Genomic DNA, 142,636 nt, shown 5'->3' on the forward strand with positions numbered 1-142,636 from the left:
GTAACTTCACCTGTGCCTTGTAAGCTGTCATCCGCACTGCTTTTCTGAAGTCGTATCTTCCTTCACCACATGCAGGTTAGCATGGTGCTTAAGGGAACAATCTGGACATGATGCCTTTTTCCTCCAGTCTTTGTACTGATGACCTGCTGTAAGACACCCAAAACAAAGACCATTGGACTTCATGAACTGAATTCTCTCTTTCAAAGGCTGATCTCTGATCTTGTTCAGTGAGTGATTCTTTTTACAGTAAAGATAGGGACTTTGGAAAACATTAGCTGACTTAGCTGAAGTAGACTTCTTCTCAGGTTGACCTTTACTGGCATCCTTTTCAGTAGAAGACAGCAAAGCTGTCTACAGCAAAGCTGCTCCCTTTGGGCTCACTTTTTCCAGCACTGGGTCCCTTCTTTGCACTTCCCTGTCTACCTGAGGGGACATCCAGGATATTTCCAACCAGTGGGTCATTGGCGACTTTAGCTTGATGGTAAACAAATTCTACCAAATCAGGAAACCTGGCTCTTATTCTAGTTCTTTCTTGAATGTCATAAGCATGGCTTCTCTGTCTTTCTTTCAGTTTGAATGGAGGTTTAGATAAGATGCACTTCATGTTGGTGGGGTTGTTCATCTCATCCATGGAATCCACATCACTCACTATGTTACAACATCCAATCAAGAACAATGCAAAGGTATTCAATCCCTTTCTAGCTTCTGGCTTTATCTGAGGCCATTCCATTGCCTTCTTCATATAAACTGTGGCAATTGTCAGCTCATCGCCATAGTGACGATCAAACAGTGCCCTAGCTTCTGTGTAAGCCCTATCTGGCCTCATGCCCTCACAGTTACGAATGAGATCAAGTGGCTCTCCGCCTGTAAACTGCTCTAAATAATACAGCCGATCTTGTTAGCTGTCAGTTTTACTATTGATGGCATGCTCAAAAGCCCTTATGAAAGATCCGTAAGTAATAGGATCTCATGTAAACACTGGAATGTCTGTGAGGGAGTTGAGATAAACTGTGTTGCTTGATGAGCATCTCAGGGACCTAATTTTGGTGCTGCAACACTTTGTACAGGCCTTCAGTGAGAGTCAGTAGGCTGGGCATTGTCTGCAATAAGCCTTGATAGAGATCTTCTTCTGGCTGAAGCATCAATCTGAACATCTGGCTTTGGATTGAAAACTGGAAAGGGCTTACTATCGCCTCGATGTAAATAATCACCATCAATGTCATGTTTTTCTTTTCTACATGGTAAATTTGTAGACCTGGCTTTGGGTCCTGAGTTTGACTCTAAGTAATCATCCATAGAATTTTGAGCCTCTTCAAATTCTTCATACACCTTTAACCTTGCACCTGAAGCGGCAATTGCAGTTTCAATCTCCAGTTGCTCCTTTTTTGCTTTCAAGCGGGCCTCTTCTTGCTCAACTGCCTCTTTCTTTTTCAGGGCAGCTGGTTTAACTATCAGTCGTTCACGTTCGGCCTTAAGTTTCAACCGAGCTGAACTAGTTGTAGATACCAGCGATGAACAACAGGTTCATCACTGGTTCATCACTGAACTAGCTTCACAGACACTATCACGTGATCTAACATCATCTACCTGTACATCTTGAGAAGATCCCTTTTTAACCTGTGTGGGCCATCTATTGGTTTCGTGTATACGGAGCAGAAACAGACATTCAGCATGTCTGTTTTCATACACATCCTGATCATCTTTCCTTTCGTCTTCGGCTAACAGCACACACAATTGTTCATTAAGCCGTTCACACTCTTTAAAGAGCTTTGTAAACATCAGCAGAGGCTCCGCTTTGATGATATCAACATTACATTCGTCTTGCTTCAATTTTTCGATCTCATTCTTTTCCTCGGTTAACTGCGCCAACTTTCCCTTTACTTTCTCTTCTACAGCCCTTTCCTTGGACTTTGGCGCCCGCTTTTGGTTAACAGTTGTATCCACACCTTCATCTGCCATATCATTTCACTCGTGAATCCTCACACATTAACGGCTACAATTCGATTAATTTTCGATAGCTTCTTACTCTTCTGTCATTCACAAACACCTGTTAAAGGAGTTACATGATGTGTAGGATTCCTTGTCAATAACTCAATGGCTCTCTGAACGGGAATACCATATGGAATATACTTTCACCTTTCTCCTTTGGCTAAAGTTAGCATCGTCGGTATGCTAGTAGAATAATGAGAGTATCAGACCTGATCCAGGGAAAGCTTCGTTCCGACGGAGTAATACTCAAGGTACCTCTCTAAACCTTCAAATACTCTTTGGCTTCGATGTGATTTCCGGTCTATTTCGTCGTCTTTTTCCAGCTAGCATAACTAGCTTAGCTCCGTCGTCCTTCGACTAGCTCAGTACGGCAGCAGTGTTTTGGCTTAGATACGAGTGCAGCCGTGCTGACTCACTAGCTCGGGGCCTCAAGCCACTTTCACACTCGACACGAATCAGAAAATAAGTCTTGAATCCCAAGTTTCTTCCTTTTTTCTAACCCCGAAATCAAATTTCAGTACAAATTAAAATGATGAATTCTAGGCTTTTCAACAGAAATGACATAACGTGATGGTCAAAAGACAATAGCGCTCTCTGGTCCAGCGCTTCTAACGGTCCAACGGTTACATTTCCGGGCTCACTTATTTATAGGAACTTCAGCAGCCAATCAAAATGCATCACCCTAAATCTAGTCATGTGTGAGCTTACGTATAAAGATTTCCCTTCTCCCATTTAAACATGTTCACTAAATATAAAATTATATCCAAGGTATAACACAAAATAACAAATATGCATATTAAATGACTTTACAGAAATGGCTCAACAACTGCCGCCCCTTCTCGGAATCTCGTCATTCTTCTTGCCTCACTCACACGCCTGCAGCATCCGAAATTACTCAGCCTCTACGGACAGTAGCACGCCACTTATCACCCCCTTTCTTTACTTTTAATCCGAGTGGGAAGCAAGTCACACAGAGATGATTTCTAAATACATCGATTCTACGGGCTCTAGCTCTCTGACGTTTTTGATATACAATCAATGATAACCATCCCACTTCTAGTTATCCTGATGGATCGTACATCTCCCAAATTTTCCCATCTCCAAGTTTCCCCCCTACAATCTTGACGCCCTCACGTGGGTCCTTGAAAGTCTTGTCTTCTCTTGTCACGGCTTTCATCGCAACGAGATACTTCTCTCTCCCCAACGACTGACAAGCATCGCTTGAGCAATTCGATATTCTCCTTTTTCTTACATTCAAACTCTCTCGCCTCCTCATTTTCATTTCCGGTTTCACTCTCCGACTCCGAGGCCATTTCCACCATCTCCGTGTCCCACACAATCCCATCACATCAATCAGAGCTACATTGACCTGAAAAGTCACATTATTACAGAGAACCGTTATTCCAGCACTTCCGTCGGGGAATTTGTCTCCGTTTATTGTCACAGTTGTAGCCTCATATAATAATAAAAGCCAACGAGTCGTTTGATCGTTTTATCTTTTATTAAAATGCATTTTGCACATAAAAACATAGCCGAAACATGTGGAATGTATTTACATCTTAAGTACCATCAGCGTTTCCCAACCCAGTCCTCAAGGGACACCCTATCCTGCAGATTTTCACTGAAACCCTGCGTAGGTAGCCCTGTTTGTACTTACTCAACCGATCATCTTACGGCACTTAATTATATGCAAGGTGTGCAACGTCTGAAATAATTCCCTGCTGATTGGTTGAATAACTACAAACAGGTACCTATTCAGGGTTGCAAAGAAAATCTGCAGGATAGGGATTCCTTGAGGGGTGGGTTGGGAAACACTACCATACATAATACCCGGATACCAGGAGAGCGACACAATCATTCGTTCTTGCACAACCCAACAATATCTAATATTATTGTAATTTAATTAAACCTCATTTATTAATTTATTTATTTATTCATTCACTCATTAATTTATCTATTTATTTATTTATTCACGATACGGCTTTAATACAGTCTTCTGTATTCTTATACGGTGCTCATTCTCTTCTTTCTTCTCGCCTGTCGCGATCCAGATGTAACTCAAGTAAATCAGTTTACTCAGTTCTTACAGTAATGCCTTTGACTGTGCTTTTGGGTATCTACGTTGCACACGAGACTTTGTGATGTTTAAGAAGCCACCACAGAAACAACAGAAGCAAAGCATTCTTGCTGGGGAAAACTCGAGTTTGTACTCTTTCGCGTTTCACACATCTACTCATCGTTAATCAGCACAATATACAGTGTCTTTATTCGTTCATTCACAGGCTGTCCCTTACTTGGTTTATCTTTCTGCTATTCTATCTCAGCAGGGCTGCTCCTGGTACTGCCCCTCTGTGGCAGTGAAGAAATCCTCCAGAACACTCCTCAGGTACTCAAAGGTGGGCCGGTCCTCTGGGTTCTCCCTCCAGCACAGACACATGATGTTATAGAGCCCCTCAATGCAGTTCTCTGGCCGTGGCATTCGGTAGCCCCGCTCCAAATTCTGAATGACCTCTGGGTTAGACATGCCTGGACAACACAAGGCAGAAGATATAGGTTGGACTGATGCCTTGTAACTATGAAAGCAAGAAACACAGCCTCACATTTTGTATAGGAAGTGATTTTCTGCTGTGAATAGAGCTCATGATGTATCAGGCATCATCATGTTTGGTGAATGTGGAATGTGATGTGCAGGAAATCGCGGGTATACCGTACCAGGATAAGGTATGCGGCCATACGTCACTATTTCTGTCAGGAGGATCCCAAACGACCACACATCAGACTTTATGGAGAAGGTGCCATAATTGATCGCCTCAGGAGCAGTCCACTTGATGGGGAATTTAGCACCTATGAACAAAAGAGGAGATATCCTTCATTTCTGGAACAATAAAAACACTTCCTGTGGAGCTATACCCCATAGCTCAACTTCACCAAACATCTAGCAGGATGCATTGGATCTACAATACAACCTTTTTTTGTGGCCCACCTCGAGACAATTCCACCTAAACTGATGCATAGTACACAAAGTTATTGAATAAAATTTGACTTGATTTCATGGATATACATTTTCTCTCCAAGAGCCTCTGAACAAATAAAGTAGCAGCACTAATAAAGGCAATGTAATGCAGGGACTCAAAAAAATTTTTTTTAGATAAGATTACATCAAATTCTACGTGAAGATTCATTACCCTCTCTGGCTGTGTATTCATTGTCTTCAATGAGTCTTGCAAGTCCAAAGTCAGCAACTTTACAGATAAGTTCGTGAGACACCAGAATGTTGGCAGCTCGCAGGTCTCGGTGAATGTAGTTTTTCTGCTCAATGAAGGCCATGCCATCTGCCACCTGCAGGGGGCAGTAATCAACCATAAGCATCATCACCACCTTTCAATCTTTGCGTGTGTGTGTGTGTGTGTGTGTGTGTGTGTGTGTGTGTGTGTGTGCGCGCAGATATATTAAACTTGGTGCCATGCACTGCGTGCTATCTGAGAACATCTGCGGGGTTTGATTTGAGGTGAATGGCAGAGGACTCCTATAACAGGGAGGTAACCACTTCCCGGGGTCAAACTCTTGCTCCTCACCTCTGTACTCCACCCAGGTTACACAGCCGTGCCTTCTAAAGGCCATTTGTATTTCCTGATAATAATGGCTGCAGTCTGGTCATTTTAGCTAGCCATATTCCACAAGACTGGCAGATTATATCAATAGTGGTGGCAATGCCGGTGACTATATGGACGGATTACATGCATCATTTCAAGATGGACAGATACGAGGTCTTGTATGAAAGGTTTTGCATGAAAAAATACCACACCTTTTCATGTGTGAAGTGGAAGTCCTCCATCCAAAGTTGGATGCATAAGAAACCCTGTGTCACAATACCTGATTGTACCTATGAGTGCTTTTGTGATCATATGCATAAGTGTATATATATATAGATAGATAGATAGATAGATAGATAGATAGATAGATAGATAGATAGATAGATAGATAGATAGATAGATAGATAGATAGATAGATAGATAGATAGATAGATAGACAGAGATATAGATATATGTGTGTGTGTGTGTGCATGTGTATATATGTATAAATGTGTGTGCATATGTGTATGTGTGCTTGTCTCTATACACGTTCATGTGTTAATATTTGTGTGTCACTGGGTCAGTGGTGCATATTTCAAACTGAAGAGTCTATCATGTATATGTCATAGGCTCTGGGGCACTTGGTAGGAACCTGAGATGCACATACTATATGAATGTTGCCTGAACTTCAAAACCTCCTAGTAACACACGTCTCAGGAGTTTGAATGTCAGTTTTCTTTCCGTTTCATTCTCTTTACTTTTAGGGCGGGCTATGTGTCACACTAAAACTTGAGAGGAAGCATCAGCATTTACCGAAAAGATATCTGCTTTGTAAGATCTTACTGCCTGTAGATATGAACGACAAGTTTCTTTCTTTGCATATGTTGTGTGCACATTTCCCGTGGCAAAAAAAAACCACAGAGAGGGGACAGGGGAAGTAGAGTTAGTTTCAACAACTGCGACAAGATCCATTACTCACCTAGATCCTATGGACATGTATGTTAAACTAATCACCTTGTGGATGTTTTTTTCTTCACAAAGTCCTTTCAGTGAAGCATAACATTTCATCAAGACTTTTAGTAATGGCCTATTTCTAATTCTATGAACTGACATGAACCTCAAGCTTAATAGTAAGCTTAATAGACTGATGACAGGGATGCGGATGGGGAACAGCATAACGAACAGTTTGTCAGCATCTTATGGTGACCAGCTATTGCCGGTAGTGTGAGGAGAAGACAGCACGTCTACCAGCTTGAGACAAGCCGTCAAAAGTGTAACATGGGTAATGAAAACACCTTCGACCAGCAATTGCCAGGCAGACGCGTATTTGAAAAAAGGTGGAAAATTCTACTTCATAGATTTTGCCCGAGGTTTTCTTTCCTATCGTGACCTTGACTGTTTATCTGGAATTAAGACTTGGTGCTTAACTGGACTGAGACATTTTAGTCACTTGTATTTGTGTTAAGCTGTCTCAGCTTAATATTGTTCATCGGCCCCCTGAAAACAATCACACTCACAATCATGCACACACATGCACACACACGCACGCACACATGCACAAAGGTCTTTTGTCATTGCAAGATTAGTACTGAGTGTAAGCCTCATAACAGCAGTAGTTGATTTCCTGTCTATAAGATCACACTGTGAGAACAGAAAGTAAAACACTAAATGAGAAGTGATTTTGGTATATTGAGTGTGCAGAGACTGGAGGAGCGACACAGAGAGGAAAAGAAAAGACTCGCCTGAGAGGCCATGTCTATGAGGGTGTTCATTGGCAAACTGCCCCCTTCTGTCGTTTTGAGATAATCCACCAGACTACCTGTAAAACAATAAAGTCAAATTACTGGGAGAATGACAGACCATTTTACATCTGCCAGATGCACATTTCTATTTTCAGCCCTATTTCGAGAGGTGTGGAACTGAAGCTATAAGAAGGATATGGAAGAAAAAAAAATGGAGATATTTGAAAAAAAAAACAAAACACAATACTATCTTTAAAATATTATGCAAGATAAGAAAAGCTATATTTCAGAAGACTTGTGACATTTTCCCTTGGTCCAAACTGCCAAGAATTCCCCGCGACATAAATAGATGGAGTTGGACCAAAATTAGATCAGGCATCAACATAACATTGTGAGGAAGTGAGTTGAACATCAGTCAGGTTGCTCCGCAGCCTCTGCTGACAGGCGATGGTTCATGAGACTTGGTGTTTCGTTTGATTAGGACAGAACAATACATCCACACCAGTCTGCCAAGTCTGGCTAGAGGAAATGCCATAAGAGGAATGACTGCCAGGAAAGAGGAGACATTTGGTCCCCTTCTTGGGTCCGGAAGGCGTCTTTTGATGTTTGAGAGCTGAGGGAACGGTCCGTGTCAAGGTTATAAGGGGAAGCTGTGATGCCACGCCTGTTATTTTCCATCCACATTGTCTTCAATAATCAAAAAGAAGACAAATTGAGAGGATGAGAACTCTGAGCCATCTTTTCTTCTGATGACAGAGGCAGCAATTGTGTCCTGTCCACACGTGGAGGCCAGACAAAAGGACAGCTTCATGTTGAGCCACCACAGTTGGTGGTTTACAGGCCTCCCATAGAAAACTATACAATGGCATTACATTCAGAGCAGGCTGAGGCTGTTGTTGCACTGGTGAGAGTATCTCTCTATGTGCTTTGTTAGCGTATGTCCTGGTGCAAAGGGGATTTCAAAGACATCCATTTTTGAATTTCGATGTGAAACGCATGGATCACTTTCATGCAGCTGGCTTTTGGGCTTGATGACCACCTCTGCAGGGCGTAGATGTTGAAATATTGGAAGATAAATTGTCACCGGGAATTTTCTTTCTGCACCTGTTACCATGGTCCCATTTTATTGGCCTGGCTCGTGGTTTGCAAGCCTTTCACATGCACTCTCTGTCTTTGTCATGTGAAGAAAAGGAAGGAAAAGAGGGAAAATCCAGTGGCAAGAGGCTGTTGTTGAAACTGGAATTGTGTGTGTGTGTGTGTGTGTGTGTGTGTGTGTGTGTGTGTGTGTGTGTGTGTGTGTGTGTGTGTGTGTGTGTGTGTGTGTGTGTGTGTGTGTAAGAGAGAGACAGACAGACAGACAGAGAGAGAGAGACAAATGAATTCAGAAAAAAGGAGTCTCAGAAACAAAAAAGAGCATTTGTCCATGTATATCTGTGTGTGTGTGTGTGTGTGTGTGTGTGTGTGTGTGTGTGTGTGTGTGTGTGTGTGTGTGTGTGTGTGTGTGTGTGAGACCATGTGTGCGTTTGCATGTTTTAGCGAGTGCATGTGACTATACGTCTGTGTCTGTGACTCTGTGTGTCTGTGCCAGTGTCTGCGTATGTACATGTGCAGACTCTGGAAAGGAGCCATGCGTCAGTCTCATTAAGGAAAGGCCCACTCAGTGAACAATGAGGCAGTGAATCACTCTCCCCTATCTCAACGCCCTCTCCTCCCCGAACTGCCGGGGGGAGACTTCCCTTAGGTGAGTCAACATCTGAGACCTGTCTGAGGAAAACAAGTGAAGGTTCACGTTTGCTTCGAAACAATTTAGCGCAGAGCAGCGATTTTAGGAGGGCCATGAGAAGGTTGAAAATAGCCTCTCGGGGGGGGGGGGGGGGGGCAGGAGACTCAAGGGGAGCTGCGTGTTTCCATTTCGTTCTCCACGTGTTCACCATCTTCACAGGTACCAGCTATATCCCATTCATGCTGGTCCTATTTCACATTTCAAGCGCACATTAGAAGGAAAACAGATCTGGGATCAAAAGGTGTTCGGGTAGTTTCACTGCAGTTACCGGAGCAGAGAACGCGCGTGGAAAGACCTTGGGTTTCTTCTTTCTTTTTTGGGTGGGGGGGGGGGCATGCGTTCCTGCCCCCAAACTCTGACAACAGGTCAACATGTTTGATCCTGAACGATTATGACTATGAACTGAATGAAAGAATCAGTTTCTTTGAGTTTTGCTCCAGGCACAGGGCTCACCTTGACGACGCGGTCTCTGGCGTTCGACGTGATGGGGCAGAGGAGATCGCAGAGACGCAGACAGGCTCAGACATCGTTTCAGTCGCATAGAAGTCAGCTGACAGGAATGTGTCTTCACTGACGGATCGGTGGTCTCCGGCTGTGCCGGCACGAGCGAGCGTTCACGTCAGATTTAGCTTTCCTTTGATAAACGATGTAAAGTGATGTTGACGCTTTCGATGACACCTGGGAGTGTCATTCGATACGGGTTTAAAAGAGGATTTGTAAATCACCATTACGCCCGGCTCACCGGAAAGAATTAATGTGGCAAACGTGGGCTGTGATCCATGTTTGTACCGAATTAGCGACTGGTATTTACGCCAGGCATCTATATGGACACCTCTTGCATTGCACGAGGTTAATCAAGTTGTGTCAGTTTGTCTCCGGCGGTCCTGCTATTGTTTTGTTATTTCACACAGGTGTGTAAACAAGACATGAATGTGCCTACCGTTCTCCATGTACTCTGTGATGATATAGATGGGCTCCTGGGTAACAACGGCGAACAGGCGGACGAGGCGAAGATGCTGCAAGTTCTTCATGATGTTCGCCTCTGCCAAAAAGGCCTCCACCGACATGGTGCCGAGTTTTAGATTCTTAATGGCCACCTTCCTGTCATTGTTGTAGACGCCTGGGGAAGACGTATTCGCATATTAGCAACGGAGCTCATTTACTAATATTTTCCTCAATTTACCGATGCACCTGATTAATGAGTGATTCCCAGAGAGTCTAATCTTATTCCATCCATTATCCAAACCGCTTATTCTGCTCTCAGGGATGCTGGAGCCTATCCCAGCAGTCATTGGGGCGGCAGGCGGGGAGACACCCTGGACAGGCTGCCAGACCATCACAGGGCCGACACACATTCACACCTGGGGACAAGTTAGTACGGCCGGTTCACCTGACCTGCATGTCTTTGGACTGTGGGAGGAAACCGGAAGTCTTACTGCAAAAAAACATACGGGGGTCTTTGTGATGCTTACATGGGACTTCCATGAGATCTCACTAATGGCAAAGGTCACGCTGCCGTCATGAAGGGTGTTGTGCCATTATCGGGGGGTCAAGCCTAAACTCAACCAAGAAAAGCTCATGATTGGCATCGTGCAAACGGGAGCCCCCCTCCAGGTCACTAACACCGCTATGCTTTATATAAAGATTCACTTCACAGCAGACCAGCTTTATTACTGCCAGCCATGAGGTGTCCAGCATCATGCCTCAAGCTCCATAATGGTGGAAGCAAATTGAATTTATTGTTAAAAAAAATCCCCTTCCTTTTATCTGCAATGCAAATCTTCTTACCAAAGGGAATCGCTTATTTTCTAATTTCTATATGGCAAATGACAAACACTCCTAGCATGCGGATGTCTTCAGGAGCCTCTGTTTGGATAAGGGTAGAGAAACAAACACAGTGCCAAGATTACATGCAAGAGGAAGTTGTAAATAGAAAGTGCCTGTGAAATAAAGACAAGTTCCATGATGGTCTTTTTTTAGCTCTGACACGGGGGGTTGTTTTGAACGCTGCATTGTGTTGGGGAATAAGAGGAAAGAAATACCCCTCCTATGGAGAAACAAGGGGAAGGGTACACCAACCAACACTCCCATGATGAAAACATTTGAGTTCCTTGTTAAACACTGCACAGCCACAATGAGGAATGATTTAAAGTACTGCAGAAGAGACAATGTAGAAGTACGCCTCATGAGTTGGATTGAGAGCTGGTTTGTGTGGTTTGAGTGTAGTTGCATAACAGGGTTAATACCTGACGTCAAGCCTCAGGCTGAACCAGCTCACCCAAACCCTGCAGACATGGAGACGTATTGACGGGAAATAAATGCGTATGATGCAGAAAAGCCCCAGCTAGATCTGTTCTGGCAGTCACACACAGTCGGGCCCACAGCCAGATTGAGCAACTGGTTGCTTTATACATCTGGGTCATGTGTGACAGGCACTACTGAGCATCTGTTATTGAGAAACGCTGAATGCTAAGTTTTATGAGTGAAATAGACATAACACAAACCTTCAAACTCAGAAGAGACAACTTGCCTTCTACGTGAAAGACAAGCAGGCAGGTGAGAAGGCAGAACACAGCTAGCGGTATTGAGCTAGCCGTTGTTAGATGTGCCTTGACTCTTGTGTACCTTAAATTTAAGGGCTTTGACGGATTTAGGGAAAATGATGGAGATGGATGAGAGCTGGTCATGTATTTACACTGTGTCTGTGAGAGACCCCCAGACAGGTCCAATCTCTATTAAAACGAGAAAGGGAATTTCCCTCTCTTTTTTCTCTCTTCTCTCTTTCTCCCCCTCTTGCTAACTATAGAAAGCCCCTGGATTTACTTGGGAAAAGGAACTGTCTATGACAGTATGTCCTACCGGTTACCAGGCATACTGTGTGTATATATAGAGTTTCTTTTTGAATGGGTCATCACATCCGCGTATTCTCAACATTGACATTTACTTTCTATTCATTTACTTTTTACCTCTTCTTTCTTATATCTTGTCATTAATGTTAAAAGTGATATAAGATCGAGTCCCATTACATAAGTGGGTTAGAGTCCTGTGATTGTATTGGGCAAAATGAACAAACCAGTCATATTTGAACAAATCCTTTTCAAGTTCAATGTGAATTGAATCTCAAAAGGCACGCATTGAAAGATTCACACCTATTAATGTGTACTGAATAATATGCTGACTTGACGTGTGCTGCTGCATACGCTTGACTGCATCATGCACCAGTAAACAGGTCACGCCTGAATCGTCCCCATACTGAACGGAGAGACTAAACTTGCATTAAATACTACATCACGAAGTAAGACCAGGAAACAGTTCATTTCACAACACAAAACGACACTACCTGTCTTTGTCAAACGTTAACATGTCAAATCTAACAGACAAATTGGCCTATTAATATTTTTCGACAAACCAGTTACTTTGTTCTTGTTTCAACGTGATATGGTGTGTAAAGAATTCTTCAAAAACAAAAGACAAAACCCTTCTGAAAAAGCTTTTGTTCCGTTGTTCGTTGCCGCTAACAAAGTGACAATCTTCAGGGGGGCTTCCGGGTGGCACGGTGGTCTATTCCGTTGCCTACCAACACGGGGGATCGGCGGTTCGAATCCCCGCGTTACCTCCGGCTTGGTTGGGCGTCCCTATCTGTGGGTGGGAAGCCGGATGTGGGTAAGTGTCTTGGTCGCTGCACTAGCGCCTCCTCCGGTCGGTCAGGGTGCCTGTTCCGGGGTACTGGGGGGAATAGCGTGATCCTCCCACGCGCTACGTCCCCCTGGTGAAACTCCCTCACTGTCAGGTGAAAAAGAAGCGGCTGGCGACTCCACATGTATTGGAAGAGGCATGTGGTAGTCTGCAGCCCTCCCCGGATCGGCTTAGGGGGCGGAGCAGCAGCCGGGACAGCTCGGAATTGGGGAGAAAATGGGGGGGGGGGGTGAATCTTCAATATTTATTTCACCTGTCAGATTACTAAAGGTTTTTTTTGTTTTGTTTTGTTTTCCTAGGGAATTGTTCCTTATCCAATGTGAGGGTCCAAGGACAGGATGTTGTGTTGCTGTAGAGTCCCTTGAGGCAAATTTGTAATATGTGATATCGGGCTATACAAATAAAATTGACCTTATTTGCAATCCCTGTTTTCTATGACCCATTGCCCTCTCTCTCTCTTCTCCCCAAGTATCCCCCCCCCCCATGTTATGTTCTTGCTCACTAACTCACTCACCCATCCAGACTTCTCCGAACTGGCCCGCTCCGAGCCTGCGCTCCAGTTTCAGGGATTCACGAGGGATCTCCCACTCGTCCTGCCACCAGGGCTTCTGGGGCGCCCTTGACTGGCACGGCTTCATCAGTTTCGTGCACAACCCATCCGCATCACCTGGACGACAAGCGGGAAGTCAAACACTGTTAAAAATACATCCTCATGTCAACCATCAATGGATTTTGCACTTGACTTATCAGTTTTTGAAATTGTATTTTGACTTTACTTTTTACATTATATTTATATTTATATATATATTTATAGTTTTAGATCTGTTATGTATATGTGTGTATATACTTTTTTCTTTTGTTTCTTTAACACTGCACCGACAATGCCAAGTGAAATTTCTAGTGTATGTAAGGCACATGTCAATAAAAGTCTTTCTGATTCTGATTTTCACTGTCGTCTCAGATGAGGCTTCACGCACGTGAATGGTGCTGGACGAGCTCCTTCAGGGTGTTGAAGGAGATCTTGGCTGTGATGTAAAAGCCACCATTGTCCATGTTGCGGATTCTGTAGTGCTTGACTGTATCGCCAACGTTGTGGTCCAAGTCCCTCACCGATAAGGAGAATGAGCCTGAAACAGGAAGGAATCATACGGTTGAGTGACCTCGTCCAAACTTCACCTGAGGTGACCTGAGTAATGCTGGGTAGACGTGGCTTTAGAGGAAGGGTGCATGAGCGATAACAGGCACATGCCGCAGTTTTAGTGAGAAATGTAAGCCTTGCTTTGAGAAATACAACCCAGGTAGCATCCAGATGTGGGCCACTTCAGGCAATGATGCAGCACTGATGGCCTTCTTCTGGCCCTGAAGAAATGGATGTGAGCCTGAAGTGGTCCACATATATAATAACAAATATGGCCCAAATATGCCAAATCAAATGTGGGCCTTTTTTTTTGGCAAAGATGTGGTGCTGTCGGCAACATGTAATCTGGATGTGACCCTGAAGTGGCCCGTGTGGTAAATGGTGAATATGGCCCAAATATCACAAAACAAATATGGGCCACCTTTGGCAAATATATGGCACATGGCATTGCTATGGCTTGGTTCTGGCCCAGATCTGGCCAACAGGAGCGGACCACCCAAGTGCCATCATTCCACGTGGTATGTGGGTCAGATGAAAGTGTCGGTGTGGGACAGGTCCAGGCCACAGCAATTTTGCTATCTGGGAAATCAGGATCATTTTTACTTAATCTGCAAACCAACGTTGGCCTGAAAGAGACTGAAACCTTGAACTGTGTATTACAAGTATGTGAGTGGTGAGTGTGAGCTTGAGGTGTGGGAGGAGGGAGAAATCAACCTGGAGTTGTTTCACTCTCGCGGATGAGGAAAGAGCCCTGTGTGTTCCCGGGGGCCAGGAGGAGCCTCATGGCATCGTTTCTGGAGAGGTTCTTGAAGAACCATCTGCAACGCAAACAAATGAGAAATTTGAGCAAACCACATCCCCTCACTCAGAGCTCCAGAACACATCTAATGAAATGATGCTGAGGTTGGCCGCGGTGACGTTGAGTGCATATTTCCTGTATGACATACGGCTCAGTCTCCGCCGTGTTCATGGTGGCAATGAAGTTGGCTGGGACAAAGCCTTTCTGGCCAGTGGTGAGAGACTCTGCCATGTACCACTCTGGGTTTTCCCTGGAAGCACAATCAGACAGCAACATAAGCCATAAGGAAGGTCCTATATCTGCCATGATTCACTGTACATGGTCAACTCACTGGGTGCACTTCTCGAAAGCAGTTACAGGTAACTAACTCTTTGCATCACTCTCAAACATCAAGACGGAAGAGACTGCAGCGATTAGAGACTCCCTCAGACTTGTTCATCTCTGGTTAATCTTCTAGCAGTTTAATCGCATTGTATGTTAAGCTTGTAATAGCTCTGAAGTTCAATAATCAGAATGGTATGCTCAGTTATCAGCTCCTACTTGTCGAGGATCTGGAGTTTGTCTCCCTTCTCAAAGCCCAGGTCATCTTTGTGCATGGGTTCATAACTGTATATGGCCACCACAAGGTTGTCTGCAAAGAAGGGATACTGAGGGCGTTAGCATTGAGTCTAAAGCTTGAAGATTGAATCCTGAAAATAAAATCATACACACAACACACACACATGCACACAAATGCACGAACATACACAGACTCACACAGACAATGCCACGTTTACATTGTAGCGCATGTGGCTGGCATTTCTATCTACAGGGATATCAAACGGCTAGATGTGAAGAAATTAAATGATCGCCAAAATGCTTAGAGCACCATCAACACATGCAACTAACTACTAGTAAGGAAACACTGCAACGATCAGAGATGCAGCTTCTTGTCAACAAATGCAACAAAAAAAACCTATCCTGTGACTGACTTTGGAGATGAAAAAGGTACAGTTAAGTATAGAAAGCAAGAAACGAGTGAATGTAGGCGAAGAGGTTGTCTTTACTTTAAGATCAGAGGTTATTTTAGTGAGAGGAGGAGGAAGGTATGGAAATGGGGATGTGATTCTAAGTATTTCCTGAAGACGTTTTCGGTTCACAGCGGAAGATGGGGAGAGACTGCTGCCTTGGCTAGTGTCAGAACACACTCACACACACACACACATACACACACACACACACACACACACACACACACATACACACACGCTAGCGCGTGGAAAGGGGGGGGGCTGCAGCTCCTCCTAGTGGTGGGCGCAGCCCCCCCAGTAGTGGCAGGTGGCTGTGTAACGTCTTAGACCCAACAGTATGCCCAACTTTTCCTAACGTACAAATGCAAAATAAGATAAACATACCTTCATTTTAAACAGTGGGCTAGCGCTGCGTGGAGGGTATATTTTTTAATAATGAAGTGAGTAAACACTTCAATCCAAATCTGCTACACGTCCCTACTGACACAATTGGTTGTGTCTGCGGGTGGGAAGTCGGATGTGGGTGTTTGTCCTGGTCGCTGCACTAGCGCCTCCTCTGGTCGGTCGGGACGCTCCCCGGATCGGCAGAGAGGCGGTGGAGCAGCGAGGAAAATTGAAAAAAAAACAACAAAAAAAACAAAAACAAAAAACAACTGTTACTATGGGCAAATTTGTTCTTACCCACCCATGGGATATTTTAGCCCTGACGTTTGTCTCAGATACCAGTGTAGAACCTGGGTAACGCCGATTGGCTAACGCTGATGTCTTTGCAGGCCTGGCTGATTGCTCGTTGCAAGAGATAGACAATAGATGTTAGGAGGAAGGAATTACAAATAATCATCATGCTTTGCCGCTGGCTGCCAGACAATTTTGAGGGCTAAAAAATTTCCATGGGTGTGTAAGAACAAATTTGCCCATAGTAACGATTGATACATGAGACCCCAGCATGGATGTATCACAGTAGAACTGGGACAACGGCGCCGCCGCTCAGCCTCGCAGCCAAATATTTTCCCAGTGGTCACTCGCGGTATTGCAGCGAAAACTCCCCTGCGGCCCAAAAAGCATTTTCCCCAGACCACTGCCTCCATGTACATAGATGTGAGAGCAAATATACAAATTAAAGGAATACTTTCATAGAATATTATGTATACAGTCATATATGACATACACCTGCACAAATAACATTTCATATTGATGTATGAGATTCAGTGTAGTTTGTCTGCCCATAGTCTGGCACAGCCAGACCTATCTCCACACTTCGTTTACGCTGTGCCAGCGCTGGAGAAAGGTCAGGCTGCACTCATTACCATAGGGTGGGAAAAAACGCTATATTTCTTTAAACAAATTACAATCGTCTTTGGGAGTCTGGATTGAATCTGATATGTATTTTCAAAATACATAACTAAATGTGACTTGTGGAAAAGACGGTCACGGAGCTGCGCGCGCATCAGGCACACGACACCGTGTGACGCAGGACGTAAGGCACGCCAAGTTTTTAGGGAGTCCCTATGCGCCAGGCGAGCAATTCCCATAGGAACGAACGGGCGCCGTTTTTTAGATCCGGTATCCAGTTTTACATCCAATACATCCATGGGCCCCCCGGGGGGGGGGCGGTCGCCCCGACTGTCGGCGGTTCTGCGCTTTGGGGAGCGCAAATGACTGATGGGGCTGTTAATGTTAGATTTAAAATTGTGTTTTAATGATGTGGTGTTCATGTTGTGATTATTCTTGTGTTGTTGTTTTGTGGGTTCGACTCGGGGGCGGGAGAGGGGGGGACTCGCTACGTTGTTGTCAGTTCTGGTCGGTTCTGGCCGGTGTGAATAAAAGAGCACTCCCGGGGTGGTGCGGCGTATGGGGCACAGGAGTTGCGACTGAAAAGACATTTCTGCCCCTCGACCCGCGTTCTTCCACGCCGGCTCGCCACATCTCGCTTTAGTTGACAGACCCCCCTACTTAAACCATCTTCCCGCGCGCCTGCACACACACGCACACACACGCACACACGCGCACGCACGCACATACACACACACAAGTGTAGCTTGTTACCTGATAACGGGACTGCACAAGGTGACTGCGGCGATGAGTATGGGATCAGCTTTTCTGTGTACTGGTAAAAAAAGAAAAGAAAAAGAAAATAAGGATCACATGTGACTTAATTTTGTGGTTGAATTTTCAAGATTTTCTGTTCTTTTTTTAGAGAGAGACAGAACGCGTCTGCAACGAGCCATGATTATTGCATAATCTCACAGTGAAGGGCGAATAAAAGCAGGCCTCGTAGCCTTGCAGCCCTGCAGCCTTCGACTGCAATGAGGAGGATACAAACGACACGTTACGTGAACGGTCGCCCTCCCAAACACAGACACTCACATTACAGCTGATGGATATTCCAGGTAATGTGCTGCAGGCTGTGGTGCCATAAATACACACGCTTGTTTTGTTTTTTTTTATTATGGGTCCATGAAAAATATCTAAAAAAAAATCTTTCTATAAAAAAGATCTATAAACTCTCTTTCTGCCATTACACTCGACTTACATGAGGCCTGCTGAGACGACTTTCATATTCAGTCACAGAGGAGTTGATGCTGCGCTCAGCTCTTAAATTAAGCTCCGACATCCCACCTAGCCAACCAGCCCGGCTCTATTCGTTTGTTTTTGCCTGGAAATGTTGAACAAAACAAGCCTTTGTGATGTGCTTTTCAGTGTGAAAAGCATGAATTGAAACGTGCTGGTTTACCAGGCAGGATGCCGGAGCTTAATCTAAGACCTAACAGCACAACTTAACCGCCCCTTGGACTTTAAGGGCTTATAAGGGCTTATGAAGTGAAGTTTTCAAGTGCTCACTAAGCATGTACCTGTTCAGCCTTTGTCTCTCTTGGTGACCAGAGTATTGTCAATGTATGTGCTTGCTGTTCCCTATTCTGTGTTTCTTCTCTTATTCATTAAGATATAGCTTTGGCATTCTCAGCCTCTATTCATCAGGACGGTCGAGACAAACAGGAAATCCATGAAGCAAAGGTCCTATGGCTGGATTCGAACCCAGGACAATGCTATCAGGCCTGAGCCTACATCATACTAATTAACTACTATCTATCTATCTATCTATCTATCTTATTATACATATGTTTTGGCCTCTTATCCCAAATCCCACAATCATACACACATCCAGATATTTGGAATAATTTCTCCGTTGCTACTGCCTATTATTATTGATTATGCTGACACTGTCTATCAGATCACCTCTGACACTGACCTTAGGCCCCTTCATGTTGTGTTTAATTCTCTATGTGGATTTGCTTTGAGGCGTCCATATAAACTCACCATTGTTTCATGTATGAACGGCTAAATTGGTTGCAGCCTAAATCTAGAGGGCAATTTCACTGGGTTCAGTTCATCTTCAAATGTGTTTACTTTAATTGTCCTTCCTATCTGAAACAGTTTTTGGTCCCATGTTAGATCTTCTTATCCACGTAAACATCTGCAATTTGTTTGTCCCCAGCATTTTCCGAGAGGTCATATTCAGGTCATTCCAATACAAAGCTCCATCCGACTGAAATAATCTTCCTCTTATTCTAAGATCCCTCTTCCTGCTGCTGCAGCACATCTTTATTTTCTCGTCTTAAAACAACCTGTTTGTGCTTTGTGTGTACTTACAAGCTTCAGTTGATTTGTAACTACTTTAATTGCTTTTTGTGCTGATGTAATCGATTTATTATCCAGATCGTTGAATCAAATTTGTCTTGCACACCATCTGAGGGTTGGCGTTGTGGGTGGGAGAGGGTGAGTCTCTCTCTCTCTGTATTTGCAGTGTGTGTTTGTTGTGCAACACTATTTCTTTTTTTTGTTTATTGTTTTTTGTTTTTTTTGTATATGTTTTATACTAATGTTGTATTTGTGTCAATAGGACCCCTTGAAAATGAGATGCTGCATCTCAAGGGGGCTGTACTTCCACTAAATTCAAATATTCACTCCCCCTTTACCCGAACCTGGGTTTTAATCCAAATGGCATCAGCAACACCCAACGCCTCCTTCCTCCCCTTACTCGAGCCTGTGTCCTTCCCCAACACTTCACATCAACACACCTGCTCATGTGCACACCTATGTGCACTCAGGCTTTACCCCGGCCAGGGTTTGTGTTCACCCTCTCGCTCTGTCTTTTCCTGTGTCAGTCTCTCTGGCACTGTATCGATAATCCATGTATGTTTCAATCTCTTCTCATGTAAAGTATATTGCATTGCATCTCTATGTACAAAATGTGCTGTCAATAAAGTTTGACTGATTGAGTATCCAAACACGGGTGCAGGCACATATTCCTACACATGGATTAGTATACATGTTAGGAACAGCAGGTAGAAATGTGTGCACAGATGGAGTGTACATGATACACTTACCGTATTGCTCGACGTGGGTTGAATTGGACAGTTGCAGCGTTCGCAGATGTCCACTTCATCCAAATTCTCAATCCAGTCATCGTTGTCTGAATACTCTGAACTGCAGCTACATCCCATTTTTTTACTGAAAGTTCGAGTCAATGCAAATAAAAAAATAAAATAAAATGAGAACTGACTTGTTCAACGCATTTTTTTTTTGGTAGAGTTTGAGGAATATTCTGTTGCACATTGATAGGTTTGACTGAGCAATCGGCATCAAACTGATGTTATTTTATCAATCTCGATCTCGGTTTGAGGAGAGTGGCTTTGGTGAACCAAAATCTTCGAATGAAGTCGTTTTCTTTGGAGCCTGACATTGTGGCCTAACATAAAACAGCTAAATTGTCTTTAATAGAATAAATAAAATGTCCCCCGCTAACACCAAGAGCACGCAATGCAACGTAACTAGCATCAATGTCTATTTCGAATAAGATTTTAAAACTTGTGGGAAAAAATTGATTCAGATTGAGAAAATATTTTTGATTGGTTGCGTCTAGATTGTTAATGCAGGATTTTTTTGTTTTTTTTTTGTGAAAATTTTAATCAGATGTCACTGTATAGCAAGACCTCGTCTCAGAATTATGTGAAAAAGGGCAATTTGTGTTAAAGACGTATCCGAAAGCCAGTAAAAGCAGCCACTACGGCCTCTCTTTAACGACAGTTAACACTAAAAGAGGCCCTTCCCGGTAGAAAAACAAGGGGCAGCAAAATGAAATCACACGAATCAACTTCCGATATGTGGAGCTTTTTTATGTTCTTTTTAAAAAAATAATTAAAAAAAATCCCTGTTTGATCTGTAAACACGAGTCTCGATGTGAAATTCTCTGGCCTGATTCTGTGAATTATATGAAAGGTCACATTAATCCGCCATTTGCATTTCCTCAGCCCAGTGTTTCTCGTTGCCCCAGTGTGTAAATCAGCTTTCTCATGCACGCTTTTCTCCCATTGGCCCACTCATGTTAACAAGGTCAGTGGGCTAATCGCAATGGCTGTCCTCTCCGAGGGCCCAAAGCCGTGAGAAAGTTCCGGAAAACTCTGACCCGGCTGTAACGGGACCCTGTAAGAAACATTTTCTAGGGAGGACCCCGGGGGGGGACCAAAGGCTTTTGTTTGAATATAAGTACTCCTACACCAACTGGCAAAATGTCAGAGAAACACACAGCTAGCTATAAAGTCGCTGTTTTCCATTAAGGGGTTATCTTTATTTGTATCATGTTCTGCAAAAGTTCCCGAAAAACAATTGTGCAAAGTTTCAAATTAGAGGCGGCTCGCTTCCAACGTAAACATTTGTACTGCCAGAAAGACGAGAGGGTTGATGAAGTGTCTCTCTCCATTTGAACTCTCAGATCGTGTAGAGAAGGGAACAAGCCCTCCATGCTGAATAATCGCCATGTCAGAAAGCCATTTTCTGACCCTTCACAGTTATTTTGCACGTGCATTTTTTTTCCTTTGCATTTCCAAATCCAGTGACCCCCCCCCCCATAACCCCGTTCTCATAGGATATGTTCATGATAGAAATATTTTTATTCATATAAGTAAGTGTGTGTGTGCTTTTTATTGAATATAATAAAGTGAGTTGGCACGACCAAAGGCACAAGTTTTAAAACTGTGAGTAAAACCTCAGAATTGTCTCAGTTCTCCCATACTCAGTATACATACCAATATGAATTTATCGCCAAAGGGTTTATGAGGCAAAACTACTTTATAATATGGCAATAGAAGAAAAAGACTGACTTTAGACCCCTGGCTTTAACGGGACAATTACACGGACACATTTCACCTCTGATTTTCAGAACATCACTGATATAACATTTGTAAAGCAGAAGAAAAAAAATCCCGCTGTCTATTTTTTTGCTATTCGGTGATTCCTTTTGCCCTCCAATCATGTCCTGACTGATGGGTTTGTCCATCGATCTCAACCCCAGTCCTTTCTTTCTGCAGCTCTTATGCACCCCTTATGCTGACAAGACTTAACACTCACCTCCTGAACTGCAAAATGTGCTCCCTGAGAGGATCGAGTGATTTCAGATCTTTTGAGTGGCAGTAGACTTATCCATGACTAGAAGTCACCTTCCTCACCCAGCAATGGTTCCTTATACGAAAACAGCTAATCAACAGTCAGGAAGATGTTACCATTGAAGCTTGGCTATGAGGCTGTCATCATCACCCTCATGTCATTAGTAACTTCATAACCTGCAGTGGTGACGTATGCCTGCACATGCACAAGTACGCACACACACACACACACACACACACACACACACGTGCATGCGTGCGCGTGCTTGCGCGTGCGCACACACACTAACTTTGGTGGAGCAACAGCAACCCAAATCACTTCCTGTCGTTGAAAGGTTGGGGGTTGCTCTGCAGGTGCCTTGCATGCAGCTGTGTGTTTAGCACAGAGAACGTTAGGCTCCCTTACAAATGGGTCAGAACGGCACCCCTCTCAATATGAACCTAAATGTGAATGTTCCATCAGTTAAAAATAGATGGAGTCCATGGCAGAGTGTGGTTAGGTTCCATTTTGTTTACTTTTTCTGCTTAACATCTGTTTGTGAGTGACTCACATGAGCAACTCTGTCAATCCTTGGTTCGGTGTTAATGAGGCTCACATTGTGTGTATGGTTGTGTGTGTGTATATGTGTGTGTGCATTGTTTGCATATTGTAAGATTGACATTGCAATCGTTCAATAATTTGCTCCAGGATACTTGTTGTGAACTAATGACCTAGTAGTGTTTGTTAGCTTCATGAAGAACAGCGCTGACACCACACAAAGAGCCATTTTGGCGATTTAATGCCGTCATGTTTCTGATGCACTAGTCAGGTGTTGTTTCCTCCACAACAGAACACTATTTCTCTTTGTGGCCTGTCTCTGGTCTGTTCATATTCTATTGGTCCTTTAACATATTCTGGGGTTTGGTTTGCACCACTGACACCTTTCTTAAACCATAATGGCTAAAAATATAGCCCAGATTAAAGAAAGCACTAAACCGCTGCTCTTTGTTGTACAGGACTATTGTTGGGCAGGTTCCTTAACCTGTTTCGATTGCAATCAGCAAAAAAGAAAAAAAATAGAATACAATAAAAACACTGCTGCAAGCAGAGTGGTGACACCAGTTCTTTTTCAAATTTTTGGGCTGTTTAACTAATCTGTGATTGCCAAAAGCCTATAATATCTGTAGTTTCACGAGAAGAAATATTGCCTACACAAACATCACAATAGATGTCCTCATTAATCAACACACATACACACACACAGATATATATATATATATATATATATATATATATATATATATATATATATATATATATATATATATATCTCCATTATCCAAACCACTTATCTTGCTCTCAGGGTCACGGGGATGCTGGAGCCCATCCCAGCAGCCATTGGGAGACACCCTGTACAGGCCACCAGGCCATCACGGGGCCTGAAGGTGTTGTTTAATATATTTAATTCAATACAAGAAAAAAATGAATAGAAATTTAATATTTTTGCACAGCCAAAACATTAAAACCAGCTGCCCAGTATTGTGTAGGTCCCCCTCGTGCCACCAAAACAGCTCTTACCCGTTGAGTCATGGACTCCACAAGACCTCTGAAGGTGTCCTCTGGTGGTATCTGGCACCAAAAATTTTAGTAGAAGATCCTTTAAGTCTGGTAAGTTGTGAGGTGGGGCCTCCATGGATCGGATTTGTTTTTCCAGCACATCCCACAGATGCTCGATAGCGTTGAGATCTGGGGAATTTGGAGGCCAAGGCCACACCTTGAACTCATTATCATGTTCCTCAAACCATTCCTGAACAGTTTTTGCAGTGTGGCAGGGTGCATTATCCTGCTGAAAGAGGCCACTGCCATCAGGGAATACTGTTGCCATGAAGGGGTGTACCCAGTGTGCAACAATGTTTAGATAGGTGGTACGTGTCAAAGCAACATCCACATGAATACCAGGACCCAAGGTTTCTCAGCAGAACATTGCCCAGAGCATCACACTGCATCATCACCGCTGGCTTGCCTTCTTCCCATAGTGCATCCTGGTACCATCTCTTCCTCAGGTAAATGATGCACATGTACCTGGCTGTCCACATGATGTAAAAGAAACCGTGATTCATCAGACCAGGCCACATCCTTCCATTGCGCCATGGTCCAGTTCTGATGCTCATGTGCACATTGTAGGTGTTTTCGGCGGTGGACAGGGGTCATCATGGGCACTCTGACGGGTCTGCAGCTACGCAGCCCTACACCTGTCTATCATAGCCAGCATTAATTTTTCTGCAATTTGAGCTACAGTAGCTCTTCTGTAGGATCGGACCAGATGAACTAGCCTTCGCTTCCCAAGTATATCAGTGAGACTTGGGCGCCCATGACCCTGTCACCGGTTCACCAGTTGTTCTTCCTTGGACCACTTCTGGTAGGTACTGACCACTGTATACCGGGAACATCCCGCAAGACCTGCCGTTTTGGAGATGCTCTGACCCAATCGTCTAGCCATCACAATTTGGCCCTTGTCAAAGTCGCTCAGATCCTTATGCTTGCCCATTTTTCCTGCTTCCAACACATCGACTTCAAGAACTGACTGTTCACTTGCTGCCTAATATATCCCACCCCTTGAAAGTTGCCACTGTAATGAGATAATACATGTTATTCACTTACCGATCAGTGGTTTTAATGTTTTGGCTGATCGGTGTGTGTGTTTGTGTGTGTGTGTGTGTGTGTGTGTGTGTGTGTGTGTGTGTGCGTGTATGAATTTCAAAGGAATTCATGTATCAGTACTCTCTCTCTCACTCTCTCTTGCTTTGTATCGCCTAGCAACAGAGCGCGGCCCACTTTGTATGGTGAGTGTGAAAGATGATCACATTCTCTCTCTCTCTCTCTCTCTCTCTCTCTCTCTCTCTCTCTCTCTCTCTCTCTCTCTCTCTCTCTCTCTCTCTCTCTCTCTCTCTCTCTCTCTCTCTCTCTCTCTCTGTATTGCAGCTGTCCAAAACCATGCACCCTTATCCGAGAGCCACTGATGTAGGTAAGAATTGGCCACACCAAAACCATTCTTGGCCCCCGAAATGGAAGGAAGCCCAGGCAGGCAAAAGACATGAATTAACAAGCCTTTCAAGAAGTTTCTCACATGCTCTCGGGCCTCTGCCTCATGTCTGTTACCTAGCAGAGAAATCTTCCGCTGACTGCGTCTCTTGTGGTGACAGGCTACATCTTCAGAGCATGCACTGACAGGAAGCCAGTCCAAACAGTGCAGGAAGCACATGAGAAATGGGTGCTTATACTGTCTACTACCACAGCTCAGGTTACCGCAGCATGAATTAATTCTAAACTCTGTGTAAAACCACCCAAGCTGTCTCTTTTTCCATCCAGCAAGAACAAAGGAAATCAGTTCAGGAAGCGGTAGCCGCGGCATAGTATTCGTTCCCATCGGTAGAGGTAGTTTCAATGAAGGAGAACGATGTTCAGAAAATATTCCTTTAAAAAAGGCATGCTCTTAATCATACTGATCTCATATACCATATCGGTAATGAGGAGCACTTGCAGTTGACATGTGCATGGAGGATTAGCACCAACAGTGACATCAGCTATTGGCAGAACGAAGGCCACACAAGGGCGTCAGGGTATTCCCTCCCCTTTACTCAGCTGCACTCGTTAGTCATTCCAAATGTGGTTGGAAATCACATTTTGCTATCGAAGCTAACTGAGACAGCATCACTGAGGGCAAAACTTTCCAACACCTCCACTCTCTGCTTAGCAATGCAGGTGCGGGTTGGTTTCGGGAGTATCGTCATGTTTGTCAATTGCTTATTTGCACATATGATGCCGCAGAGCAGAATACACCCAATGGCATCAATGACACTTCTGAATCGGTGTAATAAGTCGCAAAATGAGCAGTAAGAAGACGGTTATCGCAAAAGCTTTTATCCTGCACACATTTGTTTGGGTGGCTTGAATAAAAAAAAAAAGAAAAGAAAAAAAGAACATGAAACCACATCTGTGGTTTCATTGTGTTATTGTGTGCTTTTAGAAAACCCTGGTGAGTTTTGTACAGCAGCGTGAACACACGCTTGATACCCTTGCCATGGAAATAAAACGCCACTTGCATTTCTGCCTCCTCGCTGAGGTTAATTGGCTCTAGAAAACACTGAAAGGTTTAACGCTGCTTATGTGACAGCGAACAGGGAGCGTCTTCTGAAAATGCAACGATGGTGTGAGAATGTGAGGTGTAAATCAGATGTGCGGCTTGATTTAAAATGCAGCTCCTCTCACTATGGAGAAGCCTCTCTGACAATTTTCACATTATTCTCCCTAAGCATAAGAGAAAAAAAGGGTCTTTTGATTTTACTGAAAGGAAGAACGACAACAGAAATTAGGCATGTTCTGCTCTTGGTGTCAAAACTACTTTGCACATTTTTGCAGAGAGTGCATTTGAACTTGCCGTGAGTGGGTAATTAAAGGATGCTTGTTTCACACACAAAAAAGCCCCTGACTCTACCTACCCCCAAACCAACACCAGAACCATGCCTCATCTGTCATATGCGCTGTTTAGAATAAAAAGAATGTAAGAAAAATTATCTTTTTTTGTCCGGTTTATTCGCTGGTTCCTTTGAGAGGACCTTTAAAAGACTGAGGACTGCTCCGTGTTACCTCCGGCTTGGTCGGGAGTCCCAACAGACACAACTGGCCGTGTCTGCCGGTGGGAAGCAGGATGTGGGTAAGCATCCTAGTTGCTGCACTAGCGCCTCCTCTGGTCGGTCGGGGCGCCTGTTCAGGGGGGAGGAGGCACCGGGGCGGGGGAAATAGCGTGATCCTCCCACGCGCTACGTCCCCATGGTGAAACGCCTCACTGTCATGTGAAAAGAAGCAGCTGGTGACCCCACATGTACCGGAGGAGACATGTGGTAGTCTGCAGCCCTCCCCGGATCGGCAGAGGGGGTGGAGCAGCGACCGGGGCGGCACGGGAGAGTGGGGTAATTGGCCAAATACAATTGGGGAGAAAAGGGGACAGCGAAAAAAAGACTGTGGACTGCTAATGAAGTTGAGCGCCATGCTAATCGACAATCTTCTTGCTTATATTGACTGAAACGGGCACGGGGGGACTGCATATTGTAGCGAACTAGGGGGGCAACCCGGGAACCGCCACAGCCGGGACGCGAACCCGTGTCTCCCGCACCACGGGCGACTATGTTAACCCGTCACCTAACCCGTTAGCCGAGGGCTATCGAGCGTATTCATCCGTGATCGTTACATTGCCCCCTTTTTTCGGAAAGGGCGTCCCCGGCCGGACCGTCACAGCCAGGACGCGAACTCATGTCTCCCGCACCGCGGGCGACTGCGTTAACCAGTCGACTAAAGGGTCCGACCCGTTAGCCAAGGGCTACCGAGTCTATTCATCCGTGATCGTTACAATATTATATATTTGTATTTTTATCTGTTTTTAGGACTGTTTTATGTACCCCCCCCTTTTTCCCCTCCCCAATTGTATCCTGCCAAATACCCCACTCTTCCGAGCCTTTCCGGTCACTGCTCCACCCCCTCTGCCGATCCGGGGAGGGCTGCAGACTACCACATGCCTCCTCCGATACATGTGGAGTCACCAGATGCTTCTTTCCACCTGACAGTGAGGAGTTTCGCCAGGGGGACGTAGTGCGTGGGCGGGGATCACGCTATTCCCCCAAGTTCCCCCTTCCCCATGAACAGGCACCTCAACCGACCAGAGGAGGCGCTAGTGCAGCTGGACAAAGTCCAGGACACATAGCCACATCCGGCTTCCCCACCCGCAGACACGGCCAATTGTGTCTATAGGGATGCCCGACCAAGCCGGAGGTAACACGGGGATTCGAACCAGCGATCCTTGTGTTGGTAGGCATCGGAATAGACCGCTATGCTACTTGGACACCCCTGTTTTATGTAATTCTGCACCTTAACTACTCGCATTTCCCTATCTGGGATGACAAAGTTTAGCTTGACCTTGACAGTCCATCTTGTGCTCGAGTTTGAACCATGTTGCAGTCACACGACACGTATACGTGTTTGCTGCAGTTTTACAGTGTTAAGCTGGAGGAACTGATGTGTCTAAAGTTTTGTTGGTTTGGAGCGGAGGATCTTGATAGGGGATGAAGGTCAGCATGTAGGAGGTGGCCTCCCACACCCTTTAGCTTTAGGCTCCACAGATGATCGGTGTTAACAGTGGCCGTTTACCTCAGTCTCAATACACAGCGGAAAACTGCTTATCTGTTCATCAGCCTGGCAGTCCTGAAATGTCACGGAAATATTTTATCATCTCGTTTCAAGAATCATTTATACTCATTAAGAAAGTTTATCTCAGTTTAGAAGGGACAGCTAGGACACGAGAGACAGGGACAGCTTGATCATCAGTTGTTCATATGGTGAAATATGACTCAGGTAAGAGGAAACTCTCTTACCAGCAGGGCAGAGCAAAGAGGCCTCGGAAACATTTGTCGCCGTGGTGAAGAGAGTCTCTAAAGAATTGTCCCCTGGGGCCATCATCCGAGTAATACCATTCATAACACTGGATTCGATTTTCTTCGCTATTGGCGTGGCGTCTCACGTCATACATGACATCATCCACATGCTTAAGTATATCACATTGCCTCCTTGACGCGCTCCCATTTCACATTTTGATGGGACCTATTTGGTTTCTCGTTAAGACTAATTATGTCTTGCAACAGTTGTGGTTCTCCACATCCCTCAAGGCCCCTGCTCATTTAATTGGATACGTCATCCAGGTGAGGAACCAGATGATGGGCGGGCAAAGGAAACCATTCTGGTGGATGTCTTCATGACCTAATTTCAAAATAAGGTTCCCAGATAGCATCCGGATGTGGGCCACTCCAGGCAATGATGCGGCACTGATGGCCTTCTTCTAGCCCTTACAAAATGGATGTGAGGATACTGGAGCATATCCTAACAGTCACAAATATGGCCCAAATATGCCAAATCAAATGTGGGCCATTTTTGGCAAAGATGCGGTGATCTCGGCAACATTTAATCTGGATGTGACCCTGAAGTGGCCCGTGTGGTAAATGGTGAATATGGCCCAAATATGACAAAACAAATATGGGCCACCTTTGACCCAAATATGTGGCACAAGCAGCATTGCTATGGCTTGATTATGGCCCAGATCTGGCCAACAGGAGTGGACCACCCACGTGCCATTATTCCACGCAGTATGTGGGCCGGATGAAAGTGTCAGGTGTGGGATGGGTCTGGGCCACAGCAATTTTGCTATCTGGGTTACCTGGCTGAGCCATAGGTGAGGTGTTGTGGGCACATAGCCCAGATAAGACAGACACTGTTAGACAGACAGATGCACACAAAGTTGAACACATATGTTTATAACAAACATTTATCAACAGAACACAATGTTTATCTTTAAACATTCATCAACAACCATTATTGGCAACTTTATTTACACATGTTAGTAAAAGAAAAAGAAAATTACTTCTAAAGGCTGTTGGCACTGTCTTGTGTTGTTTTTGTGACCGTATTAGAGCGATGACAACATTAGTTTCAAAGTATCTTTGCTAAAACAGTTTCATCAGATCATTTTGTGACCCTCTGTATCTCCTTGGGAATTTTTTTTTTGGCCCATGGAGCTTAGAGGAGGGTCAGGGTGAGTGACACATCTGCACGGGTTCAGTTTCATGCTCAAAGGCACTTCAGCAGGGTAGATACTAGCTGACAATGGGAACAAAGCCACCCTGCAACACAATGGGGTTGTCCCGTAGGCACGCTCTAGATAAACTCATCAGAATGGCTCAGCTACTTGCAAACTAGTCCGGTCATTGATTTTTGTGACAGAGCTCCCCCTACTTTTCGGGTGCTTCAGCAAATATATCTAAAGCTTCTCGCTTTTTCTCAGTTGCACCAAAAAAAAAAAAAGATATATATTTTAGGAATATAGTACGGTGCGATACTCTACGGCTGGTGGCTTTGAGCTGCTCAGCAAATATGGAGTCTTTGCTCAGCAACATCTGAAGCTTTCAGTGGAAAATTAGACATAAGGGGTGTTGCCCCTTATTAAGCCCTATATGATTGCAGTAGTGTCTGCCTCGAGATGACTGTTATTTTGGTTCTGTGAAGAGGTGTGAGAATGTTGGAGCATGATTACCCACTTCCTGTGGGAATGTTGTTGGGCACCGTGCCAGACCACACCACACCAGATAAGAACACGGGGGGGGGGGGGGCGGTGAACAGTATCCTCATCTCATTTGATCCCCATGGGCACCTTCACACATTCAGAGGTCTCCTTAATGTGTCACATTATATTATCTGTCTATCCATCTGCAAAAATAAAATAGGAAAAACAAAACAAAACAAGTACTTCTTTCATGCTGGAAGTGTGGGCTCCCTGAGGAGACCATTTTGTCTCGTTGAAGTTAACAAAGTAATTTTTTCGGCCCTGTGGCCCCGTCTTTCATTATGAGAAGATAGACTCCCTTCCTGAATACCGGGACACTTCCTGAGCACATGTTTTTTTTTTAAACTTTGGTTTTACAACGGCAAATGCCCTATCAATCACTGCGACAATCCCCTTCATAGCTCAGTCAACACCAAACCCATTATCTATGCACCCATCGCTATCTACACTGTGCAAAGAACTGACAACATGACACCAGCTCAGGTCAGGTACTGTAGAAAAGGTGTGTCTGTGTCATAGGTGAGTGCTCTTACAAGGCCCAACACAGGTCTTTCCTCATACACACCTTAAGAGGATGCACATCAAAGTAGTCCTTTGCATGTCTTACCATTAAACGAAGCGCTGGCAGCCATTGGTACTCTCTTACATCAAAACACATCCCGACATGGATATAACTCTGTTAGTCCAGCAGGGCAATCACAGATATTACTCAACAAGATATACGGGGGACAGTGGCTTTAACAAAGAGAGAAACGTCTAGAGTTGATGTTCATCTTGGTGAGGCCCAGGTGCTTGAGGGGGGTTGACAGGGCGAAGGCGGCCTTCATGGGGATGTCACAAAGCAGGTCCGACTCCTCGCCACACTCCTCCAGCTCGTATGTGGCGTCGTCGAGCATCTCCTTGTGGCGGTGGCACACCTGCTCCACTTTCAGACGGTGGATCTCCCCCCGAAGACGGATGAGCTGGCGGGCCAGACGGTTGTCCTGGACCTGCATTTCTCTCTGGTCATGGAGGAATGAGGAGAGCAAGGGGAAGTTAGACGAGAGCGAGGATCAAGGAATTGCCAAAAAGTGCTTTTCGGACTAATTACTGTCTTGTTAAATTCTTTGTATTTGTTCTTAGATTATGCAAATACAGGGTGCAAGTCCAAGGCTGTGCGCATTTATTGTTTCACAAACTGTTACGGGAGAATTGAGTTGTGAGAAACTCATGTGAGAACTGCGCCGAGACAGGCATGCCATCCGTTAAGCCATGCATGCATGAAAACCAAAACACCACAGGTGAGCACTGATAACTGGTTCTTCAGTATGCAAGCATTGCAAGCAGGATAGCAGACAAAAGCCGAACATGGATGATTTGCAATACAATGTCGTTGTTCTTACAACGTAATAAGAATGAGACACGAACAAATTACACAAATAGTCCCTCTGAGCTCCAAAAATATCCATATTCACATTTTGGGGCAAAGCGAAAGCATGTTGTTCAGGGTTAACACATCATCTTTCACATGCGTAAAAGGTCAAAGTTCGTCAGATATCTGGTGCGGTTTACAGAGAGGATGTGTTTGTCATTTATATACTGATAAAGAGGTGAAAACAATGGCACACAAATTGGACCAATATTTCAAACTGGATAATTGTGGGTTGCTTTAAACTCTATGGGAGTTGTCTTGACCCTAAACATTAAAAGTTTCAAAGTTTTTTTTTTTAAATTTCGAACATCTTGCAGCTCTCAAACGCTTTTTCATGCATCACATGAAATGAGCTGACTATCGTTTAAATCTTGCATGCCTCCCCCGGAGGGCTGCGAAGCTCTGCGGTGCAGCAACTCACCAGCTCTTTGCGAAGAAACTCCAAGGCATCGTCGATGGTATCAAAGCCGCAGATGTTGCGCACCACCACCTCGGTGTTCTCCTTCCTAAGAGATGCGGGCACGTCAGCGGCGCCTTTCCCCACCGGGGCATCTGGCCCGTCTTCCGCACCGTCTGCGCCCTCCTTCCAGGGCTCGCTCTGCAGCCGCTCCTGCCATTCCAGGTAGGACGGTCTGCGGGTCTGCAGCTTGAGTTTCTCCGTGAGCGCCTTGACGCTGTCCAGGTCCTCCGTGCCGTCCGCGTCGTCGCCCTCGCAGTACTCCTTGAACTCCATCGGCGCCGAACGGCTTTGCGGCAAAGCAGCGCAGCGTCCGCACGACTGGAGCGAGGAGCCCGATCCTTACCTTCTTTATAGGGGGATAAGGCCGAGTAGTGACCGCCCATATGCCAGACTGCGAGAGGGACCCGAGAATTTATGGCGTTTTGGATAAAGGTCGCGCTGAACTATTCCAAAGAACTAATCACTTCCTGTTTCATTTGTGAAACACGTTTCATCAGGTCGTCTTGATTTTATCTTAAAAAAAAGTGCAACGAAATTTGGTGACGCTTCACAATGAGCACCTGCACAGTGATCAATAAGTGAGTAATAGGGCGCTTATAAGCTCTCACAACACTCGTTAACACACAAATATTGGTAAATATTTCATTAACACAGCTTGGAATGATGATTATATAACTATATATGATATATAACAATACACTTTACTTATATAGCACTTTTCTTAACAAGTGCTCTACAAAAGAAATAAAACCAGACAAAGTAAAAATGAGAATAGCGCATTCTTTCCTTTTATTTCTTTTAATGTGAATCTAATTTGCCCCAGCCTTAACCAGTCAGGGGTTATCCTTCAGCTTTCTAAGTCTGTTATTAATGATTATATACAAATTATGAAAAGGTTATTAGCAATGTAAAAGCTTACACGTCCACTATCAATCACTACTTACAGGTAGTACTCTTTAAAACGCTTAACCGTAGGCAAGGTAAAAGTATTGTCTGCCATTATGACAATCAAAAGGACAATTCGTTGCTTTGAAGAGCCTACATGTTACGTTTATATTGGATTCTGTCAACTGTACGCCTTTTTGAGCGTGTTGGGTCATTTGTAATAAGTGGGTGGAGTTAATTAGTATATTATAGGTCTGATTTGTTATTTCTTCTATCGTTTCTCTGAAAGTCGGTGAAATTATTATCAGCCATAACATAAAACTCCGGCAGCCAGATTTGAACAATGGCATGATGCCATCTAGTGGTCTTTATTCATACAGCAAGCAACAAGAGAGTTTGAATGAGTATGGTGCGGCTTGGGTTGGTGGTGGTGGTGTTGGTGGTGGTGGGGGGGGGTCTACTACACAATTGTAAAATTAAAATTGTTGTTTATCCCTACTCAGATTAATTTTACACCTGGACTATACAAATAAAATTGACTTGACTTGACCTTGTAGCGCGCGCGCGCCATGGTGTCAGCTGTCCGTTGAATCCCCCCCCCTGTTAAAGGGTTTTGTTTTATTTTATTAGGGAGTCGTTCATTATCCCCATGCGAGGGTCTAAGGGCAGGATGTTGTGTCACTATAAAGCCCGCTGAGGCAAATTTGTAATTGGCGATAATGGCCTATGCAAACAAAACTGTCTCGGCTTGAGTGATGTCTGGTCGTTAACAGTCCCGAGGCAGCGAGCGTGTGAAATCTCGCTCGCGCTCTCAGGAAACGTCCACTTCCTCGTTTTGTTGCTACAAGACACTTTCACGTTCTCAGAGCGACCCGCGGTGTAAAGGCACTCGGGTGTGTGCGAGAGGTACGCGACAACTGGTGTCGAGCAGAGAAATAAAAAGTGAAGCCGCGTCTATTTCCAAGGTCCCTTTCTCGTCAAATAAACAAGAGAGGTCCGCTCACCAGCGAAGTGACGGTAAGAGCTCTCGTTTTCTTTCTAGCGTTTAGAAAGCTGGTCTACTGGAGAGGCTCTAGAGTGGGTTTCCCTTTGCACTTGCTCGATGGCGAGACACTTTCCGTAAGCGTCTCCGAAGCGGTTTGATCTCTCGCCCGTAGGTCGGATGGAGCTTTCGGACCACATTAAGACCGCCAACGTGGAGGATGTGGTGCTACGGCGGCCGTTTCATCCGCCCACCAAAGGGACTCTGTGTGTCACCGGACACCACCTGCTTTTTTCCGACAGGGAGACCGACCGGCAGTTCCTCTTGCTGCTCAGAAACATCGATGCCATCGAGAAAAGGTAGGTGGCAACCAGAAGTTGAGCAGCCAAGCATGACCCAACCAGTCATGCTTGGCAAACACATCACGGTGGCATATACTAGAATAATGCCACTAATTGACATTAACGCCACCTCTGTTCCATATAATGGATGTGTGTCTAACTACTGTTTCCCCTCAAATCTTTCTGACCAGTGTGGAAAACATTTTGGGGTATTCCAGCTTCTTCTCTAGTTCAGGCCAGAGTAAAAGGTTAGACATAATCGGAGTTTCTAAGTGTGCTGTCTGCCGTGTGTTGCTCTACTAGCTGAGTGTGCAGAAGATAAGTATGTTTACAGATGCTTTATATGAATGCAGATGTAGCTCTCGCCATCGTCCCCACAAAATGTCAACAGAGGCCTGTGCTGCTTTGCAACGCTTTGACCGCGAAAGCTTCTCTTTGTTTTGCGAAAGCTTCGTCGCTTTGTGAAGTGAACAATCGCACCAACTTGTAGCCAAGTGCTGTATACAAACCACTCAATACACGGAGGGCCGATAAGGAGCCACACACCCAGTTCTTCACGGGAAACTGCCCTCCCACATGCACAGTCCTGCTGATTGGGTCGGCCCTGCCATCTGTTTTTCCTGTTGCAAGTTTTCTGCTGTGCTAGAATCAAAACATGGCCTGTTCAGGATGGTATGCATGTGTGTGTGTGTGGGGGGGGTGCATGTGTGAAGGATGGAGTGTATTGTGTCTACAGTCTTGCATTTCATTCCTAACTCTGTGTGTGTGTGTGTGTGTGTGTGTGTGTGTGTGTGTGTGTGTGCGTGTGCGTGTGCGTGTGCGTGTGCGTGTGCGTGTGTGTGTGTGTGTGTGTGTGTGTGCGCGCGCACAGGCTACCTGGTGCATCCTCAGGGACCATCACCATAAAGTGTAAGGACCTGTGTGTCCTCCATTTGGACATCCCTGGTATGGAGCAGTGTCTCAATATTGCCCAGTCAATTGAGGTACAGTAGCTAATGAAAACTGATAATACCATTCATCCACCCATCCATTATCCAAACCGCTTATCCTGTGATGGCCTGGCAGCCTGTCCAGGGGTGTCTCCCCGCCTGCCGTCCAATGACTGCTGGGATAGGCTCCAGCATCCCTGTGACTTCCTGAAAATACCATTATCTGGCCAAAATTAGGATAAGGCATGCCATTTGTGTTTACGGGAGTAAACCCCTACAGAAAACCCAACATCTACAGTGCAGTTGTTTTTGTTTTTCTTGCCCTTTTGTATCTGTTTAAGCGGGGGAGTAGTGCTGGCGTCGTGTGTGGCTGCCGCTTCTCCCTCTCGTAGCCCCCCTTCCCATCCACCCCTGTATGTCTGTGTTATGTTTATCTGTTGTCTTGTTTCACCCCGTTTATTGTAAAGTGACTTTGAGTGTTAGAAAAGCGCTGTATAAGTTGGATTTATTATCATAATGTGATCCGACCCTCTATTCTTTAATATTCATTACTATTCCCTCCTCACCTTCATCTCCTCTTTCTGGTCTGATAATCATCCACCAGTTTCTCACACCTCTCTCTCTCTCTCTCTCTCTCTCTCTCTCTCTCTCTCCCCCCCCCCCCCCCTCAGGCCCTGTCCTCTCTGGAGTGTGTGTCAGAGATGTATCCATTCTTTTACAGGCCTCATAATCTCAGCCTAGCAGATCAGTGGGGTCTCTCAAACCTGGAACAGTACCATGCTCAAATGGAGGCCCCGGTAAGGAACACATACAAACATGCACTGCACGCTGACACTCTCACAGGTACACACACAATAAGCACACATGGACAACAGTACTTGCTCGCACACCCACACTAACACAGAAAAAAGGCATTAGTGTGTGAGTGTGTGTGTGTGCGTGTGTGTGTGTGTTCAAATTTGCAGGGATGCACACACACACCCACACACCCATCCACCCCCCCCTCACACACACACACACACACACACACACACACACACACACACACACACACACACTGACAGGGACACTCATTCCATGCAATGTTCCAAGCAGCCATATGACAGGAAAACTCGGGGCAGACAGAATGGAGAGGTCACTATTCAGAACATCCTCTGCTGCTGAAAACGCAGAGTTAGCATCATCGCCCCATTCCTTCGAAGGGATTGTCATTATATCCCAGAATGGCTTCATCTCTTAGTTCATGTACTGTAGGAAAAACAAAAAAAAACAAAAAACAGGTTCATGTCCCAGAGGAGTTAGGATCATTAACCTCCAAATGAGCCAGACATCTCCCTCCCGAGAATCTCTGATTGGCCAGATGTTTTCATTTCGCCTGTCTGTCCTCTTCTTTGTCTTTATTTTCGTCTGCGTACATTCACTTAATGTCGAGTGCATTGCATTGCATTTTAATGCACACAATGTGCCATATGAATAAAATTTGATGGCTTGATGGGTAGAAAGCTTTAATTGTTGCCGACCAGAAACAGATTCGCCCCTGCTAATGTTGGCATGGTAACATTGGCAGGGGCAAGATAGAGTACCCTGAAAGACAAATCTGCATGTCTGTCTAGGGGCCACATTTTGGAGGTGTGTCATTCTCAGAACATACATTCATTGCATTGTCAAAGTGAATTATTCAGCTGAGATTTTTTTTTTAAAGTATTGTTTTTCTGTGGCGTCCGGGTAGCGTAGCGGTCTATTCCGTTGCCTACCAACACGAGAATCGCCGGTTCGAATCCCCGTGTTACCTCCTGCTTGGTCAGGCGTCCCTACTGACACAATTGGCCGTGTCTGTGGGTGGGAAGCCGGATGTGGGTATGTGTCCTGGTCGCTGCACTTGCGCCTCCTCTGGTCAGTCGGGGCGCCTGTTCAGAGGGGAGGGGGAACTGGGGGGAATTGCGTGATCCTCCCACGCGCTACGTCCCCCTGGCGAAACTCCTCACTGTCAGGTGAAAAGAAGCAGGAGGAGGAGGAGGAGGCATGTGATAGTCTGCAGCCCTCCCCGGATCAGCAGAGGGGGTGGAGCAGTGACCGGGACGGCTCAAAGAGTGGGGTAATTGGCCAAATACAATTGGGAAGAAAAAGGGGAAAATCCAAAAAATAAAAAAGTATTGTTTTTCCATGTTCATTTATGTATCATTTAATATTTCATTTATTATTATTTGATCATACAGTGTCCCCTTCTCTACATCAATTATAAATCATATTTCTTCACTTCCTCTGGGATGGCTGGTCACTGTTTCTCTCTCCTGTTTGCAGCAGGAGCGGTGGAGGGTGAGTGATGTGAACAGAAGCTACACCCTGTGTCCTTCCTACCCACCTACTGTCATCGTGCCTAAGGTCATAGATGACAACATGTTGTCGAAAGTGGCCAAATTCAGGCAAGGAGGACGCTTCCCTGTCCTCTGCTACTACCACCAGAAGAACGGCATGGTGAGACGTTGGCATTTTTGTGTATGTGTGTTATGTGTGTACGTCTATGATGGAGGGATGCATTCAGAGGGTGAGATAAGAGTTAAGAAAAGGCGCCTCCGTTGCGGCAGTATGTGGAATAACGTGTCTTCTCATTTAGAAATAATCTCTCATCTCCCAGGTTATCATGCGCAGCAGTCAGCCTCTCACGGGGCCCAACAGGAAGCGCTGCAGGGAGGATGAGCTTCTCCTCCAGGCTGTGATTGACGGCTCAGATAAAGGATACATCATTGACACCCGCTCCAGTCAGCAGGCCCAGCAGGCCCGGATGACAGGGGGTGGGTTCGAATCCAAATCCAACTACACTGGCTGGAAGAGACTACATAGACAGATGGAAAGGTGTGTGTGTGTATATGTGTGTGTGTGTGTGTGTGTGTGTGTGTGTGTGTGTGTGTGTGTGTGTGTGTGTGTGTGTGTGTGTGTGTGTGTGTGTGTGTGTGTGTGTGTGTGTGTGTGTGTGTGTGTGTTTGTATATCTGTCTAAATTTTGAAAGTGAGTGCTCTTCTTCAATGTTTGTAGTATTGTTGACACACACGTACCCCTCACTACCACCACCATAGTTATTCCTCACATTTCTCATTTCCCTGCATGTGTGTGGCTGTGCGTGTAAAATGTGCGTTGGTATACGCTTGTGTAGAGGTAAAGCACTCCAGGAGAGTTTCATTAAGCTGGTGGAGGCCTGCGGTGACCAGTCCAACAATATGGACCGCTGGCTTAGTAAACTGGAGAACTCTAAGTGGCTGTCTCACGTCCAAACTGCCCTGTCCACTGCTGGCCTGCTGGTTGAGTGTGTGGAGCGGTAGGTATCAAAGCCAGGACGGCTTCTCTCAAAGCGCGTAGTCGCCTTCGAGGTCAAAGAGAATGACTACATGTTGCAAGATGCTGCTGTGACAGTTCAATTACAGTTGTGTCTGTGTTTACCCAGGGATGGTCACTCGGTTCTGGTTCATGGTTCGGAAGGGATGGACTCCTCACTGCTCATCAGCACTTTGGCTCAGCTCATCATGGACCCACAGTGCCGCACACTAGAGGGCTTCCTCGCACTGCTGGAAAGGGAGTGGGTAGAGGTGAATGAATGAGGGTTTATGTGGTTAGATGCAGTTGGGATTGCATATATATATACTATATACATCCATCCATCCATTATCCAAACCGCTTATCCTGCTCTCAGGGTCGCGGGGGATGCTGGAGCCTATCACAGCAGTCATTGGGCGGGCAGGCGGGAAACACCCCAGACAGGCCGCCAGTCCATCACAGGGCCCACACACACACACACACACACACACACACACACACACACACACACACACACACACACACACACACACACACACACACACACAATATATATATATATATATATGTCGCTGCTGGACAGCCTTGAAAATGCAGCGAAACAAGTAGGCCTCCACATCAACGCTAGGAAAACTGAATTCCTCAGCTACAACCAAGAAGGAATCATCTCCTCATCAGATGGTCATAACATCAAATCTGTCTTGGAATTCATTTACTTGGGAAGCAACATCGAATCCACCGAAAGAGATGTGCAGCTTCGAATAGGAAAGGCTTGGGGTGCCATTAAGGGACTTATCATCATCTGGAAGTCCACGTTACCAGACAAACTGAAGCGGGAACTTTTTTGAGCAACAGTTGAGTCCGTTCTCACTTATGGATCATCTTCTTGGACCCTCACTAAACGGCTTGAATCCAAACCTGATGGGGCTTTCACCAGAATGCTGTGTGCTACACTAAACGTATCCTGGAAGAAGCACCCTACAAAGAAGTGTCTCTATGGCAATATACCCGCCGTCTCAAACACTATCTAAGAACGAAGGGTTCGATTTGTGGTCATTGCTAGAGGAGCAAGGAAGCATTTGCAAGCGACACTCGCTTTGGTCACCCAAATGTGGAAAGACATGTGTGGGAAGGCCTGCAGGAAATTACATCAATCCGCTTGTGGACAACACAGGATGTCCATCTGAGGATCTTCCAACTGCTATGCAGGATAGAGACGGGTGGTGTGAGAGGGTCAGGGCCATCCAAGGATACTAGACCTGATGATGATGATTGGGAGGCACCTGCTGATACCCAGCCCAGCACAGGACAAAATACTATACATTGTTTGTCAGAAATCAGATATCAGAAACACTTTGTCATTTTATTTCATGCACTTGCGCACATGGAAATGAAACGAAACATAATTTCCCCCAGCCCACAGCAGTGCAACACAAAGCCAAAAATACATATCCAAAAACTACCAGAACTACAAGAACACATAAATCCAAACTAACACATATATCTAAACTGAAAAAAAAAAATCACTGTCCATGCACATGCACTTGTGTGTGTGTGTGTGTGTGTGTGTGTGTGTGTGTGTGTGTGTGTGTGTGTGTGTGTGTGTGTGTGTGTGAGTATGCATGTGCTCTATGCATGCTAAATGAACAGTTTTGGAAACAATAGCATTAAAGAGTTATTATATAAAATGAGCATTAATAATTTTCTTTGCATTGGAAATTTGTAGGTATACATATGTAGGTTTTGCGTCTTTCCAGCTTGAGTTTTGAACAAGGTGATTTCAAAGAAAGTATGCTGGTAACTTAGCAGACGAGTATATGTAACAGCGCTGAGAGAATTATGAACGGCAGTAAATAAGACACCTAAAACTGAAATCACAAAAACAACCCACATTTATATTTGAGCTGGCCCTGCTAGACCTTCCAAATCTCACCCCATTGCTAGCATTGTGTGAGTCAAATTAAATCAAATAGTTGACAGAGGTAGAAAATAAATTGAATTCTACATATATAGAGACATAAAACTGAATTTGAAACAAAGCAAAAGTTGACCTTGATGACTTTAAATGGTGTCATCATTTGCACCATATCAATGACAATATGTTATTTCTAACATTTAGAGAAATTATAACTGAACTGTCGTGCAATGTGGCGTAATATAGAAAGAAAATATCGGAAATAAGGTTAGGCAAAGACTTATTCTTCCATCTTTAAGCATGTCATGTGCATCTTTTTGTGTTCATGCGTCCTATAGGCTGGTCACCCATTTCAGTACCGATGTGCCCACTCGGCCTACTCCCATGCCCGTCTCCAGCAGGAGGCCCCTGTCTATCTGCTGCTGCTAGACTGTGTGTGGCAGCTGTGGCGTCAGTTCCCGCTAGCCATGGGCTTCTCTGAGGCCCTGCTCCTCAGGCTGGCAACGGAGGCCTATGCCTCCAGCTACGGCACCTTCCTCTGCAACAACGACCAGGAGAGGTCAGTCACATTTTCACATTGCCTGAATGAGCTTGGGGTCCTTGAAATGGAAGATGCTGCCACACAGAACACAACAGAGTAGGGTTTATTCCAAAACACTTAAGTAAATTATTATGAAAGTGCAGTCAGTAAAATGTTCGTCTGGCAACCACCATCAGTGGCTACAAAGACCAGTAGGAATTGCGATATTGTGGCCAACTGTTCTCTTGAGCAAAGATTGCCTGCAAGTGACAGGGCTAAAGTTAAGCTCTCGCAATTTTGCAAGCTACCTGATGCAGATATTCTGCAGAAATGTCAAGTCAAGTCAATTTTATTTGTATAGCCCAATATCACAAATTACCAATTTGCCTCAATGGGCTTTACAGCAACATAACATCCTGTCCTTAGACCCTCTCATCGGATGAGTTTCACCATGTTACAAAACACTGTATAATATTGAGAACTCATCAAATAAGGATATATGTTTAATGACAAAACCGTTTACCTGCTGTCCAACAGCAGCATGGCCTGCTCAGCATCAGTTTTTATGACTTTATGATTGTGACGTTTTCACCCCGTCAAAAAGATAATTATATTTATACTGCTTTTGGAGCCAGATGAAAAGGCTTAGGGCTGTATCGCAAAGCTGGCTCCTCCAAACTGAAATGTTGAAACGTGCAGTGTGAGATGAATGTGTTAGAATCAGAATACTTTATTCATCCCCGAGGGGGAATTGGATTCTGTTACAGACACTCACGCTCTAATAACTAACAAGATAAGAAAATAGAAACAAAAAATAGAAATAAAAGATAAATAATAGAAATAAGAACAAACTGTATCAGGCACATAACACCCTATCCATACTGCACTAGTAGTTTTGCAGAAGGACATTAGATATCTGAAAGGCAGCGTGCCCTCAACTGGTGGCCTCAAAGCTATCATTTTGCAATTGATATAGACTGACCCTCCGATGCATGATGATCATTTCTTTGCTCTGATAAAGTCAAAATTTTACTCATAGCACCTTTACTAATTTCCCACAGAGATATGTCCTAACATGCATAGTTCTATTTTTTTCTGTCTTCCTCCTACCCTGAAACCCATACATCCCTCATTTTTAATTACATCTTCCTTCTCTCTTTCTACCCCTCCCCTGAACCTCCTCTTCATTCCTAGGTGCACGTTTGGGGTGAAGGACAAGACTTGCTGCCTGTTCCGGGCCCTGCTGAGGCCCAAGGAGAGAGATTTCTACTCCAACCCTCTGTATGAGCCCACTGAGCTGGCAGTCTGGCCCTCTGTCCATCCCCAGTCCCTGCAACTATGGAGAGGTGAGCTGCAGATCTAAACCTGCTCTTACCCTTTAAGATTACTTTTTTTTTTTTTTTAGATGTAAAGCACCTCATGAACCTGGCTTCTAACACACTCACAAACTGGCATCAAGTCTCATGTTTGACTGTACAGTGAGACAAACGTTTATATATAATAAAATATAGATATTTATTAACACCATGACAGGACAAGGGAACCGAACAGTTGCCAAAACAATAAACTACTAACAAAAGTAACCCACCCTTGACAGTGCTGAAAAACAATAAACCTAAAAGACAAAAAGTGGCAACCGCTGCTAACCTAGTGTGTCTAACAGAGGTAAGCTACGTGATGGGGTGTTTGCCCATGGGCATCTTACCTTGATCCCCTTGCCCAAAAGAACTAAACAAATTAAAGGCTAAACATAACCAAAATACTCAAGATTTAAACAATGCAAAACTTAAATGAAAACGGGCCAGACATTACAAACACCAAGTAGCTACAGAAACAAAGACATCAACACAAAGTAGCTACATCACACAAACGAAAATCACACAAACTAAACTAGCTAGCCAGTGAACTGAAGACATGTGGGGGTTTGAATGGGAGACTGCACAGCTGATGAAAATTGGATGATTCGTTGACCGGATGATTAGGCGATGAGGAGTACTTGGCGGATACCTGAATGTAGAGTCAGAGTGAGGGTAGGATACAGGAGGGAAAAAAACAAAACAAAAACAACTATACGGACACAGACACACCCGTGGCCGTAACACGTGCTCAAACAAAAAGATCTTTGGCTAAAAGATTCTTAGTGTTGCTGATGCATCAGCTGGCTTTTCTGGGTTGTCAGTTTGCTAAAAACGTGATTCGGACAAGCTAACCTTTTAGCTCTGTTGAACTGGTGCAAAAGAATCTAGTTTGCAACATCAGTGGTAAGTGTCCAGTCAGGATGTCATGTAAGCAATAAGTAAAGTTCGCAAACGTTAGCAAAAAAATAACTAACGTAAGACAATGATCCCGTGTCGTCCTGTTCACAGTTCACATCTGTAACACCATGTAAATTTGTTAATGATATCAGATAGCTTCTGAAGGTGAAGATGATGGCATTTCATTGTATGATGCTTTTTTTTTTTGGTTATTGCTTTGTTTGCCACCATTGTTGGTGACTTTGATGATGCTAGAAATTTAAGTTGAGACAATGGATGCTGTGTTTTAAGGAGAGGGTATTTCTTGTCACCTCAGACCCATTTCTCATCCTCAGGCTTTTTCCTGCGGTGGACTCAACATGCTCAACACTTGGAACAGGCCCAAGAGGAGATAAGGAACATGATCCGTGAGTGGAGCAGGTTGACGCTCAGGTGATGTGAAATAGTCCATACTGTGGACTGGCGAAGATACGAAGCTGTTGGTTGGCTGGTCTTGATAACCGACCCGTGACTTGCTCGCATGAAGATAACAGCAGGCTGTCAGAATAGAATGGAATAAATGCGATACTGATAACTCCTTACTACATGCTATAGTGTGTATTATGCTATTGTAATGTTTTATGTTTTTTATGTTTTCATAAAAATTGTTTTGATGAATACTTGTGACATGTTTGGTCTCATTGCACACACACACACACACACACACACACACACACACACACACACACACACACACACATTTATATATATATATATGTATAAAGCGACTTTGAGTATTAGAAAAGCGCTATATAAGTTTAATTTATATATATATATATATATATATATATATATAATTATTTTTTACATTTTTTAGTTATTAGATGCCTGCCAAACTTTGACTCTGTTGGCAGTTGTCTAGCAGAGCAATGGCAACCGTCATCATTGTCTTTGGCATTTTCACTGATAAATATTATCAATGGAAGCAAGCTGGTACATACTCACACACCCCTGAGCTCTGTTAAGCTTAGCTAGACACTCTACACAATACAAATCCCTGTGAGCAGCTAGTCAGCATGTTTGCACACATGGAGCTTTGCAAACTGGAGCTTGTAGTCCTGCTCCGTCCGGACGCACGAGCCCTGGCCAACGCTGCAAGTTGATAAGAACCACATAACCCAACATGACTTTCAACACCTGCTTATTTATCCAATGGTCGCTCGATGCGCTCAAACAATGACCAATGGGGTAGTAATCTCTTAATTCTAACACTTCAATGCCATGAAATCCGTTTTATGGGCTCAATTTTCATAAATTAGGGTTGCTCGCAAAGTATTGAATTTGCCGAGTTCTTGACTCTTCGCGTAGGAACCGCTCGCGAGGACTGGCCATCCATCCATTGGTCTGCCATTGTAGAAGTTTGTTTTTTTGTTTGTTTTTTTGTTTGTTTGTTTGTTTGTTTGTTTTTCCAGCTCACACAGGTAAAGTTTTCCTTTACCATTTCACTTTGTTCTGTCGGTATTTCGTGAAGCAGTCTGTTGGGAGTCTGTATTGCTAATCATGATAGCGCGACGCGGGGAGCGGGGCTTGAGTTGCATCGTTAAAGCGACCGTCTTCATCTTCTGGTCGACAGAGAGAGGAGGGGGGAGAGGGGGGAGAGGGAGGGAGGCGAAGTCGATGATCTGGGCCGGGGAATGATCTTTGGTTAAACTTTTCAGGGACTGCTGCTCGACATGCAATCGGGTATGCGGGTCTGTGTGGCCACCGCGGCTCTGCTCGGCCCGGTCTGCCATGGCTGCTGCAGCCGGGTTCGGAGTCCGTGCGTCCGTGGCTTCGGATGGTCGCCGACGCGGACGAGCAGGTGGAACAGTCAGGAACAGTCCCCACCGATCCGGGACAACAACCCCCGTGTCCTTATCACAGGTGACTCTCTTCTTTTTTCTTCTTCTTTTTTTTCCCCCTCTCGTGTGGACAAGTCGGCATCACTAAAGAATCAATCCGGTGTGGATCTGAAGGAGCGCTCATAAGGCTGTTACATCAGTGGCGGGATGCCGCAATTACGCACATGTCGTCACTGTGGGCTTTCGAGTTGTTTTCACTGTGCACCGGCCGAAGGGCTCCCGTTTTTCACTGCTCACAATAGGCCGCTTGCAGACAGCGCTGCTGGGGCCATAAAAGAGCCAGCGAGTGACTGGCCAGAGAATAATAGCCCGCAGTCACTTTTTGTCTCTAGATAAAGCTGTGGTAAAAAAACAAAAGAGCGCCAGTCCAGTTGAAGCACGGTGCACAGAAAAAGAAAATTGTTTCATTTTCATACTAGCCTCCAAACATTGGGATTGATTATGCCTGGCTATAGGTGCAATTTTTACGTTAATCTTTCTTTTTTATTTGCATGAAGGTGGCCTTGGTCAGTTAGGTGTGGGTCTTGCACAGCTACTGCGGTGAGTTGGCATGAGTCTCCTGGATCCTTGCATTTTAAATCCCCCCCCCTCAAAATATTCTTGGTTCGGAATGTCACAATGTGTGTATTATCCCTCAGGAAACAGTACGGATCAGAGAATGTAATCCTGTCAGACATCAAGAAGCCTCCGCCGCATGTGTTTAGCAGTGGTATGCAAATGTGATTTGAAATTCAATTTACTCAATTTTCTCTTTAAAAAAAAAAGGTCTGTGTTTTGCCACACTCACGTAATACTCTTGTCCATGTCACAGTTCAGAGGATGCACGGCTTACAGCTTTATTTTTCAAAACATTAGAAGGCCTGTTTTTAAGTGATCTCCCATTGCCTTCCATCTGTCAATTAGGCCCATTTGTATATGCTGATGTGTTGGACTACAAACACCTCAGAGAACTGATTGTGAATAACCGCATCACTTGGCTGGTCCACTACAGTGCTCTGCTTAGTGCGGTGGGGGAGGCTAACGTGGCGTTGGCTCGCAAGATCAACATCACAGGTCTAATCAAATATTGCAGTCACACACCCTGCACTACTTTGTACTACTTTGTCTTTAATAGGGTGGCGTATTGAGTTGAAATCTTCCCTCCACTTTTCTGCTATTACAACTAGGCCTTCATAATGTTCTGGATTTGGCTTTGGAAAACTGCCTACGGCTTTTTGTCCCCAGCACCATTGGTGCATTTGGGCCCTCCTCTCCGCGTGACCCCGCACCTGACCTCTGTGTCCAAAGGCCTCGCACCATCTACGGGGTGTCCAAAGTGCATGGGGAACTGATGGGGGAGGTGGGATTATTTCTGAATGCTCTCACATACAAACATGTACTCGTGGATCTGTACACTCTCCTGTCACGCTCCTGTCGAAATACCTTTAAGCATTCATACCAAGCTTTGGTCTCCACCTTACCTTCTTTTCTGTTAGTATCTTCATCATAAATATGGCCTGGACTTCCGCTGCCTTCGCTACCCTGGTGTGATCTCGGCTAATACACTACCGGGGGGAGGAACAACAGGTATCATTGCCTCGGCATAGTATATCTGTTGGACATATACAGATTCTTTAGTATTGCTGGACTAAACACACCTGGTTTCTCTTTATACAGACTATGCAGTTCAGATCTTCCATGATGCTCTCAGAACCGGTCACCACGAGTGCTACCTGCGCTCAGACACCCGTCTTCCCATGATGCATATCTCCGACTGCCACCGTGCCACAGTGGAATTCATGCAGGCCCCGGAGTGCCAGCTGTCTCTGCGTACCTACAATATTGCTGCCATGAGCTTCACCCCAGAGGAGGTAGCTCAGGAAATCCGCAGGCATCTGCCTCACCTCAAGATCACCTACAATCCTGACTCTGTCCGCCAGACCATTGGTACGTCCTGTATGCAATCAGAATCTGTGGTGTGCATCATCTTTATAGGGTGTGATGAGTGAAAAAGAAGTGTAGTGGCAGTGTATCTACAAGCACAGAGTCTGGGCTTTATGGTTATGAATGATTTATACATACACACATGGCCAACTGTTATTATTAAATTATGTTGATATTTTATTAAAATCATATAAATTTGGTTTGCCATTTTTGCAGCCGACAGCTGGCCGGTGAGGTTTGATGACTCCAATGCCAGGAGAGATTGGGGATGGACACCAAACTATGGGCTTGAAGAGCTGGTTGCAGACATGCTCAGCTCCATTCAAACCAAGAGGACCAATGAGGGACTGCCAGCCAGCTAGCAAAGCCTGCTTCACACAGACTGAGCAGCCAATCTTCTACACAATAAGTCTACTTCAACCTGTGTTTGCGCACAATACAGTGAATCTTCCTTTGATCCATCAGTTGTCTACCAGTATCGTCTCTGACCTTGGAATATACCAGTGAACCAAGGACAATTTGCAAAGTAGGAATCCACAGCCAGAGCCGCTCAACATACAACGGCCACTGAGAAGTTGACTGCCAAACAAAACACACATTACACACACAAAAGTTTGCATATACATGCATGCCCATACACGTGCACACGTGTGCGCACACACACACACACACACTCACACACACACACACACACACACACACACACACACACACACACACACACACACACACACACACACACACACACACACACACACACACACAATGAAAAAGACATACAGACATTTGTACAAATACACACTGCAGCCTTGTTCTTTTTCAGGGAACTGTACATTGTCAAACATTTTCTCCTGTTGTTACTATCTTTCTTTTCTGTTATTGTAATTGTTGTAAGGGGTTGAAAACCATTTTGCAAATGGATCTCTTGCCTCAAACTAGAGAAAATGACTTCTATTGTATACTTTTCTTTGTGCATTATGGGTTTTGAAAGGTAAACAGCACATCTATGATAACACCAACCTGTTAAAATGTTCAGCACAATAAGGGCCAGATGCACTCCTAAAGTGCGATCCAGGAGCAGGTTTTAATCCAGAAAAGCCACACTAGAGCACTTCAGCGACTGTCATAAATGTCTTGAACTTGGTTTTTGTTACTTCAGGACATTGATTTCAAACTGAAACCTATTTACTCAACAGGGAAATTCAATCAAAAAGTATGGACCAAAATGATGTGAAAATCTGGAATAAAGAGTTTTCCTGGTGGTTATAACTATGATTTTATACAGGGTGGTTTTAATCATATTATGTATCCAGGGCTGTCCCATTTGAAGTTGAATCTACACCCCCATGAAATACTGGAATGGTTCATTTCATCCTCTGCAAAAGCATCTTTCAACGGTAACAATGTTTGAATCACAGTTCTATATTTTAGACATGTCTGTGGAAGTCAGTTTCACTTTTTTTTCTTGCTCAGATTAAAAGGCAGTTTTCGTCTGAATTAGTCTCTGTCCAACTGGCCCTATCATTTTTGAGTTGATCCAAAAACTGTATGTTTCCCGAGTGTTTTATACAAAAGCCCAAAAAAAAAACCCCCAAAACAAACGTTGTATACAACCACAATTACTCTTTCCCAAGCATTTCACAGTTGGCCTATTAAAAGAAAAAAAGAAAAAAAATCACTCCTTTTCTCACAGTGTGATTTGGGGTATGAATGAATAGCCTACGAATAAAATTGAAGCCTTATTTTCCATTGCAGATTAATTGGATAAACGTACGTTAGCATACAAAGCATTGCAGTGTACTTTGAATCTCATCTTGAAAAATAAATCTCTCATTGCCCAAGAATGTATCACTATGCTTTATTACTCGCCATACACTAAGCCCGAGGGCCTAATGGGTCATATCATTCACAGGGTTTTACTCAACTTGGCATTCAGGTTATAATGGCAATGATCGATTATGATTGTGATGTACAATAAAGCCAGGTGAGCTGACATGACATGAGAAGAAGTTATGAATGTGTAATCCTAATTTTTGCAAGAATTGTTTGGATATTATTTGGTATTAATGCTCTACTAGGGCTGATGAACAATGTAACTGTGTTTGAGTTCTTGAAGGAGTAAGCGGCTTTTTTCGTAATGTAATGTGTGAAGCACATTTTTTTATATCAGAATACAACGCAATGCTTATTCCACATAGACAACCAAAACGGTCATTATGACCGTTTTGGATTTTAAAAGCTTAATAACTTTGATTAAAAAAAGATACAGACCTCCCGCTCCCTGAATTCTCTTAAAATTGCATACATTTGCATTTAAAACTAATTTTAGATCAATTGCACAAAAAAGTTATAAGATCTACCAAAAACGACCATGACCGCTCATAATTTGTGCGTGACCATGCGCGTCATGTCACTATTTTTGATGTGGTCGCATCATTTCCTTCACGAAGCTCATTGCTCTATACTAGAAAAAACCTAGCATTCTCCATTGCAGAGAAATCGTTTAAATTTGATTTTTGATTATTGCCAACATGTCTGGTTACAGACACCATTTCAGACGCACCATGACTGCCACTGAGGCATTGCAGTCCTTACAAGTGTTGGACAGCGGCCATTTTAGATTGTTTGACAAATATTATTCAAAGTTGTTAAACTGTTAATTTTGGTGTCAGTTTCTTCTTTGGCAGTCCATCGAAATGATGATGACTGTGATGCAGTTTAAGCTCAGCAAGCACGCCTGTGGGCCATCAGGCCCGCATTAGAGCAACAATATCGTCCACATTTGTCACAGACGAAAGTTGTTTGAGTTGGTCTGTTATGTCTTGCATTGTGGGCCTTATCATAGGCTTCTTGTCGCTTTTGTTCAACAGCTGTTCTCGATTGCCTTACTGTGGAGCGCCGTCTGTCCAGGGCCACTGTCTCCCAGCTGGAGTCATCTATGCCGCAGATCTTCATATGGCGCTTGAGCACATCTTTGAAGTATAGATTCTGGCCTCCCTGCTTCCTTTTTCCCCATAGAAAACCTCTTTTGGTAGGCGGTTGTCTGGCATTCTTCTCATGTGGCCGGTCCATCTGAGCTTGGAGGTTGTTATTAGGGCTTCAACGCTGACAGTACCAGCACGTCTCAATACTTCAACACGGGCACCTTGTCTTCCCATCTGATTTGCAGCAGCTTTCACAGATGACAAAGCTGTATGCTGGTTAGCTTCTTGATGTGCTTGCGATAGAGGGTCATGCATTCAGTGGAGTATAATAGAGATGGGAGAACAGCTGTATTGTAGACCTTGATCTTTGTTGTCAGCCTGATGTCATGGTGGGACCAAAGTTGTTTGTGGAGGGCACCAAAGGGTTTTGTTGCCGCTTTGATTCTTCTGTCCACTTCTAAGTCAGAGGAGTTTGTATCTGTCACAACACTGCCCAGATAGGTAAAGCACTCAGTGGTCTTCAGAGTTGCTCCATTAACCAAAATGCTGGGCTGACCTTTTTCGGGACTTTTCTGAGGGGGAGGCTGGTACAGAAGCTCTGTTTTGGAGATGTTGATCTTCAGTCCAAAGAGGGTTGCTGTACTATTTCTTGCATTTCTCCAGGATCATTGGCAACCAGAGCTGAGTCATCTGCACAGAGAAGCTCTCGAACAAAGAGTTCTCTTGTTTTGGTAGATGCCTTGAGTCTCACAAGATTGTAGAGGTTTCTATCTGTTTGGGTCCTGATGTACAAGCCACTCTCACGTTGGCTGACGTTGTTTCTCGGACTGCAGCGAGATACAACGTGAACAGGGTAGGTGCAAGCACACATCCCTGTTTCACTCCATGCTTGATGTTAAAAGCATTGCTGACGTCTCCTCCAATTGATACTTTCCCTGTCATATCATCGTGGAAAAGTCTGATGATGCTGATCAGTTTCTGGGGGAAGCCATAAGTTTCAAGCACTTTCCAGTGTCTCTCTATCAACAGTGTCAAACGCTTTTGAAAAGTCCACAAAAACAATGTAAAGTGGCTGGTGCTGTTTGGTCGCTTTCTCTTGAAGTTGTCTCAGGGTGAAGATCATGTCTGTAGTGGATCTACCAGATCTGAAACCACATTGGCTTTCAGGCAACAGTTCTTCTGAAAGGATCTTTATCCAGTTCAATATTATCTTAGCCAGGACCTTTCCAGCACTCAACAGAAGTGAGATCCCACAGTGGTTTCCACAAACGCTTCGTTCACCCTTCTTCTTGTAGATAGTCACAATCAAAGCATCTTTGAAGTCTTGAGGAAGGCATAGGTTCTGCCAGCAGGCATTATAGAGTTTTAATAGTTCTGACTTAAGTATTGAGCCGCCACGCTTCAGGATGTCTAATGGGATGCAATCTTGTCCTTGTGCCTTCCCACTTCTGGTGTCTTTAAGTGCTTTCTCTACTTCAGCCATTGTGATCAGCTCATGGAGGTCTTCTCTTATCGGCCTTCTTGTAAGTCACTGGCATGCATTTGGATCTGCTGATCCTTCTTGATTCAAGAAGGTGCAGAAGTGCTCTTTCCATCTTTCTGTGATCTCTTTCAGGTCAGTACACAGCTTACTTCCATCTGCCGTTTTTACTGGTGCTATTGTATTGCTTCTTGGGCAATAGATAGCTCTCAGCACAGAGAAGAGTCCATGCATATCATTTCGATCTGCTAAGGCCTGCAGCTCTTCTGCTTTGTTGCTCCACCAGTTGTCCTTCATCACCCTAATCTCCTTCTGAACTTTGGCTTTAATTGCCTTGAAGGCCAACTGACTCCTCTCAGAGTTCTCTTTCAAGTGGGCATTGTGAAGCATTTGCTTTTCCTGTAGCAGTTCTTGGATTCCTTCATCTTGATCCTATAACTAGTCAGGTGATTTTCTTTTTGATTTTCTTTTCTTTTCTGAATTATAGATGGTCTCTTTCATTTGTGTCCAGCATTCTTCAATGTTCCTTGTGCCTGTTGCAACCCTTTCTTCATCTTGCTAGTCTCATTTGATGTTCTGTGCTTGCTAGCTTGTTGGTGTCCAGTTTCTTCGGTGCGCCACAAGATGTTTTCTGCGACTTCATCTTTAGTTTCATTCGCAGCTGGGTTCAGACCAGGTAGTGATCAGTTGAGCATTCTGCTCCATGCATCACCTTTGTTGAGAGTACTTCTGTCAAGATTGCCCTGTGAGTCGCAACGTAGTCTAACAAATGGAAATGCTTTGATCTTGGATGCGTCCAGGTGAAGTAGTTCTTTTCGGGCTGAGAGAAGAGGGTGTTTGTGATACACAGATCGCGCTCAGCATAAAAATTTAACATAAGGTCGCCATCCGTATTCTTATTGCCCTTGCTAAACTTTCCAATGACACCCTCATAGGTTAAGTGGTCCTTGCCTATCCTTGCATTGATGTCTCCTAAAATGAGAAGCTTGTCTGCATTTGGTACACTGTCCGCTACTTCAGCCAATTTCTGGTAGAAAGATTCCTTTTATTCATCTGGATACGCCATGGTTGGAGCGTACACATTGATGAGTGATAAGAACCCCCCCCCCCCCACAGGGACTCAGAGACTCATAATCGTCTCAGAGATTCGTAATGGTAGAGTGGGCAATCTGGACACAATTCTGTTGGTAATGGCAAATGCCAGTCCAGCATCTCTCCTTCAACTGGCCTTTCCAATCCAGAAGAAGGTGTAGTTGTTCTCTTGTATTTGTCCTTGGCCTTCAATCCTTGTTTCTTGGAGAGCAGCAATGTCAATGCAGTATCTCTCTAGCTCCTTAGCTATCAATGCAGTTCTTCTCTCAGGTCTGGTGTGGCTGTCCAACATGGTCCGAACGTTCCATGTAGCAACAGTCAGTTTCACTTTTTTGCATTTTCGACCACTGAAGTGAAGACCTGCTGGCCACGGCGAACCAGGCAGGTAGTTTCTGAGCAGGCTTTTTTTTACCCCACCTTTTCTAGGGGCTTCCCCTTATGGGGCGGGCAGTGCTTTCACTGAAAAGGGCTGCCCGGACACTCACACAGCTGCCTCGACCCTGTTGTTGCCCAGGATTCAACAGAGTTGCGACCATCACATGTGAGTCGTCTATGTGCAGAGGCCCCACTAGTAGCTTCCAGCTCCTTAAGCCTGCTACCGTCATGTTCATTCTGTCACCATAGGACTTTGTAAACAAGCTCTCCTCACAAGTGCTTTTCCCATCGAGCTCCCCTCACATCATGCTTTGCACAGTAGTTAAGACAGTCAGTGTTGTGTCCCGCTGAACAGTCTCTCTGGACCTCAGAGACCATTCCTAAGTGGTACACCATAGTGCAATGGGCTCAGTAGATAAAGAGGTTGCCCCTCGGTGATAGCTTACTTGTCAAGTAAGCTACCGACTGCTTGGAGGTGGCGGGTCTTCGGCGCAGTCCATGGGCTGTCTCACCCTGGCAGAAAGCCATCACAGAGGTTGGTGGCGGCAAAGTTTGTCTGGCATGGACTCAAAAAGGATGTGAGGGACTGGGCTGACACCTGTGTGGAGTGCCAATGCTCCAAGGTGCTCCGGCACGTCAAAGCGCCCCTGATACCTTTCACGGTACCCAAGAGGAGGTTCGACCACGTGAATGTGGACCTGATAGGCCCCCTATCCCCCTCCCGTGGTTTCACATACCTGCTCACCATGGTCGACAGGACCATGCGATGGCCAGAGGCCGTCCCGCTTTCGTCCACGACGGCGCCTGAGGTTGCCCGAGCGTTCATCGGAACCTGGGTCGTCCGCTTTGGCACCCCATCTGACCTCTCCTCGGACAGAGGGCCGCAATTCATGTCAGCGCTCTGGGAGGATTGGGTGAGGCTCCATCGCACCACAGCGTATCACCCTCAAGCTAATGGATTGGTCGAGAGGTTCCATCGCTCAATGAAGGCCGCATTGCGGGCTAACCTCAAGGACGACCGCTGGGTCGACAAACTGCCTTGGGTCATGCTTGGGTTCAGGACGGCCCCCAAGGAGGACCTCCAGTCCTCATCCGCCGAACTGGTCTACGGACAGCCACTTCGGGTCCCAGGGGATTTCCTTCCCACCGCCACAGCTCCCTGGTCCGCCAGTTGCCAAAGGACTGCGCTGCACGAGGAAGCCAGGGATTTTTCACCGGTCCCCACTTCTCAGCATGGCGGCTCTCAGTCCTATATCCCCACGGAGCTGCGGTCGGAGGAGTATGTTTTCATCTGTCACGATGCGCCACCCTACGACGGCCCATTTCAGGTACGGGACACTGGAGATAAGCACTTTGTGGTGGAGGTTGGCAGTAGGCTGGAGCGGGTTTCTGTGGACCGCCTCAAGCCTGCTCACCTGGACTTAGACCGCCCTGTTGGTCTGGCCCTGCCCCCACAGCAGGGGCGGCCCCCGGCCCTGCCCCCCTCCCCTGGCGAGTCACCCCCTGCTTCCCCAGCCCCTCCCTTTCCCCGGTCCAGCTGTGAGGACTCTGCTGCTTTGCCTGCGGTTAACCAGCCCCCAGCTCCTGTTCAGCGGAGCCGTTGGGGCAGAGAGATCCGCCCCCCTCGCCACACTGACTTTTCATATTAAGGCGAATTCTGGGGGGACGTGTGTAGTTGTTATAGGGATACATAATTCCCCTTATTGAGCTAGTAGGAACGTTTGTTTACAGCTGCTGTTTTCTCTGTTCATGTTTACAGTGATACACTTCCGCTGTGCGGGTTTTTGGTTGTTGTTGTTATGGTGAAGGAATAAATTGTGCACGTTGTGTAGCCGAAAGAGAAAGTTGTCACGACTCCTGATCGAGCTCCTCTACACTATATAAAATGCAACTTGATTAACTGATTAACTGATTAATTGATTGATTGGTTGATTGATTGATTTATTGATCTGAGTCTACTATAGGGAAATAGTGGTAAAAGGGGGCAAAAAAGGGATTTTGCCAAAGAAATCTGAGGGGGTTTAAGTTTTGTGTTGTAATATTTTGGAACAAGCCAATTCAGTTTTGCATATTTTTTCAGGTAATTAATTGATTTGCTAATTTTGTTAAAGGTAATTTTGGTTAATATTTTGAAAGTTACTATTTGTTATTTTAAAATGGGTCTAATTCAGTGGCGGCTGGGCAGTACAGGGCGCTGGGGCGCTGCCCCTTCAAATATCAAGAGATGAAAATCTACTTAAACATGTTAAATATAATTTAGTTGTATAATGCAAATAATTATGAAATAAAAGTGTTTTTCAGTCTGTGAGCGCCTGTCAGCAGCCATTAAATATTGGTTCCAAATGGTATTTGGTTGATTTCTGTCTGAATACATATACCTACTGGGTGAGGGGCGCCGGCCAAACGATACCTTATGTAAGCCCTCAAACTTTTGGCGAGCAGGTGACCTGAGGCTACTGTCTAATTGGTTTCTTTAAATTTTCCATGGGGCGCAGTTCTGTGTGCCCCAGACACTCCCACTTTTATTGGCAGTGAATTGTTATTGTTTTAATGTTTTTTGAGCTAATGTGATTGGACAATTCTCGTGGCTGTCAATCATGTTCACACCCACCATGACGCCTCGTCTCGACTGTCAATCATCCACCGTCTACGAACCCTGATAAAATCTATAGGCTACATTGTCCTTCTTAATAACTCTGTGACTGCGTGGACATTAAAGCAGCTGTCAGTTGTGATGCGCCAAGGTAAATTGCGCCCCCCCCCAATTTTTTTTTTTAGCACCAGCCGCCACTGGTCTAATTTGTGTTTTGTTTCCTTTCAGCCAAAAGGGTAAATATTATTTGTACATTCCAAAAAGCAGTCAGTACACTGTTATTCCAACAACAACAACAAGAACTTAAATGGTTAAATTTAAGTTGTTAAATTAACAGCTAAAATTGGCGGCAGGGTGGCGCATTGCTCAGCGCTGTCGCCTCACACCAAGAAGGTCCCAGGTTCGAACCCCGAGGTTGTCCAGCCTTGGGAGGTGGGGTTATCTCCAGTCTTTTCTGTGTTGGGTTTGTATGTTCTCCCCCTATCTGCATGGGTTTTCTCTGGGTGCTCCGGTTTCACCCACCATCAAAAAGACATGCATGTTAGGGTTAATACTCCTGTCTGTGCCCCTGACTGAGGCATGGCAAGACGAACTGGAGTTGGTCCCCGGGCGCTGCATGGTGGCTGCCCACTGCTCCTTGCTACACAGCTAGGATGGCTAAATGCAGAGGAAGAATTTCCCCACGGGGATCAATAAAATATGAAAATAAATAAATGTATATAGCGCCTTTCAAGGGACCCAAGGATGCTATACACATAGTGGAGCATACAAAACAAATAATACAAGAACAGAAAATAAAAATAGCCAAGAAGTCACTAGAGACCATAAACCTTGGTGAACAGGTGAGCTTTTAGGATTTTTTTAAGTGTCCAAAGAAGCAGCATTGCAGATCTCTGCCGGGAGTGTTCCAAATGGTGGGGGCTGCCACACTAAAGGCTCTGTCCCCAAAAGCACGCAGGTTGTTGTGGGGGATGGAAACCAGCAATCTGCAAGAGTTATGATGGGCTGCCCCACCCCTGTAGGCCTCTGGCCGCACTCTACTAGGGGCATTGCATCCTCGATGGGACTTTTCAGGGGAGTTTCAGTGGAAGAAATCTGTTTGACGGCTTCCTGTCCTTCACTTCGGCTGTCATGCAGTCATATCTCAGGCATACGACTGCTGACTCAGTACCCTATGCAGTGCTCAGCGCACGATCAAGGAGGGCCTCATCTTCAGTTGACTGATAAGTTGGCTGTGCCAAGCCTTCAGCGGGTTGTTGCAGTATGCAATGAGACCCTCAGGTTGAGCATTGCTCGACCGTTGGACTGCTGCTGTGGTGCAGTACGGTACGAGACCCTCAGAGGGGGCAGTACTCGACTGTTGGACTGCTACTCTGTAGGGTATTATGGTGGTTGGTGTCTGACTAGTGTCAGTTGGGCCCAACTGGGAGTACATTCATTCCTAACGGCCTTCGTCTTAGGTTTGAACCAATAGCGAAGACTGTTAGAGGGTCGAGCACATACAACATAGAAATACTTCTTACCCTGGATGTAACTCCAGTGTTATATGAGTATGTGCGTAGCCCTCTAACCTCTAGCCCAGTTGGCCCCAGTCTTTGCTGCTGAGTTCAAAGGGAGATGAGCTGCATAGATGAACTAGATGAACTCTTTTGTCGCTGCTCTTCTATCATTACGGTAACTCCAGCATTAATGAGTTTAAAATTGTGCAACTCGAGGAGTAGGGAGGAGTTATTGTTTGAAATACTACAATCACTATTCAGAATTCAACAATTGCGTTTGTCTGTTAGTTTTGTGTAAGTCCCTGCTCATGTCAGTATTGATGGGAAGACAGATAAAGCAGCAAAAAGGGCTTTGAAGAGTGGGAGTAATCACATTAAAGTAAATATTAGTAAGTCAGAAGTTAAAATGGTGATTAAAAAACAAATCAAAAAGATGTGGCAGAACAAATGGGACAAAGACAGTAAAGGAAGATATATTTTTAAAAATAAACCGTTGATTTGAAAGTGTAGGGTCTGGAGGACGAAATAGGAAATAGGAAAGGATTATAACAAGATTAAAGACTGGCCATACAGTTATGCTTTTCAATCACATAGAGCAAACTAAACAATTCGCTCTATGTGATTGGAAAGCATAATAAGGGAAAGTGTGAATATTGTGGAGAGGGAGAAACATTATGTATTATGTAGAAAGTATTATTGTATTGCCAGAAATGTGACTGAGAGATTTTATTATTATTATTTTATCTTTTTATTTGGAATCACATATTAACAGCATTTTTACATAATCATCTTTGGTTAGATACCTTTACAAAGTGATCCATCTTTTCTGCTTTTTACAGAGTAATTGTAGAACACACAAATAGAACATGGGGTGTTTTTCCATTTGAGATAAAAGAAGGAAAAGTACAAAAACTATACATAAACAAATTTAAACAAAAGAAGGACGTTTTGGGGAAATATACAATTTCCACTTCTCCCAAATTTCCTCAAATTTAGTTTCCTCAAGCCTCATGGAGAAGGTGATTCTTTCCATCACAAAAATTCATAGATTATATCATACCCGTCCTCTATAGTCTGGCTTAAGCCATTTGAGAGAGAGGTTTTAAGGAATGCACTAAGAGAGGTTGGAGAGCAAACTGTCAGTAATACTCTAAAAGTCCTCAGGGGACAATCTGCTTATACTGGAATGTTCTGTCATGTCCATCTACCTCAGGCATGTATGTAAGTAACCTGCTAACATTTATTTTAGCATCTCTGATGTAGTCTCGCGACACGGTGGTGCAGTGGTTGGCGCAGTCACTTCACAGCAAGAAGGTCCTGGGTTCGAGCCCCGGGGTAGTCCAACCTTGGGGGTCATCCTGGGTCATCCTCTGTGTGGCGTTTGCATGTTCTCCCCGTGTCTGCGTGGGTTTCCTCCAGGTGCTCCGGTTTCCTCACACAGTCCAAAGACATGTAGGTCAAGTGAATCAGCCTTACTAAATTGTCCCTCGGTGTGGGGTGGTGTGTGGTGTGGGCCCTGTGATGGTCTGGCGGTCTGTCCAGGATGTCTCCCTGCCTGCCGCCCAATGACTGCTGGAATAGGCTGCAGCGACCCTGAGAACAGGATAAGTGGTTTGGATGATGGATGGATGGATGATATATTCTCTGCACCATTGCACTTTATCAGCTCTTATTTCGCCTGTATAAGTCAATCCTTGTGTATATATCTGACGATTGTTGTGTTGTAGTGTTGTTATGCTGCTAAGTACACCGAGAGAGCCATGAAACCGGAGTCAAATTCCATGTAGTGCAAACCTGCATGGCCAATAAATATGATTCTGATTCTGATCTCCTTCTAGAATATTTAAGATAATCAAGAATAATGGATAGAATTTGAGAAATATTAGCATTATTCATTTATTTTAGTTGGTTTCCTAATTGTCTATTGTGTTTATTTATTGTATTTCTTTGTTTGGTAGGGTAGCGCTTTAGTTTACACTCCGGATTAGTTGGTGGCGGTAATGCACCCGAAAGCTATTTACCAACCGCCAATAAGAGCAAAAGAAGGATTCCCTAAAAACTTGGCGTTTCGCCCGGGGGCGGTGCCTTACGTCCTGCGTCACACAGATTGTCGTGTGCCAGATGAGCGCGCCGTTTCGTGACTGTCTTTTCCACAAGTCACATGTTGCGCCATTCCACCATCTATCGAGCACAGTATTGGGAGATGATGATAAATAGCACTTGGTTTTTTATTTCAGTTTGGATGAAAACGAGAAGTTGAACTGAGTGGCAAAGTATGGGCCAGTTTTATTTCTAAAGATTGGAAAATTAGGCAAACTAAGACTGAATAATACACGCATACAATATGAGAATGGTTTCATCTGATGCATATCAAGTATGAAGGCATACAGAATATACTATTCATGTTTTTTTCTATAATTTGTATATTTAGTCTCACAGTCGCACCTTTGGGCTGGACATCTATTGATGCAAGATACTACATTGATATCAATACAAATCTGTTGATGCAAGATGCTACAATACAAATACACAAATACAGACCTCCGCCTGAGTAGATTGTCGTTGTTAGACAGCTAAATGTCAATATATTTTACTATTTAGTTGTATATTTTCCAGTATAACGTGATGGTCAATTTGAGAATTATCAACTGTCAGGGAAAAGCTGCAGGGAACTCTAGTTGGTCGCGGTTGCAGTACAAAAATCTAAGTCCATCTTCGTAAAACGATGATCGCAACAACAACAAAAATCATCTTTGTATGAAGTTACAATTTGACCTGAGGTCTCCTGTAAATTTAATCTTGGGGTTAAGCCAAAGATTAGGTTATTAAACTACTTTTTAGGTTACGATCTCGCTTGCTAGGGACTAACGACACTACGTAATGCGCGTGCATCAGGCCCACGACACTGAGTGTGACGCAGGACGTAAGGCACCGCCCGAAAGGTCTAGTTTTTAGGGAGTCCCGTAGCGACCGACCGTACATTCAGTTTGACGTGAACGCGCACGTCCTTTGCGCGCCTCACGACTCTTGGGATTTTTGGCCGGAGCCGCGCGTCAGTCTTCAGCAGCAGCCGCTATTACCTTTCTACAATAATGGACGCGGGATTCTTCCGCGTAAGATTTGTTTTGTTATCATTGACGTGGTATAATTTTCGATATGTCAGTAAAGTGTGAATTATTCTGTAATCAAAACGTGAATATCGATACATGTCACCAGATCGTGCGCCATTCCGCTGGAAACGGCAAGGTTAGAAAGGGCTATGACTATGTAGTGGAGAGAAACACTCCAAGCGTCGCACACTGTTAACAGTGAACAAATCCCGGAATATACCCTTTATATCGTATACAAATTGAGGACTTTAGTTAACTGCAGTTCTGATGTCGTTACTAAACCTTAATGTGTTTGGTTACAGTAAAGGGATTTGGGTAGATTGTGACAGATTTGCTAACTTTTAGGCCTTGCCAAAGATGGCGGCAGTCGGTCCGCTAACCAACAAGGTGGTGCACTGCCTTCCTGGAGCTAGCGTCCAACCAAGTTGGTAAAGGCGTTAGCGGTTCTAGCTAGCCGTATTGCCGTATAACACGAAAGATTGACTGTTTTAAGTGTAGCCACTGCCCACTATTGTATTTATCGGTGCAATTACATTGCAGTTGCCATGCCAGTGCAGCTGTTAACGTTGACGCCGTTTAAATTGGCGAGTAATCAATCGTCAGAAGTGGCTAATGTTAGCTTTCCAATTTTCAGGCATTAACTGTAGCTTAGCTAGAGCTAAATTAATTGTTCATCTTAATAACGCTGCTATGAGCGTCTTCTGATCCCCAAGTTTAGTGGCTTGACGCCACATAATTAACCGTTCCTTAACTCGACAGCTTTTGTGTTTAATGATAATCACGTTTTCCTTTCAAAAACTTTATTCTGCAACAATATCCAATGTTGGGGTTTTTTTTATTACATAGATGTCTCTTTCTCTGACTGCAGATATCTCAATATTATTCTCATATTCGCTCTCCTATTATCAAACATAGAAACAATGTTAGTATAAAAGCAAAAATTGAGGTAAATACATTATGAACATGAACGTATGGGCACGTGTGACTAGGGATGGATGTCGTTGGGATTTTAATGGTACTACTACAGGAAGTCGAGGAACGAGTGCCGGGTTTGAACCTGTTCGTAAGTCGAATTTGTATGTGAGTCGGAACAGTTAACGTACAGTTCACATCTAGCGTCAATTAGTCAAACGTTTGTCTTGGTATATAGTATGAATTTGACCTAAAACAACATAAATATAATAATGCAGTAATAATAAATGTAACTACAGTACAGTATTTATAATTTAGAGAGAATGTGTGTATGGGTATAAAAACATTAAAGAAACATTTCTTAAACCGTTTAGAGAGAAAAGATAATTAAATGTTAACACTTACGCTCATTACAATTGATGGCCTGCAAACTGGAATAGTAATCAAATTCAGCGTAATACGAATATTACTCTGATGTTGATCCTCTAACCAAATTACCAATGGCTTTTCTATTTTGATAATTAAACCACTGCATTGCTTAGTGATAATTGTCGCTTTCATTGGGACAAAGCCTTTGACATACTCCGTTTGTCTCCCCTTCCCTTTATAATTGTCCCGATCTTTGATCGACTTTGGCCTAATGCTTTCCCATGTTTGTTGGCATTTCACCTCTCTCTGAACTCTTTATTATTTCCACTTTCGTTTCAATTGTGATCGTTTTCCTTTTCTTCGATGCATCACCATCACTTGCATCAGATTTATGCTTTGAAGCCATGATTACAAGGGTAAACGCAAAACATTTAGATGAAAACACAATGCCCACTGCAATGTTTACGCAATCCGACTTAAAATGGTGCTGACGGCGTTGCCTGGTTCTCCCTTGGGACGACGAACCGCCTAAAACGCACTGAGTTTGAGCGTTGCGCAAAGTAGTCTGTGCGTTCGTTAATACAAACCATTGTGCTCAATTCTTTTTTTTTTTTTTTAAACAATAGGTTTTACCGAGGTCGGTTCGTAAGTACGGGCGTTCATAAGTCAGGCGTTCGTAATCTGGGGACTACCTGTACTCTTACCGATACTGCTTGTCGATCCGGTACTTTAATGGCACTCTTATTGGTTCTTTTTGTTATTTTTTAAGAGACAAAACAAATTAAGGACATAATTAAAATTGCTTTATTTTCTCATGTCTGGACAGAGGGTTACTTTTAGCCATTAACCCATGTTTGTGTAATTTAGTTGACTTCATGTGGGCTCTAGGCTGCTAGCATACATAGCATACCTGAGGTGGATGGGGCAACGAGATGAACTACAAGCTTGGCAGAAAATGATGCATTTCTCCGCCTGTATTCGATGCACTTTTGCTAGATGATTCCAAAGATTGCTTGTGTGTCCGCCCTTGCATGCAAAAGATTTGTTGCACTTGTGGCAATGAGCAGTCAGCATCAACTCCAATGAAGTATAACCAGACTTTTGACCTCTCCACCATTGTCACCATTGTGTGTTTGTGTGTGTGCGCACACGTCTGAGAAAGACAGCTGGCCCTGCCCCTAGGCTCGCACAGACAGGCTCAGAGAGAAAGAAAGCTCTCTTCTGGATTGAGAATAGGGAAAATGCATCATAGACAAATGTCTTAATCTTATTTCAAATTAGAAACATTTGATGAGATAAAAGGCGCAAGATAACGTTTGTAGCCTAAATATAGGAAATTTCTCCAGTAACATTAGTAGTACCGTTAATATTGGAGCTTGTCAATACTATGGTCTTTAATAATGTAGCACCAGTGCCCGTTTAATACTGGGTTTTGGTACCCATCCCTATGTGTGATTAAAATGGATCCATTTATTGTCATATAGGTTAAGGGCTTGCTTTGTTTTTGGCATAATCAAATTTAATTTTGAATAGCAACAATATTGGTTTCTCACATCACCATTTACATGTGAATGAGCCAAAACATTATGACCACTCACAGGTGAACCAAATAACGTTGATCATCTCCAAACAAGGGCACATGTCAAGATCTGGGTAGATTAGATGTGAAATGAACAATCAGTTCTTGTAGTCAACGTGTTGGATGCAGGAGAAATGGGCAGGAGTAAAGATTTGAAAAACATTGATGAGGGCCCAATTGTTATGGCCAGATGACTGGGTCAGAGCATCTCTGAAACGGCAAGGCTTGTGGGGTGCTCCCAGTCAGCAGTAGTGAGTACCTACTGACATTGGTCTGAGGAGGGACAAGCCACAAACTGTCAACAGTTTTGGGCGCCCAAAGCTCATCGAGTTGCGGGGGCAGTGGAGGCTATCCTGTATGGTCTGAGCTGACAGAAGGTCTGCAGTGACACAAGTCACAGAAAATTCTAATAATGTTTAAGGAAGGAACGTGTCACAACACGCAGTGCATTGCACCCTGCTGCGTAGCCGCAGATTGGTCAGAGTGCCCATGATGACCCCTTTCCACCATCAAAATCATCTACAATGGCGTCTGGGTGGCATGGCAGTCTATTCCGTTGCCTACCAACACAGGGATTGCTGGTTCGAATCCCCGTGTTACCTCCGGCTTGGTCGAGCGTCCCTACAGACACATTGGTCGTGTCTGCAGGTGGGAAGCTGACTGTGGGTATGTGTCTTGGCCGCTGCACTAGCGCCTCCTCTGGTTGGTCGGGGCTCCTGCTCGGGGGAGGGGGAACTGGGGTGAATAGCGTGATCCTCCCATGCTCTACGTCCCCCTGGCGAAACTCCTCACTGTCAGGTGAAAAGCGGCTGGTGACTCAACATGTATCAGAGGGGGCATGTGGTAGTCTGCAACCCTCCCTAGATCGGCAGAGGGGTGGAGCAGTGACCAGGATGGCTCGGAAGAGTGGGGTAATTGGCCAAGTACAATTGGGGAGAAAAAGGGTGGGGGGAAATTTTTAAAAATTCCTCAAAATCTACAATGGACACGAGAGCATTGGAACTGGACCATGGAGCAGTGGAAAACGGTTGTCTGGTGTGATGAGTCCCGTTTTCTTTTGGATCACATGGATGGCCATGTACGTGTGCACCGTTTACCTGGGAAAGTGATGGCACTAGGATGCACTGTGGGAAGACGACAAGCAGGTGAACAAGTTCCAGGAAAAGAAAAAAAATTAAGATACTACTACTACCTTCGACTGCTCCCGTTAGGGGTCACCACAGCGGATTATCCGTTTCCATCTCTTCCTGTCCTCTGTCACACCAGCCACCTGCATGTCCTCCCTCACCACACATCCATAAACCTCCTCTTTGGCCTTCCTCTTTTCCTCTTCCCTGGCAGCACCATATACAGCATCCGTCTCCCAATATACCCAGCATCTCTCCTCCACACATCACAATCTTGCCTCTCTTGCGTTGTCTCCAAACTATCCAACCTGAGCTGTCCCTCTAATATACTCGTTCCTAATCCTGTCCTTCATCGTCACACCCAGTAAAAAAAAAAATCTTAGCATCTCCAGCTCTGCCTCCTGTCTTTTCGTCAGTGCCACTGTCTCCAAACCATATAACATAGGGGGCCTCACAACCATCTTGTAAATCTTCCCTTTAACTCTTGCTAGTACCCTTCTGTCACAAATCACTCCTGACACTCTTCTCCACCCTGCCTGCACTGTCTTCTGCACTTCCCATTTCTTTGGACAGTTGACCCGAAATATTTAAACTCATCACCTCTTCGTCACCTCTAGGGCTGGGCGATATGGCCTTTTACTAATATCCCGATATTTTTATGCCATGTCACTATACACGATATATATCTCGATATTTTGCCTTAGCCTTGAATTAACACTTTGATGCAGACAATCATGCCAGTATGATGATTCTACGTGTCTACATTAAAACATTCTTGTTCATACTGCATTAATATATGCTGATTTTAAACATTCATTACTTACAACGTTACTGCGGACTTTATGTCCTTCTGTTTTTGACTATTTTTGTCGTATGGTGTTGTTCTGGAAAAAGAAGACGCCAGACTCAATTGCGTCAGTACTGGTTGCTTTGGTACTTTCTTCGATATGGCACCGGCCGGAGATGCGCTCGTGCGGAGTTTCAAGCACTCTTGGTTTTCTAGCGGGTGGGTTCTCAAATGGTGAAATAAATTCGTTGTACTACCACCTTTTGTGGCAACGCTTTTGTGGCATACTTTACATATTATGTTTATTTGTTCAACGTCCTCCCTCTTGTACCCAAACCACTGCCAGACGATGGATCCTGCGTTGTTTTTCTTGAGAATTAATTCTCCCTCCTCCATTTGTCATAGCACGTGCTGCTGCCGCTACCTGAGATCTCTGCTGCTACATGCTGCCGGGCGTATGACGTTGCACGCACGACAGAATGTGACGTATGTAACTAGGTGCGCTTGTTTTATCTCTCTGTGCGTAGAGATGAGAAAGAGTGAGAAAAACCTGTAGTTCAATGCCCGCGACTAAAAGCAACTGCGTGACAATTGAACGTATACTCGAATATTCGCGATATAATCATTTTCTACATCCCACAGAGAACAAGCCGCGATACATCGAGTATATTCGATATATCGCCCAGCCCTAGTCTAGTTTTTTTTCCCTAAATCTATCTTAATATTCCGCTCCTCATTTGTTGAGCACTTTTATCTTCACCATTGATGGTTTCTAGAAATAAAAAAAAACACCATGTATTTATATGTTATATATGCACTCACCGGCCACTTTATTAGGCACACCTGTCCAACTGCTCGTTAACGCAAATTTCTAATCAGCCAATCACATGGCAGCAACTCAATGCATTTAGGCATGTAGACATGGTCAAGACGATCTGCTGCAGTTCAAACCGAGCATCAGAATGGGGAAGAAAGGTGATTTAAGTGACTTTGAACGTGGCATGGTTGTTGGTGCCAGACGGGCTGGTCTGAGTATTTCAGAAACTGCTGATCTACTGGGATTTTCACGCACAACCATCTCTAGGGTTTACAGAGAATGGCCCGAAAAAGAGAAAATATCCGGTGAGCGGCAGTTCTGTGGGCGAAAATGCCTTGTTGATGCCAGAGGTCAGAGGAGAATGGCCAGACTGGTTCGAGCTGACAGAAAGGCAACAGTAACTCAAATAACCACTCATTACAACCGAGGTATGCAGAAGAGCATCTCTGAACGCACAACACGTCGAACCTTGAGGCAGATGGGCTACAGCAGCAGAAGACCACACCGGGTGCCACTCCTGTCAGCTAAGAACAGGAAACTGGGGCTACAATTCGCACAGGCTCACCAAAATTGGACAATAGAAGATTGGAAAAACGTTGCCTGGTCTGATGAGTCTCGATTTCTGCTGCGACATTCGGATGGTAGGGTCAGAATTTGGCGTCAACAACATGAAAGCATGGATCCATCCTGCCTTGTATCAACGGTTCAGGCTGGTGGTGGTGGTGTAATGGTGTGGGGGATATTTTCTTGGCACACTTTGGGCCCCTTAGTACCAATTGAGCATCGTGTCAACGCCACAGCCTACCTGAGTATTGTTGCTGACCATGTCCATCCCTTTATGACCACAGTGTTCCCATCTTCTGATGGCTACTTCCAGCAGGATAACGCGCCATGTCATAAAGCTCGAATCATCTCAGACTGGTTTCTTGAACATGACAATGAGTTCACTGTACTCAAATGGCCTCCACAGTCACCAGATCTCAATCCAATAGAGCACCTTTGGGATGTGGTGGATCGGGAGATTCACATCATGGATGTGCAGCCGACAAATCTGCAGCAACTGCGTGATGCTATCATGTCAATATGGACCAACTCTCTGAGGAATGTTTCCAGTACCTTGTTGAATCTATGCCACGAAGGATTAAGGCAGTTCTGAAGGCAAAAGGGGGTCCAACCCGGTACTAGCAAGGTGTACCTAATAAAGTGGCCAGTGAGTGTATATATATATATATATATATATATATATAGCGTATACAAGCCATCCGGTCCTTGTATAACCAAAGTGAGAGCTGTGTCCTCGTTCTTGACACAAAGTCAAACATGTTTTTGGTGGGTGTTGGACTCCGCCAAGGTTGTCTCTTGTCTCCGATTCCGTTTGTGATATTCATAGACAGGATCTCAAGGCGCAGCCAAGGTGAGGAGTGTGTCCGTTTTGGAAACCTCAGAATTGTATCTTTGCTCTTCGCAGATGATGTGGTTTTGTTGGCTTCGTTAGAACGCGACCTCCAGCGTGCACTGGGGCGGTTTGTAGCTGAGCGTGAAATGGCTGGGATGAGAGTCAGCACCTCCCAAGTCTGAAGCCATGGTTCTCTACCGAAAAATGGTTGATTGCTCCCTCTGGGTTGGGGATGAGTTGTTGCCTCAAGTGAAGGAGTTCAAGTATCTCGGGGTCTTGTTCACGAATGAGGGTAGGATGGAGCGGGAGATTGACAGGTGGATTGGTGCAGCATCAGCAGTAATGCAGACGTTGTACTGGACCGTTGTGGTGAAGAGGGAGCTGAGCCAGAAGGCAAAGCACTCCATTTACCAGTCAGTCTTCGTTCCAACCCTCATCTATGGTCATGAGCTTTGGGTAGTGACTGAAAGGCTGAAATTGTGGATATAAGCATCTGAAAAGAGTTTCTTCCGTAGGGTGTCTGGGCTCAGCCTTAGAGATAGGGTGAGAAGCTCGGACATCCGGAGGGAGCTCAGAGTAGAGCCACTGCTCCTTCGCGTCGAAAGGAGCCAGTTGAGGTGGTTCCGGCATCTGATTAGGATGCCTCCTGGACGCCTTCCTTTGGAGGTTTACCGGGCACGGCCAACTGGGAGGAGACCCCGGGGTAGACCCAGAACTCGCTGGAGGGACTATATGTCCAATCTGGCCTGGGAATGCCTTGGGATCGATCCCCCAGGAGGCGCTGGAGGGCGTTGCTGAGGAAAGGGATGCCTGGAGTGCCAAATCAAATTTTCAGAAGCCAAAATATAGTGATGTCATATGCTACTTTGTTAAAAGGGCTGCCTCACACTGCCTTTCCTTTCCCCTCTCTACTGTCTGCCTTTTGTTGAAGCTGCTTTCCATACTCTACACAATGTATTTTTTACATATACAATATGTGCAGTGTTCAGTATACTGCAATCATATTACTATAAATACTTAAATTTCCAGTATTCTTTTTTTTTTCCACTTTTTTATTCAACTTTCTTCTACTTAACATAGCTGGTCTCACAACCATTTTTTAAACCTTCCCTTTAACTTTTGCTGGTACATTTCTGTCGCAAATCACTCCTGACCCTTCTCCACCCACTCCAACCCTGCCTGCACTCTCTTCTTCACTTCTCTTCTGCACTCCCCGTTACTTTGTACAGTTGACCCCAAGTATTTAAACCCATACGCCTTCGTCACCTCTACTCCTTGCATCCTCACCATTCCACTGTCCTCCCTCTCATTCACGCATTTTTTATTCAACCGAATCGGGCTGGGATGACACAATTGTCACCTGAGAACTTGTAAAGTTGGTGTCGACATCAGATGTAGAGGAGACTGGGTTTGGACAGGCAGGGAGTGAGAAAAACACTGATATTTTATATATAATTGTTTACACTTTTAGTTTTCTTGCTGGCTGGCTAAGGTTAGAAAACTATGCCGTTAGGTATATCTGGGGTTGAATTACAAAGTGGCTTTCAGGGGAGACCTATTTTCCAGTGCGCTACTACGCATGTCACATGCATGCATATACATGGACGTGTGCGGTCAAATGCCAGTTTACTGCGAAAAACATTCTACAGTTAATATTGTCAATAACCTACCAGTTATTGCCGGTGTCAATAACGTCCCGAGAACCGGACCGGTTCTCGATGCCCAACCCTATTCACCTTTGCAATGTTGTTATATCAGTCAAGCAACAACAACAACAGCAACAACAACAAAAAATCCACACAGTGAATCAGCCAATGGTTTGCGCTACACTTTTTAAAGAGAGCAGACCCAGGTTGCATCACATGACAACATCGGAACATGCCCTGAGATGGAGTGTGTGTCATGCTTTGGGTAATGTTCTGCTGGGAAACCCTGGGTCCAGCCATTCGTTTGGATGTCAGTTTGACACATGCCACCTACATAAACATTGCAGACCAGGTACACCCCTTCATGGCAATGGTATTCCCTGATGGCAGTGGCCTCTTTTAGCAGGATAATGAGCCCTACCACTCTGCACACATTGTTCAGGAGTGGATTAAGGAACATGATGAAGTGTTCCAAAGTGTTGCCCTGGCCTCCAAATTCTCCAGGACTCAGTCCGATGGAGGATCTGTAGGATGTTCTGGACTGACAAGTCTGATCCATGGCGGCTCCACCTCGCAACTTACAAGACTTTGAAGGATCTGCTGCTAATGTTTTGGCACCAGATACCACAGGACACCGTCAGAGGTCATGCCTCAGCGGGTCGGCGCTTTTTTGACGGCACACGGAGGACCAACGTCATTTTAGGCAGTTGGTCATAATGTTTTGGCTCATCAGTGTATCATGACATTTTCCACAAGAATCCTACTTAACTCAAAGTAACCTAGCTGACTTCACAGGACATATTTTTGACATTTCTGATGGCCAGGGATAGAATTATTGAATGCAAACCATTGATGAATGTAATTCTAGCCATTTGAATGAATTAAGTTTTTTATTTGGGCTTGTTAATTTGATTTCCAGGGCACCAGTGCGGAACAAGACAACCGCTTCAGTAACAAGCAGAAGAAACTGCTGAAGCAGCTGAAATTTGCAGAATGTCTGGATAAGAAGGTATGATTTTTGTATTACAAGGAATTGGATTAAAGTGTTTCACTTTAGCCTGCAGGCAAAACGTAGTTTCTTGTTCTGTCTAGCAGTACAAGTTCATGTACAAAATTATACCACCAGTTAGACACTGTTTTTGAATATGTTTTTGTGGCTCTGAGTATAGCTCATTACTGTCTGTTGCTTGGTTGATCCTGTAGGTGGACATGACCAAAGTGAACCTGGAGGTCGTCAAACCTTGGATCACTCAGCGAGTGACAGAGATTCTGGGATTCGAGGATGATGTCGTCATTGAGTTCATATTTAACCAGCTAGAGGAGAAGGTAATGTCATTGATTGTTAACGCATTTTTATTTTAATTTAAAAACATTTTTGTGCCTTTTTCCTTTTTTTTTTCAAAACAAAGTTGTGATTACAGGGAATTTCTTAGTCAGTTAGAAGGCAGTCAACGGTTGTAAAATTATTTTAGTAAAGTTAGTTTAAACTGAGTGAGCAGAGGGTAACAAGAAGTGGTATCCAATGTAAGCATAAAAAGGAATTAAAATGACATAACCTTGTTGTTGCTGTGATGTGACAAAGTGCCTTTGTTCAGCAGTCTTCTAATGATGATGTGATTTATGATTCAAAAGGCCTGAACCAATATGGATGTTATACCTTGCATCAGAAGTATAGCACCAACACCTAATTAGCTCTCTCCTGAGCCCAAAGTCACTGAGCCCAACTCTCTCTTCATGATGCAGTGTGTGGTTTGAGGTGAGTTATGTGCAGGGATCGACAGTATCTCATGCCAGTGATAGACACACCTGAACAATGCCATATCATACTCTCATAGGTCTTTGCAATGCATCGTTCTCAGTTCCCCAATCATATCTGAAATCGCCAGGGATCAAAAGCAGCATTTAACAATATGGCATAGCCCATCTGTAAAATCAATGGGTTTCCTGAATCCCTCTTGACATATTTGATAAAATATTGAGAGTGTAGGATTTTTACGGCAATCGCATTTTGGGCCTTAAAAATCCCTCCTGTCTGTAAAGTTTCAATGCTAAGCCCCAGTGATGTTTTGTATGATATTTTTGAAGACTGCACTGTGCATGCCCCCATATTGCAGCCCATTGGCTGTTTCCCCACAGTATTCATACATGTTATCAGTGTATTAAGACCCAGTGCCCCAGTATTTATTTATTTTTTTGTTTTTCTCATTCATTGTCCTACTTTGATATTTACCACTACTTAGGGTTTCGTGGAGTAAAAGAATTATTTCCAATTCATGCACTTAAGTTGGATATTGGAAAACAAAATAAGAAGAAACCTAAGCATAGACGCATCCTTCATTAGTTATATAGGATGTCATTGCATAGCACAGTTGAGTGACTGCAGGTCATAGTATATTATGTATAACCCAATTAGGATTTTCATTCTCCTTAAGGTGCTGAAGACCAGAAAGGTATTTATGTTTAAGGATAAGTGGGAAACGATATTTTTTTCTGAATTTATTTGTCTGTTGTATCTTTGGGGAGGTGGGGGTAGACTTTAAGCTAAGTCTAATTGGTATTCTGAAGAAAGGCCTTTGTCCTGTGAAACCAGACATTAAGGGTATCTCACAGTCATTCTTGTAACAGTTGTTGAAATAAAACCCCTTTATGTACTGTGTACTCATTATTGCTTGTTCGTCTCTTGCAATTTAGATAAATGATATAACATTAAGGTCAAGGTGGTTGAATCTCAAGCAGTAGGGAGGCGGAAGCAAGCCAAGGGAGCTCCGTACCCACTGATCCCACAGGACTCACTGAAGACACCGGAACTGTACTTGCAGTGTTGGGTTTTAATGCACTCTGTATTGTGGCTATCTGTTTATCTCCTGAAGAATAGACTTTGGGGAGACAAAAAACAGGAGGGAAGGGACACGGAGTTGTAAGGTAGTTGGGTGGGCTCTAAAAAGCAGACAAAGGATTTGGGTTTTTTTTAAAAAAAAATTATAACAATTTGCTTTGAAGAATTGGGGGTTGCAAATTTTAGGATTCTAACAAAAGCTATTAGATCAGGGGCACAACAGAATCTGATTTTGGCGTAACAGCATTATTGCATGCAGTTGGATATCATAGATGTAACTCCTCTCAGCTAACTCGCATCCTCTGTTTCAAGAGTTTGTATGATTTGAAAAAAATATATATATATAACACCCTCATTTTGATTATCATTCAGTCCGCTATATTGGACCCAGGGCTGTTGAATATCATAGTTTTTTTTTTTAATTTTTTTTACTTGTTTTAAGTATGGTTAACGTAACATAGCCTGCAGGTGTAGTTAAGTAAGGACTACGGGGTAGGAAGTTCCTTTAATGGGACCCTGCCTCCTCTCATACTTTCCCTTCCATGTTTCAGCGACGACGTGTTCTTTTCTCTCCCCCCTTCGTGTGTGTGTTACAGCACCCCGATAGCAAGATGATGCAGATTAACCTGACTGGCTTCCTGAACGGCAAGAATGCCCGGGAATTCATGAAGGACCTATGGCCCCTGTTGCTCAGTGCCCAGGAGAACATTGCTGGTATCCCCTCTGTCTTCTTGGAACAAAAGAAAGAGGAAATTAAACAAAGACAGGTGAGTCCTGTTATTAACTAAAAAGTTACATGTTAGTCCCTATGAGGACAGGGCTCTATCATCTTGATAATGCTGAGTCTTCAATTACCAGCAAAATAAGATATTGGAGATGTCCCATTATTTGCTTCACTGTCATAGTTTTTCCACCATATTGCTTCCTTTGGCAGATTGAACAGGAGAAGCTTGCTTCTCTAAAGAAGATGGATGAGGATAAGAAAGAAAAGGATAAAGACAACAGAGAGAGGGCTCAGTCAAAGAGTCCAAGGAGGTGAGGAATAATGTCTTTATTACCATGTCCTAGTGAGTGGATCTTTGGTGTCTATATGGTTTTACAACACTGACCTTTGATATCCGTTATTGTCTCTACTCTGCCTAGGCGGAAGTCAAGGTCGCCATCACCTAGACGACGGTCACCGGTGAAACGAGACAGGAAGCACAGTCCCTCGCGCTCCCCACGACGCAAGTCTAGTCCAGGTGGTACCAATTCACCTCCACCAGCACTGATGCAATTGCCCCTGAAACCTGAGGAGCACCATTTGGAACCTGAAAGAGCAGAGAGTGCCATACCAGTGGCTCCAGTTGTGCAGGAGGCCCCTTCTACTGGGTGAGTAGAACACTTGTAGGGTGCTTAGATTTACCTGTTGCCTTGTTTCAGATTCTTGTGTCTAACTTTCTGCATATTTCCGGGCCTCTAGCGATGTTGAGGTGATGAAATCTGACTCTGTGGTTGAAGTCAAAGAGCCCTCCCCAGACAAGACCGTCAAGAAAGAGGAGAGGCCCAAGTCCCGGGAGAGGGAGAAGGACAGCAGGAGGGACAGGCCTCGGCACCGCTCACGCTCCCACTCCCGCTCTCGCAGACGACGCTCTCGTTCTAGGTATGGCCTTTCCGTCATATTTGGTGCACAGTGGATCACTGTTATGTATTATGAATTATGTATTTTATGCTCATTGTTGCAAGCTATTTGAACATTTCTTTTCTACTGTATCTAGATCTTACTCCCCTCGCAGAAGACCAAGCCCTAGGAGGAGGATGTCCCCTCGCCGTAGGAGCCCCCCCAGGCGTGGCCCCCAGAGTTCCAGACACAGGCACAGACGCTCCCCTGTCCGCAGGTGAGCCTGTTGCCATGGCCATGCAATATTAGACAACTATCCTTTTAGAACAAGTGTAATGTATCATTAATTTTATTTGTGGCCTCCAGGAGGCGTACTCGCTCTGCGTCATCTTCAGGCAGCAGCTCGTCCACTTCTCGATCACCTAAGAAGGCTGTGAAAAGAACATCTCCAACACCACCTCGAAAGCAGGCATGCCATCCTGACGCCTCACTCAGCCCATCAGGCAAGGACAGACGCTCACCATCCCCACGAGGAAGGAAGGGCCGGGGCTCTGCCTCCCCATCAAGATCATCTGGTATGTGAATCTTTCTGCTTGTTTCATTGCATTCCCCACCACCCCCTTCTTTTCCTACACCGCTAACAGTGAAATCCCATTTGAAGCCACATGATTAAAATCTTACTTTATTCAGACACATGGGTAGGTCCATATTAAACAACAAAAAAACAAAAAATACAACACAGGACAACAACACAAAATATAGCTAAAACAGCAGTTCGCAAGTCCACAATGATTAAAACCTATACAGACATTTGTTCCAATGTTTCCAGAAGAGGAGTCCCTTGTGTCACTTTGTGTAGTCTCAGTTAAGAGCATTATAATTACATTTTTTGAATCAATTTATCGACACACAAATTTGTACATAAACTTCCTCAACATAGCATGAGAAGTGGGAACATTACTAGTCGCAAACATATGACTTACACTTGTCCATCTTAGAAGCTTAAGCAAGATTCTGAATGCATCATTATATGCTACCTGCAGCTTTTTCATTTTTGTTTTGCTATAATTGCGCCACAAGTGGGCTGTATAGAGTGGAGTACAGTAGGCCCTGAAAAAAGCAATTTTAACATCATCTGTACACATGTGAAATTTGCATGCCGATTATTAGAGTGTGCAGTATAAACTTTAAAAGAGGCTTGGTGTTGATGAAAAAATGAGTCCGTTTTCCTCATGCTGTACCCTTCAAAAGTGATTTACACAACCCTTAACCACAGAACATACAAACGTTTTTTGGACCAGGAAACATATATTGTCCTGTGCTGTAACATCAGCAGAAGCATTTGTCAGAACACAGTGGCTGTCTCATCACACAGTCAACTGCTGCCAGTGGCTGTTCAATATATTCTGCTTGTACTGAGACAGTTGAGGAAAGGCATGAATATGACCACAGCCAAAGAATACGCCATGCAGTGTTTCCCACAAGTTAAAAATTTACTTGTGGTGGTGGGTGGCACAGTGTGTGATGGGCGGGTTCAGTAATAAACTAGTCAGAGGTTAATGAATTAACTATTGCAAATGAATAGCTACTAAAAATAACTATACATCAACCTAAATAAGTAGTAAGAAATTATTAACTATTTACATATTAAAATAAATGTTCCATTTTCAAAATACATTAGCGCAAAACACAGACTTTAACTCTGCTTTTTGATGAACATATAAAAATAAATAGCTATTTACATAATGAGCTGCATTTCACGTTTTAAAAATATGTTTAAGAGATCAAAACACTGACTCTCTTTTTGGTTCAGAGTTGTTCGCCTTAGCGTTTTGGCATGTGACTATTTGTGCAGTTGGCATTCTCTGTTAGAACATTTTAATTTTGCTTGGTTTGGGGGGAAAAAAAACATCTCTTTAAGACCTGTCTTTATGGGTATTCTTCAGGGGCAGGTCTATTTATTGAGATTCTGAGGCATGCAGCCAGGTGCTTTCCTTTCAGCTTGTTTCTTATGTCAGCTTTGACCTGAAATAGACACAAACTTGTATAACCATTTTGAATATAACCATTTTGAAAGACAGGACAAGAGAGAATGTACAGAAAATTTACACATTGTGCTCTCTCGCATGTTTGAAAATCACTTTAACCTAGTCATTGCTGAGAAGTCTCGCTCACAGTTCACACTGGAGACAGGGATGACCACAGCCACTGCAGCCAGAAGACTCAAAAAAGGGTGGATGTGTGCCCACTCGATGAATTGACTCAGTTCAGTGCTGAGGCTATTATTACTAGCTAGCCAGTCCAACTACCCTTTTAAGTTTCGTTAAAATAAGATGTTTAATGTTAACACTTCAAATACAAGGCATTAATTTTTAGGCATCCAAATTAAGTGTGGTGTTTTTATTATGGAGTTAGGAAAAAAGGTTAACAGAAAATTTTGATGCTGCCAGTCTCCGCTTTGAAATTGACATACAAAATAAATCGCTGTGTCACACACGCCTGACATGCACATTGTCTTGAGAAGGGGGGGGTGAAGTTCTGCTGGTCTGTGCATTATGAAATGACAATTGCGTGTCTTGATTTGGGGGGGGATTCGGAATTCTGATTTTATCTACCCGAGCGGGTCTTAAATCTACCATAGTAGAGCCTATGAATTGGAAACGCTGCCATGACTGTCTTTTAATTTTGTAAACCTAGATATTGTTACATGTCATTTTAAATGTCTTAAAGGGTGATGCCATCTGTGTTCTTTTCTGGGTTGTTCAACTATAAACACCCATTCGGATGTTAGCGCAAACGCACACACGCAGTTCACTGACAGTGTAAGCACAGAGAGTGATGAAAGCATTAAAAAGTGCAGAAACCTACTTCAGGTCACATAGGAAAAAGTTTTTAGAGGGGCTTGGGAAAATCGCATTTTGATGCTAAAACACAACATACTTTGAACAAAATTAAATTTTTTAGATTTGAATACATAGGGAACACTACTGGGAAGCCACAGAATGATATAAAAAACTCAAACATAAAAAATGGACTCCTTTAATGTTTTGACTAAAGGGATGAGTGGAGTTACTGCATTACTTTGCTTTAAGAAGTGGACAGATAAAGGCTGAACCCCATTGAAGAGACATAGAAAAATGTTGTTATTTATTAAAGTTTACTTGTTTTTTAGGTTTAAAGCGAAAGCAGAATGATTCTCCATCTGATAATATCAAAGCCAGAGCATCGGAGGGGTCTGAGTCAGGTAAATGTTTAAGAATGTTTAGGTGTTAAGGACATTTTGACTCTCCAGTCACAACACTGTGTGTGGCCACCTCTTTGCCAAAGCGAACTTGATGATAAACCCCCATACTATGGTTGCCTTCTGTGACAGATAAGAAAGTTTATACCAATATTAAACAGCAACCTCAGTTGTAAAGTTCAGATTACCTCCTTTGCCTTTATTACCTTCCTTAAATTTGTGCATTAATTATTTATCCAGCACAGCTGTTAACCAAATTCCCCTTTCAAACAAGCACAGGCATTATGTTCTAAACTTCAAACTAGAAGTTCTCAACTCTCATCCCCAGGGCTGACAATACTACTTGTTTTCTGTTCTGCCAGGTATTCCAACTATATACAGACATTCTCTACTGTAGCACACTGTCCAAAAAAGTACATCAAAAGTCTGCACTGATTTTTTTTAAATTTTTTTTTTTTACATGTATCCTGTGCACTTACTACTGCTACTTTTCGGCTGCTCCCGTTAGGGGTCGCCACAGCGGATCATCCGTTTCCATTACATGTATCCTGTGCACTTTGATTTCTCTAAATACTTTTATAAGTGCTTTTATTTCCCACTTGTGTGTTGAGCCAACTAAACAAGCATTTCATCATGAGAATAAGCATTCATATATGACTAACTTGAAACTACCTTCGCTACCGCCTGCCTACCTTATCCACTTTCACCACCTCTACTCCTTGCATCCTCACCATTCTGCTATCTTCCCTCTCATTCACGCATATGTATTCCGTCTTGCTCCTACTGACTCTCATTCCTCTCTCCAGTGCATACATCCACCTCTTCAGGCTCTCCTCAACCTGTTCCCTACTCACTACAGATCACAATGTTATCCACGAATATCATAGTCCATGAAGACTCTTGCCTGATCTCATCCGTCAACCTGTCCATCACCAATTCAAACAAGAAAGGGCTCAGAGCCGATCCTTGATGCAGTCCCACCACCACCTTGAACCCATCCATCACTCCTACCACACACCTCACCACTGTCACACTGCCCTCATACATAGCCTGTACCACTCTTACATACTTCTTTGCCACTCCCGACTTCCTCATACAATACCATACCACCTCTCTTGGCACCCTGTTACATGCTTTCTCTATATCCAAAAAGACAGTGTCACCCCTTCTGACCTTCTGTATACTTCTCCATCAAAATTCTCAAAGCAAACATTGCATCTATAGTGCTCTTTTGTGGCATGAAACCATACTGCTGTTTGCAAATCATCACCTCTCCTCTTAACCTAGCTTCCACTACTCTTTCCCATAACTTCATGTTGTGGCTGATCAACTTTATACCTCTGTAGTGACTACAACTCTACACATGACACTTATTCTTGAAAATTGGTACCAGTACACTTCTCCACTCTTCAGGGATCCTCTCATTTTCCAAGATTGTGTTAAAAAAATGTAGTTAAAAACTCCACTGCCATCTCTCCTAAACATCTCTATGCCTCCACAGGTATGTCATCTGGACCAACCACCTTTCCACTCGTCATCCTCTTCATAGCTGTCCTCACTTCGTCCTTGCTAATCCACTGCACTTCCTGATTCACTATCCCCGCATCATCCAACTGTCTCTCATTTTCTTCATTCATCAGCCCCCTCAAAGTACTCCTTCCACCTTCTCAACACTCTCATTGCTTGTCAGCACATTTCCATTTCTATTGTTCATCACCCTTTGCTGCACATCCTTCCCAGCTCGATCCCTCTGTCTCGCCAATCGGTACGTCCTTTTCTTCTTCCTCACTATTTCTGCAGTGGTTGCCCAGCCATTCAGCAACTCTTCACTACCACCCAGTGCCTGTCTTAACTCCTCCCTGAACTCCACAACAGTGTTCCTTCTTCAACTTCCACCATGCTGATCCTTGCCTCCGCCTTCACTCTCTTCCTCTTCTTGATCTCCTCAAAGTCATCCTACAGACCACCATCTGATGTTGCCTAGCTATGTTCTCCCTTGTCACCACCTTGCAGACTCCAATCTCAGGTTGCACCTCCTGCATAAGATATAGTCCACCTGTGTGCACCTTCCTCCACTCTACATCACCCTGTGTTCCTACCTCTTCTTAAAATACATGTTCACCACAGCCATTTCCATCCTTTGTCCAAAATCCACCACCATCTGTTCTTGCACATTCTTCTCCTTGACACCATACCTACCCATCACCACGGTTCCCTTCACCAACATGCCCATTGAAGTCTGCTCCAATCACCACTCTCTCCTGCTTAGGTATACTCTCCACTACTTCATCCAACTCACTCCAGAGGGTTTATTTCTCTTCCATTCAGTGTTCCGTGGGACATCCAAACACTTGGATATTGTTTTGTATCCCTTTCCCGCCTTCTGCATTTTAATCACTTTGTCTCTTAGTTTAGTATTATGCTCCTTTGTCTTCATTTTCTGATTGAGTTCACGCCTGGCTAATGAACTTTATAGAGTGCTTTTTATACCCATAAACGAGACCGTTATTTTAATGTGTTACAGGTGCACACTAATTAAGTATTCTGATTCTGACTGTGTCCAATTGTGTTTACCTGAGTTTGTTTTAGGAATAATTTGTCGTTTGTGTAAACTTGGAGCTTTCTGAGCACAAGGGTTTGAATATGTATGCAAGCAGTATATTTTAGTTTTTAATTTATTAATAAAAAGTCAGCGAAACATAACTTATTTTGGCTTTGGGAACATGCTGTTACAGCTTATGGGTTCACAAAAATAATATTGTTCAGGAACAGATGTGAGTATCTTTTATAATCCAGAAATTAGTGATGACTCAAGGGGGTTAAATACTTTTGCAAGGCACTGTATCTACCTTCCTCCTTTCCATCATATCAGCCAGCTCTCTCCTTTCACCAGTCATAGTGCTGTCATTCAAAGTTCTGACTCTCACCTCCACACTCCTACCCTTCCTCTTCTCCCGCTGCCTCTGGACATGCCTTCCCCCTCCTTCTCCCAACAGTAGCATAGTTTCCACTGGCACCCTGCTGGCCAACAGTACTGGTGGTGGTCGTTGGTAACCCAGGCCTAAACCAATCCGGTATGGTAATCTGATTTATGATCCGTGTATTTGATTTGGAAAAGGTTTTACACCGGATGCCCTTCCTGGCGCAACCCTTCCGAATTATCCGGGTTTGAAACTGGCACTAAGAATGCACTGGCTTGTCCATTCCCAATTGCTTGGTTCTAACATGAGAGAATGTTGAATTAAAAAAAAATTCAAAGAAATTTGAGTCGGTTCGTTTGGACACAACGTTTATTGACAGAAACATTTCATCACTCATCTAAGTGACCCCCAGTCTAAATTGAGTGCATTGATCCCCACCCTTATAAACAATACAGTTGCATAATGACTGAAACAACGATCAGTTTCATATGCAAATAGGCGTGACCATTAACTAAAATTGTTTTTGCTCAAACCTATAGAAGTTATTGTGTGTCAAACCACACGGAGGAATCAGCCAGCTCTCTCTTTTTACCAGTCATAGTGCCGTCGTTCTAAGTTCTGACTCTCACCTCCACACTCCTACCCTTCCTCTTCTACCGCTGCCTCTGGACATGCCTTCTCCCTCTCCTTCTCCCAACAGTAGCATAGTTTCCCCGGCACCCTGCTGGCCAACAGTACTGGTGGTAGTCGTTAGTAACCCGGGCCACGACCGATCCGGTATGGAAATGTGATTTATAATCCACATATGTGATTTGGCAAAGATATTGTTCCAGATGCCCTTCCTTACGCAACCCTCCCCAATTATCCGGGCTTGGGACTGGCACTAAGAATGCACTGGCTTGTGCATCGTCGATGGCTTGGTTCTAACATGAGAAAATGTTGAATTAAAAAAATGTTTCAAAGAAATTTGAACCAGACAGAAATGTTTCATCACTCATCTAAGTGACCTCTTCAGTCTAAAATGAATGCAGGTATCCCCACCCTTATAAACAGTACAGTTGCATAATGCCTGAAACCAACAATCAGTTTCATATGCAAATAGGCGTGACCATTAACTAAAATATTTTTGCTCAGACTTTTAGAAGTTATAGTGTGTCAAACCACATTGGGGGGAAAAACATAGACCCAAAAAATAATTACACTGTTTTGAGAGCCTCAGGGGGTAACCTTCAAAAGTTCAGATATTTCAGGGGAGGTTTGGTCAGAACAGTCAGAAGAATATATTTGTGTATAGTAAGCTATCAGCTTTTTTGATGAGAATAATGATAAGTCTGTTAAATGTATTTCAAATTTTATAGCTGTCTGCGAGTCATTGTTTTCCTTAACACTGTCTTGATGCTCTAAATTTCAGAGGAAGATAAAAATGAGAAGGGGGCAACTGCAGACTCTGTGCAGCAGCGACGTCAGTATCGCAGGACAAATCGGGAATCATCTTCAGGTTATATTCATCAGCTCTCCTTCGCTAACCAAGACTTTGTTGTCAGGGCCATTTGGCATTCATCATCTATTAGATCTTTAAAGCGGTGTCAGAAACAACACCCTGGCTTGTTTTTTACTTTTGTTTTGTTTTTCCTGTGTACATGTCATGTTGAGGCTGTAGAAGAATGACTGTTTTTGTCCTGCGTCTTTGGTTTCAGATTCAGGATCTTCCTCTTCATCAGAGGATGAGGGACCAAAGAGGCCAGCAGGAGGGCCAGGAGCCAGGAATGGTGAGGTGAAGAGGAGGCGCAGCCACTCGGCCTCTCCACGGAGACGACACCGGGATCCCTCTCCTAGGTCAGATACCCAGCACGTCAATCCTACTGTCAAAACCCTCAAGGATGATAGAAGTCAGAGGTCAACCAATTTTCCTTTCTTTAGCTATAACATTTTGGTGTGCATTTGTGCTTCCCTCTTCAGGAAGAGACGTTCTCCTTCTCCGGGGGGACGCAGGCGTCGCTCCCCCTCTCCCCCACGCCGCCGCCGCTCTCCCTCTCCTGCCAGACGCAGGTACAGACCTAACCTCTTTATCTTCAGTCTAGAGTCATCAGTTTAATATTTCTGATGCTATAAATGGTATTTTTCTGAGGCTGACTCTTGCATTCCACAGGTCTCCATCCCCACCTGTTCGTAGACGATCTCCATCCCCCAGACGGTACTCTCCCCCAATCCAGCGCCGCTATAGTCCCTCACCACTGCCCCCTCCAAAGAGAAAGCTGTCAGGCTCGCCCCAAAAGCGCTCTTCTCCAGGGGCAAAGCGACGCCCATCCAGGTCCCCCAAGCGCAGGAGTTCTCCTGTTCAAAAGAGACGCACACCTCCCTCCTCCACATCACCTCCCAGGCACAGGAGGAGCCCTATGTTGTCTTCTAACCGGCCAATCAGGGACAAGCGTTCCCCTGCTGCAGCAACTAACCGCCTCTCCCCATCCCCTGCCAACCGCAGTCGCACTGCAAGGGCCTCCAACAGTCCTCAGGGGCGTTTTGAGACTTCCAGCGCCTCCCCTCCAAGCCAGAGGAGGCAGCAGTCCCCTCCCCATAGTGGCAGACCCATTCGCAGGGTGTCCCGGACTCCAGAACCACGCAAGAACCAGAGGTAAACAGTTAGGAAACCCAGCCTCTGCAGTATATGTGTAATTGTAATTTTTGTCCTAAAGGCATCACTTTCTCCGTAGAATATCTTCGAGTCCTCCGCCTATGAGGAGAGCATCCTCCAGGTCAAGATCAGTTTCCCCTCCACCAGCAGCTCAGAAACGCCCAGCCCCTGGCTCTGCCTCACCTTCACCTGCCCGCTCTATTAGTGGATCTCCACCCCCAGCCAAAAAAGCCAGCAGTGGCTCTGGCAGCCAATCCCCGAGCAAGGTGAGATGTATCATCTTTTTAGTAAATAGGATTTTTTTTAAGCTTGACACATTTATATGATTGACATTTTGTTATGTGATTGACATTTTGATACCCTGTTAGCCTGCTTCTTGGTCCTGAGTTGCAGCTGTCTTTCATTCAGTCATTCTTGGCACATTGTCACTGTGTCATTATTGGTGTAATTTTTTGCATTGAGCTTAATGACATGTTCATGAATTGTTGCTGCAGAACTCTGATGTGGAGGCCGGGGGAAAGAAAAAGAAGAAGAAGAAGGAAAAGAAACACAAGAAAGACAAGAAACACAAAAAACATAAGAAGCATAAGAAGGAGAAGAGTGGCGGTGCTGGGGCCGGAGATGGCCAAGAGAACCAGGGGATAGATGAGGACGCAGATTCAAAAAAGGTGAAGTATACTACTCGGATTTGAGCAGCCAAGACTGAGGAAAGCGTTTTCGGTATAAAACAGGCTACTTGTAAATGCACAGTGGCACAATGACTTTTCCTTTGTTTAATCATTTGTATGCTATATCTTACTGGTTTGGTTGACTGAGATATAATTAATGCTACCTTTCTTTAAGGAATCAGACAGTGAAGTAGAGGATAGCCTGGATGACCTGGAGAAGCACCTGCGAGAAAAGGCCCTGCGCTCCATGAGAAAGGCACAAATGTCCCCATCACAAATGTCCTGAGAACTGGGGCATTTCACTCAATGTCCCCCCCCCCCCCACACACACACACACACACACACACACACACAACTTCCATTACCCTTTTTTGAAGTATGTTTTTAATTTGGTTCAGCTTTAGAATGTATAAACAACTTTGTCTTTTTGTTTCTGTTTATGGATTTGGTATGTTCTGAAGAATAGGTTTAATTAAGATTTCACTTTGATGGAGGTTTTTTTTTTTTTTTAAGAACCCATCGTGTAATATTAGTGTGTATTATCTAAACCGGTGAAAGTTTTTGTTGCTACTCTTTTTAAGTTATCAAGGAAGGAAACGGTTTAAACACCAAGGTTTGCATTGTGCAGGATTTTAAAAATTTCACACAACAGTAGATTCCATCAGAAATTGATTGCATGTGCAGTGATTGTCTCTGATGTGCATGACCCATTGACCCATTGGAGTGTAGACGGAAGCTAACATTGGCAGCATACTGTTGCTACTGCCTTTATCAGTGGATATAGTGAGCCACTGCTATTACTCTGTGCACTATAAAGATGGTTGTAACAGAATGTCTTGTCCCATTTTGTACTGTTATAGAGGTGTTTGGCATTGTTCGACCTTGCTATTGTTTCTGGCTCTGAAACAGTCTTGTTTCAAGATCGTTATGGTCTGACCTAATGCAGAGTAGTCTTTAATTTTTCAAATTCATTGATATGCAGTTTTATGTTAACACTCTAGAATTAAGCCAAGCGTTTCTGTGGGAGTGTGAAATGGATTTAGTACTCCTGGCTTTTGTCATCCTTTCAAAATTAAAGTTTTTTAAAAAAAAAAACAGAACTTAAGCGTTTTCTTTCCTCGCTAACATCATCTCCATGTTCACATGAGTGAGTGAAAATATCCAAAGGAAGAAAAATAATATAGTTGGGAAGGTGCTGCCACAGCTAGCACGTTTTGCTCATAACGCACTTCAGAAACGGAAAACCTCAAAACATTCGCAATAGATTTTAGTGTTGGATAACGGTGTGAACTGTGAATGCGGACATTGTACCGGGCCGTTGTGGTGAAGAGGGAGCTGAGCCAGAAGGCAAAGCTCTCAATTTACCAGTCAATCTTCGTTCCAACCCTCACCTATGGTCATGAGCTTTGGGTAGTGACCGAAAGAATGAGATCTCGGAGACAAGCGGCTGAAATGAGTTTCCTGCGTTGGGTGTCTGGGCTCAGCCTTAGAGATAGGGTGAGAAGCTCGGACATCCGGAGGGAGCTCGGAGTAGAACCGCTGCTCCTTCGCGTCGAAAGGAGCCAGTTGAGGCGGTTCGGGCATCTGATTAGGATGCCTCCTGGATGCCTTCCTTTGAAGGTTTACCGGGCACGGCCAAGTGGGAGGAGACCCCGGGGTAGATCCAGAACTCGCTGGAGGGACTACATGTCCAACCTGGCCTGGGAATGCCTTGGGATCGATCCCCCAGGAGGGGCTGGAGGGCGTTGCTGGGGAGAGGGACGTCTGGAGTGCCCTATTTAGCTTGCTGCCACCGCGACCCTACTGCGGAGAAGGGGCTGAAGATAAATGAATAACAGTGTGAAGACCGGCACGGTGGTGCAGTGGTTAGCGCGGTCGCCTCACAGCAAGAAGGTTCTGGGTTCGAACCCCGGGGTAGTCCAACCTTGGGGGTGGTCCTCTGTGTGGAGTTTGCATGTTCTCCGCGTGTCTTTGGGTTTCCTCCAGTTTCCTTCCACAGTCCAGACATGTTGGTCAGGTGACTCGGCCATGCTAAATTGTGTGTGTGTGTGTGTGTGTGCGTGTGTGTGTGTGTGTGTGTGCGCGTGTGTGTGTGTGTGTGTGTGTGTGTGTGTGTGTGTGTGTCTCTCGGCCCTGTGGTGGCCTGTCCAGGGTGCCTGCCTCTCATGACTGCTGGGAAAGGCTCCAGCATCCTGAGAGCAGATAAGCGGTGTGGATAACGGTGTGAAGTGGATGTCACTGGCACCATGTTGGGGATATGGTAGATCTTTGGTCTGCAGAAGGAGTCGGCCGACCCTACCGCACATCTCACTGGCCGCACAGAGAAGCAGCGGGCGTCTCTCCTGAAACCCCGCCCACTACGGATGACGTCACAGCCTTAAATCGTCTCGTCGCTTCTTCACTTCATCACTACTCGCAATATAAAAAAGCTACACGGTTCAGCCATGATTCTATAGCTTGTGGAGCCTCGTAAAAAAAAAAAACCAAACAAAACAAACCCGTCTGTCGTCTTCTGGATCGGGTATAAATTAATACAGTGCGACTCCACGCTTTGCGTCAAACTCTCCCGGCGTCGGAGTGAGAAGCGGAGCCGCAGCAGCAGCTGGCCGGTCTTCGGGGGGTGGGGGAGAGAGCCGCTGGAGGAAGAGGAGCAAGCTAAGTCGGGCGTGGTAGCTAAAAACAAAAAAAGGCATTTTGTTTGCAAAACTTGAGGAAAAAAAACCCTCACGATTCACTATGTCGCTGTCGGTACCACAGAATGGAGTAAAGGCGGATAACGAACCGGTTATCGAGCTGTTTGTGAAGGTAAGACATTTTGTCCATTAAAGAAAAGTTGTTTTTTTTTCTAAGCGAACGGTCAAGCCCGTTTATGTATCCCCAAAATATTATGACGAGCGCTTTGCTTAACTGTGAGGACGAAAACTGCCGCCCCCCCCCCCTCCGTGGCTAGCTTGCGTTATGTGTTAACTCTCAAAACCGCCAGAGAACCCAGTTCTCCAAAACCCAATTTCTTGCCGCAGTGGTTTGGGGTTGTTGTTTTCCCCCTAATAATAAGCTCGGTTCTGTAACCTCTGCCTTAATGGCCATGTGGATCCTGCAGTGTCAGAAACAGGGCGGATGCAGCCTCTCCGCGTCGTGGGAAAGAGAAATAAGTGTGCCATGCTGACGAACTAAGGCGCTGGAAGATTTTGGTAGTTGACCACGGCGGGAGTGAAATATCCACTTTGTCTTATTTCTACTCGTGTAGTGACGCAGGCGGGGGGATCCGGCGAATCCCTGCATCGCGGCCTACGTGGATTTGCCTGGACGCTTTGCGCGTGAGAGGGTCTTCCCGGCGAGGGGCTACAATGTGAAACCGAATGAATAACGCTGCGTTCTGGGTTCGTCGTCGCCTCGCCATGGCACGCCGTTATAACAACGTCGAAGGCTTTCGATGTACAGAATTACTTTGACGCGTTTTGTTCTCGCTACATTTGACTTTTTTTTTAAATTCGCGAATCCATCGTCGGTATACGAAAGTGGGGGTCCCACTGCTGTTTTGCAGTTTGTTGTTTTTATTGTAAAGCGGCTGTTTGCTGTGGTATAGTTAACTGGCAGCGGAGTCAATTGCATTTCTGTGTGTCACTGACTTTAATGATAAAGGAAGGAGATTCTTGGAATGGTCTTTAGATGCTTTTTCTTTTTTCGTATCACACAAGGTTAAGTGCCAACACCTGCTATGAACCTGAAAGTCACAAGCAAAGAAGGACGCTGGCTGTTCTCGTTCTTTCTCCAGCCCGTTGTTTTGCCGGGCGGGAAAACTAGAAAGGAGAAAAGGGGAGGGGGTGGGACCCTAGGGTGAGGGGGAGTTGGGAGGAGGTTGTGGGGGTCTTGAATTCAATTGGGTGGGTGGGGAAGTGGGGGGTCGTCACATTCCAGTTTATAGATGATGGAAACATGTGGCCCCATGCGGCCTGATGAGGTTTCATCAATCTAAAATGATGTTAACTATTTTTTTGTAAAGTCATTCATCACACCAGCAATCTCTTTATTGTGCTTTAAGTTCTCCATCTTGGAATAGTGTAAAAGAAACTGTTGCGTAAGGTAAGGGTGACACTACACCATTTTTGATCTGTGCCTTTTCCACCAAGTCACCTCAGCACAACTCCCAAGTACCTCCTACTGCCTTCAGGTGAGGTTACGTCATCCCTCGGCCTGAAAGGTTCACACATGTGGCCAGCTCAATTTCCCCCAGCCCTTTCCCTCTCACTCTTGGTGGGATGTGTGGCTGGTTTGGGCATCAGGATGTGTACAGAAGTTGTCGCCCCCCCCTCCCCACACACACACTCGCACACTATTATGTTTCTGTCTGTCAGTATGTGTTAGATGGCTCATCCGTTCTTTCGCCACTGTTTGGCCATGTGTTGTGTACTAGTGGCTGACATGTCCGTATCCATTATTTATGTCCCAGGTTGTCCGTCATTGTTCCCACTGTGCAGCATTAAACGTCGTCATTGGAGACAATGGGAGGCATGCAGGTTGCCATAGGCACACTGCTGTAACCCTGGCCCTGGAAACAGCTGATAACAAGCTCTGTGTGCTCTCCACATACACCAGTGTCAAATCTGTCAGGGAAATGCCACATATTGATGCAGCCTCATTTTTAAGCGTGTCAAGTCCAAGTTGACGTTAACTCTTAGGAGTACCAGGACACTACCGATCCATTAAAAGTCACTGCATCTTGCAAATGGATTTTAGTTACATTGGGGTGTTGTAGGGCTGGGCCATATTGACAAAATGCAATATCGTGATATTTTTGACTAGATAATGTGACTGTTGTGGGAATGACTGCTGGTGCTCTCATAAGATATTTATACACCGGAACATTTTGAGAAATGATCATTAGCAATGTGGATATGTTGACTAAGCAGGTTGAGGCAACCATTGTTTATTTCATTTAGCTAAAACTGTCTTTTAAGTTCAGAAAATGGTATCCCTTTACTGTAATGCAGCCTTTAAGACCAAGGGGGAATGACGACATCTAACTTCTGTCACGATATTACGATAACCAAAATCCCGGCCAATATCTAGTCTGACAACGATATTTATTATATGAATATTCTACCCAGCTCTAGGATGTTGCTCTAAATCCACCTGCCGTGTCTATAGCAGCAGCTGCCATGGGAACAGTTTTGGTTGTTCTTACTGTTTTGAGGTTGTGAAAGAAGTGACCATTGTCAGAGGTTTTATTGCACGGTAATGAACTAGCTGGTTATAAAACACACACCTGATTGCATTTGTTATTACTCTTCATAATATGAGCAGTAGTTCATGTGTGTAAAACTGCATGTGGTTATGAGAAATAATTGTTTTGAGATGACCTATTGTCTCAAATGTTGGGACAGTAAACATTTCAGCTGCATTGTAATTCCTCTTTCCATCCGCATGCAGTCAGTTACCAGTAACTTCATTTTAGCCTCTCCTCTCCTAAGTGGGGTAAGCATGGTCCATCCATTACTCCCTGCTCTTGGCTTATTGATTTCAGCACTACCTGACCGAATCAAACTGAGTGTTGATTCTCCTGAAAGATGTTTTGATTTCAAGAAAGTTTGCCTTGAATTAGCACAATGAAGAGATGGAGCTTTGCCACCATGTAGCATTTGAAAGGTAAAATGTCTAAATTATGTTTGTGCCTTAACGCCTGCACTGCAGAATCTTACCTATTTTTTATTTCTTTCCCGCATATTTTTTTTTATGTTTGTTTGTTTACAAAGTGACAGCAGCTAAACTGGTTTACCGCTACCACCATGTCGCTAACGGTGTGATGGTGTGTCGAATAAATATCAGTCTAGAGACAACAGGCTTGATTCAGCCGTGGTCACACTCATTTGTAGACCCCCACCTCCACGCTGCCGTACCCCCTGCCAGCAGAGAGAGTGCAGGGAAAAGTAAACACGCTGGAGAGATTTTCCTCTCAGAGCCCGACATTGGGTGGGGTTAGGACCTGTCTGTGTTTTGCATGCATCCTTCAGAGGAATCCAATGGTAACCATGGCAACGGGGATCCCTTAATGTACCGGGTGGAGGTCTCGACAAAACGGCTCTCCTGCAGAAATGATCCAGGTCATTGTGCTGACATCATGGGATGCACCTCATGTGATGTACCATTTTTATTGTCACACAGTAATCCTTTTGTACACAGTGTACTTTAGTGATATCGCTTCTTTTTTTAACTTGATTGTCTCATTTTCTAGAGTACACAGCGGATCCATGGTTGGGATATATTTGGTCAATAAAGATTTTAGTAAGCTAACACCAAGAACAACTATCAACTTGTTTCCTGAAAAGTAGCATGGCAGAGCTCTTATCAGCTAGAATTTGCCTGTTGTTTGCATGTTTTCTTCTATCTTTAAATAAAACATCCCAGTCCCCCTTGGGCAATATGCCATGTAATTGAGATCATTTTATAGGGAAATCAATATAGCAGCTTGTTTTTTTCTAAGCAGTATGGCACTGCTGCAGTCAGCACCATGAGTTAGAGGACAAAGATTAATGGCTTGTAAGTGCTGTAAAGTGCCATGGAAAAGCTATTGGCTGCTGTTCTGTTCTGTGGACTTGCTAGTGCAGGACCCCGCCTCTTACTATTTCCTTGTAACTGTCTGATAAACTGGCACTGGGCCAGATGACCCATGTATTGTGGTATCAGGCCAGTTCTTTGGGATTCATTATAAACATTTGAACCTTAGAAACTTTTTGATACATGTGTTTCTCTTTTCTATACTTTTTCAAAAGCAGATTGACTTCCTGTGATGGCTGCTACAGTATGAGCTGAGCTGTTGTAGCACCTATTATTGTGTAAACCTAGACAGGTGGAAGAAAAGCTTGCCTCATTTCTGTTGTCACGAAACAATCTCATTTCTAAAAAGATCTCATTTCTTGTCACTGCCTGATGAGGCAACCACAAGAAATGAGACTTTTTCATGATAACACGGCTTAAGCTCAATGGATAGGCGGTGGGACTTTGAGGATATAGGGACCATCCATCACAGAGAGGAGTATCAGTTCGAGGAATGATGTGTTTTACTTGCCAATAGGCTTAATGAAGGATGAAGTGATTATATGAATGGCTCAGGATACAGTGAAAATGAGCCTCTTGCTTTGGCCTTACCATTCAATTGCATCATCTTCTCTGTGAGATGTGTGACCCCAGAAATGAGAGGAATCTACCTTGCAGGTCATATGTAACTCAATCAGTCAAAACATGATCCAGTCTGCTTGTGTTTCACATGCTGCATCCTCTGAAGAGACGTCATGGTAAAATGAGTGATAGGGAATCTAATTAAGCATTGGTAACCTAAAGTGTGCTACCTGAACATAGAGGATACGATGGCAGTGACTACTCGAACAGTCGTCTTATAACGTTCTTATGTTATATGCATACTGATAACATTCTTATCAGCATGCATACTCAGGAGTCAGCTGACTAGCCATCAGGCTTGATTTTTAACCCTTGCTGTATACTTAAGGTTAGTGGGTCAGCTGAGCCAACCCACTAATCGGTCTTGGGACAGTGTGGTAAATCTTGTGTCATATGCTATCTTTTGCACCCTTTATGTCATGTCTTATGTAATCTTGCAGCATCTTGACCCTTTTCAACTTCAGTGGAAAATAAATGAAATGTTTTACATTTGCCGATATGCCACTATTCTAACTTAATTTACTCTGAATGAAAAACTATTCAGCATAATATAGGCATATACACCAGCTATAGTTGGAGGTTTGGGCATAAGTTGTTGCTCAAGTGTTTTGCGTGTTTTCCTCTCTGTGAAGTGAAGAGAGAAGCCCATTTGAATGTACCAGACCAGAGCAGAGTACCAGAGTACCAGACTTGTACTGAAAGGCAACCCAGCTGCTGGTCAAAGGGGCGAGTCTGGCAAGTGGCCACGTGAACCAACTGACTGCTCAGAATTCACAATGAGGCAAATGTTTGTGTGTCCATGGAGTAGGTTTTGCTGCCATGTGGATCTGGCAAGTATGACAGTTGCCTGATGGCATGGTATGGCTACCAAAGGCTGGTTCATAGCTGTCTAGACTGTAGATATCTCTTAGAAATCTCAACACAGTTCAGTTTAGTTCACCTAAAATCAAATCTTTATCATTAATGCTGTAAGCAAAATAGGCTTTACAGCCACAGAGTTTAAAGACCGTCAGTTTGAATTTTATGAGAGGTCTTTTTCTAACGGACAAATCCAACCGGAAGAAGTTATTACTGAGGATGGTCTTGGCAAGTGTGTGAAGAAAAGGTGGGAGGGTGAATAAGATGTGAAATCGTGTGTATGTGTGTGTAAGCATGAGCGCATGTTTTTGGCCAAGTCATCAGTCTGGGGTCTGTGATTGTGTAAAGGAGTTGGAGAGTCTGTGCTGATGCAGACTCTGTTTGTCTTGGAACACTTGAAACAACAGTCTAAGCCAAGGAGGTTGTTAGTTTGTACTTATCTCCCACAGTGCTGTCTGTTTCTCTTTCCACCCCACTGGAACTTTTTCTCTCCCTACCAAATTTTCTTGTTCTTACCATGTTCCTGAATCTTGAACACCCCTTTTTGTCTTATCTCTTGGTTAGTGTATTCTAAAATGATGCCCTAAACTTTATTTTATACTTTTACTGGCTTAACTTATGTCATGTGTTTTAACATATTTGTTCAGCAGCCCTCTTTAGTTTTCACCCTCCCACTTTCCACAGTAGCAGACAGAGCTTATGTTCTCCACCACAGAGGGCCTGTGTCTTACTGGAAGACGTGAGATTTCCACTGAGTGACATCATCTTGAGTCAGAGCCACACCGAAGATGTGATGTGCTCCCATGTGGGTCTGACTTGTCCACACACATCTCTCTGACTGTGGTCAAATCCAGAGTCCCAGTCACCCCCTTCCCCCCACCACCACCACACACATTCACCCATACACTCGCCCACTCAGCCCAAGCCCATCTGCCCAGGGCAGGCCAGCCCAGTACAGCAAAGTCAACCATAGTTTGGGCAGCATGTTAGCCTTGTGGCAGGAATTCATCCTTCAACCAGAGGAACCAAGGTTGAGCCCTTGTGTCGACAAATGTCAGCCTTTCCAAAGTACCTTTTGATAAACACATTGAGATCCGAGAATGTGATCAAATACAGAGTAGCACCCTGAAGCTTGCAGGTATGAGAGTGAATAGACGTATTGATACCCTAAATGGTCAATAAAGTATCACAATATTATTGTTGTTGTTTTTCTCCACTCAGACTGACGTGAGTTAACCCAGCTTGTACCACCACAAGATAACTTAATCCCTTCCAAACCAGGCCAGGTTTGGGTTTGAACTGCGCAGTCTAACCGCAGGCCTGGGCCCGACTTGCATGTTTTTCCAGCAGACGGGGGAGCAGTGTTACTGTGACGTTACCACAGCTAACCCTTCCTAGAGGACATTCCTGTTGTGTCCCAGAGTGAGAGGAAGAAAGCAGCAGTGCTCGTTCGCTCGCCAGCTCCTTATTCGGTCAAAGTGTGGCCTGAACTCACTAAGCAGCCCACCCCGATTTAGAATATGAAACGCATGGGGAGGGGAAGGCACAAGTCATCATGTTACTAAAATTAAGACATGAGCAGAGACTGGGAACACTGAGGCCAAGGCTAAAACAATATCCATTATACTTGCTTGCTAATGAAACTTTGATCTTTCCACAATTTGGGTAAGTTGTTTGTTTTAGGTGCAATGATCAGCAACTTTGTAAAAAAACAAATCAGTTTGGTCCATTTTTAAATAGAATTGTGCGGAGGGAGAGATAACTGAAAGAGGGTGTAGAAGTGGAGTTGGACTGCTAGAGTTTTATGTGCCTGGTCATAAAATGTTATGAGAGTAGCAAAGGAGACACCTTTGTGCCTAGTAAAGTGCACATAGCCGCTGGCTCAAACACGTCAATATCATCCTCTAGCTAATTGACTTGGGCCCACCTTCATCAGTGCCAGCAGATATTAGGTTAGTCATTACATCAGCAGCTACATGAGCACAGTCAGAGTGGAAGTGATGTGAAGTGTGTGTACAAATTCTCCTAGGATGTGAGTAGACCATGGTCTCATTGTACTGCTGTTGGGACAGTACTTTCCTGATCACTGACTCCCAGATAACACCCTTCAACCCAACATGACTCACACCCTTCATTAGACAGCTGTGTGTGTGTGTGTGTGTGTGATCATATTTGCATAAATGAAGCCCAAACAAAGCTGAAGACATTGTTCTCAGTAGTCATGTGTGTCTGCTGTCACTGTAGCCATTTCCCCGTTATGATGGAATGTCTGTGGCATTTACAAAGCAGATGATGCAACTGTCTGCAAGACCGGAGTCATTTTTGATGTGACCAGTATACTGGACAACAGGGGCAGTGCTAAATATTCCTGTGAATACTGCTTGTATGTGAGGTTGGTGAAACCCAAGTTATACAGAGTTAATGTTGAATCATGGTTTTTTTTTTAAATTATTTTAAAGTCCCATAAACTTCTCTTCATCTGGCATTCCTAGCCTTATAAGGGACTACTGTGGAAATAATTTCTCACCCTGCATGTGGTTTTTATTGGGGTCCCCTCCCTGCCAGTGACTCACCTAAAACACTCAACAAACAAAAAGAGCTCTGTGTTGTTTCTGTACAGATGGTTGTTTTTAGAAAGGGCTCCTTTTGAATGGAGCAGTGTAATAATGGCCCTCTGGAAATTGTTAGTTGTGAGAGGACAGTGTTGGAGGGGCTACCGTTTATGGAAAGGTGGGGTTTTGACAGACTGTCAATTTTTAGGGTTTCTCTTTACCCCCAATAAATGTCCTGAGTTGAGTTTTGTAAGGAAAATACAAATAAGGCTGTAATAATTATTATTATAGCCTACTTAGTAGTCTAAGATGTGATGTCAGAATGTATATGGGCTTGCTCAAGGTAATTCTGTGTGTACACGCTTTTCAACACACCGGTTGTGGATCATCTCTGAAGGTTAATCAGTGGATGTGACGGTGGATCAGTGGATGTGTTGCCGATGCAGTAGAATAAATTGCGTTATAATCTGATCAGCCAAATTAAGAGCCCATATTATTTTCCTGCGTAGTAAGTAACTGGAGGGTCCATGCGATCATGTAAAAAGGAGAGGCCTTTATAAACGGTATGTTACAGGCAACGGAAATGCAGCTCCACAAGCATCATCTGTTAAAGCAAACAAAGCTCCCTGCTTGGCGGGAGTAATAGGGCATTTCTAGAATAGTTTCTATCCCCTCTCTGTCTGCCCTCCTTTTCTCTCCACCCCTCTGCCTCTACCGTGGGGCCCAGGTTGGAGGGGGAGGAGGGGGAGCTCGCCAAGCAGCACACTGCTTCTGTAGCTTACTTATAATGCTGACGGAGGGTGTGGTACGTCCACTGCTTTCCTTTTCCGTTTCTCCTTCTCAGTGTTTTCTCTTAGTCGCACCTTGAATATCTATTTTTATTGCTCTCTGTCCCAGGTCTGTCTGTGTGCTCTCTCTCTCTCTCTCTCTCTCTCTCTCTCTCTCTCTCTCTCTTTCTGGGGGTCTGAGCAGCAGCTGAGCTCAAGGTTATACTCTCTGTGTCTGGCACAGGGCTCCAGTCTGTTTTGTTGCAGGCCCTAGAGAGAAGGAACATTGCCCTGAGGATACAGGAGGGAGGGAGGAAGGGAGGGAGAGAAGTTCCTTTCTCCTCTATTGTGGCCTTCTGTTTGACAACTCAAGGTCCAGAACGTTGTAAAGCTTAAAATCTATGCACTTAGTTGATTCTGAACATCGCACACCTTTGCTTTGTGGTTTACAAAAGAGACGTCTTGTCATGTGGTTCTCCTTTTTTCTCCCTGCAAAGAGATGTTTCTTCAGATGGTTACCTGTAAATCGGTAATCCCGTCCGCACTGTGCTGTGCTCTCTGTTTCATATGTGCCTCGCAATTGCCATGGGAACGGTCGGCCTGATGCATTTCCACCCTTGATGCATGACTAATTTGAATGAAGGTGGACTATTGTGAGGAAAATGGAGTAATCAACCCATCGATGTCTCTTTGACCCCCCCAAGGCATCAGCCAATTCTAGCTCTGTTATGACTACAAACCCTCATGCCCCAAAGATTTCATGGCCAAACCTTTTTTCTGACAGAGGAATCGAATCATGTAAGGTGAAAAGGGAACGTTCATCTGCCAAACAAAGGCGGTGATCTAATCCACGCTTTTCATATATTAAATTGGGAGCAGAGCGGGAGAGGACGGCCACAGCACAATGGGCCGGCAGGCAGATCAAACAGCTATATCACTGGGTGTTACATAGAGGACAACAGCAGCTGGTCTGTCCACACCAGCGGGGAACTGTTCAGGAGAGGGAATGCTTCAAAACAAAGTTGTCTATTGAGGAAGTATTGGGCTCCATATCTCCTTTTTTATATTGAAAGGAATTTTTAAAAAAATAGTATAGAATAAAGAGCTAATAGGCCGTAACTCTGTTAATTTTCATCCATTGAGCAATGAATATGTGATGTCACGGTGGGCACAGTGGCCCAGTGGTCAGCACTGTTGCCTCACAGCAAGAAGGTCCTGGGTTCGAACCCCAGGCTGTCCCACGTCCTTTCTGTGTGGAGTTTGCATGTTCTCCCCGTGTCTGCGTGGGTTTCCTCTGGGTGCTCCGGTTTCCTCCCACCATCAAAAAGACACGCGTGTTAGGTTTAATACTCCTGTCAGTCTCCCTGAGCAATGCAATGGAAAGAAGAACTGGGGTTGGTCGCCCGCGTGCTGCAGCTGCTCACTGCTCCTATACAATAGGATGGCTTAAATGCAGAGAACACATCCATTGTAAGAATACAATGACAAAATAAAGTGTCTTTCTTGCTTGCTTTCATTTTTCTTTCTTTTTCTCTTTTCCTTTCTTTTTGTTTTCTTTCTTCTCTCTGTTCTAACACTGTCAGTATTCCCTGAGAACCCATTGGTAACTTGTCATGCAGCTCTGGTCCATTTGTGCAATCCTTTTGTATCTCAGTGCGACAGTAGTGCATACATGAATGCTTTGGCCATCATGTCCACAGTAGCCAAAAAGTGTGTGCAAAGGGGAGAGAACTGCGGCGAATGGAGTGTAACGGCGGACAAAACGAAAAGAAGTTCAGTCTTTTTCTGGGTTTGGTATATGAATGAATGAATAACTTCAGTGAATGAAGAGAGGCTCTACATCCCTGTCCTTGTGAATAGGTACATGCTGGGGGGCTGCCCTGGGAGAATGGTATAGTCTCACCACCCATGAGTGAAGCCCCTCAACCTGTGTCGATTTTTGTCACAAAGGCTCTGGTGCGTTGTTTGCCTATGCTGCTGGTTGCAGTTTTGAAAATAGAGAGCGAGTTGCCAAATGAAGACTGTATTTTGGTAACCACGTCATGTATTGCCAAGAGCAAACTGGAATGTTTTTGTGGTTTTTAGTCTTATGACTCTCAGTGGCTCTCAGATTTGCCCTGATACGGTTTTAATCAAAGTGAAATTGTTTTTTTGTGAAGGGGGATGGATTATGTTTCAGTCATTCTCATAGATTTCATCAGCATTCTTGGCACGTCTCCGTAAATCAAATAAAATGTTTAATCTGTCTCCGGATGTCGATTCCAAACACTTTTTTTTAAAAATTATTGTTCATATCTCTGGCAAGCCCAACAAATGGAGGAATATGTGAAGTGTGGAGGAAAATGGAGGTGGGCATGGCAAAGAGATGGATAATGGTAGTTTTGATAGTGTGAGATTGTGTGTTTGCCAGAGCAGTGCTTGAAATAACTGCTGTTGTTTAGTGTGACATCACTAGGCTTTTTTTCCTGATCTGTTATTGACAATAATTCTGTAGTTGGGTGATGATATGCTATAATCAGTCCAAAATATTAAATCACTTTTTAAAAAAACTTTTCCATAACCTTATTCCTGCTGGTATATGAGTTGTGTTTGTTTAGAAGATATGTCACATCGCCATAACGTATTTTTCCTATGCCACTGTCCCATGTCTTATGACTGGGCAAAATCAGCCTAGTGATTGTGGAAATGAGAAGTTGGTCCTATTTTGAATCACTTCAGAAGTGTCCTCTTGCACTTAGACATTAGGTTAGATTAATGGAGGGGGAAGTGTGCTGAAGCATTTGAGACAAGGGGGTCATCTCTCTTCTCTTTCTCTCTCCATCTTAAGTGTTCAGGAGCCAGTCTGTTATTTAAAGAAGGTCATTGTTTCAAATCGCCCCTGTCTGAGGAGTGCAGTAACTTCTTTTTTTTTGTGCAAAACTTTTATCGCTTAAGAGCGATAAAAGTGTGCAACATAACAGAGATCAGTATCCATGTTATCGGAACACTTTTTTCTTAAAGTTCAGTCAAGCCCCGATTGGGATCAGCACACAAGACTCATTGCAGATGCTTTTAAGATCCAGCTCTTTGCTGTCTTAGCCCAGTTAATCCAATCTGTAGAGTTTCTACCCTGAGATTGTAATAGAGGTTCCTCTAACAGATGGAAAAAGATGCCCTCTTATTCAGCTAGTCATAAGGCATGGCACCTGTGTAGCATTACAGATATTTTATCTAATCTTTCTCTCTGTCTCTCTCAGGCAGGAAGTGATGGCGAGAGCATCGGGAACTGTCCATTCTCCCAGAGGCTCTTCATGATCTTGTGGTTGAAGGGAGTCGTCTTCAACGTCACCACAGTCGACCTCAAGAGGTGAGTCACCATCAAGCCAAACTGGCTTACGTTTGTCACCCTGTCCCTCAGCCCACCTTCTCCTTGTTTCTCCTCTCATTCCTTCTCGTTGCTTCCTACCCTGCTCTCAAGCTGCAGCAAAGCCTGGTTGAAGCCTCTCCATCTCATCTTCTTCCCCTCTCAGTGCCTCCCAGAGATTTTCTGGCTGTTTCTTCACAAAACTTAGTGACTCTACAAAGACTTGGGTCCTGCCCCACCTCTATCATGCTCACTGTCTCCCGACTGCTTATTTGGGTTTCCCATGACCCTTTTCCCAAACTAGAATGAAATGGCGAGTGGAAAAAAAAGCAAACTCAGATTCTGTGGAGGCTATTTAAGGTTCTTCTCTCCGCTCACTTCCTGCCTAGCTTTCTGGTGGCTAGTATGTCATTTTTCTCCACCAACCACACCATCAATTAAAAACAGTAGATCAAAAACAGAAATAATTTGCAATTTTAAATACACGTTCTCCTCCCAACTTTCTCCTCTCCACGTGCACTCCCAGTACTACCAGCCCCTTACCAGGCCTGTCGTGTTTCCATCTATGTGAGTCATCTAAGTGCTCCCTGATTGTTTTTCCACTTCCCAGGCCAAGGCTGGCAAATAGCTGATTATTTTCAGACGTGGTCAGATGGACTCCCACTCTCCTTGTGCCTTTTTCATCATGTGTGTTTGAGACTGGGAACACATTCAAAATCTCTGATGATAAGCTCTAGTGCAAGGCCCGTCTGCATTAGGGTCTTCTCTACTTAGACATACCAACCGCTGCTAGCTAACACGGTCGCAAAGCTGTGTTCATTACACGACGTAACTTTTTTTAATTTAGCTTGGAAATGGTGCACGGTGTGTGGGTTTGGCCATCTAGTGTTTGTTTTTTTTAATGCATATATGTATGTCTCAGCACATTAGTGATGTTTGTGCATAGGCTGTTGTGTGGTTTTATATATACTTTGAACTCCATATTCCAACCCCTGCGGAGGGTGTGTAACAAATCGCAGCCTACAGAGGTCCTGGAAAAGGCATTGGAGGATGTCCGCCCACTTAGCAGTGTCTGTTTACCCTTCACTCCTCAAACAACCCTTTGTTCGGCTGGCGTGACTGGGTGCTGCTCTTTTTTTTTTCTACGGGGGCCATTGATAACCTCTACTTTTTCCATGCGGTACAGTCTGTCATGTTTGGTCAACAAGAATATGCGAATTGCATAAGAAGATCGTAAAACTTGTGGCTTTTACCACAGCTTGAGAACTTAAATGCAAGAATATTGCATGTTCTTTATTACCCATGTAAAAAGATTATGCATGTGACATGTCACAAGTAAAAACTTTTTTTAATATTCTAAATCTGTCTTTATTAGCCTACGGCTGTCATTGTCATTGCGGCCATGAAGGCCTGTTGATCTCAAGGGAACTCACTACCCACCCACTTCATTTCCTTTCATCCACTCCTTAGCGCTGCCATGAGGCGAGGGTGCCACTTCCTGTTCACATGCCAAAGAGTTGAAATCATTTCCTGTATTTGATGGCCATGGACTGCTTGTCCCAAAATGTACTGTGTGCGCTGCTATACCGCACAGTGACAGGGGCTTTCATAGTCTGTGTGGGTGGACCTTTAGCTTTTGTTTAGGCTAGTTGTACAAGATCAAAGAGGATTTTCACCGCTCGCTGGATTGCATCAATCTCTAAACATTTGTTACAATTACTGCGGTGTGTTAGGATGATTTATGGGCGCAGGGCTTGGTTTCAAGTTTCTGTGAAAATTCGAACTGGGTTGTGTCATTCAGCACAAACGGTTGCACTGTGTGCATGTGTTTTTGCAGTTGTACATATGTTTGTGTGTCAGTGAGATTTGCAGACATCTGGAGCAAAATTTGACTGCTGAACACACACACACACACACACTGTAAAAGACAGTATCTTTATTAGGGATGCACGATATTGGATTTTTGCCGATATTCGATACGCTGATTATTTTCAAACTCATTTTGGCCAATACTGACATATACACATGAAGTCCTCGTCAATCCACTGGGCAGTGCGGCTCAACATGCTGACAGGGCTTACACTCGATGTCCGTGTTAAAGCTAATATGAGTGGCATCGGTGAGGAGCTTCTCTGTGACTGGGGACAATGCTTTGTAGTTCAGATAACGACGGCTATTGGCATAGTGTACCGTGGCTAGAAGTACATCATCAGCCTGCAGAAGCCCACGTCTTCCATCATGCTGAAAGGCTGGTTAGCAAGAGCAATGAATTCAATGACATCATTGTTAAGGACTTTCACCTCTGGGTGGTCACTACTATATTTCTTAGCTTTGTCAAATTACTGAAGTAGAGACTGGTGACAGGTTTTCACTGGCGATGTTTTTTCTTGCTTGGTGTCCAGGATGGTGGCTCTTAGGATGCATAATTAAATTGGTAGTGTTAAAGGAGTGTAGTTTTACCCCTCCTCGCTTTACTTGTGTTTTACAAGCATTGCAAATAGCAATTTTGTTATCTGTTTCAGATACTTAAAAAACTTCCATACAGCTGACATAAAGCTTGTTGCTGGTGCTCATGATAAACATTTGGCGGCGTTACATGTGCGGTTAATGCATCACCTTATTGGCTAAACACAGAAAGAAATTTTTGTATCTGCTGATAATTAAGTTTTTATTGTCCAGTATTTATGTTGTGTCAATATTATCATGCATGACTTTTGTGTAGCTCTAAATTAAGAGTTGCAGTCTCAGGGGGATTTTCATTCGCATACTCAGAAATGAGAAGATGGGGCGTCTGGGTGGCGTGGTGGTCTATTCCGTTGTCTACCACCACGAGGATCGCCGGTTCAAATCCCTGTGTTACCTCCAGATTGGTCAGGCGTCCCTACAGACACAATTGGCAATGTCTGCAGGTGGGAAGCCGGATGTGGGTATGTGTCCTGGTTGCTGCACTAGCGCCACCTCTGGTCAGTTAGGGTGCCTGTTAAGAGGGGAGGGGGAACTGGGGAGAATAGCGTAATCCTCCCACGCGCTATGTGCCCCTGGTGAAACTGTTCACTGTCAGGTGAAAATAAGCGGCTGGTGACTTCACATGTATCAGAGGCATGTGGTAGTCTGCAGCCCTCCCCGGATTGGCAAAAAGGGTGGAGCAGCGACTGGGGATGGCTCAGAAGAGTAGGGTAATTGGCTAAGTACAATTGGGGAGAAAAGGGGGGGGGGGGTCCAGAAAAACAAAAACAAAAAAAAGAAACGGGAAGATGAAGTAAATGACAATGCATGACACCTTCTATTGTTAGGCCTTTGACTCTGAGGAAAACTGCAATAGAAAAACCTGTTCATGAAAAAAATGGAAGAAACCTCAGGAAGAGCTTTGGAGGCTGGAGATGGACAATGCAGTAACAGATTTAGAGATAACACTGTATGCATTTAAATGTACAACCACTTAACCCATGTGTTCAGTAGCAAATCTATAATGACACTGATAATGTTCATGTACTCATGTCTTTACATGGTAAGGATCTGTGACTACCTTTTTAACTATATTATCCGAGTCATGTTTGACCTAATTTCGATTTTTGCCCATCTGCACATATGTAAATAAATAAATAAATTGCCCTCTTGCCCCTTTCTTTGTCGTCCAGGAAACCGGCAGACCTCCAGAACCTGGCCCCAGGCACACACCCACCCTTCATCACCTTCAACGGCGAGGTCAAGACTGATGTCAACAAGATCGAAGAGTTCCTCGAAGATGTCCTCAGCCCACCCAAGTGAGTGGCCTCATCTCCATGGCAACAGCTGGCCACGCCCAGGAGCCAAACACACTGCACGAACATGCTGTGTTTGCTTGGAAACAAATAAAGATGCAATAGAGCCTTCTATCAGATTTACATCTACAATTGCTTAACCTGTGTGTGTGTGTGTGTGTGTGTGTGTGTGTGTGTGTGTGTGTGTGTGTGTGTGTTCGTGTCTGCAGATTTATTAAACTTGGTGCCAGACATCCTGAGTCCAACACAGCTGGTATGGACATCTTTGCCAAATTTTCAGCCTTCATTAAGAACTCAAAGCCAGATGCCAACGAGGGTGAGCTACCAGCGCTTTCTCTCTCTCTTGCTCACTCATGCTTACACACACACACACACACACACACACACACACACACACACACACACACACACACACAGCAGTAGGTAGGTTCAGAGGAAGGACCACTATCCAGAAGTCTTCCAATTGTCAGAAGGGTTTAGAGCGAGCTCCTGTTGTTGCTAGGCAACAGCTGCGGCCCCACAGCAATGGGTGGGTTGAGGCAGAGTATGGCCTGACACAGGGAACACAGGGCTTTTGTTCTGCCTCCCTCCGTCCCCTAGCCCATTCCCTGACAGTCACTCCAGATCTCCTGTCCCCATCCTACCTGGCTGAGTTTACTGGATAAGCAACAGCACCACTAAGCAAGAGATCCTCCTGAGCTGGTGTTCATAGTCCCAACAGTTGATCTTTGGAACGGAAAGCTTGCCTTAGAAAAAACAGATAAGGTTGTAGGACTATGACAGGTGTTTTATGCAAGACAGCAATGAATGGCAATGGTATTGCCAAAGAGGTTGTACAAAAAGGTTGTCGAGCCCAACCTTTTTGAGGAATGAAGTTATATCTTAGGTTGGTCGTGGGTTGTTTGGAATTCTTGTACTTAAGACTTTTATGACATTCACCAAATGCCAACTTTTGGTATTATGGTTGACCTTGGGGAAATATTGACCCACTGTGGGCTTTATGAACACCAGCAGAGCTATGTCAACAAAGTTTTAGGCTGATTCTCATGTCTGAATGATAAGCACGGTTCATACCACATTCAGTGATGGTGAAGGCCTGTTAAAGGTATCCAGCAGTTTTCCTTGTAAACAACTTGAGTTTTGTTTATATTCAATTTCTCACCAGAACACACTGTGGGTGTCCTTGAGGTCAGGCAAACATGTTGAATGCATTTCTACCTTTATAAATATTTGCTAAGACTTTATTGGAATGTTTTGAAAGCTGCGTTGTTGACGTCGGTTTTCTATTTTCTCTTTTTATTGGCGGATATGACGCCAACAACTGTCAAATTGTGTGAAACTGAAACGAGAAAAAAACGTCCTTCAGTTATTCTCATCCCTCCCTGCTGGTATGAAGTCCCTCCTCTGACTGAAGCTTTTGCCACCTTGGGAGAGCCTGCCCGTCATTTACGCAAATCCTTTCTTTGTCTTTTTGTTTTCGCTCTTCTACATTAGGGTCAGGCTTACGTTTCTTTGCTTTTATTGCTTCTTCCAGTGCAACATTTTTTTTATTTTCTTTTTATTGAACTATCGTAAGACATAAGTATACAATAAGTGACACGTAAACAATCACAAGAACAGGGTATGCAGAATTAGTCGAATCGGTAATAATATGCCAGAGGGACACATATTAGTCTGAAGGTTACAAATCTTGAATGATTGTAATGCTTTATATTAACAAACAATCCAGGAAAGCTTGGTTTCTTATTTGCAAATGTGGACTAGAATTTAGTTAATAAAATAATTAAACTCATTATATGAAACTGCGTTTGAATTCCTGTCTCAATCGATTAATCCTCCGCCCGACACGTTGTCTTCTTCCTCTTTGTTGATTTATGTCTGCAGAAATGTGTAAATCATCACCCCTATACTCATGCATCTTCAAGCGCATACTAGAAGAACATGTAACACAAAGAATAAAGGGACCCGCTTTAATCACCGTGCTTTATAGCGCCACCAGTGGTCAAAAAGTCAATTGGCTACTTTTTAAGTTACTGCTGGACTAAAAATGTACTCACACAGTATACTTAGTTATATATTTACCAATACTGGGATCGTACGTTTGCAATTAATCTTTACATCAGTCACAACATTCTCATGCTGTTTCCCATCTCCAATGAATTCAAGGTAACGTCTACTGCTGCTGCCCGTAAGTTTCTTGATGAAATACTGCCCTCGTGTGGTCAACTAACATATAGCTGCCACAGCTCAAGGCCTTATGGAAAGACTTGCACTCTTTCTAAGTAAACGATACAATCTCATTGGCATGTAAAGCATACAAACTTGATCTCTTTGTAAGCTCATAGTGGAGTTTATATTGTAAGATGTGTACCTGTCCTTGGGGATTCTTAAGTATTTATTTTTTCTATTTTTGTAGCTCTGGAGCGTGGCCTGCTGAAGACGCTGCAGAAGCTTGACGAGTATCTGCGCTCGCCACTGCCTGATGAGATCGACCACAACAGCATTGAGGACATCAAAGTCTCCAGCCGCAAGTTCCTGGATGGAGATGAAATGACTCTTGCAGACTGCAATCTGCTCCCCAAGCTGCATATAGTTAAGGTGAGAGAAGGAGAGGAATCTTTTTCAATAAATCACAGAAAGTTCAGTCCAGTCCAGAAAGTCCAGTTCATGTGGACACAATGTTTATTGGGAGAAACGTTTCAAGCACAGTTGCATAACGACTTAAAACAACAATCAGTTTCATATGCAAATTGTCGTGACCATTAACTAGAGTTACAATGGCCATGTGTACTGTTCACAGAGGATTGCAATCACAGTGTTGTAAGATGGTGACAGATGTACTCTTAGGCCCCCCCCTCATTTCAGGGATGGTCATTCCCTCTTCACATAGATAGCCTTTTTGACTCCCTATTCAAACCAGTTTTCCTCCCTATCAAGGATGTGCACATCCTCATCCTTGAAAGAGTGGCCACTGGCCTGTAGATGGGTGTAGACTGCAGAGTCCTGGCCTGACGTGTTAGCACTTCTGTGTTGTGCCATCTTCTTAACCAGCATCTGTTTATTTTCCCCAGTGTACACTAAAAAGTCACAGCAATCCTCCTGGCACTAAACAGTGTAAACTATATTGCTTTATTTGTGCCAGGGGACCCAATCCTTTTTCTGGCACAGTGTGTTTTGGGGTTTGAAAGCAACTGAGACGTGATGTTTGGAAAATACGTGTCTCAGCTGTTCTGACACTCCCGCCACATACGGAATCACCACTCGTTTACGCTTAGGCAGCTGTTGTCCTTCTCCTCTGTTCAGTGAGCTGGTGCACTGTTTGGGTGTCTTCCTGGCTTTCACAAACACCGAGTTAGGATAACCACACTTAAACACGGCCTGTTTAATGTGGGATTTCTCCCCTTCCCTGGCCGCTGTGTCAGTGGGGATGTTGTCAGCTCGGTGGTACAGCGTCCTGATGACTCCTAGTTTGTGCTCCAGTGGATGAGAGTCAAACCTTAAGTACAGATCAGTATGTGATGGTTTATGGTAAACATCAACAATCAAATGTCCCCTATCACCAATTATGATTTCTCAGTCTAAGAAGGCTGACCTGTCATTTTTCACATCCTCCCTGGCGAACTTGATGTGGTTGTCCACAGAGTTAATGTGGTCGGTGAAACGTGGTACATCCTGATATTTAATTTTAACCCGGGTATCATCCACAAATCTTAACCAGTGGCTAGGTGGTGTCCCTGGATAGGACATTAGAGCCCTCTTTTCCACTTCTTCCATATACATGTTGGCCACTATAGGTGAGACTGGGAAACCCATAGCACACCCATGCTCCTGCCTATAGTACTGCCCCCTGTATGTGAGTACATGGACTGAAGACACAGCTTCAGGAGCAGACACACTTGGTCAGTGTTAAGGATGGTCCTATTGCTGAGGGTGGGATCATCTTGTAATTTCATACGGACTACCTCCACTGCTTCATCAAATGGTCACAGTAATTTGCATGTGAAACCAATTGTTGTTTTCGGTCGTTATGCCAATGTATTATTTATAAGGGTGGGGATACCTGCAGTCAGTCTAGACTGAAGAGGTCACTTAGATGAGTGATGAAATGTTTCTGTCAATGCATGTTGTGTCCAGATGAACTGATTCCACTTTCTTTGATTTTCTTATCTGGATTATTGAGCATGCACACAGACACTCACTTTTTTGGGGGGGATGATTTTTTTCTCCCCAATTGTACCTGGCCAATCATCCCGCTGTCCGAGCCGTCCCGGTTGCTGCTCCACCCCCTCTGCCGATCCGGGGAGGGCTGCAGACTACCACATGCCTCCTCCGATACATGTGGACTCGCCAGCCGCTTCTTTTCACCTGACAGTGAGGAGTTTCACCAGGGGGACGTAGCATATGGGAGGATCACACTATTTCCCCCCCAGGTTCCCCTCCCCCCCTAAACAGGCGCCCCAACCGACCAGAGGAGCTGCTAGTGCAGCGACCTGGACACATACCCACATCTGACTTCCCACCCGCAGACACAGCCAATTGTGTCTGTAGGGACACCCAACCAAGCCGGAGGCAACACGGGGATTCGAACCAGCGATGCCCGTGTTGGTAGGCAACGGAATAGGCCGCTACACTACCCAGACGCCCCCACAGACACTTTTTCAATAAAGTTTTACCAAAATGATAGCAAAAAAATTTTTGAAAAAGGGAAAACAAAATTTTGAGCATATTTTAATGATTATTTTAATAACTGATAAGGTGATGTTATATTTGTAGATGATAAAGAACTTTTTTTTGTTCTTTATATCTTAACTAATCCTAAAGATGTATATTTACTACCTATAAATAATTGGTTGTCTCCTTAATCTCTTCTTGATTGAATTTCTTATTTACTTATGCCAACAAATGTGGGAAATCTTTCACTGGTAGCAGTTAAATATTAAAAGCAAATTCATTGAATTTGTAATTCATAGTTTGCAAAGCAAGTTTTCAGCCTGATTAGCAGCTCAGTTGAGTCAGCCTTTTCTCACAGCTTCTCATTTCATGCTTCAAGGTGGTGGCCAAGAAGTACAGAGGCTTTGACATCCCTAAGGAGATGACAGCAATCTGGAAGTACCTAAACAACGCCTACTTGCGTGAGGAGTTCACCAATACCTGCCCCAGCGACAAAGAAATTGAGATTGCCTACGGTGACGTGGCCAAAAGGCTGGTCAAATAAGATCCTGTGCCCCAATACTGCTCCCTCCATCAGTCCCTCTTCCCCATCCTCCCCTCATCTCCTGGCGGCGGGACTGGTCCATTCATTTATGAGAAAGAAAAACTATGGACTCTGTTTTTTCTCTTCTTCTAGAGCAAACCCCAATGCATGAACCCCACCCCCCCTCATTTTGTCAGATTTTATTGAGGATTGTGTAGATTCAGCAAGAGTTACCGATGGTCTATCTTCCATCTTTGATTGCGTCCCCCCCCCTTTTTGCTGGTGTGAGGTGGTGTTAGCTGGAAGGGCAGCAGTGGAGCAGCCAGACGGTAGCAGTCTGCATGTGTATCATTGATCAGAGTTGGGGGGCCTCGTTGATGCCCACCCTGGCAAAGTGACCTTCAAGCTGACCTTTCCTCTCCACACAGCTGAAAGGTCACAAAGCTATCGTTTAATTTCTTTTCTGTCTAATGTTGATTCACTCTCTTTACGATCGCTCTGAAATTTGACAAGCCGATTTTTTTTTTTTGTCTTCGTCTAATGAAGCAGTATAAAAAACAGTGTTGCAAGTTTCAGTGTTTTTGGCTTTTGGTGTTTGAAAGGTTGGTTGCGCCGACACTAGCCCAAACCAGAATGGTTGACATGTCAAGTGAGAGATGCTTTATTTTAACGACTTGCTCAAATAAATCGAAATAACTGTAAACTGCAGGTAAGGCTATCTGGCATCCATGCTCTTATTCCTCATTGCCTTACATTGGCAAAAAACAAAACAAACAAACAAAACAAAAAAAAAACGTTCTAGCTCACATTAGTCGGTCTCTAGAAGATTACCTGTACCAGCTGCATAAGTCATGTATGTTCAACTCAGGAACAAAGTATAGCCTGAGGTCTTTTTGAAATATTCAAGCGTATGTAGCTTATTGAACCAACCGACTTGAGGTTGTGCCGCAATGCAAACTGTAGCCTCTCTTTTCATCACGTTACTATAAAATATGTCCAGAAAGACACCGACACACTGAGCAGAAAACCTCCGTTTACCAGAAAGGCAAGGCGACGCTGAGGCTAGAAGGGAAGCCCTGGCTTGCGTTGCTCCGGCGGTAGCAGTAGTTTGGATTACACATCACAGATAAAAAAAAAAAAGAAAAAAGGGCACATTATTCTGGTCTCACTGTGGATAGGATGACGCCTGCTATGTGCACTAGTGAGGCTCACAACCACAACCGCACGCGGAAGGAAGGGCACCAAGGTGCGGTCCGTTACAAGGAAAGGTGACACTAAAGATATTTATGAGAAAACGAACAGGAGAGTAGTGATGAGATGGAGTTTCGTTTTTCTCTCCAGCATGCGGATTGATCTCTGAGGTTGGCGAATGTTTGTTAATTCTACAGTAGCTCCAAAAGTGCTTTAGAGAATCGATCGTGAAAGACATAATTTTTTTTTTGTTTTTCCCCGTTTGCCATCTTTTTCAGACATTTGTTATAAAACAAATTTGATATAAAAAAAAAGGAATTGTAAATATTTGTTTTGATTGCTCAAGAGTTCAGTATGTAAATTTTATACTTTGATCTGTTTGAATTTTGAGGGAAACAGAGGTCATTTCTTGCCTGCTTGGATTTTAATCCTATAAAAACATCTCACCTTGCCTTACTTGTTTTCTCTTTGCGGATGTTTTTTTGCAAAACAGTTTTTCAGAGATCACTGCGTTGCAACTCAAAAGCGTCACTGTACAAAGAAAATATCCGAGCTAAGTCATGGCTTTTTTTTTTTAACAATATTGACTGAATTGAAATAAACCTCTTAGCACTCGGACTTGTGTTCTTATTGTGTACAAACCTGTGAATTTATTCCACATTTGTCTTGTCTTGCATGATGAATGGGGGGAGGGGGGCTGAGAACAGGACTAAGATGTGTTTGTTCGCAGCTTGCCCCCACCCCAACGTTTTCACCACCAAGGAATGTCTCAAGTGGGTGCCCACCCACCCTGCCACCCCCCCCCCCAAACACACCCTCCTTCGCAATCAGCCCAACTGTGTCTCTCGGCCTGTTTCCAACTCTCCCGTTCTGCGGCACAAACAAGTCTGTTCTGCAGGGGCTGCTTGTAGCCAGCGTTTCGAAAGAGGCACTAAATAGGGGTGGGGGTGTACAGTTTTTGGGTGCTCTCCAGATCATTAAAGTGTCATGTTTCAGTTGCAGTCATCTCTCTCCTCCCGCGCAGAACTTTGCCGCATGGCCTCGACTCGTAACTAACCAAGAGGAAATCCACTCGGATGTAAACACGCGGTTCTGTGTGTGCGTGCGTGTGTGTGTGCGTGCGTGAGGGCGGTGGGACAGGAAAGAGAAAACGCAACATGGCTTGGTATCACTCACACCACACACTCATCACATGCAGGGTGGGTGTATCGGGGTGACTGAGTAATAAAGGTGCAGACCAGTAGAAGCTTTGTGTGTCTTGACATTGTGTCGACTACTCAGGGGGAACAGGGGGTGTTCTGTTAGTGACCAACAGAGGGAGCCAACCAGGCAGTGTCAGCCACCATGTCAGTATGGTAAAACACAAGCTGTGAGTATGTCAGGGGAGTGTTTCCACCAGTGGTTCCCCAGACCTTTGACTGGGAGGATGAAAAGGCTGTACGCTGTCAGTGGCAATTTTCTTGAATGCAACTTTCAGTCCTGGCACTTTGCTTCGCCATCCTACTTTGCCTTTTGACTTGAGCTGAGCTGAAACGTGTCCTTGATATGCGCTTTTCATCCCAGCCCGGCGTGTGACTGATTATCTATGAGACCTCAGCCGTTGCCTGAATTTCTCATTGCTTGGCATGGGCCCTTTATTGGCCGTGCCAGTTCAGTTACCAGGCTTCACACAACACCCATACAGCTGGATAAATATTTACACTAGTGAAGTAGCTCGCTCAAAGGTACATAGTGATATCCCAACTGGGGTTTTGAACCTAGAAAGTGTGCAAGGCATTCTAAACATGAAGGCTCTTTCATACCTGACCTTCAATGTGGTTATGGGTTGCCTTCTATTTGACTCTGCTGATTGACAGTGCACCTAAATGTGGAAAACACGTGCCCGAGCAATCATAACGAATATTTTTTTTATTTTGCATGGAAAACTTTCTCTCAGTGTAAGAAGACTTGACCCGTTAATCATCAACAAATGTATACGTTAGTCTATAGAGCGAATATCTGTTTTCGTTTTAAGTAGCCTCTGACATGCCCTTTGTAAACAGTATCTGCCCCTATCCTAACACGAATGACAGGTTTAAATTACATGGGAAGATGAGATTATTTTCACTGCCAATGTGCTGCTACTATAAAGAGCTGCTCGTATGTGATCGATGCCACCGCCTCCAAAGCGGAGTTTTTCACAGTTCACCGGGGCTAACATGAAAGGCCTGTCATGATGAATACCTTACACATAACGCACCCCTCACACGCACCGTCATGCCAGCCGAGACGCGCAGCTGCCGCTGTGGGGCCACGTTCTGCATCCCCCAAAGAATTTGTCTCCCATATATCGGCGGGATCACTTTCCCGCGACGGGGGCGGGGGGGGGATATATGAGCGATATAATTCACCCAATATTTCACTCTTTTAGGTTATCTATTTTCTTTTTAAAACTACCAAACTGAACAATTGACACATTACAATTTTTCATTTCCTCTCTCTCTCGAGAGAAATGAAAACGTAATAATCAAGCCACGCTCCGAGGGGACACAGGCGCGTCCCCGCGACGCTTCGGATTGTATAAGGGCTGAAATTTGTCAGGACACCGGGCCTTGGCTAAAGCGGGCCGCCCGGCGCGCTGTTGTTCTTGGACGGCGACGGAGTCGAGAAGACATTCCTCCCCGACTACAGTACGGTAAATCTCACAGCCCTCTAATGCTTTCCATCCATTTTTATCGGCGCTTTACATCTTCGGCAGAGAGTACGTTGGCATTCGGTGCGTTCCCTAAACACACGCTGTCTGCGCCTAGTTAGCGGGAGCGAGCCGAGGGCGCATGGGCCTGCTACTATGAGATGGCAGCCCTCCAACAAGGTGTGTTTTCCCTGCCAGATTTTATGAAAGTCATACAATCTGTCACTCTCTCGTCGTCTGAATGTCTTTTTTGGCTGCAACGGAGGATTCTTGTCTCCTGCCACGTGGGTCTTCCTAAACAGGGCTATGTGGGCTTATATTCGAGAGGTCGTTTAGTACCCCAACATGAAAACAGTGGTGTAAAGAGACACGGTGGATTATATTTACACACCTGAATGTGGTTTGATTTCACGTGGTTTCATTTTTTCCCCCTCCAAATGTAGTGGATTTGATCTGATAAGAATGCATTATTATTATTATCATTATCATCAACATTATTATTATTATTATCATCATTATTAACATTATTATCATTATACAAATTTCCTTTAACTTCATGCCATAATACAACATAATAACCGGGTCCATTCCTTGGGCCTGGGGTTAGAATGAGGCAGAAGTCTATGTGATGGAAAGTGCCTTTCTTAGGATATGAGATGTTCCAAGTAGTGCCATCTTCTGTAGTTCTTGTATTTTGATGTTACCCGGGATCCATTGGGTGTATTTCTCCCCCTCCTCCTCTTCTTCTTCTTCTTCTTCTTCTTCTTCTTCTTCTTCTTCTTCTTCATATTATTATTATTATTTCGTATCTATTTTAGGAGGTCACCCTGGGATTAAGAGGCAAATTTTTACATGACGTCTGCTACCAAGAAACAGTAGTTAAAAAAAAGAAATTGCACACCAAGTCAAGATAGGAACAAATACAGCAAATAAAAAAATCCCCAAACATTAATCAAGATAGTGCAAGAAACAGGGTAAACTCAATGTAAAAAAAAAAAGAAAAGAAAAAAAACTGGCAAGGTGACGCAGAGACAGGTCCTAATGTGTTCTTACTTCACTTTGAATTCTCCACAAATGACTTGCTCTTTCAGTTTTAACTTGTTTTGCAAAGACTTGCAGGGAAACTGTGAATCCTCTTTTACCAATAGCTCATTTTAGGTTTTTTTCTTTTTAATGGGAGTGATTCAAAAGTGATGAGGCAAATTTAAAATTCGAAGTGACGTAAATGACATTAACTGTCTTCCGGTGGGGAACGTTTGACCGTAAAACAAATTGACTTCAGCACCATAGGGCATTGCACCATAGGCTACAAGTAGAAACCATGCAACTAATGGCCATGTTGTGGCATCAACCACTCCATCAACTCCTAGACCATTGAATAAAAAACCAAAATTGTCTGGATTTCACTCCAGCGCCTGCAGTTAAGCAGCCACGGTGGGTTTGTGTGCTCACATTGTTTATTTTAGCCCTCATTAAAATGTGGTGGGTGGCTTTTTCTCTCCGGGGCTCGGTGGCTAAACTGTGGTGGGGAGATAGGGGAATGTGGTGGACCCCTTGGGCTGCCAAGGGGGCAGCCTTACCCCCTTTCCCTCTTTGCCCTCACACTCCATCTGGCCCCTTATTTCACACCCTGTGGCAGAGATGTGGTAACTGCGGCTGTTGGTTGGTAGAGAGAGAGAGAGAGAAGGGGGGGGGTCCTTGATTAAAAAAGATGCCATCCCTCATAATGTCCACTAGAGGGCACTCAACAACAATACGCAGAGCTGAGAAAGCTGTCAAAGCTGGCAAACAGTATTCTCCTGGGACGTTGTTCTTATCTCCTTGTACATGGTCAGCGATTTTTCACCGGAAGCACAAGGAGAGAAGGAAAAGTGTGTGTGCGTGCGTTCGTTTCCAAGTCTATATGTTTTATGTTTGTGGTGGAGTGAAGGAGGGGGGGGGGTTGAAAACAACTGGGTTCAAACAGGGAAAAGCCCTAAATATTCTATGGCTGCTCGTCACCTTTATGACTCGAGAGAGACACATCTCGCCTTGACAGCGCCGCCTTCCGTTGCAGGGCATGCCTGCAGTGCAGAGACTCTGGTCACTGATGTTTTGCCTCTTTATATGGTTTACAAAGCCGAACCGTTTTATTTTGTCTGTGATGAAAAACTATTAGACATAAAAGACTAGCTCTGTCAGCAACCCCCACCTGAGCCCTACTCACAAGAAGATTTACCTTGCAATTTATGTGTTGCGTTAGTGTGTCAAAGCCCGCAGGGAATAGCTGTCTGGTATGTGATGAATTATTGCTGTGCGTGCGCGCGCGCGCGCGTACGTGTGTAAAATCATGTCTGTACTGTACATGCATATGCACAATACTGTGTGTATTTCCAGAATAACAAAAACGTGTCCTCATCGTTGCTTCTGAAAGGAATCAGGAAATGTCTGTTGGATATTCTGATAATCCAAGGTGTGTGTGTGTGTGTATTCGTGTGTGTGTTCGTTTGGGTGTGTGCATGTATGTGTGAGCGAGAGAGAGAGAGAGAGAGAGAGAGAGAGAGAGAGAGAGAGAGAGAGAGAGAGAGAGAGAGAGAGAGAGAGAGAGAGAGAGAGAGAGAGAGAGAGAGAGAGAGAGAGAGAGAGAGAGAGAGAGAGAGAGAGAGAGAGAGAGAGAGAGAGAGACTGCATGCACGTCTTTGCATTAAAGTGAACTAGCAGGTTCCTATTCAGAGCCGTACCCCGTCTAGAGAGAGCGAGGACGGCTTTGAAGTGCTGGGTCTGCCATCCATCTCCAGTTTGCTGGCTTTCTTTTCATGCCAACTATTACAGAGGCCGGGCCCATTAAAGAGAAACGCTTCGGCCACTCACTGACAGTTCAGTAAGGCCACTCTCTATTTTGACAATGCTGATAGCGTTCTGGATGTATTTGCTGTGTGCACTTGAAACGGCCCATTGGCTGCTTTTGCTGACGACTTCCAGAGACAGATGAAGTCACAACGGGCAAAATGAACCACATTAGAATGCAGTAGAAATCGCTGAGTAGAAAAGTGTGGATTTTTAAAAAAAAAGAAAGAAAGGGAAATTCACCTGCAGCCACTCTATGTGGGAACCTCTGATCCCTGCCCACACTGCAGGTGCTGGTCCTCAGACAAAGCTTTCTTCTTTCCGTGATCCAAAACCAAAGTGTCTCCTTTACTCGCCAGCAGCCATAGTAAAAAGTCTATCACGTTTCGGATTAACACCGGAGGAGGAAAGGAGAGGGAGAGCCCTATTGATTGCCCCTAGCTGCTCCTGCACAAACAGTGTGCATGGCCTCTGTTGTCTGAGGCAGGCCCCTCTGGCCTAATGGCTTTTAGACCTCCATTAGGTTGTTGCAGGCAGCATGGTTTAAGTAAGTAACAAGGGGGTCTGTCTGAACGCTTTAAGCATTAATAAGAGAGGCAGCGTTACTGCTGCCGCCTGTCCAATCCCCAGGAAGCCCAATGCGCCAATATGGAGTTCAAAGCCAAAGTGCGCTAACGGCCATTCAGCACTAAGCTCATCTCGGTACCCTTAAAGGCGCGTCAGACTATGACGCCATTGTTAAATCCCGGGCCTTTGTCTTAGACGACGTCTTTACTAGTCTGGAGACGTCTGAAAACCTCCGTTTTCATGGCGGGAATGGGGAGAGAGTTTTCCGTCCACACCGACGTTTGTCGGTCGGTTTCAAAAAGCTTCTCGTCTACATTGACACGCCAGAACAACGCGCGAACAGGGAGACGCGCGCGCAACTTGAGCCAGCGGCTTCCCGCTGATCACATGGCACGCTGATCACATGACACGCTGATCACATGACACGCGCGTCGGCGTTTTAACGGTCAATACTGCAACGCGAGAGCGGCGTTTTCGAGCGTCGGTCAGAAGATAAAGCTGTGTACGGTTAGAAATCCATGCCACCGAGTGGTGAAGACCGTGGCCCCACTCACAGGTAATCTCTTTTGGACAAATTGGGGTAAACGTCGTGGCTTAAACTGACAGGGAAGGGGTCGGGACGGGATCTCTGAACAATGGTGGGCCACACTTCCCCATGAAGAAGAGAGAATGGTGGCTTCATAACAGGGGGGAGGTCTCAGTAGAAATGGGGCCGTAAGTGGATCGTTTAGTGTTATATGGCACCAAAACTCTCAGTAGATAGAACCGCAGGCCTGGCCCGGCATGAAAGGCAGAATGGGTTGGGTTTTTGGGGAGCCGTGTTAGTTTTTTTGTTGTTGGGCTGCTGTCTGGTTCTGCTTCTCGAGCCATCTTGTTTTTATAAAAGTTGTTTATTAGGAGCGAGGTCCCACTCGGTTGCAGAGAAAGGCACTGTGGCCTACACTGTTTCAAATCACGGTAATTATTGAGTAAGTCTGGCTTTGATGGTACACACACACACACACACACACACACACACACACACACACACACACACACACACACACACACACAAATACATGAACAAACTCTCACTGGCGTCAGTGGACATGTACAGGCGTTGCACAAAACTAATATGTATATATGCACATGTGCACACACACAAATACATGAACACACTCACTGGCATCGGTGGATATGTACAGGCGTTTTACAAATCTAATATGTATGCACATGTGCACACATACACACACACACACACACAATAAATAGCTCATGCATAAGCCTAAATCACATTAGGTTTATCCTCTGCCTCCATCCTGTGGGGGCATGGCACTCTCCTGAACCATCTTGCCCAACCAACCTCTCTGTTTGTGGTGTGTTTCCCCCTGGTCTGTCTCTGCAGCCGCAGTGTCCCTGCAATCCCTCAAACTCATGGACCTTAATGCATCCGTGACCATATTTTTCCACAGACACGACTGTCGCTTGCCGGGAAAGTGGTGTGCGGTGTGTATGTGTGTGCACATGTGTGTGCGCACACGTGTGTGTGTGCACGCGTGCGCGCATTTGTACCATTTTTGGAAGAGTCCCTGTGTTCTCTCTGCACCAGCGCTCAAGAGATTCGTTGAACTACGGTGGCCTCCTGGGTCCATTTCTTCTGTGGCTTGACCGCGTGCCCTGCTTTGGTTGGAAATGTATCTGTTTTTTCCAGCCATCATAAAGAAGACAAACTCCTCCATTTTCTCCTCGATCCCATATTAAAAGGCTCCGTTGGCTCTGGCCTCACCAAAATGCATCCTTTCTGGGTTGCCAGTGGATACAGAAAAAAATCAACACCTCTTCTACCCCAGACTGAGACTTTTCATCATGTGGATCCAGTTTCCCCGACTCGCACTTTGCCTGCTCAGTCATCCAGAGGTGTGTGTGTGTGTGTGTGTGTGTGTGTGTGTGTGTGTGTGTGTGTGTGTGTGTGTGTGTGTGTGGGTTTGTGTGATATTTTCAGGCTTGGAGGTCTTCAAACTGTAGCCTTTGAGGCCAATTAATTAAGGTGGCTCAAGTCTGTGGATTTCACTCAATGTGCTACTGAAGCCGGCAGTCAGACCTCCAGTGGAAATGATATTTTTTCCCTCTTCCTTGCAACACATTTGCATTTTTTTCGTAAACAAGACGGACTTTGATCTCTCAACGCTAAGTAATGTCATTTCCAACAAGTAATCGCATTGCACAAGACAGGCAAGTGTAGTTCTCGGTCAGCGTCTTGCGGGCCAGTCTCAATTTGTCTCAGCGGAGTAAATAGAGAGTTTGTGTCATTTTGTTGTGGTATCTGTGAGGCTTTTTCACGTCTGCTTCCTTTCATCAGTGACCCCCCCCCCATATAAATTTGTTCAAGACGGTGCAGTCGTTCGAAGCGATTTTTCTAGGATTAGCGTTTCGCCATCGCTTGTGCCTCGCGCCGGTCTCTGCCGACGTGGTCTTTCAGACACGGACCAAGTTAGGCTGGTTGCCTTTTGGCTGGCTGCTCTCTGGTCTGCCAACCACAAAGGAAACAATAGCGGGCCAGAACAATGGGCTGGCTCCAGATCAGTAAGGTCCTGTATGGCCTTGCCCAGACGCTACGTCTTATTTCCTGTTTGATTACTCACGCCTGCATGATGAGCGGTGCACTCACACTCCTCTCTCTCTGTCTGCTGCCCTGAAAGAAGTCACAAAGAAAAGGCTTTTTGTGAGGGACTGGTTTTGATTTGGGGGTTGGAATGCCTTTGTGATAATGTTGCAAGATATGATGGTTTTGGGTGTGATAGATGTATGTATGTATGTATGTATGTGTGTGTGTGTGTGTGTGTGTGTGTGTGTGTGTGTGTGTGTGTGTGTGTGTGTGTGTGTGTGTGTGTGTGTGTTTCATGATTCAGACTTATTCAGGTAAATTACATCGGACAGTATGTGTGCATGGGTGTGTCTGTGCATGTGTGTGTGTGTGTGTGTGTGTGTGCGTGTGCGTGTGCGTGTGTGTGTGTGTGTGTGTGTGTGTGTGTGTGTGTGTGTGTGTGTCAGGAGGCTTTCTGTGCTGATTTATGTCAGTTTCCAATGATGGGCTTCCAGGGTCGGCTCATAAACAGCCTTTAAACAGGGGAATGGTAGTATTGGCACGGAGGCCCAGACTGTATAGCCACCCAAGCGTGCTGATCGCCTGCTGTGGGCTGGGTCCCCTTTGCCTGCCCCCCCACCCCCCCACCCCTCTTGCCACCAGGCCGGAGGTAGGAAATCAAACCAATTACGGTTGTATTTAAAGAAAATTGGAGCAGGGCCGGAAAAGTGGGGGCATTTCCAAAAACCACAAAAAGAAAAACTTTTCAGGCCACTCCTTGGCAAAATATGGAATGGCTGTCGAGGGGAATGGAGCGGTCATTTTCAGAAAACACGGGGTGAAATCCATTGTCTGACGCTCTACGGCATAGGCAATAAATATCGCTGGTTTGGTTGCTGAAAGCATCGGACCCTTTAACTTACCCGGCCGCTTAAGTCCCGGTCTGAAGTAGTCAAACCGATCCCTCTTATTTATCATCACGAATAACCTGTGTCTTTCACCGAGGCAGCAAGCAAGATTGATTTAGTTAGATCCCATGTGGACCCGTTTGATGGATGGTTTTTTGAGTTTGTGTTCAGGTCGGCTCTGACCTGCTGTGAGTTCTGGTCCAGAGAAGCGCTGTGCCAGAGGGCCTCACCTCATAATGTGGCTGAATCAGCCAAGACACCCCATGGCCCAAACCCCTCCTTGGCTAGCTCGGCTGCAGAAACCCCTGCCGGGGTGCAGTATAGGGCCTCTCTCAAAGCACAAACACCTGTACGCTTCCAACTGCACCGTGTGTGTGTGTGTGTGTGTGTGTGTGTGTGTGTGTGTGTGTGTGTGTGTGTGTGTGTGTGTGTGTGTGTGTGTGTAGGTGGGCATTTGGCCAGTGTAAGTGTTAAGAGTCAGAGGCCATCTTCGCAGCCCAAAGGCTTGTCTGGCATCAGCAGTATAATTGCCACCCCCCTAGCCTGAGATTTTTTTTTCTCATTTTTTTTTTTTTTTTTTTACCTCAGTCTCAGTCATCCTCTCTGTCTCTATCTTCCTCTGATCCTCCTCTTCACTGTCATCTCTTAGGAAAATCCCCTCATTACTAGGCCCTGAATGTAAATGCCTCATTTTCCATCCCCCCACAAGCCTTCTTTGTTCCCTGTCCCACTTGGCTGTTTTATCTCAGCACTTAAAAGCAATTATTCCTAAAAATGAATGCTCCCTAACAGACGTCGCCAGCCAGTCAAAAGACACTTTTCTTCCTTCATCTTCCTCTTTGCCTCATGGGCAGAAACAAAGAGAGCAGATAGCTAGGTGTCTGGTGTCTAAAGACCACTACAAATACATAAGCTCACTGTATATTTTTGTGTTCACACACACACACACACACACACACACACACACACACACACACACACACACACACACACACACACACACACACACACAGACACACACTCGCCAACCAGACACAGACACACACTCGCCAACCAGACACAGACGCACACTCATTGTAATGCCTTTGTCTTCACAGGTGTGCACACAGAAAACAAGAAATCACACATACACTCTCTTTATTTTGCTCTCTCACTCACACACACACACACACATACATACACACACACACACACACAGTCACACACACACACACACACACACACACACACCAAAACATGCAAACCACACAGATCGTAAGTAAGACGATCTGTCCCATTAAGGATGAAAACAAGCAAGTGAGTGGGAGGAGCCCCTGGAGGAAGTCCTCAGTCGCTGTAGTGGAACTGTGGAACCATGGGAACTGGTTAGGAGAGGCCTTCGGGGCAGCCACAGCCAGACACGGGGGTGTGTAACACCGCCACACACGCTGTGAAACCAAGACATAAACACTGAGACAAATCCACTCGGTCTCCGTCATACCTATCCAAAACCAACAAGGTAATGATGCCCGCCGCTGTGCCGCCGCTGTGCCGGCTGTCACCAGCAGCCCGTTTCATTTGGGTGTGGCACAAAGTGATGGAAAGTAGCAACAGCAACACCAGAAGAGGGAGAGTGATGATGCAAGAATTATGAGGAGAGAGATGATGTAAGCGCGCTAATGATATGGAGTTGTGTGTGTGTGTGTGTGTGGAGTGACACCAGCACATAAAAGGTGGAAGGACGGAGAAGAGCTTGTTGACATGGTTTCTGAAAGTCTAAAGTCCAAGGCGTAGGGGACGCTGTAGATCTGTGGTTTCCTCCATTGGCTTTTTACTGATTTCATTATAACCACATGCAACCCCGCTGGTGAAAGACTGTAAGTCCGTCTGTGGGTCGGCCCTGTCGTTTACATTTAGCGGGACAGAGATTTAAGAGACAAAAGAATTAGCTGTAATGGACGGCTGAAAGCATATATATTGCATGTGACATCACTGCTTCCTAAGCAGATATGTGGTGCTGGGAGGGGAAAGGAAGACACAAGCTTTTAATGACTGTTTGTGTTCCCACGTGACCCGAAACAGACTTAAGCAATCAGCCCCATTTCTCTCCCTGCATGCGCACATGACTGAAAAAAGAAAGAAGGAGATAGAGAGATAGAGAGCATGTATGTGAACCACCAATTTAGAGTGTTCCCTGCTCGAGCAGGAAGTGAGCAGAGACCTGGTCCACAGGGATCCCCGTTTCCCTTTCTCGCCTTGCCCAAAGACTCTCCCACCCGATACCCCTACCCCACCCCACTACCGCCACCCCAAGGTCCTCACCGTAATTGGGGGAGACTCCTTAAAAGAGCATACCCGCCTGGCAAACGGATTCAGTATGTGTGTGTGTGTGTGTGTGTGTGTGTGTGTGTGTGTGTGTGTGTGTGTGTGTGCGTGTGTGTGTGTGTGTGTGCGTGTGTGTGTGTGCATGCTTGTACTTTGTGTGTGCGTACACTTGTATATGTGTATGTGTGTGTGTGTTTATGTGTGTGTATATATGTGTGTGTGTGTTGTGCGTGTGCATGCTGTAATGTGTGCATGTGTGTTTGTGTGTGTGTGCATGCTTGCTTGAGTGATTTAATGCGAGCATGTGTGTGTGTGTGTGTGTGTGTGTGTTTATGTGTTTGTGTGTGTGTGTGTGTTAATTTCCTGTTTTATAGAGGAAACTGTGTTCACATGTAGAGAGTGTTATTCGGGCTCGTTCTGTGAGAAAAAAGGACAGTGTATCGATTCTCATGAATCTGTATGGGAAACTGCGCTCCCCCTTTCTGGGAAACCAGCTTTCTGGATGGCTCTTTAGCGGAGGGCGCTGGTGCGCTTGGTAAAGCGCAAGTACGAGAGCATGAAATCTAAATCAAACTTTGAAAAGCATGTGATTTCATTATTTCTGTCGAATGAACGCTTGAGAGAAAAAACTATATTAGACGCAGTCCAAACTCCTCTTATTGTCTATGAACATGTAATCGAATTAAGGTCAGATTGGTCTGACGGAGAAAAGCTGTGGTCTGTGTAACAAGGAGAGTCGAGAAGAATCCGGGATCAGAATGGGAGTTTGCTGCTGTGGTCGTCGTCTTAATACCCCATAACCATCGTCTGGGCCACAGGTCCACCACCAACCATTGGTCAGCTGGGTTACTATGAAGGCATGTCCCCGCTTTAACTCATTTAGGTTTCTTGGTTTTCTATGACCCATTGAGTAGGGAAGGATGGCGTGTACTCCGTCTGCCCACTAGCAGGTATATACCGCTCGGAGATTAGAGCCCGTCAAGTAGTTTAGCTTTGCACCGGGTCTTGTTTGGCCTAATGCGGGTTAAAAATGTTGTGTTATATTTGCACATTTTACCAAGGCACGTCAACCTGTTCCTGGATTTTTCTTGGGTGATTTTATCTCCTGAGTCATGTGGTCGGTCTTATTTCAGTATGAGTCACACACCTCTTTAAAGAGGAGCCATCGCATTAGAAACCGGTGGAGGTATCTCGCCTCTGATCTGCAGAATCAGATTTCAGAATGAGAATCAAATTTATTTCGCCATGCGTGTTTGCACGTACAAGGAATTTGGCTCGGTGGACTTGTCGCAGACAGACGAGGAGTCAGACAAACAAGCAAAGCACGTCTTTCCACTCATCCTAAGCAAAAAACTCGGATCTTAAGACTCAGTTGGAGATTGATTGGCCCGCTAAGGCACTTTAGCCGTGTTGCTAAAATGCATAGGAACGTCAGCCTCCGACTTTAGCCGTGTTGCTAAAATGCATAGGAACATCAGCCTCTGCATCATTTGTCCCTCCTCTGCACACCTTTGCTCAGGGGTTAAGCACCTTTTGTCCATACTCTCTGGGGACATGCACCGGGTCCTAATCTCACCAGCCGCAGTGATGGCCGTGTTTATGTGGCAGCTCTTTAGATTGACCTGACAGCAGAGGGACAGCACTTCAGGGGGCCTTGGTGATCCTCTGGGTATGAATGGGAACTGATTCCTGGCTCCGTAGAGAGGTGCTCAGCTGTGGGAACGAGCAAAGTCATGGTGTGGAGCGGCACAGATCGGTCTCTGTAGACCCACAATGGATGAGAAACCACCTTCACTGGGATAACTCTGACCTGGGAGAATATAGCATTGCATCCCAAGTCCCTTTTTTTTTCTCTATCTTGGTGGCTTTTACTCTCTCTCTCCCTCTCTCACTTCCTCTCATCTTCATCTCTGCTTTGTCCTCCCGCTCTCTGTCAGCGAAAGAGCCGCAGTCGTCAGTGTGAGAACGGTTGCATCACAGCTCTCGTGGTTTCTTAGCCCCTGGCCCCTGTGTTTCTCGGTCACTCTGTGGGAACCCTGACTTTGGACAGCAGCCTCTTTTCCCACCACCAGGCCGGTTAGAAAATAGACCACTGGTTATGGACCTGGCACCCAAACCAAACCGGTTCTAGCTCGTTCCTTCTCACGGGTTCCGGGGAGGAGAGGTCAGCGAGCTCCAGAATAGGCCCTAATGGGTTTCGTATGCAGGTACCGCAGTGACACGGAATGCAGCGCTCATGAGAAATGAGAGGGTTTAATGATCCACTGCCCTTTCCAGAACATTCCTTCCAAAACTCTCTCTCTATCTCTATCTCTCTGTCTGCACCCCCCCCCCTTTGTCTCTCATTCTGTTTATGTCGTTTTTCCAGTTTGCAATTTATCAGTAGCTATTTCGCTCCCTCTCTGTAAACCAACTTTGTTTAGTAGCCATTCATCAACTGATGAGGTGAACTTGAAGTGAGGATTTGTCTTTGTCAAATGAAAAACAAGCGGGGGATCACAAAACCCCCCGCACGGCATTCGTCAGATTTGATCTTTTCTTTCCAGCGATGCTCATTGTGTTTTAGTTTTTCTCTTGCCGTTGTTTCCTTTACCAATTGAATGCACGATTGTGGAGTCGGATCTCCCCTATGTTTCATCCCCTTGTCCTACGAGGCAATTCATCATGCCTTTGACTTCAATCACATCCAGACAAACAGACTCGTCTCGGCGAAACGTTTCCCCCTCTTCCTGCCGGGATGCAATCTTTAGGAAGAGGAGCGGCAACAGGGTGAAGATGAAAAAGTGCCTCCGCTCAAATCCATGACAAAAGGCTGAGCCAGATGAGAGCTCCTCTGCTCCCCACATGTGAACCGGAGTCAAGTCTCGCAGAGTGTGTGAAGACAGCTGGAAAATTCCCCTGAGCCCGGCCTAATTGAAAGCTTATCAGTTTTCTCCCTTTGCCTCCTGAGCTGCGGGCCTGTCGGACGAGGAGCGATGCGGAGAGCGCCTCTGTGATGAGACCCGGAGGAAACAGTCGGGAATGCTTAAGACGGCGCATCTGTCATATACTTGCACTGTGAAGTGGTGCTCAGACTGTGTGGGTGAGGGCAGTGTGAGATCTGTCAGCAGGGGATTGTCTGTGTGTGTGTTTGTGTGTGTGTGTGTGTGGGGGGGGTTGTGCATGTTTGTGTATGTGTGTGTGTGTCTGTGTATATGTCTACCTTCTGTGTGTGTGCGCGCACACTTGTGTGTTTGTGCATGTGTGTGTGCCTGTGTGTGTTTGTGCATGTGTGTGTGTTTTCTGTGTGTATGTGTCTACCTTCTGTGTGTGTGTGTTTGTGTAAGCGTGTGTGTAAATGCTGTGAGTGCAGAGTTAATTGAATACAGTGCATATCAAGGCTGCGTGTGTGCGTCCTAAGGCTTTGTTGTCCTGCCAAAACTGCCCCCATAGAAGGCGTCACACACACACACACACACACACACACACACACACACACACACACACACACACACACACACACACACACACACACAGAGTTTAAACCAAACAGAGGAAGAAAAAAAAGGAGTGAATAGAAAAAGAAAAAAAGGGGGGGGGGAAGAAAAGAGAAGTGAAAATAGGAACGAGTACATGGGAGCGTAGATATGGAAAAGGAGGAAACAAAAGGCTTGGCAGCGAGGGAAAGGGAGGCATGGAGGTGAAAGGCTTTTCATGGGGTATCAGCAGGTGGCATTAGTTTGAGTGTAAGGGATCGCTGGTGTTGTGTTTCAGGTTTACCACATGAGTCATCTGAAATCAGACCACCCCGCGACGTAACATCTCAACTGTTTCATATTGTGGCGAGGCCTTAAACGGGCCAAACAGATGCCATCAGCGCAGCATGAAGTAACAAAACCAACAACAAGATTAAAAAAAAGAAAAAGAAAGAAAGAGGTCGGCATTCCAAAATTTTGCTGTATTGTTTTAACAAGTGACAACTTGTCGACGTGCACTTGCGCTGCGACCGCCGGCGCGGTGTTGGATTCTGTTTTATTCGCGTCACGAGTTTACCGCTGTATTGACAGCTGCGGCGTTTACGGACCTCCGAGGATTGTGGGTAATTTGCCAGCGAGCGTTGCGCTAATGGCGACTCACGAGGGAGGCCTGCGATTCAGCGACTTGCCACCGAGACGCGGGCTGCGGATTGGCGGGCGGAGACGTCTTGCGGGATTTATTTGGCTGACCCCGTGGAGGCACCGGAGGAAGAAGGAGTTCTTGGACCGGAGCGAAGTGGAATGATACCGGGTCCCATGGACGTTTTGGGTCTTTCTGCCCAGTTCTTCACGTGCTCCTCCGTCGGCTCAGGTGATGGCGTGTTTGGGTTTGGAGAGGTGAATTATAGCGTGGGCCTTTGTGTCGAACCTTTTCGCTCTCAACACTTGCCGCTCCCCAACCATAAAAGTTTTCACAATCCAGACTTCGGAGTGTTGGGTTTCAAAATTAGACGACTATTATGTTATGGACTTGTTTTTACAGTGGAGTAAATGATGTTGAAGAATGTGGCTGTAAATATTGAACCTAAACTCGTTTAACCTTTCCACGTGTGCGAGTTTCTCTGGGGACCAGGTCTGGAGGGTTTTCGCTCTACAGAAAATGTAGGTGCCGTCGTATCTGTCTGCTGGAGTTTCGCTCATTATACATACATCTCTCGTGTGTGTGTGTGTGTGTGTGTGTGTGTGTGTGTGTGTGTGTGTGTGTGTGTGTGTGTATACATATATATATATATATATATATATATATATATATAGTGTGTGTGTGTGTGTGAGCCCTGTGATGGTTTGGCGGCCTGTCCAGGGTGTCGCCCCGCCTGCCGCCCAATGGCTGCTGGGATAGACTCCAGCATACCTATGACCCTGACAGCAGGATAAGCGGTTTGGATAATGGATGGATATATATATTTAAATATATACGTGTATGTGTATATATATATATATATATATGTGTGTGTGTGTATATATGTATATCTATACATATATATATGTGTGTGTGTATATATATATGTATATCTATAAAACGCAACACAATATTTCACGGAATAAACAAGAGTTGTGAGGAGAAAGGTGAGATAGGTCTTTTTTTAATTAAAATGATTAAAAACTACATTATCCGCACACTTTACAAGCTCTTAATACGGAGTCTTTAAGGATATTACATACACGGATGAGATTCTTAAATTAACATATCAGTTTCAGACACATGCTTGGAGCATAAAGGAAAATAAAGAGAGCAAGGTGAATTAAGAGTACGGAATACCAAGATGAAAAGGTTCTTTTAAAAAGAAACGTCGAAACAAGAAAACAACAGCATTGTGCTCTTTTATCCAGTATACAATGAAATACAATGCAATTTGGCCTCTCTGTCTCTGCAGCCCTTCGACAGATCTAGCCAGATACAATCTCATGTATACAGAGCAATATCAGAGACCAGTCGAGGCATCAACCATGTACCACAAATCATCCCTGTCATCGGGGGTCCTTACAATCTCACAGGCGGTCATGAATTTCTTTGGTATTTCGATGGAACCCAAACAAATGGTTTCTCTAGCTGCATGAGGGTTGCCCATAAAAAGTAAGGCCTTTTAGAGGAAGTGAGCTGCATGACATGCAAAGCTTTTTCCTCCAACTCAAAGGAAGATAGGAATGAGTTTTCATTGTCACCGATTGTCAAAAAGGCAAATAAGGCAGAGGGTCTACATGTGGGGTCCGCAATAGGCTTTGCATAACTTTTTCTGTTGTTCCTGAGCAAAAAGAAAAAAAATTGCTAGCTTTTTTTTGTTTTTTTTTAGCCTCCCTCATCTGCATTTACGTTGCAATTCGAAATGGGTATTTAGTTTTTCGCCAGCAACGTGCTCATCTTTCAGAGGCAGTGATGCTGCTCCCCTTCCCTCGCATGGAAGACTCCCTTAGTAGACGTGAGATACCTGATACATGCCATAAGTGGCTCAGCATGGCTCATAAAAAGATGTTCTGTGCAGACATATCAATCGTTGGCAGAGCCATGAGCCCTTGGCACTAATGATCAGTAAATTACAACAGAAAAGACAGAAATCAGGACCATAAAGGCTTCAAAGGACAGACTGCTTGCACAGAACAAAGGGGCCCGTGCACGACAAGGGCCTGGCTTTTGCATGATTGCCCTTGGTGTTAGTAAGAAGATACCACTCTTTCCCCGCCTCCTCCCTCTATCCCTTCATCCACGCACTCTTCCTCCTCTAGAGATAGAAGGGATCGTATGTGTTACAGCATGGGAAAAGCCCTTGGGATAGTGGGAATGTGCACTTTCACAACTGTGGTGCAGGAATGTGTGTGTCTATGTGTGTCTGTGTGTGTCTGTGTGCGTGTGGGTGCGTGCATGAAATCATGTGATCACTAATTAAGTTGTTATGGTTTCGTTTGTAACGAGGACACTTTCATCGAGTGGAGCAGCTATATGGACACGAAAATGCGACGTTTTGTTCTGTTTTGTGTTTTACCGAGGGAAACAGATGTCGTTTGTTTGCGACTGCATGAACGGTAAAGAGAAATAAAATGTCTAAACATAGTGCAAAATTTAAAACAATGGCTTATGTTGCGCAAGGAGACAATTGGGAAATTGTTTCAAAGATCAGGAATCTAATCCCATTGGCAGAGATAATGTCGGGCGTGGTTCGTAAGGAATAAAAGTTTTAGTGCATCAAAGCTACATTTGAAAACAAAAAATAATAACATTAAAAGTTTTGTTTTTTTTATAATTTAGGAGCAATATATTACACAAATTCCAATTTCATATTAAACAACAAATAAACAAAAAAAATGGAATATAAAAAAGAGAAGGTAGAGAGAAATGCTCAAGGATTTGGATATATGTGGACATTTCCTCAGAATTTGGCTCAAATAAATATTAAAAAAAAAAGAAGAAAAAAAAAGGTAAACAATGTCATCCAGTTGACAATAAACACTACACTAGGACAACTTTCAGTATCGGATTCCAATGGGAAATTTAAGCGTGAACCAAACAATAGATGCACAACAGGACAAAAATGTTCGTGTGGAAAATATTACAAAACACCTTTCTGCTTTAGTCTCGTACGCTGCTCAAAATGTTGATCACAAATAAAAAATAAAAAAAAAAGTCACTGAATGAAGAAGGTCTCTTCCAAATGTCAATTGCATACCATCGCATTAAAAGCCCGGGTTGTCTTTTTTTTTTTCTTGCATAATAAATTAAGTTTCGAAGGTAATGTATACTGTAAGTACCGAGGGGACCCGAAAAAGTCCCGAATGCAATTGAGGATCTTGTTGTTCTTCTCACAACTGAGGATGGAATAGCTCGTTTTATCAAAAACTCCCAAAGATAAAAAGTGAAAACGGGTCATCTTGCACAGGCCCGGTACAGACGCCGCGTGTAAGGGACGATCCCGGAGCAAAGGCGCAGCAGTCCGTCCGCCCCCCGTCGCCAAGCCGCTTCGCTTTCCTTGATCGACTGTTAGGGCTGCGTTACCGTTTCATCCGTTGCCCGTCAGCTGTACGGGCTGAAGGTACCCGGTTGTTGTGTTTCCCAGAGAGTGTCTTTGGTAAATGTTCCTGTTTGTGTACCGGACAAATCCTGATATATTACTATGGCTTCTCTGGTTATAACATCACTTCTATGTACAATTTCAGCTAAAACATCATCTCGACCTATATGGCTTTCATAGTCCTTTAAGAGTACCTATTTTTTTCCTTGCACAGTGCAGGAGTTCACTGAAAACTTAAAAAAAAAAAAAAACAACAACAACACATGGAAGTCTGGCAGTCAGTCGGTAAAATGCAGAAAGGCTTTAAAGCGAGTGCCGGAGAAATAAAAGACAAACATGCAGCATTTTGTTTTGGGTTGTTTTTCTTCTTTTTCTTTGTTTTTTTTTTTGGGCGGGGGGTTTACTTTGTGCCTCATCTTCTTTACATTTTCCTCTCTCACTTCTCCCGCACCCTCTCTCCGTCTAGCTGCCTGTCAGTCAATAGGGCCTCCAGACAGACTCATCCATGCGGCCCGAGGCGCTCATGGCCGTGGGGGAGTTGCTGTGGCTGCCGTCCGCTTCCACCCCCTCACTCTGGTTGTTCAGGCCTGGGTTCATCAGGCTGTTGGCCCCTCCGGCGCCCGTGGCTCCCGAACAGGACAGCAGGCGGGTGGGGGAGCGCTCGCCCCCGGTGTTCCCCGGTGCCACCATGGAGAACTGGTACGACCCGGAGCCCGTGCCGTAATACAAGTAGGAGTTGGACTGGAAGTTCTGGGACTGGTTGCTGGAGTACGGCGGCGGCAGATAGGTGTGGTACCGGGATGACGCCGACATGCTGAGGCCGCCGATGCCGGTGGTGGAGGAGTTGGCGGAGTAGGTGAAGGCCCCGGGGTAGTGCATGCGGGGGTCTGAGAAGCGAGGGTCAGTCAGCGGGGACAGAGACGGGAAGGTGGTCCTCTGGTTGAACAGATCCGTAGTCCCTGCGAGCAGACAAAAGGGGAAAGGAAAAAAAAGCGTAAAGCAAAGCGCCACACCAGTCAACAAACGCCCTGCCACTGATGAAAACTTGCTTGTGTGAATATGAAAGACAGGGGTTTAAAATTTTCTCATTTCCTCTAATGCTGGAAGAAGAAAAAAAAGGGTCCACATCCTCAGAACAGCACCCCCCCCCCCCCAACTCACAACCCCAAGCGCCCTTTACTCTGATCTCAAATTTCTTGCGATATCCTTGGCCATGGAAATGTTTGCTGAAAATAATGAACTGAGACATTTTTTGGCTTAATAACAGTCATCAAGCACTGACAGCAAATCATCCCACAGCTCCGTACACAAGACTGAAGTTATGAGAAGCCCACCCCCACCCCCACCCCACCCTCGCTGCTGCTCTCCTACCACACCTACAGAAACGGGTATTCTGTCTTTTTTGACGCGATGAAAAGAGGCATTGTCAGAATGGGGGGTGAGGGAGGTGGGGGATGTTTGTGTATGTGTGTGTGTGCGGGTGTGTGTGTGTTGGTGGGGGGGGGCTTTGTCTGAACACTGACAGCTTGTTGTGCTGTTGTGAAACCTATCGTAAATCATACCACCGGGCAGAAGCAGGAAACAAGTAAGCAGCCATTGTGATCTGAGGCAGACAGAGCTGACTAAGAAGTGAGGGAGGGAAAAAAGGAAAGGAAGAAAAGAGAGAAAGAAACTGGGTGTGTGTGTGAGCGTTCATGTGTGTGCACACGCGCGTGCGTGTGTGTTTATATAAAGGTCCGTGACGGGCCAGTATTAACTACTAACTTTCCACCGAGGGCAACCTCGTCAGTAACCGAGCACACGGGGGGCAGATGGTTTGACTTGAATTTCACTGCGCACATTCTCCAGTTCATCCAGCTGACATAGGAAATAGGAATCTTGCCTGAGGTTTCAACTTGGCCGATTTCCTCATCAGAGAATCAGCGGCGGCTACTGTCGCCAACTGAGTTTTCCCTCGGCTAAAACGCCGTATCGGTCCTGAGGCGGACGGCGGGCTACTCTGACATCCTGTTCCCTCGGGTATCCTTCTGTTTTGTGTGGCGTCCTAGCGAGGTTCGCCGGCCGCCACCTGCTGTATCATTTGGATCCGGGTGCCGGTGCGAGGACAGTTGAGGGCAAACGTAAATATCTGAGGATATCATGCTCATGGACTAAAGTTAGCAAGCCTGGGTGTGTGACGCTGCCAGAATACCCTGCATTTTGTCAGTTCCTGGGAATAGCCTGTAATACCGCCTATTGTGCTCATCGCACGATGACAGTACTTACTCTTTACTAGATCAATTATATTGATTATAATATACAGTAAATAGACCAATCAATAAGCAACCATAAATCTACTAAGGTGAACTAAGGTCATATGGGGTTTGCCACATTCACCACCAGCGGCTCTCCGCCGTTGACAGCTAGCCATCAGCGCAAACCGGATGTGATGATTTATCATCTCCCCCCGTTCGGTGGTTTCAGAGAGGAAAGACTTTGTGCAAAAAGCCAAAAAAAAAAATAAATTCAGAGATGGATAGATCACACAGGTGTGTCTCTAACCAGCACCGTAGATCAGTTTCCTGTCTTCTCAGTACTCGGGCACACCGTGCAACATAGCGTAGCGAGAAAGCAAAGAAAACGTGTTGTGAGAAGCAAGGTAGCCACTGGCCAGACAAAGATAAACAAGAATTTTGAAAACTTGTGCGCTGGCACCATGTGTCGATGGCTTGGTAGAGCTCCTCATATCGTGTGTCAACGTGTTGGTGTTTGCACCTGCTGCACACACTCTCTCTCTCTCTCTCTCTCTCTGACACACGCAGACACACACACACACACACACCTGAGTCCATATTGATTTGTTTGTCTGCATGTGGCTTTGATGGGTCCAGTGTGCCCACATGACTGTAAGTGTAAAATGAGGATTTGGATGGCAGAGAAAAGAGAGCTTGTATTTGTGAAATAGCAAGCACTTGCACGCCACAGCCCTGAGGGGGTAGGATGCCAAACTTGCGTGCCACAGTCTTGTTGAAATGTCTTTTCCCCATGTCTGGAGAACTGGGTCCATTTTAAACTAGAAAAAAATCTGTTCCTTTGCAATTTCCACGGCCCCTGCTATAACTTTTTTTTTTAAGAACACATTTCTGCTGTTGAATTTTCTCCTCTTTTAGGGATGAGGGAGTTTGGTGGTGCCCAGAGGTGGGGGTGGCGTGGCTGTTTCTTTTTCCAGAGTCTACCAGGCACCATAGTCGGCTCCATATCTGATTTCACGCAAGGAAAATCCAAGTCTTCAGCTGCTGTTGATTCGGGAGAAGTGGAGTCGGCACACTAATTCCTATCGGACTTCCAAAAATCCTTTGCTCTCTCCCTCTCTCTCTCTCCCTCTCTCTCTCTCTCTCTCTCTCTCTACTAAATATAGTCTTCAGGGTGTAGCCGGGCAGGGGATCTGTAGCATGGGGACTTGATGGGTCTGGCGGCTGTAGCCCACCCTGCACATGATCTCCATTTAATTGGAGTCGCTGGAAACATGTTGGCTAAACTGTGGTGGGGAAAGACTCCTGTTCTCTGTCAGGGGAAACTGGACCGGACACTTATCACAACACCTTAATGGACTTGTGCAATTTCACCACGTTGGCCCTTAGCCAGCGACTGACTTGCCTTTCACCGCTTTCAACCCTGCACAGCACAGTAGCTCCCCCTGGAGTAGAGGGCCGAACCAACGACTCGGAGATAGACGTTTGCAATCTGCCTTCTCCACTCTTAACCTCGCTGCATACCTTATTACATCTCCACCCTCGCCCTCCCAGTTTAAGTACAGGCCTCAGTGTTTTGGCTGTGGTAACTGTGGTGTATCTTTGGCAAGAGATGGTCTTCCTAACCGGACCTAGTAGTAGCTGCATGAAACCTCGATGGCCCTACACACACATGATCTCCATTAGGCTCAGCTGAAATGTGTTGACTAAATTGCAAGGACAGGAGAAGGGATGGACCCCAGAGGGCTAACTGGCACAGCCTGCCGTCTGTGATGTTCCCAGTTCCCAGTGATGCGGCTAGCTGGGAATCAAGGTTTTTATAGAGAACATAGTGTTCCAGTGCAGCCATTCCTCCCCTCACTCCTGCACAGAGCACCACTCACTTATTTCATTCTGCTACAGCAGCGGGAGGGTCCCCCTCCTCTCCGCTTCCACAAAAAAAGTCCACTAGGTCACAGTCAAGCGTGTAACCCAGATAAGACAGGAGGTTTGCCTCATTTGGTTATGGTAGAAACTGATTTTGGTTGTTAACATTAAGGGCAGGTTTGAGGCTGTCAGTCCGCCGTGTGTGTGTGTGTGTGTGTGTGTGTCTGTGTCTGTGTTTGTGTGTCTGTGGTGGCTGGAGATGGAGAGATGCAAATCCAGGCGCTCACCTGTGAAATGTTTACTCAAGCTTGATGCAAACTGTGAAGACCAGCGCCCATGGACGGGTGTCTCAGGCAAATCAGCGGAGGGGTTGAGAATAGGGAAAGAGAAACGCTGTGGCTCTCGCATCCACACTCAAAACTACAGTAAGGGAACGATTATTTCCTCATCCATGCCCGCATAACCCCTCCAGAAACCCAAAACAAGGCCCGACACTGATGACCAAAAAAATTTCACAACAAACGGATTTATGTTTCCTTAAGGAGTGGAGGTTTGTGTGTAGTTTATGTGGGTGGGGGAGGATCTGACTGGTTAGGATGGCTCTGCCCTTTCGGTGGATACCGTAAGGATGAGAAGTCATTGCTGGTAACAGGATGACACAACGCAACATGATATTACTGTCTGGGGGGATGCTGCTGTTGCACAATGCAAAAAATGGGAGACACAAATGAGCGCAAGCCGAACCCAGGTGTTTATGTAAGTGGCGAGGCTTTAGGGATGCGGCATCATGCCGAATGCAAATGATAACCACCTCCATGCTGTGACATCATGGTCAACGGCCCCAAAAGCCCCAGCCTATGACGCGCAATACAAGCAAGGCTACAGGGTGTTGGTGATTACAAAAACCTCGATTTTCCTAACACATCGACAACCAGGAGGTGATTAGTCTTTTTTTGGGGGGGGGGTTTGTTAACAAAATCATCCACAGTGCTAATACTTGTGCGTTAACTTGTTAGGAAGGCAGTGGCGTGCGTTTCGCTGGCCAGCTGCATTAGTGTGCCGTTTCTCGGACTTCACGCAGCTTCGGCATACATTTTGCTGTCCGGCTCAAGCGTCTGCTTTTAGCGCTTCTCACTGCCAATCACATTTTTCACACCGAGGTGCACATCTTGCTCAGCAATGCATTCTGGGCTAGCGAACGTCTCGCATGAGCGATGTGTTGCCTTTTCATGTCCCTTCACCCGTGTCACCGTGCCACGAATTTATTTTAAATAAACCAGCCTGCTGCACTGAAATTCAAGAATATTGAAGTTACTTATATATCTATTTTGTAAAAAAAAATTTTTTTTTTGTTGTTTTCTGCCGGAGACCTTCCTTTATTTTATAATTAGATAAAAGGGAAGCATCAGCAAGCCAAAGCAATGAGTCATTTCACTTTTCCGCCTATGTAGATGGTGTGTGTGTGTGTGTGTCTGTGTGTGTGTGCGTGCGTGCGTGTGTGTGTGTGTATGCATCCCCATCAGTGCCGATGACTCAGTAAGTCTGGTGTGGTGGGGCAGTTTCTGGGAAGGAGCCTGGTGGGCAACCGAGGGGGCTGTGGGGCATCATCAACCTTACCGATTCACCAATAAAAGAGACAGAAAGAAAGAGAGGGGGAGAAAGAAAGAAAGGAAAAGAAAGAGTGAGAGGGAAGGAGGCAGGCAGACAGGCAGGGTGGGTGGGGGTGCTACAGGAATGTTCTGGGATCAACTGGAGCCCCGAGGGCAAAATGAAGCAGACTCCAGAAAACATCACAACGGTTGGCACGCCTCTACCATGCCTGACTTTCCAGATTCTCAGCATCACATTCGCCTGTGCCATCTTTAGAAGGATGACAAACCGAGTGCTAATGAGCACAAACTAGTTGGACAGTCTCCCGTTTGTCCTGAGATGATCTTGTAATCTTTGACTTTGACAAACAGTCCACGGCTCCTTCTCTATATTTTTCGTGGCTGTTTTCTCAGACTGGCAATTATGGCCATTGCTTATTGCTAACCACGCCTCTCATTTGGCTTGCTGATGGGGTCTCATGTGTTATGACTCAGCAGCCGACAGGCACATTTGTAAGCTCTTTAACTGTCAACACAATCCACACACACACACACACACACACACACACACACACACACACACACACACACACACACACACACACACACACACACACATTCAACACCTAAAACTCATGTCGACATAACCTACACAATTTCAGACACATACATATTCAGTATCTGATATTGATGTCTACATAACCTGCATGCATGTGTATGTGCAGACACACACACATGTATGCACACACACACACACACACACACTCTCACACACACACACACACACACACACACACATAAAAGAATTGGGGTCAGCTAATGAGAGCAGTGTGTTTGTGTTGACTTCCTGCCGTGAGATTATTGTGTGAATGGGTAAATAAAGGAAGCGAAGACAAAAAGCTTAGCCCCCCACAGAGACACACTGCATATCAAGTCAATGATAAGCTTAGTTGTACCCTACCTGGCCATGCTCTCAGGTCCTCCTCCACCTTGCATGTCTTCAGGGAGGGAGAGTCCATCTGCTCTGGCCACAGAGGTCCTGCAAAACACATTAAAAAAGAAAGGGATGAGTGCCGGTTTCTACTCATTAGAAACAGTCAGTAGATGATTCTTCTGTGTTAGAGTGAAAAATGTCAATATTTCATCGGGGTGGAACGAAATGTGTCAGTTGTACTTGTGTGGGGAAGTCGGAGCCCATAGCAGAAAACCATTCCACATTCCATGAGGAGAAAAGGCCCCATGACAGACTTGTCAAAGCTGTCATGACATCTGGCGACTTGGAGATGCGCGTCTCCGTGACAGGTCTGCCTCCGCTGCCCGAGCAGTGCGGACGGGAAAGGGGAGGGGATTTTTTTTCTCACCAGAGTGAGACAAGGCCTGGGAAAACATGTTTGATGGGCCTATGGGAGATATTTTTGGGTTCTTCGAGGAGCAGAGGGGAAATGTGAGGTGCGAGGCTTTTGGTGGCCTGTCAGACCGGCCTATCGGAGAGGGAGGCAAAATCGAGTCCCTACTGGCCCAACGCGTGGGACCCTGGTTCACATTCAACGGCCACACCGCAGGACGGCTGACAATTTGACATGCAAATAGTGCCTGTTTGCTCTTGGCCTGGGATGGTGCGGTTGTTACAAGCCAACCTGCACGAACCACCACGAGGGTGGGAAGTCTCAGATACAAAGGTTTTCTAGTGGCAGTACACCTACAGCATACCTGCCGGTCTGCACAGGAGAGCATAGTTTGAATAATTTCTTCGCTTAAAGCTGAAATCCACGATTTCCTTGATCTGTTCCCCCCTCTGGCAGCAAGAACCACAAACAAGGTGTAGCAGCCATTGTGGTTTGTGTGCTGTTAGCTCAGCAGTAAAACAGTTCCCACACTCATAAAAGAGGCATCCACGAATCAAAGCTAGCACAGACTATCAGAAGTATTAAAAATTACATCAATTTATGTGAGAACACCATTGTACTGCCATATTGACTGTAGAATTGGTAGAGTAGCTGTCCAACAGAAGCATCACCACATTGTCGTCACGTTTCCATCTTTTTTTTCCTGCCGGGTGTAGGAACGTTTTGCTGTCGCGCCGGTGTTCAGCTGACCCGGTCAAACCCTCCAACGCCAGTAGATGGACAGCGTCTCTAATCATGGTGAAGATACCAGTTAGTATTATGTAACCCGAGTCAAGATGGATAAAATAACCCATTCTTAATCGAGGAAAATCCTGGATTTCAGCTTTAGACTCAGTGATTTAGTGTAAGTATTGTTATATCCAAAACAAAAGTGCAGAACTTTTTTTTTTGTTGTATCACCAGGTGGAAAACGCAAATAAAACATGGTTATGTAACCCCTGTAAGGAAAACGGTCATTTCCGCTCACAGTGCCTTGCGTTTAATGAGAGGGGCAGCAAGCATATGGAATGACAGTGATAGTGTGCTCCCCACCCTTACCAGGCTGCCATAATAAAGAAACCCCCTAACCCCCTGTGCTGGCAGAGATAGTCTTGGAGGATGCCAGAGCGAGAGAGAGAGAGAGAGAGAGAGAGAGAGAGAGAGAGAGAGAGAGAGAGAGAGAGAGAGAGAGGGGTGGTACCGGGCTGTTCCCCTATAACCACACTGGGCTCAGGGTGTATAAAAGCTCTGCTTCCCCTGGAGCTCCTCCACTTCCTTTGCAAAGGCCCAAATCAGCACTCAGTCACTGAGAGGTCCTGCGCTATTCCTCACAATGGCAAATTCTTACGCATAAATGGCCTTATTCAGAAAGGATTGCAAGCAGCTGGTGCGATTCGCTCAAGAAAATAAACATTTCCTTCAAATATTTTGATTGGCTGGCAGACAACGTCAATACCAGAGGCACAGATTACCCCTGTTAATAAAAGGTCCATCCCCTTGGGCGGAGCTGAAGCATCGGGAAGGTAGAGCGGAGGCAGCGGGTGGAAAGAAGCGGCGGCTGCGTCACTAATGAGCAGCTTTGAGACGATGCCAGCTTCGTTTTTCTGGGGAGGACACAAATAAACATCGCGTACGGCGCTTTTGAAGTGCACGCGGAGATGAAAGGGGCGGCCGGCGAGACGTTTGAGCCAAAATGGCGTCCGTCCTTGTGACTCCGGATCCAGCAGCGCCTCTGAGACATGTAATGCGCCTGCCGTAATGAAGCGTGTCATTGAGACATAGTGAATGCTGGGCCTTGTGCTGGCTTCCTGTTTCATTTAGGCCTTAGGCGTCGCAACTTCGAGAGAGAATGTGAGAGAGCGAGCAGGAGAGAGAGAGCGAGAGAGAGAAAGACGCCAGCGAGGAAGGGAGAGAAAAAGAGAGAGCGTGTTAGAGAGGGGAAGAACACGGCCTTGGCTCAGCTATGTGGGACATTTGATATGTCTTTTGAGCCCTCACTTATAACATGAGCAAAAACAAACACATGGGCTGAAAAATCCTATGTTCTCTTTGAGAGCCCCTCGCCCTCACGCCCTTCCCCTCGCCCCAGACTCAATAGAGACTGTTCATGGCACACATGTAGTTTCTGTAATTGCTGAAATGTAAAACTCGGCCCCGACTCTGATGTGAAATTATAACTTACACAAACAGTGGAGTCTGGTAGAAAACTTAGTCTCACTTCTCTCTTTCATTTTTTTTCTCTCTCCCCCCACCGGGGGAGGTGGCTTCAAAAGATTCTTGCTTTTTTGCTTTTTTTTTGTTGTAGTAGAAGAACAGAAATATTTTCAATTTGAATTATTCATCTCAGGGTCAAAAAAAGTGAGTAACCACAAGTGAAGCTTTCAGGCACCATAACAAATAAACTCCATGGCGGCCATTGGCATGTTATGTAAACAGAGCGCCGCAGAAGTAAAAAAGAACGGCGAAAAAGCCCAGGTCCAAATTCCCGCTAGTCTTGGTTGTATTGGCCTCGGAGGGCCAGCTTCCTGCTTGGGTTTGGCACAAATCAGCATGAAACCAAACTGTCCTGACGGCTATACTCCAAGTCTGCACCGCTGCTACCTGCCTGTGTTAATTTCCTGCCCCGCTCTTGCTCCTAATTGGTTGATCATGTCATTCTGGATGTGTGAATTGGTGTGAGTGGTGCCACTGCGGCAGCAGTGGAGCGCTGTGTCTAACTTGGGGGGCCGGCCAGCTTGTTTATGTGGAGTAAACAGTGTGGTTACTGTGGACAGGGAGGGAGGGAGGGGGGGCGCTCGGGGGGGCTTGGTTGCATTGGGCCTGGGCCTCCATCAGACTGGACTTTCACAACTTAAGTCCAGTCCAAACGCGAAAGCCACAGCCTGAATACACTGAACAAGAGGGCCCCTGCGGTACTACTGCAGATGTGTACTAGTTTTACGGGAGGACGCCAAAGACCCGGACAGATACGGATTCATCTGTCCGAGGAACATTTTTGACAGGCTATTTTGATATACAGTGTGAAAAAACAAAAAAAAAGCTCTCCAAAAAAAATAAATAAATATATATATATATATATATATATAAAATCTTACATTCTTTGAAAATTTGATATACGCGTTGCGAGAAACTGGCGATGAATCGCACAATATATTTCTTGCGATATATCGCTTTTGAAAGACAGTACTGAACGTGTTATCATCACTACGATACATCCAATAGCCCCAGTTGTGGTCCGGTTTTACCACACGGGTCACACACAAAGATAGTAGAGCCACACACACACACACACACACACACACACACACACACACACACACACACACACACACACACACACAGAGTTTTTCTTCTTTTGGGCCCTCATCAAAGCAAGGAGCACTTGACTAGATGGCAGAACGTTATGCAAGTATCTGATATTCATCTTCAGGGAGGAACACACAGGTGTTGGAACAAATAGCATGTTAAATGATACCACCTCAGAAGTGCCAGGACTTTCTTTTTGGATGATTAAATTGCTGCTTTATTCCCTTTCTCTCACTCTCTCACTCTCACTCTCTCTCTCTCTCTCTTGCTCTCTCTTGCTCTCTCTCTCTCTGTTAAAACACATTTAAGTTAAAAGAGCTGCTTTCGTCTCGGCTGTCTGTTAGAGGCCGTGCCAGGGGCTTGTCAGGTTTTGTCTGCTCTTAAAATGGCATGAGGGAAAACGAGAATGTTCAAACTTTCTTTTTTTTTTCTGCAGCACTTTGTTGAAATCTAATTCTCCCCCCACTCGTTTGATTTTTTTTCTTTCCTTTTTTTGTAAATCTATGAAACGAGTAAATATCATTAGCGTATGAATCCTAAGTGCGATGTCACGAGTGCGCGTCTGTCTTCCTTGGTATATTCGATATAGAGACAGTTGCCACCCACAGACACGGCGCACATAACTCACCCGAGGCTCCGAAAAAAAAAACAAAAAAAAAACAGAATAAACATTTTGCATTTGATCGTCTGATTGTCACATTTGCTTGACTGCACTAGCAGAACCATGCATCGCACACCGCACACATATAAAGACACACATAAACCCCCCCACCCCCCCACCCACCCTCACCGAGGATCATTCCACATGTCTAGCAGGCTTACCTGTGGCCACAACCGAACAAAAACAAGCGTCAATGCAGCGTCTGCCAACATGAAGGGGTCCTGTCACTGCATGCACTGTAATGAGCTCTTAATTACCCTGTCTGTCTGGGGCACTAGCCGAGAGCTTGCAACACTGGCATGGAACCTAAGGCGCGTGTGTGTGTGCGCGTGTGTGTGTGTGCGCGTGTTTGTATTTGCTGTTCCGCCCGTGCAGCAGTTGCCTTGTGCCGTGCCGTGCGTGTGTGTTTGTGTGCGTTCTGAGAATCCGGGGTTGTGTCGAGCAGATGTCTGCAGACACGTCTTGTTGACGACGACGCTGAGACAGTGTTTCACGGCTCAGACAGCGAAATGAAGCAAGGGGTGGGGGGTGGGGGGGCACGGCTTTAGCGGGAGATGACACCGTATTTTCTCATTTAGCCGTCTGCGGGGGTGGTGGTGGTGGTGGGGGGTGGGGGGTGGGGCACGACTCGAGGTTTCAGACCAGATAATCGAAAACATCTTTTGTAACACCAACACGGGAATCCATTTAATTATAACGTGCTGACGGCTGATCTATCACCCAGCTATTCTCAAACAAAACAAGCCCAGGATCAAATGAATCTGCAAAAATACAACTGCGTCTGGCGCGGCCCGCCAAGAGAGGAGGCGTGTGTCCTGTTTATGTGTAAATACTTCCCTGTGTCTCTGAGCAGGATTTACTACGGCGAGACCTGTTTTCTGTTTGACTTGTGCCTGCTGAGGTGTTGCTGCCCATGCATGTGTATGTATGTATGGATGTATGTATGTATATATAAGTACCGCTAAATGCCGCGGCAATCTGTGTCATCTGTGCCGTGGCATACATCTGCTACTGTAAGTGTCTTCTACTCACATACTTTAAGAGAGGAGGTGGCGGCGGCGGCGGTGGTGGGGGGGCGGAGGGCTCGCTTCACTGTTATTTAATTATTTTACCACTCTTGCCCCGCGGTGTGCAGTCATGATGGTAATACCAGAGATTAAGGTGTGTGTGTGTATGTGTGTGTGTGTGTGTGTGTGTGTGTGTGTGTGTGTGTGCGCTTTTACAGCCCCTGCCATTCTCTCTCTCTCTGTCTCTCTCTCTCTCCCCCCCTTGTTCTTTCTCTCTTGCATATAAACTCTTCTCCCATAAGGCCTCCAGCTATAGGCGGCTGTTATGTGAAGTTCAATGTCTCTCTCATCCCTGGAAGCTCCAACCCATGTTAATTTGTTGTGTCTGCTGATGGTGTGTGTGTGTGTGTGTGTGTGTGTGTGTGTGTGTGTGTGTGTGTGTGTGTGTGTGTGTGTGTGTCCGTCATAACCGCACAGCCCTTTGAGACCTGACAGGCTTATAAAGCACTAATTCCTAGCCTAATCCTTCTGGAGCAAGAAAGACACAGGAGCAGAGCAAAGGGCCCTCCTTCGTCTGCCGTCCCGCGGCTGTGCGGACTAAGTCTGCACACCTCTCTCCCCTGTCAACCGGAGCCGATCTCCCGTGCTCAGCCAGGCCCCTCGGCACTAAAGCTGTCTGGATAAGCTTACCTGCGGGGGCCCTTGTCATTGGCAGACAGGCCCGAGAGCATACGCCAAACTATAAACCATAGTGCAAATTTCGCCGTCACAGTAGCCGTGTTGTGCCAGAGCCTTGTTGCCGGTTAACTTTTTTTATTTTGTTTATTTTCAGCCGAACCGGTTGTTGGGTTTTTTTTTTAAAACGGCTGACATGTTTTCTTTTTGGTACAGGCTGTGCAAGGGAATGAAATCAATATCAACAATAAGTAAGGATATGGGGGAGCTGGGTCGAGAGAAGAAAAAAAAACTCCCCGTGTTCTCCATAGTCAGCTGTTAGATAGGCCCACACTGGTGACTCAGCGCTGGCTAGGCAAGCACAAGGCCAAGAAATGGTGTATGGTTGTTACACACACTGATAGAGTTCCACCCACACACAGCCTAACACTTCCAAACAAGCCCTCCTGTACACGGCAACATGCTGATACAAAGATGATGGGACTCATTAGCTAGCATGAGAACTGGAGAGTGGGTGGGAGAGGAGGGCACACAGAGTGTGTGTGTGTGTGTGTGTGTGTGTGTGTGTGTGTGTGTGTGTGTGTGTGTGTGTTTAGTCTGCCCGATCCCAGACATGGCATCCCGTTAAGAGGCTCTGGCATATGACTGAGAGTGAACACTCAACCTCACTCCAACATCACCCACGCAGCTGTCCTCTGCCCTTAGACACACGCACGCGCACACACACACACACACACACACACACACACACACACACACACACACACACACACACACTCAAGTCTTCCTCTCACTATATTACTCTCCTACTCTTTAGCTTGTGCCTCAGCGTTAGACTGATCTGAGAGTGACGTGATTGCCAAGGTAGCGCGCGGCTGCTAGATTCCTGAGGCTGTAGTGTGTGGTGTAACAGGGCCAGCCCCCGGCTTCCAGGCCAAGCTTGGCTGGCAGCGCCTGCCGCCTGGCCATAGACTCAAGCCTACACGCTGCGGGCCCGGACCCACCAACGCATGGCATCCGGGGACAGAGGTGGCGAGAGATTCGCCTTAGCCAACCAGCAGAAATACGGCCCACATTCTCCAGGTCTCGCAGCAACACCGGCCACTGAACCGGAAGCAGACCTGGTTGTGGACGCTTGGGTTTATTAGAGGTTAGATCAACTGCATGTACTGTATTGCAGAGGTGCACGGCAGTGACATGCTGCGGTCCTGAACTCCGTTCAACTTACTGACAACGGCGGTGATTTCTGTTTTGTATGGAAATGTTTTCGAGTTGAAATAGCTGCAAGGGGTGTTTCGCTAGTGCCCTCAAAACAAACGAAAAATAATGGCTCAACCTAAATTTGGCTACTGATGTCTATCCATTGGTGTTGGTAACAGTCTTCTACTAGCTTGGTTAGCAATAGCTGCTTGTTAGCCACGGCAACTTGGCTTTTTCTGCATACTTTCAGCCACCTACCTGCCTTACTTTGGCTTCTATGGTAAAAGATATAAACTTTATCACTTTGCCCTGGGAAGACGCGCCCGACAGTAGCCATACAACGAGTAACTATTCATAACCAAATCGGATATTTGTGTATTAACTGCTGTTTTGTACCGACTTGGTGTTTTCTCCCGTGTGGCGCTCACCTCCCCGCTGGGGGTGTGCATGTGCAGCTGTGGTGGTATATCTGGGTGCTGCTCACCTTGTGTGGTGCCGAGGTGGCTCTGGTGGATGGGACGGGGGTTGTTGTTGACCGGACCTATCCTCATACTCCGCTGGTAGCGCTCAATCTCTGACAGCCGATCAGAAAACTGCAGCTTCTGGGAATCCTCTATCTTCACCCTGTGCCCTGAAACGAGGAAACAAGGGAGTAGGGGAGGAAGCGGGGGCAAAGGGAAGCGCGGAGGAGAAGGGGGACAGCCGAGTTAACACCTGCACAGTTTGGCACAACGTGGCACGTTCGTGTGTTTCCACAGCTCCGGGACGGCCGAAAGAACAATGAGGGAGTCATGTGTGAAAGCGTTTCCTTCTCCGCTGGCCGTCATCTTGACAGTTTGACGGGCCTTGTGACGGTGTTTTTTTGCTGCGGGAGGGAAACTGGCGAAACGAATTCCCTCGCTGGAGTGTGATTAATGTGAAATCCATCCGCACCGTGACCATGAATATCCCCCGGTGTTATTCGCAAACACATCTGATTAACTAACGTACAGAAGTGGAGGGAGGAGAGAGTCGCCGTGTTTTCGGCTTCTAAATAGAAAAATATTATTAGACTGTTAGGAGACCTTGGCATACATGGCTAGACAGTAAGTATTACTCAGGCTGCACCTGCTCTAATGGTATCCACAGATAACGATAGCATTAGCAGTTGAAAATAACCGCTTTAGGAATGCTGTTCTCTTTGTACCTACAACAAAAGGGGGGGGGGTCTGTCGGGAGATTGTGCATCGTTTATCGTTAGATTTTGGGTTTTGGAGCAGGGGGAGATGAAACACTTTTAACAAAAAAACCAGAAGAAAAACGCGTTCCACCTTTTAGTCGAGTGGAAGTAAGTGGAACTTTACTAGTACTATCTTATGGCTTTAAATGCAGGAATTAGCCTTGTCCTGTCACCACACACATACCTGCAACACTTTATACTCAACAGTAGAGCAGGGAAATGTGTGTGTGAGTGTGTGTGTGTGTGTGTGTGTGTGTGTGTGTGTGTGTGTGTGTGTTTATGAATTTGTGGGAGGTGAGAATTTACTCTAGTAAGTGAGGTTTATCTGGTACATCTAATTCATGTAATACAGAGCAACATGTTCAAAGTCTTATCACTTTGTGTGATATCAGTGCGATCTTCCAGCTCTTTATGTAGACACACACACACACACACACACACACACACACACACACACACACACACACACACACGTAGAATTGTATACAGACACGCACACACACACCCACGCACGCGTGCACACACACACACACCCACACACACACACACACACACACACGCGGTAAGTCA

At 45.0% G+C, this 142,636-nt stretch overlaps 7 protein-coding genes across 14 annotated transcripts in view; 4 read left to right on the forward strand and 3 right to left on the reverse strand.

Annotated features, from left to right (window-relative positions):
- Window positions 1-3,486: 3,486 nt before the first annotated feature.
- lck (LCK proto-oncogene, Src family tyrosine kinase) lies at window positions 3,487-22,283 on the reverse strand. The gene is made up of 13 exons (XM_056296414.1): window positions 22,138-22,283; window positions 20,118-20,241; window positions 17,776-17,836; window positions 15,260-15,350; window positions 14,868-14,969; window positions 14,635-14,738; window positions 13,760-13,909; window positions 13,297-13,449; window positions 10,027-10,206; window positions 7,304-7,380; window positions 5,175-5,328; window positions 4,702-4,833; window positions 3,487-4,515 (listed from the first exon to the last, which is right to left on the reverse strand). Exons 2-13 carry the CDS (start codon window positions 20,232-20,234, stop codon window positions 4,310-4,312), a joined length of 1,527 nt encoding a protein of 508 aa, XP_056152389.1. The 5' UTR covers window positions 20,235-20,241; window positions 22,138-22,283; the 3' UTR covers window positions 3,487-4,309.
- A 7,168-nt stretch (window positions 22,284-29,451) lies between these two features.
- On the reverse strand, window positions 29,452-32,600 carry fam167b (family with sequence similarity 167 member B). Of its 3 annotated transcripts, none has more exons than XR_008811730.1 (3): window positions 32,149-32,600; window positions 30,924-31,317; window positions 29,452-29,467 (listed from the first exon to the last, which is right to left on the reverse strand). XR_008811730.1 is itself a non-coding variant. In XM_056296043.1 (2 exons), the coding sequence occupies exons 1-2, from the start codon at window positions 32,458-32,460 to the stop codon at window positions 31,054-31,056; spliced, it is 576 nt and encodes a 191-aa protein (XP_056152018.1). In that variant the 5' UTR covers window positions 32,461-32,580; the 3' UTR covers window positions 29,504-31,053. The 3 variants fall into 3 exon arrangements, 1 of the variants encoding a protein (XP_056152018.1); XR_008811729.1 differs by lacking the exon at window positions 29,452-29,467 and adding an exon at window positions 29,504-30,459; XM_056296043.1 differs by lacking the exon at window positions 29,452-29,467 and having other exon boundaries at window positions 29,504-31,317; window positions 32,149-32,580.
- A 1,339-nt stretch (window positions 32,601-33,939) lies between these two features.
- On the forward strand, window positions 33,940-43,896 carry zgc:154055 (uncharacterized protein LOC556036 homolog). 2 transcript variants are annotated; one of them, XM_056296227.1, is made up of 11 exons: window positions 33,940-34,089; window positions 34,230-34,413; window positions 35,267-35,378; window positions 35,996-36,121; window positions 37,626-37,799; window positions 37,960-38,177; window positions 38,476-38,637; window positions 38,764-38,905; window positions 40,887-41,107; window positions 42,263-42,414; window positions 43,659-43,896. In XM_056296227.1, the coding sequence occupies exons 2-11, from the start codon at window positions 34,235-34,237 to the stop codon at window positions 43,757-43,759; spliced, it is 1,587 nt and encodes a 528-aa protein (XP_056152202.1). In that variant the 5' UTR covers window positions 33,940-34,089; window positions 34,230-34,234; the 3' UTR covers window positions 43,760-43,896. The 2 variants fall into 2 exon arrangements, with proteins under 2 accessions (XP_056152202.1, XP_056152203.1); XM_056296228.1 differs by lacking the exon at window positions 42,263-42,414 and having other exon boundaries at window positions 43,659-43,880.
- A 1,139-nt stretch (window positions 43,897-45,035) lies between these two features.
- On the forward strand, window positions 45,036-47,667 carry tdh2 (L-threonine dehydrogenase 2). Its single transcript, XM_056296456.1, has 8 exons — window positions 45,036-45,225; window positions 45,701-45,743; window positions 45,842-45,912; window positions 46,107-46,256; window positions 46,370-46,542; window positions 46,679-46,769; window positions 46,860-47,129; window positions 47,343-47,667. Exons 1-8 carry the CDS (start codon window positions 45,036-45,038, stop codon window positions 47,486-47,488), a joined length of 1,134 nt encoding a protein of 377 aa, XP_056152431.1. The 3' UTR covers window positions 47,489-47,667.
- Window positions 47,668-60,069: 12,402 nt separating this feature from the next.
- On the forward strand, window positions 60,070-83,802 carry srrm1 (serine/arginine repetitive matrix 1). 5 transcript variants are annotated; one of them, XM_056295714.1, is made up of 17 exons: window positions 60,070-60,202; window positions 69,752-69,841; window positions 70,036-70,158; window positions 72,265-72,435; window positions 72,603-72,703; window positions 72,812-73,039; window positions 73,131-73,310; window positions 73,426-73,545; window positions 73,635-73,843; window positions 76,441-76,512; window positions 80,842-80,928; window positions 81,128-81,266; window positions 81,390-81,479; window positions 81,580-82,062; window positions 82,142-82,328; window positions 82,557-82,730; window positions 82,906-83,802. In XM_056295714.1, exons 1-17 carry the CDS (start codon window positions 60,182-60,184, stop codon window positions 83,014-83,016), a joined length of 2,586 nt encoding a protein of 861 aa, XP_056151689.1. In that variant the 5' UTR covers window positions 60,070-60,181; the 3' UTR covers window positions 83,017-83,802. The 5 variants fall into 5 exon arrangements, with proteins under 5 accessions (XP_056151689.1, XP_056151691.1, XP_056151690.1 ...); XM_056295716.1 differs by having other exon boundaries at window positions 82,913-83,802; XM_056295715.1 differs by lacking the exon at window positions 76,441-76,512.
- A 1,323-nt stretch (window positions 83,803-85,125) lies between these two features.
- Window positions 85,126-108,184, forward strand: clic4 (chloride intracellular channel 4). Its single transcript, XM_056295756.1, has 6 exons — window positions 85,126-85,535; window positions 97,320-97,429; window positions 101,065-101,190; window positions 101,397-101,503; window positions 103,604-103,785; window positions 106,238-108,184. The coding sequence occupies exons 1-6, from the start codon at window positions 85,467-85,469 to the stop codon at window positions 106,400-106,402; spliced, it is 759 nt and encodes a 252-aa protein (XP_056151731.1). The 5' UTR covers window positions 85,126-85,466; the 3' UTR covers window positions 106,403-108,184.
- A 16,309-nt stretch (window positions 108,185-124,493) lies between these two features.
- Window positions 124,494-142,636, reverse strand: part of runx3 (RUNX family transcription factor 3) — a 34,607-nt gene continuing 16,464 nt past the window's right edge. The window contains exons 4-6 of the mRNA XM_056295336.1: window positions 141,332-141,478; window positions 133,575-133,652; window positions 124,494-127,886 (exon numbers count right to left, since the gene is read on the reverse strand). Of these exons, the coding sequence (XP_056151311.1) occupies window positions 127,405-127,886; window positions 133,575-133,652; window positions 141,332-141,478 (707 nt within the window). The 3' untranslated portion in view covers window positions 124,494-127,404. The remainder of the gene's footprint in view (window positions 127,887-133,574; window positions 133,653-141,331; window positions 141,479-142,636) is intronic.

Source organism: Lampris incognitus, chromosome 16, assembly GCF_029633865.1.
Source record: "Lampris incognitus isolate fLamInc1 chromosome 16, fLamInc1.hap2, whole genome shotgun sequence".
In the NCBI taxonomy this organism is placed as follows: domain Eukaryota; kingdom Metazoa; phylum Chordata; class Actinopteri; order Lampriformes; family Lampridae; genus Lampris; species Lampris incognitus.

Bases quoted from the DNA above. Each gene is read 5' to 3' on its own strand.
- lck (XM_056296414.1), bottom strand. From the start codon at position 20,234: ATGGGATGTAGCTGCAGTTCAGAGTATTCAGACAACGATGACTGGATT. The intron at 14,739-14,867 runs GTATGTCATACA...TTTGCGTTGCAG, and splicing joins AACACGGCGGAGACTGAGCC to ATGGTTCTTCAAGAACCTCT. The intron at 10,207-13,296 runs GTGAGTGAGTTA...CGTCTTCCCCAG, and splicing joins GTTCGGAGAAGTCTGGATGG to GCGTCTACAACAATGACAGG.
- fam167b (XM_056296043.1), bottom strand. From the start codon at position 32,460: ATGGAGTTCAAGGAGTACTGCGAGGGCGACGACGCGGACGGCACGGAG. The intron at 31,318-32,148 runs GTGAGTTGCTGC...CTCCATGACCAG, and splicing joins AGTTTCTTCGCAAAGAGCTG to AGAGAAATGCAGGTCCAGGA.
- zgc:154055 (XM_056296227.1), top strand. From the start codon at position 34,235: ATGGAGCTTTCGGACCACATTAAGACCGCCAACGTGGAGGATGTGGTG. The intron at 34,414-35,266 runs GTAGGTGGCAAC...GCGCGCGCACAG, and splicing joins ATCGATGCCATCGAGAAAAG to GCTACCTGGTGCATCCTCAG. The intron at 38,178-38,475 runs GTGTGTGTGTGT...ACGCTTGTGTAG, and splicing joins CTACATAGACAGATGGAAAG to AGGTAAAGCACTCCAGGAGA.
- tdh2 (XM_056296456.1), top strand. From the start codon at position 45,036: ATGCAATCGGGTATGCGGGTCTGTGTGGCCACCGCGGCTCTGCTCGGC. The intron at 45,226-45,700 runs GTGACTCTCTTC...ATTTGCATGAAG, and splicing joins CCCCCGTGTCCTTATCACAG to GTGGCCTTGGTCAGTTAGGT. The intron at 46,770-46,859 runs GTATCATTGCCT...CTCTTTATACAG, and splicing joins ACCGGGGGGAGGAACAACAG to ACTATGCAGTTCAGATCTTC.
- srrm1 (XM_056295714.1), top strand. From the start codon at position 60,182: ATGGACGCGGGATTCTTCCGC. The intron at 60,203-69,751 runs GTAAGATTTGTT...TTTGATTTCCAG, and splicing joins TGGACGCGGGATTCTTCCGC to GGCACCAGTGCGGAACAAGA. The intron at 73,040-73,130 runs GTGAGTAGAACA...CCGGGCCTCTAG, and splicing joins CAGGAGGCCCCTTCTACTGG to CGATGTTGAGGTGATGAAAT.
- clic4 (XM_056295756.1), top strand. From the start codon at position 85,467: ATGTCGCTGTCGGTACCACAGAATGGAGTAAAGGCGGATAACGAACCG. The intron at 85,536-97,319 runs GTAAGACATTTT...TGTCTCTCTCAG, and splicing joins TTATCGAGCTGTTTGTGAAG to GCAGGAAGTGATGGCGAGAG. The intron at 101,504-103,603 runs GTGAGCTACCAG...CTATTTTTGTAG, and splicing joins AAAGCCAGATGCCAACGAGG to CTCTGGAGCGTGGCCTGCTG.